This window comes from Micromesistius poutassou (genome assembly GCF_964030765.1).
Source record: "Micromesistius poutassou genome assembly, chromosome: 22".
Lineage (NCBI taxonomy): Eukaryota > Metazoa > Chordata > Actinopteri > Gadiformes > Gadidae > Micromesistius > Micromesistius poutassou.
Window position 1 is genome coordinate 7,955,162 of NC_140292.1, and position 114,327 is coordinate 8,069,488.

The following is a 114,327-nucleotide window of genomic DNA, read 5'->3' on the forward strand; positions in this document are numbered from 1 at the left end:
ATCTATTGAATCGTTTCCCAGAGCACGATTGTCCAACTTTTTTCGTGCTACATGCTGTATGATATGCTGTACGTATAGCCTAGTTTTTATGTTATAAATATTTGAATATTGTCTGGTAGTACACTCCCCATAAAAAAAGTACACGTGTTAGTTGGTGTTACAACCCTCTTCGTTGAATGCCTCAACAGCAGCACCATCAGTAATATATAAAGTAATATATATATATAATAAATATAATAAATATTTAATAAATAAATAATATAATAAATAATATATAAATAATATATAAAACTTTCTAAACAGCAGCATTAGAATTCAATAAAAACTGCAGGCTCCAAAAGATGAACGAGTATAATCATGCACATGAATAAGGTATTAAAGGAAGTCATCAAAACAAACAAACACACACACACAACTATTTTTCACACACCCAAAAACTACCTCAAAGTGCAGCATTATCCTAATCAAAATATGTTCCCTACACTATGCAGAACTGTAACTGTTGGATAGTGTGCAATACTAAATTGCGTGTGCATTCTCAGCAGCTGCAAGAGGCTTTAAAAAGGTGCAAGATGACTTTTCCTGGCAGCAAAATCGCTAATCAAGTCATCATAAGACACCCTATGTGCCACTTAAACGTTCTTGTCCCATTGTTGACCATAGATATGTTTTAATGAGTTTCAGTTTAGAAAAAGGAGAAAGGATGCTCCGCCTCCGATGCGAAAAGACGAGAGCTTTGAAGGCTGTACCATTCCGGGGGGGGGGACTCTTTTTATATATAAGGGTAAAAACATGTAATTTGCACGATTTGAGTGATAGGGTACACAATTAAGAAAAAACAACGGTGGGCCTGTTCATAACTAATTTATATATTTTTTGTAATTTAATAATGTAATAATTATGACATTTTTTTTAGCAACCTTCATTTTGGGGGCCCCCCGCCAAGTACTTGGGGCCCTGCGTACTCTGCGTATGGTATTGACTATTTCCGGTGATTGAAATGCTCATTGCAAGCTTCCTATTTATGTCTAGTGTACCCCTACTGTCCACAAGCACCCCCCATCCCCTCCCCATATGGATATGGAGAATTGTTGCCACGTCCCAGTGGTGGTGGTGTCATGCCTAGGGCATTAAAATATACTACAATGATCAATTAGGAGGCCGAAGCCATAAAGGCAGTGATACAATAGGTAACTTCTGAGTCAAGGACAGTAACAAGTAAGCTATAGACCTGGGGTCTCTTTTATATCAACGGGGGTCTCAAAGGAGCTCCATCTCCATGCTCCATCTTGTTGCACCTCACCCAGCGGCTCGCTTGCAAGATTTTGGCCTGAAGTTCTTCCCAGAACTACACCCTAGTCATCCAACATGCATATCTGAGAATCAGGCCTCTCTTTAATAATGACAAAAAGTTATGAGAGAAATGCACATTAACTTTTTGTCACCTCGTAAGGGGCGTGGTGCCGGCTCCTTTTGGCCTTTTGACCCCAGACTTCAAAAACTTGTCCACATGCCATCTGTGTCTACACACCTTAAGGCACAAATGTACACCTCCATCCCACCAAAAATGGAGAATGTCTTATGCACATTTAGGCTCTGACCTGTCGCCAGCTGCAGACTCCTGTTTCCCAAACAGTCTGAGCTGTTGAGGGGTTTGTTCAGAATGTTGTGAATATAACATGTAAATGCAGGATGCAGGATATATGCGTGGATGTTACAGAAAATGAAATAATGGCCATAGGTCGTAAACAAGTGCATATAGATATACGATAACTGTGGGAAGGGGGGATGGGGCGGTCGATGGCAACCACCATAGCAACCATGACAGTCACGTGACGTGGACGCAGGCCCATTGAAAAGAATAGGTCAAAAAAACATAGGAGTGTCACATGTTTAGAGCCGTTTTTGTAATGCGTTGTTTTGACAAATCCTGCGCAGCCCGCCCCCCCTTTTGAAGTCGACAATAATCTCCCGATTGAAATGCATTGGTTTAATATTGAATTAATTAAATATTAAAACATATATTATATATATATAAATATACAATTTTTTTGTTATAATATTATAAGTAGACCATGTAGCTATTATCATTATAACAAGATCTATATCTGACCATTGACAATCCACCTCTCACCAATCCAATCAACGAAGAGGGTTGTAACACCAACTAACATGTGTACTTTTTATATGGGGAGTGTGGTTCAGGTATAACCAGACAATATTCAAATTTTTATAACATAAAAGGCTAGGCTATAAGTACAGCATATCATACATTTGACAGGTATAAAGAGTTAGACTATAGATATATGCAGGGCCACCACTCCCCATACGCAGAGTACGCAGAGCGCGTAGGGCCCCAAGTACCTGGCGGGGGCCCCCAAAATTAAGGTTGCTAAAGAAATGTCATGATAATTATTACATTATTACATTACAAAATATATAAATTAGTTATGAACAGGTCCACCATTGTTATTTCTTATCCCTCAATTCGGGCAAATTACATGTTTTTACCTAATATATAAAAAGAGTCTCCCCCCCCCCTCCCCCCGCTTCCCTGAAATGGTACAGCCTTCAAAGCTCGCATCGGAGGCGGAGCATCCTTTCTCAGCGCAATTTTTGCTAAACTGAAACTCATTAAAACATACGGTCAACAATGGGACAAGAACGCTTAAGTGGCACATAGGGTGTCTTATGATGACTTGATTTGCGATTTTGCTGCCAGGAAAAGTCGTTGTGCACCTTTGTAAAGCCTCCTGCAGCTGCAGAGAATGCCAAAAAAAACCTGCAGAGGTAGTTTTTGGGTGTGTGAAAAATAGTTGTGTGTGTTGTGGCAACCCCCCGCCGTCGGCCAGGGACAAGCCGCCGCAGCACCACAGACAGCGAACTCCCAACGGACAGGTGGTGAACAGGAGATACGTCCCACTCCGTGCAGCTGTGCGAGATGGCTCATCAAGCAGGTCCGGGCAATTACGGGGATTGGGAACACCTGGGGGAAGGGGTCTTAAGGGCGGGAGGGAATGCAGACGGGGAAGTTGACTAGGAGCAGAAAGTCACGATTGCAGAGAGACACAACCCGTTTTACTAACGAGCAAACATTTCTCCCCAGCAGTAAGCTGGTGGCGACGGGAGGAGCATTCCCGCCGACCCCGACGATGGGACTAACCAGGAGGTCCCCTGCACCCTTATACCCCAGTGAGGAAGAACCGGTGTTATATTGCTTTTTCATTTTTTGCCTGGTTTGCACAAAATAAATCGTCGCAACTCAAAAGACCGTCTGTTCATTTCGTTACGAAACCCACCGCCGACGAGAGGGTTGTCACAGTGTGTGTATGTGTGTTTATTTGTTTTGATGACTTCCTTTTATACCTTATTCATGTGCATAATTATTGTCGTTAATCTTTGGAGCCTGCAGTTGTTATTATATTTTAATGCTGTTAAAAAGGTTTTATATATTACTTATGTTATTTATATATTACTTTATATATTAGTGATGATGCTGCAGTTGAGGCTGTTATTTTGATACTGACGATGTGGGGGGGGGGGGCTCCCTGACCAATTTATGCTTAGGGCCTTCAAAAGCTTAGCAGCAGGCCTGGATATATGTATAAGGTTATAGGCCGAATTAAAATTCAGCCTCTGCTGGCCCACAACTAGATTGTCTTGTTATACGCTTTATAAGTTAATTGTATTTAAATGATTATAACCATGTAGCCTTTATTTTCTTGGCGTTATCGTTACATCCTTTCTCATTACAGCTATATAAATTCTTGTTATAACGAGATCTGTATCTGACCATTGACCATCCTCTGGGAAATTCTATTCTATGAATGAAATTCATATTGACGTATGGCGCTATATCCCTATTCTCGGCCACCCATCTTGAATTTAATAGACCATTTTCGTTGCTTCGAGGAGGTCTGGTGGTCTCTGTATATAATAAATAAATATATATATATATATAAATATGTTTGTATATATATATTATATTCAGAGAAACGCTCCCATCCAGAATGCATGCGCACACCCCCCTCAAAGAAAATATCCTAATTGAAAGGCAATGGGTTGAATTTTGTTCTGTGTAGCACGAAATAAGTCAGACAATCGTGCTCTGGGACACAATTCAATAGATTACTTTTTGTGAGCATGAGCACGATACTGTACCGGCGGCCAAGAAGTACACAGTCAGGTTTAGTTAATCATAGTTCTGCGCCCCATACACCGCTTAACAGCAGACTACCTTTATTAAAGACCAACCTTATACATAGAACACAGTGCACCCAACAAAAGAACATGACACTCTCAACAACGGTGGCGACAACAATGAACACAACATGACAACAGAACAACACACAACTACACACCAACAACGAACAACCCCAACCCATTAACCCCACTCAACCTAACACACTTAAACCACTTAAACAAATACAAAGGAAACATCCAAACAACAGGCAACAGCGAATTCCCAGGACCCCCTGCGCAGAACCCGGAACGGGCGTCCACACTAGGCATGGGCGATTTGCGAACGATTCGGTCAGAATGAACGAATCCTAAAGGTGAACAACGAGAACTGATTCCCAAAACAAGAGAACTGATTTTTTTTTTTTTACATAAAACACAAATATGGTCACGTAAATAAAAGATACAAGCAAACAGAACTTTGTTTCTCCTCGACTTTATATTGATTGAGTCTAAAACGTTCTCATCATGGTTGAGACTGCTTGGGCTATTCTTAAAACCACACACGTGTAGTGCTCGAGCGGCGTTGTAGGCTAATGCTACAGAAATTGGCTTTTTGCTGTTTTAAAAGGATACATTTGCGGACGTACCTCATATTTAAAAGCAAAGTGGTGAGGCCAGACACCTGAGATTCCCTGCCAAATGACGTAACAGACCATATGACTTAATGAACTGAACAAACTGAACAAACAAATCAAACAAACGATTTGTGATAGTGAAGGGAACTGAAAGAACTGATTCCCGGAAAATAATCGTTTTGCCCATGCCTAGTCCACGCCAGTCGCCAATTGGAGTATCCATAATATAAAGCATTGACCCTTTGTTGCATTTGTGGTTTTGACTAGACATAAATAGGGTGCACTGTACTATCAGCGCACAGCCCTTCTGTAGCTTTCTCACTCTCTCTCTCTCTCTCTCGATTCGTTCTGACAAGCACGAAAAAGTCAGAGAAACGCGCCCATTCAAAATGCATGGGTTTACATTTCGTTCTGTGGAGCACGAAATATTCACTTCAGTTTTTGAGGTCTGCTGCAAAAATTTGAAATATTGACATATACAGTATACAACTAGAGGGTGCACTGTACTGTCTTCGCACACCCCTTCCTCTCTCTCTCTCTCTCTCCATCTCACGATTCAATAGATTAACATTTGTGCGTATGAGCACAAAATCGCATGATACAGGGTTGTATATGCATATGCATATCAATGTAGTGAAGGAAAAAAAGCAATACTTTGGAATGTGTGTGACATTTTAAAGTGTAAACATTGGACTACTTGAGAAATGCACAACTAATGCAAAAGTTTGGAGTACAGAATTTTAGTTTAGTTTAGTAATTTTAGTACTTTCCATCCCTGGTGGTAACCCATGTTTTCCCTGCTTATGATTTGGGTGTGAATACTAAAAAGCTAACACTACATGATTTAAGCCAGGTTTTCAAGTGAAAGACGTATCGTAGCAGGTGCCCAAGAGTGGTGATTGTGTGTGTTAACTGCAAAGACGCAATCCAATACATTGCAGATTTAATATCTGGACCTCTGGACACACAACCCTATTTATATATATATATATATATACTGATATATGAAATACTAAGTAATGGAAATGCAATCTAACATTTCCTTGGCATCATGTCATTAAAGTATATATAATCCAATGACACGATCTGAACCATGCCACTAAAGGATCTGTATTCAGTTTCGATGTCAACCTAATTATTTATAGATAGATGCCAAACTATCATTCAATCTGTGATAGAAGATAAATGTCACAGCAGCTGGTTTTCGGCAGACATAAATATGATATTAAAATTGTAAAATGGGAAATGGTAAGTTTTATATTCTACAACATTTTTTACATTGTGATGAATGAGTGATGAACTTTGATACCCCTCCCCCCCACACACACACACACACACAGCAGGCTGGTTGAAAAGATAAATGCATCCTTCAGACTATATTGACCTTCATACCTATACTTTTTATTTATGTATAAATAAAATAGGTCTTCTGATCCCTAGATGACTAGTGAGAGAGATGGGTTGATAAATGCTGTTTAGAGCCAATGTCTTTGCACATTTAATAATTTAATAAACTTATGATAAACAATGAAGTGGTACGTTTATTTTAAGGAAAATATTTGTTACATATCACACTATGTTGATGAAATACTTAAAGAAACCTTAGTGGCAATGGAAGAAGTGAAGGGAGTACACTCCAAAAGGTATTAATAAATGCAACACTATACCCTCCATGGTCAGGCCTTGATTAATTTACGTTCCCTGGCATTAAGTCGTAAAGATTGAAAATCATGCCAACAAAACGGAATGTTGGCTAACATTTGCAATGTGGCAAGCACTGGTAATAAACGTAACTATTATATTTATAGATTCAACTGATTCTTAACTTGTTAAACAGAGTAAATGTTCTTTATTTCCAGGAAACCAAATGCTAATATGAAATGTCCCCAGATATTATGAATTGGATTCCTGCATGAAAACTGTTGAAATGTTGCTGTTGCACTTAAACTATTGAGATAAAAATACATGAACTATATACATTTTTATCATGTATGGCACTGAAAGAATGAGCCAATGAACAAATGATTTGCAAAGTAAAAAGAAAAAAGTAAAATCACTGCACACTGGTAAGCTGATTTATTTTTGTAAATTATGCTTTGTGTTTAAAGAAAGTTTATTGAAGATCTGTCCTTATTTAGTTTCTGCCTTGACTGCAGAACCACCTCTATATAAGAGAACAGAAGAGGAGATGGATGGACTGCAGGGGATTTCAGGTTGCTACAACTGGTGGTAAGTCAGACTGATGCTTCAGCTGCTGTCTAGAGACCACTGCATTAGAGTAGAGATTTTACCCTCTTCTTTTCATAGAGGTCCTTTTGATTTATTAAAATGTTATTCAGGCTACCTACGTCCAATTGTTAGTTTTTTATGCAGATAATTTTTGACTATATCGCTGTTAAGAAACCATTGCTTTTGAGTATGATTTTTAATGTATTTTGAGGATTTCTTTGTATTGATACTTTTTGGGGAATTCATGTTATGAATGACCGTTGACTGTTTTCAGATAAAGTTAGACTGCAGTCTGAAAAGAGAGCTATTGTCTAGGAGAGACCATTGCATTAGAATTATTGTTCTCATTAAGATTATTTTCATGTATTTTAATTACTCTACCCCACAACTGATTCTTATTCAGTTTATTCAAATATTATATATATTTAATATAAATATATATAATAATAAATATATACAAATATATATATATTTAATCGTGATTAATCGCATTAATGTCACAGTTAACTCGTGATTAATCACAATTAATCGCACATTTTTATCTATTCTAAAAGTCCCTTGATTTCTTTTTATCCCATTATTTTTTCTCATTTTAATGCTCTTATCAACATGGAAAAGTGGATCGGCTTCCTTTGTGCAAATGTTTTTTTTTATTGAAAACAAGATTGCCATATACGGTAGTGTTCAATTCCACACTAACATTCTCACTTGGAGCAGTCCTTCTCTCTTGGAGCAAATAATCTCTGAATCTCTCACAATGTAACACTGTCCATCAATAAAAGGGTAAAAAATATATACATAATAATAGTAGTAAACAGAAAGTAGTAATAGTTAAAATGGGTTTGCGTTAACGCCGTTATTAACACGTTTAACAGACAGCACTAGTTTTTATGGATTATTTATTTACTCTTATTCACTTTTATATAATTTGATAAAGATCATATATTTAGTAAATATTTGATAATTTACTCAAATCAGTAAAATGTTAACATTAGACTTTGACTTTTCTTGTTAAGGTATCATTTCTTCTGCGGCTGAAGGGAAGAAGACGGTAAGAAAAATGTAGCATCATCTCATCACCGAATGTGATATCTATGTGTACTTTTAAATAAAGATGAATCAGTTTTATTTTATTTATAATTAGTATGTTTTCTTTCATGAAATAAGCCTCCATCATGAGTACGGACGCAGAGATGGCCGTTTACGGCGCAGCGGCCATATACCTCCGGAAGCCAGAGAAGGAAAGGATTGCGGCCCAGAGCGCGCCATTCGATGCAAAGGCTGCTGGATATGTGGTTGATGCTAAGGAACTGTACGTCAAGTGTACTATCACTAAGAGGGAAGGTGGCAAAGTCACCGTCACAGTTTTGGCTACAAAGGAGGTAGGCAGAGGTTGATCATGGTAGAAACAAATTAGCTGGTATCAACAGAAATTTAAAGTCTCAATAGTTGCACTGGTAAGAAAACTAACTAGGTTTCCATATTTTAGGAGAAGACAGTCAAGGAGGACGATGTCACACCCATGAACCCTCCCAAGTATGACAAAATTGAGGACATGGCCATGATGACCCATCTCAATGAAGCCTCTGTGTTGTATAACCTTGCAGAGCGTTATTCAGCATGGATGATCTACGTAAGATATTTTGTCTCAATGAAAATATGGGAAACATAAGTAATATGCATCATTAATAGGTCAAATTAATGTGAATCTCTGTGACCTCCTTCAGACCTACTCTGGGCTGTTCTGTGCCACTGTAAACCCCTACAAGTGGCTCCCAGTGTATGACCAGTCAGTTGTCAATGCCTACAGAGGCAAGAAGCGTATGGAGGCTCCACCCCACATCTTCTCTGTCTCTGACAACGCCTTCCAGAACATGCTCACTGGTTTGTCAATTCAAAGTTTCAAATCCCTACTCTTATCTTGTTTTTCTTAAAAAAAAGCCATACTTATGTAATTTTGAATACAATTGTTTTGCAGATAGAGAGAACCAGTCAGTCCTGATCACGTAAGGATTCTGTTAACATGATATCATACTATGAATCATACATTGGAAAACATGTCAAAATGTACTTACTTTATTCATCTTTTCATACCCAGTGGAGAATCCGGTGCTGGAAAGACTGTGAACACCAAGCGTGTCATCCAGTACTTTGCTACCATCTCAGTGGGTGGAGAGAAGAAGGATGGCCCTGCAGGCGCTGGAAAGATAAAAGTATGTTAAAACAATGAAAAATAAACATTAAATCAATAAATCAATACATACAGAAACCACCTGAACATGAAGAATATAAATATGATTCAATAAAAAGGTATTACAATTTGATGTTTGATTATAGGGGTCACTGGAGGACCAGATTATTGCAGCCAATCCCCTGCTGGAGGCCTATGGTAATGCCAAGACTGTGAGAAATGACAACTCCTCTCGTTTTGTAAGTATGAGATGAATTCCTCCCTGAAGATGCTCCTTAGTTTTTGAGTATTTTTTTGAGGATGTTAAAACAAATTATTTTGCAAACAGGGTAAATTCATCAGAATTCATTTCCACGCAAGCGGTAAACTGTCCAGTGCTGACATTGAGACGTGTAAGTATCAAGTTCTACATGTGGAATAATTAACCAAGATTAATAGTAGAGTAGGTTTTTATTAATGAATGGGCCTTATAGATCTGCTGGAGAAGTCAAGAGTGACCTTCCAGCTTCCTGATGAGAGAGGCTATCACATCTTCTACCAGATGATGACCAACCACAAACCTGAGATAGTTGGTGAGATTTTATTATAGTAAGAGTGTGAAGAATGTACTTAATATTAAGATGAAAAGTTTTCCAGAATTGCCATTATCTGATCCAATATGACTTCTGAAGTTCAACTATTTGAATGGCTAGTTTTCTCTCTAGAATAAATTGTTTTTGGTAAAGATTATATCTTCCATTTCACAGTCTGGAAATGCATTTGGAAATGCAAATACATAGATAGCAAGATAATAGTTTTTTATTCATAAAGAAAAATGAAAAATTACATTTGTTTAAACCCTCAGAAATGACCCTCATCACCACCAACCCCTACGACTTCCCCATGTGCAGTCAGGGTCAGATCACTGTCGCCAGCATTGATGACAAAGTGGAGCTGGATGCTACTGATGTCAGTGGTTGATTGGAAAACACTTCATATATTTTCCACATGGTATATATGTTACAAAATGTTTTCTAAATGTTCTTTGTTTTCAACACAGGAAGCTATTGATATTTTGGGTTTCACTAATGAGGACAAGATGGGCATCTACAAGTTTACTGGTGCTGTGCTTCACCACGGTAACATGAAGTTCAAGCAGAAGCAGCGTGAGGAGCAGGCTGAGCCAGATGGCAATGAAGGTAACTATTAACATGCATTCATCAGTGCACTAGAAGGTATATTGGTGCATATTTGCTTATATTACATTATGTGTCATTATTATACAGAATCATAATACATTCATTTTTCATGTTAACATTGTAGAGGCCGACAAGATTTCCTATCTACTGGGTCTGAATTCTGCTGATATGCTCAAGGCTCTTTGCTATCCGAGAGTGAAGGTCGGAAATGAGTATGTCACCAAGGGACAGACTGTACCTCAGGTAAGTGAAACACAATATGGTAGAATTTCTGTTAACATGGTTTGTCTATTATGAGATTATAATTTGTGATGATTTTATATGAACAAAATATTTTCAGGTCAACAACTCAGTGAGTGCCCTGGCCAAGTCTATCTATGAGAGGATGTTCTTGTGGATGGTCATCCGTATCAATTCGATGCTGGACACCAAGCAAGCAAGACAATTCTACATTGGTGTGCTGGACATTGCTGGTTTTGAGATTTTTGATGTAAGTTGTTCAATAAGTGGCAGCATTTCTGATTCAGCATTTCCTTCATTTGAACACAATAGTAATTACCAATCAATTGTTGAAAACTTGTAATAGACTGTTTGTTGAATGTTCCTTACTAGTTCAACAGCATGGAGCAGCTGTGCATCAACTTCACCAATGAGAAACTGCAACAGTTCTTCAACCACCACATGTTCGTCCTGGAGCAAGAGGAATACAAAAAGGAGGGTATCATCTGGGAGTTCATTGACTTCGGCATGGACTTGGCTGCCTGCATTGAGCTTATTGAAAAGGTACACCTGAATAATATAACTATATATCATTATTCTTTGTGTGACTTGTTTCACATGTTTCACCAATCCTTTTCTCTCTTAAGCCAATGGGCATCTTCTCCATCCTTGAAGAGGAGTGCATGTTCCCCAAGGCCTCAGACGTTACCTTCAAGAACAAGCTGTATGACCAGCATCTTGGCAAGAACAGAGCATTTGAGAAGCCCAAGCCTGCAAAGGGCAAGGCTGAGGCCCACTTCTCCCTGGTGCATTATGCTGGTACTGTGGACTACAACGTCGCTGGCTGGCTGGACAAGAACAAGGATCCCCTGAATGACTCTGTTGTGCAGCTGTACCAGAAGTCCTCAAACAAACTGCTGCCTGTCCTGTACCCACCTGTAGTTGAAGGTACGGCTCACATTTTGTACCAGTAGTTTTTAAGTCAGTCAAATTATAATAACCATTTATTTCCAGCCACTTAATGTGTTTCTTAAAAAAAAATATATGAAATTAACTTGACTAATAACTAATAACTAACTTGACTAATAACCAATCATTTAAAACAGAGACTGGGGGTGCAAAGAAAGGAGGCAAGAAGAAGGGTGGCTCCATGCAGACGGTGTCTTCACAGTTCAGGGTAAGGGTAAACACAGAAATTAATGTAAAAACATACTTAACATAACTACTTATATGTATATATAATTCTAAATCATTCTTTCTGAAAAAAGTTCTACATAATTAATATTTTGTTTTATGTCTATAGGAGAACTTGGGCAAACTGATGACCAACTTGAGGAGCACCCATCCTCACTTTGTGCGTTGTCTGATTCCCAATGAGTCAAAGACTCCAGGTACAGTGACTACTTGTAAATGTTCATAGTGTCTGCATCACGATAATACATTTTAGTGAGGGTTCATGGGCATTGCTATACCAAACTAATATAATTGAAAAAATGAATTTCACCAAAATAACAGGACTCATGGAGAACTTCCTGGTTATCCACCAGCTGAGGTGTAACGGTGTACTGGAGGGCATCAGAATCTGCAGAAAGGGCTTCCCCAGCAGAATTCTCTACGCTGACTTCAAGCAGAGGTATTAACTCAATGATTTTTCAAGGACAACTTTATAAATGTCTTTGAATATTTGAGTTATTGATAATAACATTACAATTGTCTTCTTCAGGTACAAAGTACTGAATGCCAGTGTCATTCCTGACGGTCAGTTTATTGACAACAAGAAGGCTTCTGAGAAACTGCTTGGGTCCATTGATGTGCCTCACGATGAGTACAAATTTGGACACACCAAGGTCTGTTTATTGCTGTCAAAAACTAGGTTTGTACTTGATTTAAAGTTACTTGCTGACAAATGTCTCTTCTTACATTAAGGTGTTCTTCAAAGCTGGTCTTCTGGGTACTCTTGAGGAGCTGCGAGATGAGAAGCTGGCTGCTCTGGTCGGAATGATTCAGGCTGCATGCAGAGGTTATGTCATGAGAAAGGAGTATGTGAAGATGACAGAGAGGAGGTATGTTTTAAAACATAGTGCTCAAAACTCAAACTGGTTTTTAGATACTGAGTGAGATATGACTATATGGTTCATTTTATTTGATAGGGAAGCCATCTACACTATTCAGTACAACGTTCGCTCATTCATGAATGTCAAACACTGGCCATGGATGAAGGTGTACTACAAGATCAAGCCTCTTCTGAAGAGTGCTGAAACTGAGAAGGAGCTCTCTGAGATGAAGGATAACTATGAAAAAATGAAGACCGACCTGGCAGCTGCCCTGGCCAAGAAGAAGGAACTGGAGCAGAAGATGGTTTCTCTAATGCAGGAGAAGAATGATCTTGCATTGCAAGTGGCCTCTGTAAGTAAACATTATATAAAAAATGTTATGTGTGCAAATATTGAACATGTGATGTGACATGTTTTACCAATGTCAATATCACACAGGAAGGAGAGAATCTGAATGATGCTGAAGAGAGGTGTGAAGGACTTATCAAAGGTAAGATCCAGCTGGAGGCCAAACTCAAGGAGACGACTGAGAGACTGGAGGATGAGGAGGAAATCAATGCTGAGCTGACTGCCAAGAAGAGGAAACTGGAGGATGAATGCTCTGAGCTCAAGAAAGACATTGATGACCTGGAGCTTACCTTGGCCAAAGTGGAGAAGGAGAAACATGCCACTGAGAACAAGGTTTGTAAAATACCAACACCATCAACATTGTCCAAACCGTGATCATACAAGGGATGGATACACTTTACTCATGAGCATGTATGACAGGTACAGAGTTTGTTTTGTTCAGGTGAAGAACCTTACAGAGGAGATGGCCTCTCAGGATGAGAGCGTTGCTAAGCTGACAAAGGAGAAGAAAGCCCTCCAAGAGTCACACCAGCAGACCCTTGATGACCTGCAGGCAGAGGAAGACAAAGTCAACACTCTGACCAAGGCCAAGACCAAGCTTGAACAGCAAGTGGATGATGTGAGAACAGCTCATGGAAACATTCAATGAATATCAGTAATGGAGTTGAGTGAATATTCAATGTTACATTTGATTGTTCTTAATTATTTTTAAATTATTGACATCCAGCTTGAAGGTTCTCTGGAGCAAGAGAAGAAGCTCCGTATGGACCTTGAGAGATCCAAGAGAAAGCTTGAGGGTGATCTGAAACTGGCTCAGGAAACCGTCATGGATCTTGAGAACGACAAACAGCAGTCTGACGAGAAAATCAAGAAGTAATATATTTGTATTTTAAGAATAACGATAGGTTTAGTGCATATGACGTTATGTATTGATGTTACGTACTGTATTGAGATAGTTGAACATTTTTTTCATTCATTATTCACAGGAAGGACTTTGAGACCAGCCAGCTTCTGAGCAAGATTGAAGATGAGCAGTCACTGGGTGCTCAGCTTCAGAAGAAGATCAAAGAGCTTCAGGTGGGACAATTAATCAAGTTAATTCATTTCATATAAATGTTCTGAAATAATAAACTTGAATATTGAGCTCAATATTTGTCTATTATTTAGGCCCGTATTGAGGAGCTGGAGGAAGAGATTGAGGCTGAGCGTGCTGCTCGTGCCAAGGTTGAGAAGCAGAGAGCTGATCTCTCCCGGGAACTTGAAGAGATCAGTGAGAGGCTTGAGGAGGCTGGTGGAGCCACTTCTGCTCAGATTGAGATGAACAAGAAGCGTGAGGCTGAGTTCCAGAAGCTGCGTCGTGACCTTGAGGAGTCCACCCTGCAGCATGAAGCCACTGCTGCTGCTCTGCGTAAGAAGCAGGCTGACAGTGTAGCAGAGCTGGGAGAGCAGATTGACAACCTCCAGCGTGTCAAGCAGAAGCTTGAGAAGGAGAAGAGCGAGTTCAAGATGGAGATTGATGACCTCTCCAGCAACATGGAAGCTGTTTCTAAGGCCAAGGTAAGTTATTCTTCAATGCCTTCGTGTTAAGAAATAATATAGAAAATAAGTAGTTAAATAATAATAAATTAACATGATTTCAAATTGATAAATTCAGGGAAATCTGGAGAAGATTTGCCGTACCCTTGAGGACCAACTCAGTGAAATCAAGGCTAAGAGTGATGAGAATGCTCGCCAGATCAATGACATCAGTGCCCAGAGAGCAAGACTGCTGACAGAAAACGGTTGATAATTCTTTTATTCAGTCATTTGATTCATTTGAAAGACCGAGGGGACCATTTTTGGAACACAATTAAACATACATTTTATGTATCACAAATTCTATATGTATTACTTATTTGATATACCTCCTCCAACTAGGTGAGTTTGGTCGTCAGCTTGAGGAGAAGGAAGCTCTTGTCTCCCAGCTGACCAGAGGCAAGCAGGCTTATACTCAACAGATTGAGGAGCTGAAGAGGCAAAATGAGGAGGAAGTTAAGGTAAGGTAGTATTATTCATAAAAAATTGCAGGGTACAAAGATAAAAAAATATCTTGGATTGACATGCTCTGTTTCTCCTTTTGTAGGCCAAGAATGCTCTTGCTCATGGTGTGCAATCAGCCCGCCATGACTGTGACCTTCTGAGGGAGCAGTTTGAGGAGGAGCAGGAGGCCAAGGCTGAGCTGCAGCGTGGAATGTCCAAGGCCAACGGTGAGGTGGCTCAGTGGAGGAGCAAGTATGAAACTGATGCTATCCAGCGCACTGAGGAGCTTGAGGAGTCCAAGTGAGTCAAATATTGTATTCTTTAGCAAAAAAAATTATATTTGATGAATTCACGTAAATTAAACCATGTTATTCTTTAACAGGAAAAAGCTTGCCCAGCGCCTTCAAGAGGCTGAGGAACAGATTGAGGCTGTGAACTCAAAGTGTGCCTCTCTGGAGAAGACCAAACAGAGACTCCAGGGTGAGGTGGAGGATCTCATGGTTGATGTGGAGAGGGCCAATGGACTGGCTGCCAACCTTGACAAGAAGCAGAGGAACTTTGACAAGGTGAGTTGTAATTCATTTCAATAAATTGTAATATTATCATCCTATGATTCTCCCTCCGGTCCTAAACCACCACTCTATTAACAATCTATTAACAATAATGTTCAGGTTTTGGCTGACTGGAAGCAGAAATATGAGGAGGGCCAGGCAGAGCTTGAAGGAACTCAGAAAGAGGCTCGTTCTCTCAGCACTGAGCTGTTCAAGATGAAGAACTCCTATGAAGAAACTCTGGATCATCTGGAGACCATGAAGCGTGAAAACAAAAACCTCCAGCGTGAGTTTTTGCTTAGTAATATGGACAGTACTATGTTGTGGTTAAACATGCATCAGACTTATTACAAATACAAAATTGTTCTGCAGAGGAGATTTCTGATCTGACTGAACAAATTGGTGAGACCGGAAAGAGCATCCATGAGTTGGAGAAATCCAAGAAGCAGGTGGAGACAGAGAAGACTGAGATCCAGTCAGCCCTTGAGGAAGCTGAGGTGAGGATGATTAAATAAGCAAACAACACTTGAAAAAAGACATTCAATTTCCATAAATGTGTCTAATTCAATTTCATACATTAGGGAACTCTGGAGCATGAAGAGTCCAAGATTCTGCGTGTCCAGCTGGAGCTCAACCAGATTAAGGGTGAGGTTGACAGGAAGCTGGCTGAGAAGGATGAGGAGATGGAGCAGATCAAGAGGAACAGCCAGAGGGTCATTGACTCCATGCAGACCACTCTTGACTCTGAGGTCAGGAGCAGGAATGATGCCCTGAGAATCAAGAAGAAGATGGAGGGAGACCTGAATGAGATGGAGATCCAGCTGAGTCATGCCAACCGCCAGGCTGCTGAGGCCCAGAAGCAGCTGAGGAATGTTCAGGGACAACTGAAGGTATGACACAAAACATAATTTGAGATCCCTGTATATTTACCACCATTTATAGTTTAAGTTTTTCACATTATTTCACGTATAACAATAAATGTTCACCCTTATTTAGGATGCCCAATTGCACCTTGATGATGCCACCAGAGCTGCGGAAGACCTGAAGGAGCAGGCTGCCATGGTGGACCGTAGGAACGGTCTCATGGTGGCTGAAATTGAGGAGCTGAGGGCGGCTCTGGAACAGACAGAGAGAGGCCGCAAAGTGGCTGAGCAAGAGCTGGTGGACGCCAGTGAGCGCGTTGGACTGCTGCACTCTCAGGTAAACAACATTCTAATTCTGTAATACAAGTACAAGAGTACATGTACATGTTTTGAAAGAAATTGCATATCATATCATCATTTGCTTCAGAACACAAGCCTGTTGAACTCAAAGAAGAAGCTTGAGTCTGACCTGGTCCAAGTCCAGGGTGAGGTGGACGACAGCGTCCAGGAAGCCAGGAATGCTGAAGAGAAGGCCAAGAAGGCCATCACTGATGTATGTCTACTTTTATTTCTTAATTCATGGAATGACAATTGATGTAACTTTTAAAAATGTAAACATTGTTTGACCTTGTAGGCTGCCATGATGGCTGAGGAGCTGAAGAAAGAGCAGGACACTAGCTCTCACCTGGAGAGGATGAAGAAGAACCTGGAGGTCACAGTGAAAGACCTGCAGCACCGCCTGGATGAGGCTGAGAACCTGGCCATGAAGGGTGGCAAGAAGCAGCTGCAGAAACTGGAGTCCAGGGTAAGGCAATAATAAGCCTGCATTTAATAATAACTATAAATTCACTGTTTGGAAAATATTTAGTAATTCACTTTTACTTTAAAGGTTCGTGATCTGGAGGCAGAGGTTGATAGTGAACAGAGACGTGGAGCAGATGCAGTAAAAGGTGTCCGCAAATATGAGAGGAGAGTCAAGGAACTCACCTACCAGGTATGTCAAACTTACATCTCCAAATATGTTTCTACTGCATTAGCATTTTGATCATATCTAAAGGCCACATGATGTTGATTTTTCACTTTTGCATCAGACTGAGGAAGATAAGAAGAATGGTTGCAGACTCCAGGATCTTGTGGACAAGCTGCAGATGAAGGTGAAGGCTTACAAGAGGCAGTCTGAGGAAGCGGTAAGTTCAATATTACTAGGGATACTCAGGTCAACTTTGCTATATCATATTCAAACTGACAAAATACAAATGTTCCTACAGGAGGAGCAGGCCAACTCTTACCTGTCCAAGTGCAGGAAGGTTCAACATGAGCTGGAGGAGGCTGAGGAACGTGCTGACATTGCTGAGACTCAGGTCAACAAGCTGAGGTCTAAGAGCCGTGACTCTGGAAAGGTATTTGGACAGTAAATGTACACTGTTGAATGTTCCACAAATATGAATCCTAATAATTTCCATATATTATTTTATACAAATGCCTTTTAAACGTCCAAATTCTACTTTTGCTTTGCTTTTCTCTTTAGGTAAAGGACAGTGCTGAATAATTCCGTTCCATGTGAAACATTGCACATACAAGTCATACAATATGACGCGTTTGGTAATAGAATTCAATAAACTATACAGCAATTTTTCATCTTGTCTTTTGTATTCATTTACTTGTATTTTTTCACTGCTGTAATCAGAGTATCTCTTAATTAGTGCTGGATCCTTCTAATTAGGTCATTGGATGTGGTACACAATAAAGTTAAACTGTCAAAGTTGCAGTCCTTCTGCTGTACTTTTTTTTTTTTCCAATGTTAGTTGTGGTACGGCCCAAGGCTTAGTTATAGTACTGCCCCTGGCTTAGTCATGGTATGGCCCAAGGCTTAGTCATGGTATAGCCCAAGGCTTAGTTATGGTATGGCCCAAGGCTTAGTTGTGGTATGGTCCCAAGCTTGGTCCCAACCCACTGCTGCCAAATGGACAGGCTGAACTAAAGAGGCCGCAAAACTACAACAAATACCCAATTAATATACTCGTTATTAAAGCAGCTAAACAGTATTCTCTTTCCTATAACACTTCTCACTCTCCTCTCAAAGTCATGAATCAGACCACATGTATTTAAAACTGGTGCGTAGCATTGCAGGGGGCGAGTTCCTGGCATTCATTGGCTGATCACCACGGATTCTGGCCTGGTCTAATGGTCATTGGCACTTACAGATGAACCTAGCTTGGCCCATGTTCAGGCATGTGGGGCTGCGCTCTGGGCCAGAGCTGTGGCTCTGTTATGGGTAGCTGTGGTAGACCAGATTGGTTTTCAATTTTTTTTATTTTCTTTTTATGAACAGAATACAGAATAGACCATAGTTTGTTCAAATAAGGGGCAAGGCCTTGACAGTCAAGTATTTTCATTAAAATCCTGTAATTTTCATGCTCTGAAGTCCTAAACAATGTTGTCCAGAACAATACCAAAGGGGATGAGGAGCTCCTCTTCAATACCACAAAAAACAGCTTGGGACTCTTCACACTTAAAATCTGTAACTGTTCAATTGTTTACATGATATTTTCTCTTAGCTTACTTATTATTATTTTATATTTGTTTATTAGGGGTCCGAGCAGCAAAGCTGCTTGGTCTCTCCAGCCAAATAGGAAGCAATGTGCCATTGGTGCATGGTGCATGTTCATTGGGGTCAAGCACTGAGAAATCAAGCGAACAGATTCAGTGCTACAAAAATACCCTCAGACATAGAAAGTCAGACAAAAAAATGTAATGCAAAAATTATATTATATGTGTATTTCTATCAAGCTTTATGCCTTTAAACATCACAGGTAATCGTGATATTCTCTTAAATGTAATATGTAATTGGTTTCAAAGCCCAAACGTACAATATACCTGGAGAACAATTTACGTGGAGAACATTGTCTCCATTTAGTGAACATTGTCTCCATTTAGTGTCATTTGACACTCACTTAACAAGTCACAGTTAAGTATCTGTTGAGTATTAGTTGAGGATCAACATTGTCTCAGTTAAGTTTTTGTTGACTTTCACTTGACATGTCAACATTGTGTAAGTTAACATTCAATAAGGTTATCAAGAACATATTGACATATATTAAATGTATGTGTTCTCTGAATATTAAAAGTTTCACCATATATTCAACAACATGTCAAATGAATAGCAACTATCCTTCTTCAGACATGTTTCAGTTGAACATCATGTTACATGTCTCATTTGTGTCAGGTGAGATTGCATTTTGTGTGCTGTCAACTCATGTAGTAATTGAGTGTCTAGTGCACATACAGCAATTTCTAATAAAAAAACAAGGTCCATGATAACAATAATAGTTTAAACTTTAATAACTAAAAGTTGATTAAAAAGCTAAATGCATCCTTCAGGATAGATAGCCTTTCGTACATACAATTAATAGGTAATCCGTTCACGAGAGCTAGGGCCGGGGAGTAGGAGTGCGTAGGCGGTGCAGCTTCCCAGCGAGGGGTGCTCCGGTTCCGACACTAATCGGAGACCTCAAGAGTGCTGGACTGGCGTCTCCCTTCTTCCGTTGGCCTACCAGCACCCAAGCCTAGACCCTGGGGGAGGGTCCCGTATCCCGGGAGAGTTAAGTTGGAAACCGTGTGTGTGTGTGTGTGTGTGTGTGTGTGTGTGTGTGTGTGTGTGTGTGTGTGTGTGATTCCTTGACGTGGCTGTGGTGGGTTAGGGGGTCGCTTAGGCAGGTGGGGTGGGGTAACTCAGGCGCCTGACCCAGGCTGAGCTGTCGGGTAGTGGAAGTACTTATTATATCAAATAAATATCATTTTTGTATCTTGATGGCGCTGCCTTGGTTGTTTGTCGTATTCCTCGTATTCCAATCTGACCTCGCATTCTAGGTTTATTACAATACCAACCAGCAAAATTCTGCACCCTTAGTTATGGAACGACCCTCGGCATAGTTATGGTACGGCACCAGGTTTAGTTATGGTGCAGTCCCAGGTTTAGTTATGGTAACGCCCTAGGCAATGTTATGGTACGACCCCAGGCTAAAATATGGTATGGCACGATGCTTAAATATGGAACGGCACCAAGTTTAGTTATGGTGCAGTCCCAGGTTTAGTTATGGTAACGCCCCAGGCAATGTTATGGTACGACCCCAGGCTAAAATATGGTATGGCACGATGCTTAAATATGGAACGGCACCAAGTTTAGTTATGGTACAGTCCCAGGTTTAGTTATGGTATGGCCCGGCTCCATGCTTGTTTGGCTGCAAAGCCTATTTGCAACCCCGCCATCCCCACCTTACATTCATTTATTTTACTTTATTTGACCCCAAGGAGATTGAGGATTCTGCATTCAACCTATCACTAGCAGCATTAGGACCCCTAGGGGCAATGGGCAGCCACCAGAGGGGAACCAATCAGGGCCCTCTTGGCCCTGATTGAAGATTTTCTAGTTATTCTAATTTTATTTTATTGATTCATCCTTTGACAATCAAAATCTAAACAACCGTCTTAAAAAATTGTTTTGGAATGTAAAGGGTTAAATTAAATAATACCCTTTGTCAGCCTATCACAATGATCCTGACTCTACAGTTGTTGTGCAGTGTCGAGTAATAGTAATTCAATGAGACTAATTTCAAATGACAAAAAATCATATCTTCCATTAAATCAACTCTGATTTATTATCTAGAGTTATAACAGGATGATCCACAACAGAGCTAAAATTGGTTTAGTACTATTACTACCCGTGGATGACGTGATCGGCATGGAGCAAAAGCTCTACTGTCCTGTTGGAGTTTGATTTGTCCACATATATTTACAACTGCTGTATATCAGGGAAGGGGGCGAGTGCTTGGTGTTCATTGGCAGCTCACTATGGGTTCTGGGCTGGTTTAGGGTTCATGGGCACTTACATATGACCCCAGCTGGCCCATGATCAGACATGACTACACTCTGGGACAGAGCTGTGGCTCTGTTATGGGTAGCTGTGGTAGACCAAATTGGTTTTGTATTTTGAATATTTTATATTTAGGAAAATAAAAATGATATGATCCTAGATGTAATATTTATTATGTTTAATTATTATTATTATTATTATTCCAACTATTATTATTCCTACCTAAATATTACATCCTAGATGTAATATTTATTATGTTTAATTATTATTATTATTATTATTATTATTATTATTATTATTATTATTATATATACTCCATTACTCCATATTATCATTATTATATATATATATATATATATATATATATATATATATATATATATATATATATATATAAATTATTATTATATATAAGTGATTCATTATACATAACACACACACACACAGAAAGTTGGTTGAAAAGCTAAATGATCCTAGATGGCTAGTAGGACACAGGTTAATAAATGCTGTTTAGAGCCACAATGTCTTTGTACATCATTAATAAACTGATTTGTTTATTTATTTTAGGGAGAAGATTAGTGACATATCACACATGTATCACATATATCACATGTTGGTTAAATAATTATAGAAACCTTAGTGGCCATTGAAGGAGTGAAGGGAGTGCACTCCAAAAGGTATTAATAAATGGAACACTCTTCCTTCCAAGATCAGGCCTCTATTAATTTACACTGCCTGGCATTAAGTCATAAAAGATTAAAAATCATGCCAACAAAATGGAATGTTGGCTAACGCTTGCAATGTGGCAAGCACTGGTAATCAGCTTGACTGTATTATATTTATAGATTCAACTGATTCTTTACTCGTTAAACAGAGTAAATGTTCTAAAATTGCACAAAAACAAATAAATCTATAATATAATATAATATAAATATATTACTTATAAATACAAATACATAAACTATATAAATTCTTAACATGTATGGCACTCAAGGTATTAACAAATTATTTGCCAAGTTAAAATAAAAGCGTTCTGAGGATCTGCCCTTATTTAGTTTCTGCCTGGGCTGCAGAACCACCTCTATATAAGAGGCCACAAGATGAGATGGATAAGACTGCAGGGGATTTCAGGTTGTTACAACTGGTGGTAAGTCAGACTGATGCTTCAGCTTGCTGATCTTTTCATGGAGGTTTTTTTCTCTTTTTTATGCAGATAATTTTTGATGCTATTGTTTTTAAGGAACCGCTGCATTTGAATTTTATTTTTTTTGCATTGTAATGTAATGTATTTTGAGGATTTCTTTGGATTGATACTTTTTGGGCAATTCATCTTTTGAATGACTGTAGACTGTTTTCAGACAAAGTCAGACTGCAGGCTTACAGCACTACTGTCTAAGAGAGACCATTGCATTAGAATTGGAAATCGGACATCCTTGTTTTCATTAAGGTTATTTTCATGTATTTGAATTACTCTTTCCCGCTACTTTGAATGATACTTATTAAATTTTTTGGTATAGAAAGCATTAGATTAGAGATTTGTATGGGGGTTTTATGTTAAGTTAGGCATGCATTATTTACCAACCTCTTATTTACTTTTATATAATTTGATAGAGATCATATATTTTTAAAATATTTGATAATTTAATTATTTTCTTTGGTGGTATCAGATAGTATGTATGGAAGCCCATTCCCGCCAGTAAAAAAAAAGAAAAGATAAACTCTTCCTTGATAAAAAAATAAAATCCCCATTGTAAGTCATAATTATGAGATAAAAAGTCGAAATTATGAGATAAAAAGTCGAAATTCTGAGATAAAAAAAAGTCATAATAATGAGATAAAAAAAGGTCATAATAATGAGATAAAAAGTCGAAATTATGAGATAAAAAGTCGAAATTATGAGATAAAAAGTCATAATAATGAGATAAAAAGACGAAATTATGAGATAAAAAGTCGAAATTATGAGATAAAAAGTCAAAATTATGAGATAAAAAAAGTCATAATAATGAGATAAAAAGTCGAAATTATGAGATAAAATGTCATAATAATGCGATAAAAAGAAAAGTGTGCATGTGCTCCAGTAGCACTGTTTTCAAAGGTCCTTTCATTGTCACCATCATCGCTGGCATCCCCAACCATGCTTAAATTAACTAAACAAATTAGATCTCTGTTCGTGTAGCTTTGACTACACGAACAGAGATCTAATTTGTTTAGTTGTAACGGTGTACTTATTGAAAGACTTTAACAAAAGTAACCATAGCTGTAATTCTTAAAGGTCCCATGACATGCTATTTTATGGATGCTTTAATATAGGTGTTAGTGGGCCCCTAATACAGTACTTGAAGACGTTCAAGAAATTCTGCCTTGGTTCAGAATTACAGCCACTACAAGCCAGTCCCACAATGAGCTCTCCACAAACGCGCCATTTTTAGAGGCGGGTCAAGGTAGGGGGGGGGGTGTGAGCAGCTTGTGGCCACGGTACCATGCGCTAGTGTTTACAGTGGAACACTGAACACTCCGGGTGCTCCAGCGGGAGTCCTGGAGCTCTATATCTAAATAATATCATATTATATTTAGATATCTATATAATATAATATAATATATATTATCATGGTCAAAAGCTGTTTGAGCCTCCGGATGATATTATGAATCTCAAACGACTGCGTCGGGTTCTCAAACGCCTCTGGTTCTTACACTTCCACGTCAATATTAAGTACAACTGCGAAATGGAGGAGAAAGGGATTGTTGCCCGCGATTGTTGCCCGGGGTTGTCTGCGTCGGGTTGGTTGAGAAGGAATTGGGAACCGCGACATGGAGGAGAAAAGGATTGTTGCCCAGGATTGTCTGTCAGAGCCCCACTAAACGCTGCCCGTTGCCCGGGGTTGTCTCCTGCTGGAGCCCCAAATGGGAGCTTTATGCAAGCTTGCGTTATTGTGTTGCGTGTTATGCGCCATAACACCAACAGCAGAATGGTTATCCAAATAACAAAGAACACTTGGTAACCTGGTCCCGTATGACGTCATACGGGACCGGAAGCCAAATCAAAGCGTTTCAGCTATCCTTTTTTCAAAGATGGAGCAAGATACCTACTTCTCGGTTTACACCTAACGCAATTGGGGACCATAGGGAGGCTAGGGGAACTCAACTTAATGTTAGAAAACCTCATAAAGTAAAATTTTCATGCCATGGGACCTTTAACTTATTCAGGATTGCTTGTCTTTTGCATGGTTCGGGATGCCAGCGATGATGGTGATGCACTTTTTATCTCATAACCATGACTTTTTATCTCATTATTATGACTTTTTTATCTCACAATTTCGACCTTTTTTTTTTATCTCATTATGACTTTTTATCTCATAATTTCGACTTTTTATCTCACAATTTCGACTTTTTATCTCATAATTTCGACTTTTTATCTCATAATTTCGACTTTATATCTCATAATTATGACTTTTTATCTCATAATTTCGACTTTTTATCTCATAATTATGACTTACAATGGGGATTTTATTTTTTTATCAAGGAAGAGTTTTCATCTTTTTTTTTTTTTTACTGGCGGGAATGGGCTTCCATAAGATAGGAAATGTTGATAGAAGAGAGAAATGTATGACATAATAAAGAACAAACAACCTGCCTCTGCACTGACACACATGCCTTGGATTTTATTTTAGATTTTCCATTTTACTCAAGAACAAGTCAGTGAAATGTTAACATTAGAATGACTTTTTCTTGTTAAGGTATAATTTCTTCTGCGGCTAAAGGGAAGAAAACGGTAAGAAAAATGTAGCATCATCTCATCACCGAAAAAAGTTCCAAACCTTCTTGAAGCTATGTGTATTTTTAAATAAAGATAAATCACTTTTATTTTATTGATAATTAGTATTAATTAGTTTTCTTTCATGAAATAAGCCTCCATCATGAGTACGGACGCAGAGATGGCCATTTATGGCGCGGCGGCCATATACCTCCGGAAGCCAGAGAAGGAGAGGATTGCGGCCCAGAGCGCGCCATTCGATGCAAAGGCTGCTGGATATGTGGTTGATGCTAAGGAACTGTACGTCAAGTGTACCATCACTAAGAGGGACGGTGGCAAAGTCACCGTCACAGTTTTGGCTACAAAGGAGGTAGGCAGAGGTTGATCATGGTAGAAACAAATTAGCTGGTATCAACAGAAAGTTAAAGTCTCAATAGTTGCACTGGTAAGAAAACTAATAATGGGATTCCATATTTTAGGAGAGGACAGTCAAGGAGGACGATGTCACACCCATGAACCCTCCCAAGTATGACAAAATTGAGGACATGGCCATGATGACCCATCTCAATGAAGCCTCTGTGTTGTATAACCTCGCAGAGCGTTATTCAGCATGGATGATCTATGTAAGATATTTTGTCTCAATGAAAATATGGGAAACATAAGTAATATGCATCATTAATAGGTCAAATTAATGTGAATCTCTGTGACCTCCTTCAGACATACTCTGGGCTGTTCTGTGCCACTGTAAACCCCTACAAGTGGCTCCCAGTGTACGACCAGTCGGTTGTCAATGCCTACAGAGGCAAGAAGCGTATGGAGGCTCCACCCCACATCTTCTCAGTCTCTGACAACGCCTTCCAGAACATGCTCACTGGTTTGTCAATTCAAAGTTTCAAATCCCTACTCTTATCTTGTTTTTCTTAAAAAAAAGCCATACTTATGTAATTTTGAATACAATTGTTTTGCAGATAGAGAGAACCAGTCAGTCCTGATCACGTAAGGATTCTGTTAACATGATATCATACTATGAATCATACATTGGAAAACATGTCAAAATGTACCTACTTTATTCATCTTTTCATACCCAGTGGAGAATCCGGTGCTGGAAAGACTGTGAACACCAAGCGTGTCATCCAGTACTTTGCTACCATCTCAGTGGGTGGAGAGAAGAAGGATGGCCCTGCAGGCGCTGGAAAGATAAAAGTATGTTAAAACAATGAAAAATAAACATTAAATCAATAAATCAATACATACAGAAACCACCTGAACATGAAGAATATAAATATGATTCAATAAAAAGGTATTACAATTTGATGTTTGATTATAGGGGTCACTGGAGGACCAGATTATTGCAGCCAATCCCCTGCTGGAGGCCTATGGTAATGCCAAGACTGTGAGAAATGACAACTCCTCTCGTTTTGTAAGTATGAGATGAATTCCTCCCTGAAGATGCTCCTTAGTTTTTGAGTATTTTTTTGAGGATGTTAAAACAAATTATTTTGCAAACAGGGTAAATTCATCAGAATTCATTTCCACGCAAGCGGTAAACTGTCCAGTGCTGACATTGAGACGTGTAAGTATCAAGTTCTACATGTAGAATAATTAACCAAGATTAATAGTAGAGTAGGTTTTTATTAATGAATGGGCCTTATAGATCTGCTGGAGAAGTCAAGAGTGACCTTCCAGCTTCCTGATGAGAGAGGCTATCACATCTTCTACCAGATGATGACCAACCACAAACCTGAGATAGTTGGTGAGATTTTATTATAGTAAGAGTGTGAAGAATGTACTTAATATTAAGATGAAAAGTTTTCCAGAATTGCCATTATCTGATCCAATATGACTTCTGAAGTTCAACTATTTGAATGGCTAGTTTTCTCTCTAGAATAAATTGTTTTTGGTAAAGATTATATCTTCCATTTCACAGTCTGGAAATGCATTTGGAAATGCAAATACATAGATAGCAAGATAATAGTTTTTTATTCATAAAGAAAAATGAAAAATTACATTTGTTTAAACCCTCAGAAATGACCCTCATCACCACCAACCCCTACGACTTCCCCATGTGCAGTCAGGGTCAGATCACTGTCGCCAGCATTGATGACAAAGTGGAGCTGGATGCTACTGATGTCAGTGGTTGATTGGAAAACACTTCATATATTTTCCACATGGTATATATGTTACAAAATGTTTTCTAAATGTTCTTTGTTTTCAACACAGGAAGCTATTGATATTTTGGGTTTCACTAATGAGGACAAGATGGGCATCTACAAGTTTACTGGTGCTGTGCTTCACCATGGTAACATGAAGTTCAAGCAGAAGCAGCGTGAGGAGCAGGCTGAGCCAGATGGCAATGAAGGTAACTATTAACATGCATTCATCAGTGCACTAGAAGGTATATTGGTGCATATTTGCTTATATTACATTATGTGTCATTATTATACAGAATCATAATACATTCATTTTTCATGTTAACATTGTAGAGGCCGACAAGATTTCCTATCTACTGGGTCTGAATTCTGCTGATATGCTCAAGGCTCTTTGCTATCCGAGAGTGAAGGTCGGAAATGAGTATGTCACCAAGGGACAGACTGTACCTCAGGTAAGTGAAACACAATATGGTAGAATTTCTGTTAACATGGTTTGTCTATTATGAGATTATAATTTGTGATGATTTTATATGAACAAAATATTTTCAGGTCAACAACTCAGTGAGTGCCCTGGCCAAGTCTATCTATGAGAGGATGTTCTTGTGGATGGTCATCCGTATCAATTCGATGCTGGACACCAAGCAAGCAAGACAATTCTACATTGGTGTGCTGGACATTGCTGGTTTTGAGATTTTTGATGTAAGTTGTTCAATAAGTGGCAGCATTTCTGATTCAGCATTTCCTTCATTTGAACACAATAGTAATTACCAATCAATTGTTGAAAACTTGTAATAGACTGTTTGTTGAATGTTCCTTACTAGTTCAACAGCATGGAGCAGCTGTGCATCAACTTCACCAATGAGAAACTGCAACAGTTCTTCAACCACCACATGTTCGTCCTGGAGCAAGAGGAGTACAAGAAGGAGGGTATCATCTGGGAGTTCATTGACTTCGGCATGGACTTGGCTGCCTGCATTGAGCTTATTGAAAAGGTACACCTGAATAATATAACTATATATCATTATTCTTTGTGTGACTTGTTTCACATGTTTCACCAATCCTTTTCTCTCTTAAGCCAATGGGCATCTTCTCCATCCTTGAAGAGGAGTGCATGTTCCCCAAGGCCTCAGACGTTACCTTCAAGAACAAGCTGTATGACCAGCATCTTGGCAAGAACAGAGCATTTGAGAAGCCCAAGCCTGCAAAGGGCAAGGCTGAGGCCCACTTCTCCCTGGTGCATTATGCTGGTACTGTGGACTACAACGTCGCTGGCTGGCTGGACAAGAACAAGGATCCCCTGAATGACTCTGTTGTGCAGCTGTACCAGAAGTCCTCAAACAAACTGCTGCCTGTCCTGTACCCACCTGTAGTTGAAGGTACGGCTCACATTTTGTACCAGTAGTTTTTAAGTCAGTCAAATTATAATAACCATTTATTTCCAGCCACTTAATGTGTTTCTTAAAAAAAAATATATGAAATTAACTTGACTAATAACTAATAACTAACTTGACTAATAACCAATCATTTAAAACAGAGACTGGGGGTGCAAAGAAAGGAGGCAAGAAGAAGGGTGGCTCCATGCAGACGGTGTCTTCACAGTTCAGGGTAAGGGTAAACACAGAAATTAATGTAAAAACATACTTAACATAACTACTTATATGTATATATAATTCTAAATCATTCTTTCTGAAAAAAGTTCTACATAATTAATATTTTGTTTTATGTCTATAGGAGAACTTGGGCAAACTGATGACCAACTTGAGGAGCACCCATCCTCACTTTGTGCGTTGTCTGATTCCCAATGAGTCAAAGACTCCAGGTACAGTGACTACTTGTAAATGTTCATAGTGTCTGCATCACGATAATACATTTTAGTGAGGGTTCATGGGCATTGCTATACCAAACTAATATAATTGAAAAAATGAATTTCACCAAAATAACAGGACTCATGGAGAACTTCCTGGTTATCCACCAGCTGAGGTGTAACGGTGTACTGGAGGGCATCAGAATCTGCAGAAAGGGCTTCCCCAGCAGAATTCTCTACGCTGACTTCAAGCAGAGGTATTAACTCAATGATTTTTCAAGGACAACTTTATAAATGTCTTTGAATATTTGAGTTATTGATAATAACATTACAATTGTCTTCTTCAGGTACAAAGTACTGAATGCCAGTGTCATTCCTGACGGTCAGTTTATTGACAACAAGAAGGCTTCTGAGAAACTGCTTGGGTCCATTGATGTGCCTCACGATGAGTACAAATTTGGACACACCAAGGTCTGTTTATTGCTGTCAAAAACTAGGTTTGTACTTGATTTAAAGTTACTTGCTGACAAATGTCTCTTCTTACATTAAGGTGTTCTTCAAAGCTGGTCTTCTGGGTACTCTTGAGGAGCTGCGAGATGAGAAGCTGGCTGCTCTGGTCGGAATGATTCAGGCTGCATGCAGAGGTTATGTCATGAGAAAGGAGTATGTGAAGATGACAGAGAGGAGGTATGTTTTAAAACATAGTGCTCAAAACTCAAACTGGTTTTTAGATACTGAGTGAGATATGACTATATGGTTCATTTTATTTGATAGGGAAGCCATCTACACTATTCAGTACAACGTTCGCTCATTCATGAATGTCAAACACTGGCCATGGATGAAGGTGTACTACAAGATCAAGCCTCTTCTGAAGAGTGCTGAAACTGAGAAGGAGCTCTCTGAGATGAAGGATAACTATGAAAAAATGAAGACCGACCTGGCAGCTGCCCTGGCCAAGAAGAAGGAACTGGAGCAGAAGATGGTTTCTCTAATGCAGGAGAAGAATGATCTTGCATTGCAAGTGGCCTCTGTAAGTAAACATTATATAAAAAATGTTATGTGTGCAAATATTGAACATGTGATGTGACATGTTTTACCAATGTCAATATCACACAGGAAGGAGAGAATCTGAATGATGCTGAAGAGAGGTGTGAAGGACTTATCAAAGGTAAGATCCAGCTGGAGGCCAAACTCAAGGAGACGACTGAGAGACTGGAGGATGAGGAGGAAATCAATGCTGAGCTGACTGCCAAGAAGAGGAAACTGGAGGATGAATGCTCTGAGCTCAAGAAAGACATTGATGACCTGGAGCTTACCTTGGCCAAAGTGGAGAAGGAGAAACATGCCACTGAGAACAAGGTTTGTAAAATACCAACACCATCAACATTGTCCAAACCGTGATCATACAAGGGATGGATACACTTTACTCATGAGCATGTATGACAGGTACAGAGTTTGTTTTGTTCAGGTGAAGAACCTTACAGAGGAGATGGCCTCTCAGGATGAGAGCGTTGCTAAGCTGACAAAGGAGAAGAAAGCCCTCCAAGAGTCACACCAGCAGACCCTTGATGACCTGCAGGCAGAGGAAGACAAAGTCAACACTCTGACCAAGGCCAAGACCAAGCTTGAACAGCAAGTGGATGATGTGAGAACAGCTCATGGAAACATTCAATGAATATCAGTAATGGAGTTGAGTGAATATTCAATGTTACATTTGATTGTTCTTAATTATTTTTAAATTATTGACATCCAGCTTGAAGGTTCTCTGGAGCAAGAGAAGAAGCTCCGTATGGACCTTGAGAGATCCAAGAGAAAGCTTGAGGGTGATCTGAAACTGGCTCAGGAAACCGTCATGGATCTTGAGAACGACAAACAGCAGTCTGACGAGAAAATCAAGAAGTAATATATTTGTATTTTAAGAATAACGATAGGTTTAGTGCATATGACGTTATGTATTGATGTTACGTACTGTATTGAGATAGTTGAACATTTTTTTCATTCATTATTCACAGGAAGGACTTTGAGACCAGCCAGCTTCTGAGCAAGATTGAAGATGAGCAGTCACTGGGTGCTCAGCTTCAGAAGAAGATCAAAGAGCTTCAGGTGGGACAATTAATCAAGTTAATTCATTTCATATAAATGTTCTGAAATAATAAACTTGAATATTGAGCTCAATATTTGTCTATTATTTAGGCCCGTATTGAGGAGCTGGAGGAAGAGATTGAGGCTGAGCGTGCTGCTCGTGCCAAGGTTGAGAAGCAGAGAGCTGATCTCTCCCGGGAACTTGAAGAGATCAGTGAGAGGCTTGAGGAGGCTGGTGGAGCCACTTCTGCTCAGATTGAGATGAACAAGAAGCGTGAGGCTGAGTTCCAGAAGCTGCGTCGTGACCTTGAGGAGTCCACCCTGCAGCATGAAGCCACTGCTGCTGCTCTGCGTAAGAAGCAGGCTGACAGTGTAGCAGAGCTGGGAGAGCAGATTGACAACCTCCAGCGTGTCAAGCAGAAGCTTGAGAAGGAGAAGAGCGAGTTCAAGATGGAGATTGATGACCTCTCCAGCAACATGGAAGCTGTTTCTAAGGCCAAGGTAAGTTATTCTTCAATGCCTTCGTGTTAAGAAATAATATAGAAAATAAGTAGTTAAATAATAATAAATTAACATGATTTCAAATTGATAAATTCAGGGAAATCTGGAGAAGATTTGCCGTACCCTTGAGGACCAACTCAGTGAAATCAAGGCTAAGAGTGATGAGAATGCTCGCCAGATCAATGACATCAGTGCCCAGAGAGCAAGACTGCTGACAGAAAACGGTTGATAATTCTTTTATTCAGTCATTTGATTCATTTGAAAGACCGAGGGGACCATTTTTGGAACACAATTAAACATACATTTTATGTATCACAAATTCTATATGTATTACTTATTTGATATACCTCCTCCAACTAGGTGAGTTTGGTCGTCAGCTTGAGGAGAAGGAAGCTCTTGTCTCCCAGCTGACCAGAGGCAAGCAGGCTTATACTCAACAGATTGAGGAGCTGAAGAGGCAAAATGAGGAGGAAGTTAAGGTAAGGTAGTATTATTCATAAAAAATTGCAGGGTACAAAGATAAAAAAATATCTTGGATTGACATGCTCTGTTTCTCCTTTTGTAGGCCAAGAATGCTCTTGCTCATGGTGTGCAATCAGCCCGCCATGACTGTGACCTTCTGAGGGAGCAGTTTGAGGAGGAGCAGGAGGCCAAGGCTGAGCTGCAGCGTGGAATGTCCAAGGCCAACGGTGAGGTGGCTCAGTGGAGGAGCAAGTATGAAACTGATGCTATCCAGCGCACTGAGGAGCTTGAGGAGTCCAAGTGAGTCAAATATTGTATTCTTTAGCAAAAAAAATTATATTTGATGAATTCACGTAAATTAAACCATGTTATTCTTTAACAGGAAAAAGCTTGCCCAGCGCCTTCAAGAGGCTGAGGAACAGATTGAGGCTGTGAACTCAAAGTGTGCCTCTCTGGAGAAGACCAAACAGAGACTCCAGGGTGAGGTGGAGGATCTCATGGTTGATGTGGAGAGGGCCAATGGACTGGCTGCCAACCTTGACAAGAAGCAGAGGAACTTTGACAAGGTGAGTTGTAATTCATTTCAATAAATTGTAATATTATCATCCTATGATTCTCCCTCCGGTCCTAAACCACCACTCTATTAACAATAATGTTCAGGTTTTGGCTGACTGGAAGCAGAAATATGAGGAGGGCCAGGCAGAGCTTGAAGGAACTCAGAAAGAGGCTCGTTCTCTCAGCACTGAGCTGTTCAAGATGAAGAACTCCTATGAAGAAACTCTGGATCATCTGGAGACCATGAAGCGTGAAAACAAAAACCTCCAGCGTGAGTTTTTGCTTAGTAATATGAACAGTACTATGTTGTGGTTAAACATGCATCAGACTTATTACAAATACAAAATTATTCTGCAGAGGAGATTTCTGACCTGACTGAACAAATTGGTGAGACCGGAAAGAGCATCCATGAGTTGGAAAAATCCAAGAAGCAGGTGGAGACAGAGAAGACTGAGATCCAGTCAGCCCTTGAGGAAGCTGAGGTGAGGATGATTAAATAAGCAAACAACACTTGAAAAAAGACATTCAATTGCCATAAATGTGTCTAATTCAATTTCATACATTAGGGAACTCTGGAGCATGAAGAGTCCAAGATTCTACGTGTCCAGCTGGAGCTCAACCAGATTAAGGGTGAGGTTGACAGGAAGCTGGCTGAGAAGGATGAAGAGATGGAGCAGATCAAGAGGAACAGCCAGAGGGTCATTGACTCCATGCAGACCACTCTTGACTCTGAGGTCAGGAGCAGGAATGATGCCCTGAGAATCAAGAAGAAGATGGAAGGAGACCTGAATGAGATGGAGATCCAGCTGAGTCATGCCAACCGCCAGGCTGCTGAGGCCCAGAAGCAGCTGAGGAATGTTCAGGGACAACTGAAGGTATGGCACATGGCGCATGTAAAACATAGTTCCAGCTATCCTGTTGGGATGTTTTCTGATAAGTGTTTTCTGTTAATATTAGGATGCCCAACTGCACCTTGATGATGCCACCAGAGCTGCAGAAGACCTGAAGGAGCAGGCTGCCATGGTTGACCGTAGGAATGGTCTTATGGTGGCTGAAATTGAGGAGCTGAGAGCAGCTCTGGAACAGACAGAGAGAGGCCGCAAAGTGGCTGAGCAAGAGCTGGTGGACGCCAGCGAGCGTGTTGGACTGCTGCACTCTCAGGTAAACAAACATTTGAATCCTGTCACATGATTACAAGAACATGTTCATGTTTTAACAGTAATTGCGCAATAATGTTTCAGAACACAAGCCTGTTGAACTCAAAGAAGAAGCTGGAAAGTGACCTGGTCCAAGTCCAGGGTGAGGTGGACGACAGTGTCCAGGAAGCCAGGAATGCTGAAGAGAAGGCCAAGAAGGCCATCACTGATGTATGCCTATATTTGCTTGTTAATTTATGTTATGAGAACTTAATGGAACTCTTTATAACTCTATATTACTTGTTATTGTAGGCTGCCATGATGGCTGAGGAGCTGAAGAAAGAGCAGGACACTAGTTCTCACCTGGAGAGGATGAAGAAGAACCTGGAGGTCACAGTGAAAGACCTGCAGCACCGCCTGGATGAGGCTGAGAACCTGGCCATGAAGGGTGGCAAGAAGCAGCTGCAGAAACTGGAGTCCAGGGTAAGGCAATAATAAGCCTGCATTTAATAATAACTATAAATTCACTGTTTGGAAAATATTTAGTAATTCACTTTTACTTTAAAGGTTCGTGATCTGGAGGCAGAGGTTGATAGTGAACAGAGACGTGGAGCAGATGCAGTAAAAGGTGTCCGCAAATATGAGAGGAGAGTCAAGGAACTCACCTACCAGGTATGTCCAACTTACATCTCCAAATATGTTTCTACTGCATTAGCATTTTGATCATATCTAAAGGCCACATTATGTTGATTTTTCACTTCCAAATGTGCATCAGACTGAGGAGGATAAAAAGAATGGTGCCAGACTACAGGATCTTGTGGACAAGCTGCAGATGAAGGTGAAGGCTTACAAGAGGCAGTCTGAGGAAGCGGTAAGTTCAATATTACTAGGGATACTCGGGTCAACTTTGCTACATTATATTCAAACTGACAAAATACAAATGTTTCTACAGGAGGAGCAGGCCAACTCTTACCTGTCCAAGTGCAGGAAGGTTCAACATGAGCTGGAGGAGGCTGAGGAACGTGCTGACATTGCTGAGACTCAGGTCAACAAGCTGAGGTCTAAGAGCCGTGACTCTGGAAAGGTAATTGGACAATAAATGCACAGTGAGAGTTTTTCCACAAAAAATGTATCCTAATAATTTCCTTATATTATTTTATACAAATGCCTTTTAAACATCCAAATTCTAAAACTGTTTTTGTTTTGCTTCTCTCTTTAGGCAAAGGAAAGTGCTGAATAATTCTGTTCCATTTGAAACATCATACATACAAGTCATACAATATGACACGTTTGGGAATAGAATTCAATAAACGATACAGCAACTTTTCGTCTTGTCTTTTGTATTTATTTGTTTGCCATACCTTTCTTTGCTCACTCCAGTTCTCAGAGTATCTCTTCATTAGAGCTGGATCCTTCTAATTAGGTCATTGTATGTGCTACACAATAAAGTTAAACTGTGTCAGAGCAGTCCTTCAGTTGTGCTTTACTATTTTTTTTTCAAAGGATTTAGTAATTCTAGGGAGAAGGGGTTGTAAGCGAAAGGGAATGACTTTTTGCAGAAAAGCTTACAATAAGTCTATTTCAACTTTGATATTTTTTGTCAATGGAAATCAGGCACGGATGTATTCAGGCACACTTCGCAGCACAGTTTCCTGCAGCAGTCTACGTTTACTGCAGAAACCATGCTCTCAACTTGGAGATTGTGCACTCCACTAAGGTCAGGGATGTTCGAAAATGTCTAGACACGGTCCAATAAATAGTGAACTTCATCACAGCCTCACTGTAGCGCCTACAGTGCTTTATGGCAAACAATTGCAACAAAAAATGCCTGCAGAAATTCTCTGACACCCGCTGGTCTCAGCATGATTCATGTATGTCTTCTCTCATTGATCACTATGACTTTAACCACAATGGTTGAATTAAAATCAGAGGGAGACAGCAAGTGCAGCTCGAAAGTGACCTCCCACACAAGAGCAATGGAGTATTTTTTTCTATGCCTTGTGATAGGGTTGCCTTGTGACATGGCGTTTGATCGGTACATTTTGGCTGTGCATGTATTTTTGGAAATTTTAAATTGCTGCAATATATGTTGTTGTTGTTGACTTCTAACGTGTCTCAGTCTTTGCTGTTTAAATCGAACAGTAGTCTACGAGTAATATATCGGCAGTAACTGTTTTTGGGGTATTGCGAAATTCCCCAGCTGGACATTCACTGGTACCACTCAATGTCCAGCTGGTGACTCCACTGAGGCTAAAGTAACAATGCTCTTAGCATGCTACGAGGATTTCCGTAGGATGGTAGGGGAAAGTACCGCCTTTTTCGCCGCTGATTGGTTAGAAGGGCTCTCCTCCGATTGGTTATTAGATTTGGCGGCAGGCTCTCCTCCGATTGGTTATTTGATTTAGTGGCTGTCGGCTAGTCTACTACCAACAGTAGTAAACAAACTCGATCCAACAGTGATAAGTGCGTTCCGTCAGATTTGATTTTCACATTTTCATAGCCTGTTAAGTTAGTCATATCTGTTTGGGGGAGATTCTTTTTCACATTTTCATAGCCTGTTTAGATCGTGTTAAGATGAGTCCTAGCTGTTTGGTTGAATTTTGTGATGAGAGAGAAGCTAGTGCTAGTGATGGTGTTTTTTTTTTTTTATTAAGTAGATAAAACTAAAAAGCAATTGCAATTTGATGAGCAGGGATTAAACACCAGTGTTTAAAAACAGAAGCAGATATTAACTGTAGGTTAAACATTATTTTGTGTGTGTGTGTGTGTGTGTGTGTGTGTGTGTGTGTGTGTGTGCAGCCATGACAGTTAAGTGGTGTCATATTTGTGCAAAGGAGGAGTTGGAGACCATCATACCGGATCACCTTGAGGTTAGGATTAGGAATAAATCAACGATAGGGAGCAGCTCCAGTAATAAATGGTTTTGCCACAGGTATCACAGGTATTCAATGGTTAAGGTTAGGCTTACAGTTAGGGTGTGTTGTTCGTTGTGTTGTTCTAATCTCTACCTTTATTAATGACCTGTACTTTTTTCTATTACAATGCAAATAAAGAGTCAATTTTAAGCTTGCCTTTTGAAATAATATGGTTGATTTACTAACATTATATTTAATTTATTTAAACAGCAACTTCTGCCTGAGGGGCACTGCAATTTCCTTTGCAGATACACACCACTGGAGAGCGGTTTCACAGCCTCTTTAAAACTCCAACTCTCTACCAGAGAGGAGGCAGAGACATGGCTGGAGGACTTCGGTCATCAAGAGTGGTCATCAAGAGTGAAAAAAAAAAACACCACCATCACTAGCACTTGCTTCTCTCTCTCATCACAAAAGTCCCCCAAACAGATATGACTAGCTAAACAGGCTATGAAAATGTGAAAATCAATTCTGACGGAACGCACTTATCACTGTTGGATCGAGTTTGTTTACTACTGTTGGTGGTAGATTAGCCGACAGCCACTAAATCAAATAACCAATCGGAGGAGAGCCTGCCGCCAAATCTAATAACCAATCGGAGGAGAGCCCTTCTAACCAATCAGCGGCAAAAAAGGAGGTACCTTCCCCTACCATCCTACGGAAAAAAGATTTGCCCCCTGGAGCCCTTGTTAGCAAAGAGTGTTTTCACAATGTTCAATATGCAACAATGCTTTCATGAAATGGTGCACAAACTGTCTGATGCTCATACGACGAACTTCACAAACCACTTAGGCTAAGGATGCTTTCAGGAAACTGGGCCCAGAGCTGCGGCTCTGTTATGGGTAGTTGTGGCAGACATGCAAACTGTTGGCTTGGTTTTATTGGACATACATGTAAGATTTAACACCAAAGAGTAGTTGAACTTGAAAACTACAGGAGTAAATGGGAAGCAATAATTATTACTGTTAATTAGAATGTGTTTCATCCTAAGAAACTTCGAGAGTGTGCTTGCTAAAATGCTAAGGTCAGTGCTATCAACACTAACGTCACTGCTAACGTCAGGGCTAATGTCAATATTGGCATCACCGCTGCCTGAACATCGTAAAAAGTAGTCCAATTCGGTGGGAAAAACCGCCCAATCTGGCAACACTGCCTGCATGTCCTCCACACTCTAACCTCAGCATAAATCAATGAGACCAACTGAAAACTAAGCCGATATGGAACTTAAACTGTGATTCTGAAAAAAGTATAAAGGTAATCGAAATTCGGTTTTCAGATTATTGAAGATACAAGTGTGTTGATTTGTTAAATGCTTTGAATGAAGGTTAACGTTGAAAATTGACCAAGTTACGATGTCGAACGTCGGAAGGCGGATTGTAAAAAAAAAAAAAGCAGAAAAAAATTGTTGAAGAAGTTGAAAGAGTTGAAAACTAACCGGTAATTACAATCGTGACTGCCGGCGCGGCTCGTCACACGCAAACATCCCACTTTGAACGGTCAACCCTTTACGTCTAGCAGCTATAAAAAGCTATAAAAGCTACAAAATGACTCCATTAATGTAGACTATGTGGAAAATGCGCCGACGTTGGCTCAGCTTGGCTCCGCCTCTTCCGTAGCTAAGATGGCTGCCGTTGAGTACGAAAAGTGTACATCGATTCGCACTCAGTGGTTTGACCGTTTTGAGTACACCATCCGGGTCCTTTCAGTACACTTTTTTTTCGCCCCGATCGTAATTGGAACACCCTTGTACTCAAACTAAGTATAGTAAGTACGAGAACGGGAAGTATGGATATTGGAACACAGCACTGGTCTCCACCGCATTGTTGGGGAAAGAGCTGGTGCTGGCTGCTCATCTCCGCTGCTGGTGGCCAGTTGGACAGCCCTTCTGGGTCCCCAGGGGTCTGGAGAGGCCCCACATTGGCCGCCAGTGTGGCAATGGTCCATGCTAAATGCCATGAAGGTGGCTGCCACACTTCACCTAGGGGACTTTTCCAGCCGTCATCCAAACACCAGAAAAGTCACCTAGGCTCCTCCAGACATAAAGGACAAGGGTGGTGATGTGTGCAGCGTTTACTGCACATACACCAATCTATATTTCTGTATATATATATATATATATTAGTGCTAATCTTTTAATCTATTAATTTTTATCTATTCTAAATGTCCCTTGATTTCTTTTTGTCCCATTATTTTTTCTCATTTTAATGCTCTTATCAACATGGAAAAGTGGATTGGCTTGCTTTGTGCAAATGCTTTTTTTTTTATTGAAAACAACATTGCCATATACTGTAGTGTTCAATATCAGGGTTAACCAACATTCTCACTTGGAGCAGTCATTCACACTTGGAGCAAATCATCTCTCAGACAATATAACACTGTCCATCAATAAAAGGATAAAAAAAAATAATAAAAACGTTAATCTTGCACTAAAAAAATTAACGCTGTTAAAATGGGTTTGCGTTAACGCTGTTAATAACACGTTTAACTGACAGCACTAAAATATATATATATATATAAATTAAAGTATATATACATATATATATGTATATATACTTTAATTTACTATGTATATAAATACAAAGAGTGATACTTTATGGTAGCATGACTGTATTATACTACTATATGCACAGCAAGTAGTAACCATGAGGAGTATCCAGTGATATCATCATATGAGTGGGACAATTGCAAAACCAAAAAAGGTGATAAATATATCAGCGACTGTCTGAGCTTAAAGGAATGCAACACGCATACTAATGCAGGGAGCTAGGCAAACATGTTGAGCCATTTAATGCGTCACAATTCAAACATTACTCTAGCCTTCATGTACTTTACTATGCTATAGTATATCTTCCAATATGATATATCCATTCAAATTCTACTGTATTTGAAACACACTATATTTCAAACACAAGATTAAACTGATATGTAGCTAAAGCAAAAGTTGAATAAGGAAGACATTGCAGGCCCCTCCACTTCAACTATCAACCAATCAGGACCTCATGCATTAACAGTACAATAGCGCGGCAACACACAGAGCATATGAACATATCTCATTCATGGTTGTCACTTGTCTGTTGTTTTCATCACGACCCGTTGCAGCCCTCCTCGATCCTCTAGCCTTTAACCCTAACCTCTAGCGTCTAGACAGCGTCAGGGCCGGCTTAGCTCAGGAGGTAGAGTGGGTTGACTTGTAAACAGAAGGTGGCTATTTAGATCCCTGGCTCCTCCTAGCTGAGTGTTGAAAGTCCCTGAGCAAGACACATCACCCTAACTGCTCCCCACTATTTGGCTAAAACTAAAATTCTAAATCAATGAATACTTTACAATATGAATTACAAAAAACATTGACAGGTTTGATATCATTTTTCATATCTGTTACATTCATTTAAATTGAGTATGAATTCTTTGCATACAAGTGATGAAAAGATTTTCATTCCCATTTATACTCCTGCTCCTTGTTATTTGGCTGGTCAAACACTAACTCATTCCATATGCAGTGTGTTTGACAGCTGCCATAGTGATCTGGTACATCAAAGGTCAGGCTACTGATTTCAATGTACTTGACACACATACACACTGTACATGACAGACACACACACACACCAAATTTTGGTTGAAAAGCTATATGCATCCTTATATACAGTATCACCTTTCATAAATTTATGAGTTTTTTTTACAAATACATAAAATAGGTAATCTGATAACTAGATGGATAGCCAGACAGATAGGTAGATATATGTTGTGTGGAGCCACAATGCCTTTATACATAATTTGTAAACTGATGTTTATTAGTTTATTCTAAGTAAAATATTTGTTACATAGCAAACTACATTGATGAAATAATAATAATAACATAGTAGCAATGGAAACACTGGTGGGAGTGCCAACAAAAGGTATAAATACATGCAACACTATACCCTCCAGTATCAGGCCTCTATAAAATCTTAATCCCTGGCATTATGTCATCAACATCTTTGAATTCTAACCATGCCTAGAAAGGAATGCAGGCTCGCATTTGCAACTGCTATCAAACTTTAATGTGATTTATTTATAGAGTCAACCAATTTTTAGCTTGTCCAACATAAAAATGTTAACAAAATCAGTAGGGAAACAAATTAGAAAATGTGCACTAAATATCCCCACATATTATAGTATGTACAATTTAAATCAATTATATATTATAGAATAATTTAATCATGGAAAAACATAACATATACATTAACATTATAATGCATTTTATTTTGTATTCTTTAAAATAGATTATGAATTGATTCCAAATGGATTCCAGCAACTACACTATTGTAATAGAAATTCATATTATATACATATATATATATATATAGAGATATATACTGTTATGTATGATATTCAAGGTATGAGCCAATGACAAAATCTAGTACAAAGCTAAATAAAACAGCCATTTGAAGATCTGCCCTTATATAGTTCTGCCTTGACTGCAGGACCACCTATATATAAGGGAACAGAAGATGAGATGGATAGTCTGCAGGGGAGTTCAGGTTATTACAACTGGTGGTAAGTAAGACGGATGCATCAACTGCTGTGTAGGGGAGACCACTGCATTAGAGTGGAGAATCTTTCAAGCATGTTCTCATGAAGGTTATTTTCCTGAATTTCAATAGCTCTTACCTACCTAATTCTTCTTTACTTTATTTTTTAACTTGAAAGATACTTACTTATATTTTAGTTTAAAAAAACATTCAAGTGGACATTTGCATGTAGTTTTTTTCTGTAATGTCATGTTTTTTATGCATTATCCTTATTTAACTCTTATCTACTTTTATTTAACTGTATTGAGATTATTTAAAAATGGTATTTGATTTCTAGTAAAGCTGTTTTCAGTTGATAAAATGTCAATAGAATAGATAAATCTGAGGTTATTAAGTATACACGATAAAGTGCTGTTTGGTCTGCAAATTTCAACTCAAAATACAGATAAAACATTTTAAATTTAAGTCAGTAAAATGTGAATGAGACTCTGTGACTTGAACACCTGGTGACTCATTAACATCATGCATAACTTATTTTTTGAAGGAAAGAAGACGGTAAGATTAATTTAATATTATCTCAACACCAAACTTCTCCAAACATCTTAAAATATTTAATAAGTTATTTTTTTATGAAATAAGACTCAATCATGAGTACGGACGCAGAGATGGCCGCTTACGGCAAGGCTGCCATTTACCTCCGGAAGCCAGAGAAGGAGAGGATTGCAGCCCAGAGTGCGCCATTCGATGCGAAGGCTGCTGCATATGTGACTGATCCCAAGGAACTGTACGTCAAGTGTACCATCACTAAGAGGGAAGGTGGCAAAGTCACCGTCACAGTTTTGGCTACAAAGGAGGTAGGCAGAGGTTTATCATGGCAGAGGCTAATCTGTTGGTATCAACAGTATGGATGTGAAAGTTGCAATAGGTGCACTGGTAAGAAAACTAAAAATTGGTTTCCATATTTTAGGAGAGGACAGTCAAGGAGGACGATGTCACACCCATGAATCCTCCCAAGTATGACAAAATTGAGGACATGGCCATGATGACCCATCTCAATGAAGCCTCTGTGTTGTATAACCTCGCAGAGCGTTATGCAGCATGGATGATCTACGTAAGATATTTAACATTCTAAATGAAAATACATAATATATACATAATAATATAGTATATCAATTACTCTGAAACTCTCTCTGTGATCTTCTTCAGACCTACTCCGGGCTGTTCTGTGCCACTGTAAACCCCTACAAGTGGCTCCCAGTGTACGATCAGGAGGTTGTCAATGCCTACAGAGGCAAGAAGCGTATGGAGGCTCCACCCCACATCTTCTCAGTCTCTGACAACGCCTTCCAGAACATGCTCACTGGTTTGTAAATTAAAAGTTTAAAATCTTACCTTGTTTTTATTTTAAAAAAGCCGTACTCATACAATGTTTGATACATTTGTTTCACAGATAGAGAGAACCAGTCAGTCCTGATCACGTAAGTTTGATTCTGGCAACATGATATAAATATATTACAATGATTCCTACATTGGAAACATGTCAAAATGAACTTACTTTATTCTTCTTTTCATACCCAGTGGAGAATCCGGTGCTGGAAAGACTGTGAACACTAAGCGTGTCATCCAGTACTTTGCTACCATCTCAGTGGGTGGAGGAGAAAAGAAGAAGGAAGAAACCGCTGGAAAGATACAGGTATGTTGTAAGAAACATCAAATCAATTAATCAATACATAAAGAACATGACATGATAAGAATATGAATTTGATTCAATAAAAAGGTATTAACATTTTATGTTTGATTATAGGGGTCACTGGAGGACCAGATTATTGCAGCCAATCCCCTGCTGGAGGCCTATGGTAATGCCAAGACTGTGAGAAATGACAACTCCTCCCGTTTTGTAAGTATGAAATGAATTCCTCCCTGAAGATGCTCCTTAGTTTTTCTCTAGTCTTTTTTTGAGGATGATGAACGATTTATTTTGCAAACAGGGTAAATTCATCAGAATTCATTTCCACGCAACTGGTAAACTGTCCAGTGCTGATATTGAGACGTGTAAGTATCTAGTTCTACATGTGGATTAATCAACCAAGAGTATTAGTGGTATAGGTTTTGATTAATGAATGGGCCTTACAGATCTGCTGGAGAAGTCAAGAGTGACATTCCAGCTTCCCGATGAGAGAGGCTATCACATCTTCTACCAGATGATGACCAACCACAAACCTGAGATAGTTGGTGAGATTTTATAATAGTTTGTGTCAAGAATGTACTTAATATTAAGATGAAGAGATTTCCAAAATTTCCTTTATCTGTTCCAATATGACTTAATATGCAAATATGACTTCTGAAGTTCAACTATTTGAAGGGCTAATTAGCGCTAGGTCTCTAGAATAAATAGTTTTTTAGTAAAGATTATAGCTTCCATTACATAGTTTGGAAATGCATTTGGAAATGCAATTACATGCATTGCATGTGTGTGAAAAGCAAGATTAATATTTTTTTATTCATAAGTTATCTGTTAGGTAGCATCATATAGATGAGAAATTATATTGACAAAAATCAAGCTGAAAAATGACATTTGTTTAATCCCTCAGAAATGACCCTCATCACCACCAACCCCTACGACTTCCCCATGTGCAGTCAGGGTCAGATCACTGTCGCCAGCATTGATGACAAAGAGGAGCTGGTTGCTACTGATGTCAGTGGTTGATTGGAAAAAACTTCATATATTTTCCACATAGCATATATCTGACTAAATGTTTTTTCTTTTCGACACAGGAAGCTATTGATATTTTGGGTTTCACTAATGAAGACAAGATGGGCATCTTTAAGTTTACTGGCGCTGTGCTTCACCACGGTAACATGAAGTTCAAGCAGAAGCAGCGTGAGGAGCAGGCTGAGCCAGATGGCAATGAAGGTAACTATTAACATGTATTCATCAGTGCACTAGAAGTAATATTGGTGCATATTTTCTTATATTACATTATGTGTCATTATAATACAGAATAATAATACATTCTTTTTTCATGTTAACTTTGTAGAGGCCGACAAGATTTCCTATCTACTGGGTCTGAATTCTGCTGATATGCTCAAGGCTCTTTGCTACCCAAGAGTGAAAGTCGGAAATGAGTATGTCACAAAGGGACAGACTGTAGCTCAGGTAAAAAGTACAAAGTGTACGGTATAATATGTTTTCACATGATACATTGTCAAATTTTCAGGCATACATTTCATTCATCAAATATATTTGATGGAGCAATCTGACCTGTGCCTCTGTCAAAAATGACATTTCAGGTTAATAACTCAGTGAGTGCCCTGGCCAAGTCTATCTATGAGAGGATGTTCTTGTGGATGGTCATCCGTATCAACCAGATGCTGGACACCAAGCAAGCAAGACAATTCTACATTGGTGTGCTGGACATTGCTGGTTTTGAGATTTTTGATGTAAGTTGTTAAATAAGTGGCAGCATTTCTGATAGCATTTCCTAATTTGGACACAATAGTCATTAACAATCAATTGTTGAAAACTCGTAATAGTCGGTTTATTAAATGTCCCCTACTAGTACAACAGCATGGAGCAGCTGTGCATCAACTTCACCAATGAGAAACTGCAACAGTTCTTCAACCACCACATGTTCGTCCTGGAGCAAGAGGAGTACAAGAAGGAGGGTATCATCTGGGAGTTCATTGACTTTGGCATGGACTTGGCTGCCTGCATTGAGCTTATTGAGAAGGTACACCTGAATATTATATGAATATTAATATTGAATATAATACTTAATACTGAATATTCATTATATATAGTCTTTGTGTGGCTAAAAAGTTACTTCTCATAATAATCAATAATCATTATTTTTTTCTCTTAAGCCAATGGGCATCTTCTCCATCCTTGAAGAGGAGTGCATGTTCCCCAAGGCCTCAGACACTACCTTCAAGAACAAGCTGTATGACCAGCATCTTGGCAAGACCAAAGCATTTGAGAAGCCAAAGCCTGCAAAGGGCAAGGCTGAGGCCCACTTCGCCATGGTGCACTATGCTGGTACTGTGGACTACAACATCACGGGCTGGCTGGACAAGAACAAGGATCCCCTGAATGACTCTGTTGTGCAGCTGTACCAGAAGTCCTCAAACAAACTGCTGCCTGTCCTTTACCCACCTGTAGTTGAAGGTACATATTCATACCATGTAACCATAGCTTATAACTGTTGGTGCATTCTATTATAATACCCATTTATTTTTAAGCCATTTATTGCCTCTATTTTTCAAACATAAACGTGAAAAATTAACAGAGGTTGGTGGTGCAAAGAAGGGAGGCAAGAAGAAGGGTGGCTCCATGCAGACTGTGTCTTCACAGTTCAGGGTAAGGGAAAAGCTAATTAATGTAAAAATATATCGAATTTGATACCAAATTTCATATGTATTTTCTTCACTTCATCAGTTAATTTCTATATGTTTCATAATTTATTCTGTGATGTGTCTTTAGGAGAACTTGGGCAAACTGATGACCAACTTGAGGAGCACCCATCCTCACTTTGTGCGTTGCCTGATTCCCAATGAGTCAAAGACTCCAGGTACAGAGAGCACTAACAAATGTGTTTAGTGTCTGGGTTAGAATAAAACATGTTAGTCACTGCTACACCAAACTAATTACATTGACGATGTATTTATCACCCATGTCACAGGACTCATGGAGAACTTCCTGGTTATCCACCAGCTGAGGTGTAACGGTGTACTGGAGGGCATCAGAATCTGCAGAAAGGGCTTCCCCAGCAGAATCCTCTATGCTGACTTCAAGCAGAGGTATTAACTAAATGCTTTTTCAAGGACCACTTTACAAATGCCTTTCAACATTTAAATTAATGTTAAAAACATTACAATGGTCTACTTCAGGTACAAAGTACTGAATGCCAGTGTCATTCCTGAGGGTCAGTTTATTGACAACAAGAAGGCTTCTGAGAAACTACTTGGGTCCATTGATGTGCCTCACGATGAGTACAAATTCGGACACACCAAGGTCTGTTTATTGTTGTCAATAATTATGTTTATACTATATTAAAAGTTACTCACTGACAAGTGTCTTTTCTTACATTAAGGTGTTCTTCAAAGCTGGTCTTCTGGGTACTCTTGAGGAGATGCGAGATGAGAAGCTGGCAGCGCTGGTCGGAATGATTCAGTCTGCATGCAGAGGTTATGTCATGAGAAAGGAGTATGTGAAGATGACGGAGAGGAGGTATGTTTTTTTACATTTAACATAATGCTCAAAGCGCAAACAGGTTTCTGGCTCCTGAGTGCAACCCCAATAGGATGGTTTGTTTATTTTTATAGGGAAGCGATTTTCACTATTCAGTACAACATCCGCTCATTCATGAATGTCAAACACTGGCCATGGATGAAGGTGTACTACAAGATCAAGCCACTTCTGAAGAGTGCTGAAACTGAGAAGGAGCTATCCCAGATGAAAGAGAATTATGATAAGATGAAGACAGACCTGGCTGCTGCCCTGGCTAAGAAGAAGGAACTGGAGCAGAAGATGGTTTCTCTCCTGCAGGAGAAGAATGATCTTTCTCTGCAAGTGGCTTCTGTAAGTAAACATCATATTTAGTGTTCACGTGTGCAAACATTGAGATACATGTGATATGACATGTTCTACCTATCTAAATATCATACAGGAAGGAGAGAATCTGAATGATGCTGAAGAGAGGTGTGAAGGACTTATAAAAGGTAAGATCCAGCTAGAGGCCAAACTCAAGGAGACAACTGAGAGACTGGAAGATGAAGAGGAAATGAATGCTGAGCTGACTGCCAAGAAGAGAAAACTGGAGGATGAGTGTTCTGAGCTCAAGAAGGACATTGATGACCTGGAGCTTACCTTGGCCAAAGTGGAGAAGGAAAAACATGCCACTGAGAACAAGGTTTGTAAAGATGTTAGCACAATACCAACATCATCAACATTGTCCAATCCGTTATCAATACAGTGCACAAGGGAAGGTTTCACTTTACTTATGAGCAAGTATGACACATGATTCTGTTTTTTCAGGTGAAGAACCTTACAGAGGAGATGGCCTCTCAGGATGAGAGCGTTGCTAAGCTGACAAAGGAGAAGAAAGCCCTCCAAGAGGCACACCAGCAGACTCTTGATGACCTGCAGGCAGAGGAAGACAAAGTCAACACTCTGACCAAGGCCAAGACCAAGCTTGAACAGCAAGTGGATGATGTGAGTATATGAAAGCCCTTATAAATAAGGGTTAAGTTTTGAAATAACCCTTATTTTAAATTATTGGCATCCAGCTTGAAGGTTCTCTGGAGCAAGAGAAGAAGCTCCGTATGGACCTTGAGAGATCCAAGAGAAAGCTTGAGGGTGATCTGAAACTGGCTCAGGAATCTGTCATGGATCTTGAGAACGACAAACAACAGTCTGACGAGAAACTCAAGAAGTAACATTTAGATTTTCGTAACCACAATATTATCAATAATATATGCCTCCTATTTTACAACAGTTAACATTCTTTTTTCTTAATTATTTATAGGAAGGACTTTGAAACAAGCCAGCTTCTGAGCAAAATTGAAGATGAGCAGTCACTGGGTGCTCAGCTTCAGAAAAAGATTAAGGAGCTTCAGGTTGGAAAATACCGGAGAATACTCCTAATTAAGTTTTTTGCTGTAAATACACATTTTCTGAAATCATATATTTGGATATTGATCCCAATATGTGCCCATTATTTAGGCCCGTATTGAGGAGCTGGAAGAAGAGATTGAGGCTGAGCGTGCTGCTCGTGCCAAGGTTGAGAAGCAGAGAGCTGATCTCTCCAGGGAACTTGAAGAGATCAGTGAGAGGCTTGAGGAGGCTGGTGGAGCCACTTCTGCTCAGATTGAGATGAACAAGAAGCGTGAGGCTGAGTTCCAGAAGCTGCGTCGTGACCTTGAGGAGTCCACCCTGCAGCATGAAGCCACTGCTGCTGCTCTGCGTAAGAAGCAGGCTGACAGTGTAGCAGAGCTGGGAGAGCAGATTGACAACCTCCAGCGTGTCAAGCAGAAGCTTGAGAAGGAGAAGAGCGAGTTCAAGATGGAGATTGATGACCTCTCCAGCAACATGGATGCTGTTTCTAAAGCCAAGGTAAGTTATGCTTCAATGCCTTCATTGTGTTAAGAAATAATATAGAAAATAAGTACGTAAATAATAATAAATTAACATGATTTCAAATTGATGAAATTGAAATCATCAGGGAAATCTGGAGAAGATTTGCCGTACCCTTGAGGATCAACTCAGTGAAATCAAGGCTAAGAGTGATGAAAATGCTCGCCAGATCAATGACATCAGTGCCCAGAGAGCAAGACTGCTGACAGAAAACGGTTGATACTTCTTTCATTCAGTAATTTGATTAATTCGAAAGACTGGGGGGACCATTTTGGGAACATAATTGAACATACATTTTATGTCTCACAAATTCTATATGTATTAATTATTTGATATACCTCCTCCAACTAGGTGAGTTTGGTCGTCAGCTTGAGGAAAAGGAAGCTCTTGTCTCCCAATTGACCAGAGGCAAGCAGGCCTATACTCAACAGATTGAGGAGCTGAAGAGGCAAAATGAGGAGGAAGTAAAGGTAAGGTAGTATTATTCATAAAAATTGCATTGTACACAGATAAAAAAATATCTTGGATTGACATGCTCTGTTTCCCCTTTTGTAGGCCAAGAATGCTCTTGCTCATGGTGTGCAATCAGCCCGCCATGACTGTGACCTTCTGAGGGAGCAGTTTGAGGAGGAGCAGGAGGCCAAGGCTGAGCTGCAGCGTGGAATGTCCAAGGCCAACGGTGAGGTGGCTCAGTGGAGGACCAAGTATGAAACTGATGCTATCCAGCGCACTGAGGAGCTGGAGGAGTCCAAGTGAGTCATACATTTAATACTTTTGCTAAAGAGCACATCCTATTTGATGAATGTCCACAAATTAAACCATGTTATTCTTTTAACAGGAAAAAGCTTGCTCAGCGCCTTCAAGAGGCTGAGGAACAGATTGAGGCTGTGAACTCAAAGTGTGCCTCTCTGGAGAAGACCAAACAGAGACTCCAGGGTGAGGTGGAGGATCTCATGGTTGATGTGGAGAGGGCCAATGGACTGGCTGCCAACCTTGACAAGAAGCAGAGGAACTTTGACAAGGTTTGTACTTATTCATTTAGTTTAATTTTGACAATCCCGATTCCTCTTAAGTGCTAAACATGTACCTCGTAATTACCAATTTTGTACAGGTTTTGGCTGACTGGAAGCAGAAATATGAGGAGGGACAAGCAGAGCTTGAAGGAACTCAGAAAGAGGCTCGTTCTCTCAGCACTGAGCTGTTCAAGATGAAGAACTCCTATGAAGAAACTCTGGATCAGCTGGAGACCCTGAAGCGCGAAAACAAGAACCTCCAACGTGAGTTTACGCTCAGTGATATTTACAGTACTAGTATGTGGATAAGAAATACAAACCATACTTAAACACATAAAATTGCTCTGCAGAGGAGATTTCTGATCTGACTGAACAAATCGGTGAGACTGGAAAGAGCATCCATGAGCTGGAGAAATCCAAGAAGCAGGTGGAGACAGAGAAGACTGAGATCCAGACAGCTCTAGAGGAAGCTGAGGTGAAGATGAAATAAACTAAATAAGACACTATAATTACAAAACATTGTATTGAGATTTAATAATTGTGCCTAAAACATCTGTGTCATACATCAGGGAACTCTGGAGCATGAAGAGTCCAAGATTCTGCGTGTCCAGCTGGAGCTCAACCAGATTAAGGGTGAGGTTGACAGGAAGCTGGCTGAGAAGGATGAGGAGATGGAGCAGATCAAGAGGAACAGTCAGAGGGTCACTGACTCCATGCAGAGCACACTGGACTCTGAGGTCAGGAGCAGGAATGATGCCCTGAGAATCAAGAAGAAGATGGAGGGAGACCTGAATGAGATGGAGATCCAGCTGAGCCATGCCAACCGCCAGGCTGCTGAGGCCCAGAAGCAGCTGAGGAATGTTCAGGGACAACTGAAGGTATGGCACATGGCGCATGTAAAACATAGTTCCAGCTATCCTGTTGGGACGTTTTCTGATGTGTTTTCTGTTAATATTAGGATACACAATTGCATCTTGATGATGCCGTCAGAGCTGCGGAAAACCTGAAGGAGCAGGCTGCCATGGTTGACCGTAGGAACGGTCTCATGGTGGCTGAAATTGAGGAGCTGAGGGCAGCTCTGGAACAGACAGAGAGAGGCCGCAAAGTGGCTGAGCAAGAGCTGGTGGACGCCAGCGAGCGTGTTGGACTGCTGCACTCTCAGGTAAACAAACATTCTAATTCTATCATTCCAATACAAGAACCCGTACATGTTTTGATAGAAATTGCATAATGATGTTTCAGAACACAAGCCTGTTGAACACAAAGAAGAAGCTTGAGACTGACCTGGTCCAAGTCCAGGGTGAGGTGGACGACACCGTCCAGGAAGCTAGGAATGCGGAAGAGAAGGCGAAGAAGGCCATCACTGATGTAGGTCTACATTAGTTTGTTAATTGATGTTATGACAACTTAATGGAACTCTTAATGAATATATTACTTGACCTTGTAGGCTGCCATGATGGCTGAGGAGCTGAAGAAAGAACAGGACACTAGCTCTCACCTGGAGAGGATGAAGAAGAACCTGGAGGTCACAGTGAAAGACCTGCAGCATCGCCTGGATGAGGCTGAGAACCTGGCCATGAAGGGTGGCAAGAAACAGCTCCAGAAACTGGAGGCCAGAGTAAGATGATAATCAGGATGAATTTTAAAAAGTATAAGTCCAATATGAGGACAATATTTATTAAATACATTAAATACAACTCTGAAGGTTCGTGATCTGGAATCAGAGGTGGATAATGAACAGAGACGTGGAACAGATGCAGTAAAAGGTGTCCGCAAATATGAGAGGAGAGTCAAGGAACTCACCTACCAGGTATGTCCAACTTACATCTCCAAATATGTTTCTAATGCATTAGCATTTTGATCATCTAAAGACCTGATGAAGACATGATGGTGATTTTTACTTTCAAATGTGAAATCAGACTGAGGAGGATAAGAAGAATGGTGCCAGACTCCAGGATCTTGTTGATAAGCTGCAGCTGAAGGTGAAGGCTTACAAGAGGCAGTCTGAGGAAGCGGTAAGTAGAAATTACTTTTACTACAAAAATCAGGTTATTGCATCCATTGTAGAACTTATTTAAACAAAATATGAATGTTTCTACAGGAGGAGCAGGCCAACTCTTACCTGTCCAAGTGCAGGAAGGTTCAACATGAGCTGGAGGAGGCTGAGGAACGTGCTGACATCGCTGAGACTCAGGTCAACAAGCTGAGGGCCAAGAGCCGTGATGGTGGCAAGGTAATTGGACGGCAAAGTACATTTCATACTATTGCACAAATATAAATCTTAGAATCTACTCAAATCATTAACTGAAAAAATGACGATATATCTAATACCTACAATTGTTTTTTTCTCTTAGGGAAAGGAGAGTGCTGAATAATTCCTTCCCATTGGAAATATTGCACATTGTACAAGTCATAAAATATGACACAATTGTGAATAGCAAACAATAAACTATACATCAACTGTCCATCTTGTAATGTGTAGTTATTGTTTTGGCTTTTCTTCCTTTGCTACAGTCCTAATAACATGGTTTATCTTTACTACAAATGGATCTCATAGGTCATTGGATGTAGGCCGAAAGGTTTAACATAAAAATTATGGTAATCAAATTCTACATGCTTTCAGGCATATTGATGCTAATGGAGTGAAGGAAAAGGTAAAGCAATGCTTTGGAATGTGCATGATATTTAAGTTTTAAGATAGTGAGTGTAAACATTGGACTACTTGAGAAACACACAACTAATGCTAAAGTTTCCATCTCTCTTTTGTTTTTGTGTGAATACTAAAAACCTCACACTACACGATTTCAGACAGATTTTCCAGCGAAAAACAAGATTTTGAAATCACAGACAAAAGCCCCAGCTTGAAGGAATATCATAGCATATGCAAAAGCATTAGTGGAGGAGCTGAACCCCTTCTTTGCACGCTTCGAGACCCTTTCCCAACAGTCTGCAGCCACACCACCACAGACCCATCCAGCTTCCAACTCCCAACCACTGACTGTGCAGGTACAGGAGGTGGAACAGATGCTAACTAGGGTGAACCCCAGGAAAGCTTCAGGGCAGATGGAGATGGAGATTGTAGCACACAATTGTCTCCCGCCGGAGCCCCGCTGCCCGCTGCCGAGGCACCACCGCCTCGGCAGCGGGGCTCCTGCGGGAGACAATCGTGGGTAACAATCCCTTTCTCCTCCATGTCGCGGTTCATGTACTTCAGGGAGTCAAAGCCAAAGTTCCTTTCCCCCAATACTTTATCAATCATGGCTGAGATAACCCCCACTACGAGTCTCATTGTGGGAATACCAGAGACGTCAGAGAACGCAACGCAGTCTAGTCTTTTCACCAAATGCAAGCTTGCGTTATTGTGTTGCGTGTTATGCGCCATAACACCAACAGCCGAACGGTTATCCAAATAACAAAGAAGTGTACAACACTTGCGTTACAGTACACACACACGTGGCGCCCGCACGGTCGTAGCTCATTGTGTCTTTGGCGGGCCAAATCCTCCGACATACGGGGAAAATTCCAAATCGGCGCGTCTTAGCTTTGTATTTTCAAAGGCAGAGCAGGTTTTACACCTAAAGCCATTTCTAGCTACTGGGGGACCATAGGCAGGCTAGGGGAACTCATATTAATGTTAGAAAACCTCAAAGTGAAATTTTCATGCCATGGGACCTTTAAGTCAAAAGAGAGAAACAGGTTCACGGATTACACTCTTTTTCCACTGTTGTGGCTGATAGGGTTTTGAGTATTGAATGTTAAAAATGCATTTGAGCATGGAAAATATGAAATTTATGTATGTTGGTTCAGTAAACACACACACACACACACACACACACATATATATATATACATACATACATACATATATATACAAATATATACATACATACATACATACATACATACATACATACATACTAGGGCTGAACGATTTCAGGAAAAGATCTAATTGCGATTTTTCTGGTAGATATTGCGATTTCGATTTGATCCACGATTTTCTTCAAATCAAGCTTCAGTGCAATTCACAATGAACAGTAATATTTACAAACATGACATCATACCATTAAAACATTACATGCCAATACTCTAATGCAAGAATGAAAACTAAAGGTAAGAATTGATTTCAAATGTATGCAAAAAGTTAAAAGAGTTAAACAAAATACAAAATAAACTTCACAGTAAATGAAATTGAAAAGTAATGGTAATAAAATAAACTCTTACTAAAATAAAATGACCCTACCTAAATATGTCAGACATAATAGGTGGGCTATGGCTCAGCAGCACCCAAATATTGCACATCTATTCTGTAAACCAGGGGTGTCAAACTCAAACTGTACAGCGGGCCAAAATGGAAGTCTTGGACAAGTCGCGGGCCGGAGTTGTTGACAGGGGGGGGGGTGCCTACATACATGTAGGCACATGTATGCATACATGCATACATACATACAATGTATTTTCCTTTTTGTTATTCGTTACCAACGACCTGGATTGATAAATGTGGCGGCGATCCAATTTTGGAAGCGTCATATCTAGAGTGTTTTTGTGACATAGTTTGAAGAGAAGACGTGAAGCAAAACTACAACAAAAAACAAATACATTTACAACTCTATTAAATTAGCTAAACAGTATTTTCTTTCCTATAAAAAGTCATGAATCAGACCACATGTATTTACAACTGATGTGTACCAGGGGGAGTGGCTGGCGGTCATTGGCTGCTCACCATGTTCAAGCATGTGGGCACTGCGCTCTGGGCCAGAGCTGTGGCTCTGTTATGGGTAGCTGTGGTAGACATGATAACTGTTGGCCTTTGTCACCAGAAGAATGTCAAGGAGATTAAGAGCTTCATCAATACCAAAAAAACACATGCAGAGTCTTCATACTTGTGAACTTTTGAATTATTCCAACACATTTATATACAAAACACATTAATTAATATTTTTATTATTGCCATGATTATTATTATTGAGTTGAATCTACGAGACTAAATGGGACATTATTATTATACTTAACTTGCTACACAAGGTGATGAAGCCACTTCAATCTTTATCTGTCAGCCAAATTCCTATTTGGCCCACAGATAAAAGATTCAGAGGTCAAGCACTCAATCAAGCTGATTCATTGCTACAAACATTAGACAGAAGTTCTGACATAATATTAAATGCAATACAATTTGGTAAGGTGTTCTTATATTGCCAATAACAAAATATAACTATCTTAATCTTGTATCTATGTATATAGAAATATGTAAATATACACACAAACTTATATATTTTTATATGAAGCGATTTGCCTTATCATTTTCAAAAGAAATCTATTACTTTGAAAAATCCTAAACTTTGACTAATGGAAATGTAATCTTAAAGAGCAACATGCAGGTTAAACACCATTACATAGAATAGTGTATATTAAGGATAACACAACTAGATGTGCAGGACCGAATAATTTTTTAACAATTCTAAAACGATATTTTGAGCTAAAATTGTGATATTATGAAAATAACTTCCGTCTCTATGAAACCGCCGACCGGAAATGACGTAGCGCGAGGGAGTCCAGTCAAGTCCAAGCGCGGTTAACATGGATGTTGAGGAAGAAACGCACGCCAACGAGCATACATTGGTGTTATGCAATAAATCTGCTTTAACAAACATACTTACGACCTTGTTCTTGATTAAACATCCATGAAGATTGTCTTAATTTAAGCCAGCAACGTTTTGTCTTTACGTACAACCTGAGATTTTAACACAGACAAGGAAGCTCAAGCTGGTTAGCACTAGCTGCTAGCTATATTGACTACATGCAGATAATGTCAATACCAAAGTTACAATAACAGTCTAACAATCATATCTCACTGTCTGAAAATCCAGTATACAATTTTGCCTGCTAGAAGGAAGGAGAGGGGGCCAGATTAGAAAGAAGGGTTTCTCCAAACGGCTGATTAGTGTTTTATTGGCTAGGTGCCTTTGTGGACATTGTGAGGCTATGGCATTGGCAGTGGACACCATGTCCACTTCGAGAGGTGGCTGCTTACTGAGCCCTAGTGCAGGATTTAGTCCCAGCCACGGACATTACTTGCCTGACGCTCCATCCCGGGTTTGATGCTTGCTGCCTCAACCCATTTTCGCTGCAGGTTGCATACCTCAACTTCAGGCAGGAGCATGGCGCTCTCCACGCCAGCAGAGCAGAGTATGTTTACACAAGACTCATTTACAATACAATTATACTACCTTATTATTATCCACCTTACACCAATACTTGTCAGTTCTCTACACAATTAACTCTGTCAAAAGATTAGCATTTGATGCTCACAGTTAAGTGGATATTTAATTAAATGTACACATACACTTAATTATTGAATAGAATGGAAACTGTTACATCAAATACTTTTATCCCCTCATTCTAGGCAATTCCGATATACAGCCTACAGACAGGTGGTCCGATGGGCACATGGGTTTCTGGGCAGGGAGATCAGGAAGGCGATACCCGCTTGTATTGTGGCTGCAATCAGGAGACAGTTTCCAGAAGAAGGGGGAACATACAGAGGTTTCAAATGGCCCCATATGGGGGATGATCAATAAATAAACATACATCTTTAACAAAATGAACACACTAAATGCCTTGGTGTAAACAATGTATTTATTGTTTGAAACGTGAATGACGTTGAAGATAGTGGCCGACTGCCTCATCCTTGGCGATCTTGTGGTGTGTGGATAGGGGGGCAGGTGCAGCTGAGGACAGGATGTTGCTGTCTTCTTGGAGGGACTGTGGTGACCTCATGTATGCCTCTCTTAGTGAGACCATCAGGGCCGATGCATATTCTAGATGAGGGAAAGAAATATTGAGATCACATTTAATGGAATAGTTAATTCATTGACTGAGTCAGGTAAAATTTGACTAGACTTAAGAAAATATCTTTAGAAACTGAATGAAGTTCTCACCATATGATGGTTTCTCTTTCATGGGTCGGACAACCCAGCCACCCTTGCGAAACCTGGGATAACGGACTGCGTAGCGTGCCTCACCACTGTTTGTCAAGGATACGTCTCTGTCTCCATTCTCATTGAAATGGAGGACTGCTAAGAGAAGTCTATAGGAAAAAGGTACACTTCAGTATTAGGCACCACAACTAAAACAAAAAGAAAAGTGGTCTGACGCTGGCAATACAGTACATTCCAGCAAGAGGTTAAGGTTACTTTAATCACGTTTCATGAGGCGATCCTCCATGTGATGTAATTCTAATGAACAATTTGGACCTTTTTCAATGAGGTGTGTGCTACTATGTTAGACTGCATTTGATGTAGCCAGATTCATCCATTAACCCTAAGCAACATTGTCTGTCAACTTGAGATTGGACATATGGGATTTCAGAGAATTTATCAATAAATAAATTGTGAAATCACTTGAGAGTAACTCACAGGATACAAAACCGAATGGGGAAACGGGAGTGTTGGGCTAGAACTAGCAGCTAGCTGCCTGACAACAGCTCACAATTTGTGCAAACTGATAAATTGATGCCAGAAGGCGGAAAAACGAAAACCTGTTAAGCCCAGTCTCTCTCTCTCTCTCTCTCTCTGTATTATTACACCGAAGCCCTATGCTAACAACTTGCACAGTCAAGGCAGTTTAATCCAGATGAAAGCATGGTTCAAAATGCAATTTTAGCTAGCTTAGCTACCCATGTCACCATGTGCCGTGTTCCAATATCCATACTATCCGCACTCCCTATGCTTAGTTTGAGTAGGTAGGGCGTTCCAATTCAGATGGGGGCGAATGGAAGTGTACTGAAAGGACCGGGATGGTGTACCCAAAACGGTCAAACCACGAAGTGTGGACTCAACGAGCATTTTCCACATAGCCTGCATTAATTTAGTTATTTTGTAGCTTTTATAGCTACTACGCGTAAAGAGTTCACCGTTCACAGCGGGATGTTTTTTGCGGGAATTTCTGGGTAGTGCACCATGGAGTATTCGATTTTGGAAGACATTGACATCTGAAAATCAGCGCACTAATAATTAATTAGTGAGTGCGGATAGTATACTATGGAAGTATGGATATCGGAACACACGTCATCAGCTACAAAATGTTTGCTAATGCAATTGCCAAATGTGTTGTGGGCCTATGTTGCTAACTAGCTGGAGGATTGCCCAATGCTCAAATCACTTCTCTATTCCGCCATTAATACACTAACACATTAGGAAATCACCAAAACAGCAGTTAAAAGAGGTAAAAGTAAGACTTACTCGGCTAAGAGACAGCTTTCGGTGCAAAGCATTTCTGCTAGCACTAGCAGTGGTGGCACTTGGTCCTCCAGTCCCGCCCGCGCCAGTTTCAAGTGGATCCTTTGGCTTTGAACTTGAAACCATCAAGTGAACAGCGGGAACAGCATCAGCCTCACATGATCCTTACTCCGAAATCCCATCTGAGACTCAAATCTCCTTGTCGATAGCTCTCCGGAGTGAAATGAGCGCTACAAATCACCGAGTGTACGGTGACAGACGCTGCCGTGAAGTCTGCTCTCTTCACCTCCACAAAACGCACCCACAAACTTGCTTTTCCTTGACGGAAAATGATGGACACGATGTTCTGTCAGGCAGGAATTCGTGCATCCTGCACAAACACAATAATTCACCATGACTAAACTCAATCGCAAACTCAATCTGTCTCTTGCTACCGCTCTTGTACTACGTCGAAACCCACAGTGAGAGAGTGGCGCGCGAAGGGGAGTGCCTCTGCCTACGTCATAGGACTTGTTGCTAGGGGGTTCAACGATAGCTTAAAAATTGGCGCATTTTCATCAAATTATATATTTTACGTTTTGTGTAACATAGTAATTTCTACGTTTACGTTTTTAGAAGACCTTTTCAGACAATATCATGTATTGAGTAGGATATAAATTAAACCTGCAAGTTGCTCTTTAAAAATCTATGTAAGCATATGCAACACTATTCCTTGGCATGTGGTTCCAGTTAAAATAGTCTTATGCCAAAAAACCAGTCCAAAAAGATATCTCTTGTCTCAGCTGAAATGTGAACCTGAAGTATTAATAGATAGATGCCCAAACAACCATTCATCGGTCCAGGAAGGTAAATGATAGTAAAGATAGTTTTATAACAGACATGAATTAGATATCTAGCTATTACAATTGTACATTAGGAATGGTAAACAGACAGGAACAATGAGCTTGTGTATCTGTGTATGTGGGTGATGATTGCAGTAAAGATGGTTTGAATGCTAAAAGGCTAGAGTTCACACTACACAATTCTAGACAGATTTTCCAGTCACCTACATAATTTTGAAATTACAGAAAAAGCCCCAAGTTGGAGGCATTTGGCATAACGTGAGGGATAATTGTGTAGTGTGAACTGCAAAGATGCAATCTGAGAGGCTCAACGATGCGTTGCAGAGCCCTGAGGGATATCTAGCCGGTTTAATATCTGGACGTATTGGGAGTCCAAATCCTGCAATGTGAAGCGACTGTCAATGACAGTAGCAACCTTCATGCAACGAGAGAGCAAGACTAAAGGTAAAGGTAATCCGTTGGAGGAATCATAACACATAGGCCTACAAAAGATAATCAGAAAACATGGCTGAGAGAAAACTCAGCAGTGTGTGTATATATATATATATATATATATATATAAAATTTATACTTTTTAAATTATAATTGTTTTGTTCCTTGTTTCTATCACTGCAAATCAGAGACAACTTTGATTGCTTAGTCCTTGTGGACATCCTTTTTTTTAAGATTCACATCTCGTGTCTGCTTTTGTGACTAAAAGTTGTTTGTAGACCAGACATCCAGTCTGAGATTCCTCCTTCTAAAACATCTTGGATTATGACCCCCTGCAAAACTACAACAAATACCCAATTAAAATGCATCTCTATTAAAGAGGCTAAACAATATTCTCTTTCCCATTACACTTCTCACTCTCCCCCCAATGTTCATTAATCAGACCACATGCATTTACAACTGGCATCTGCAATGAAGTTAAATATACAAGACAATTTTAGATATGTGTTGAAATGCTCTATGTATATGGGTGCCAATATAAATATAATTGCTTTTGACTGGTTACACATGCCAATAAAGTCTCTTCAATCTTAATGTCCTTTCTGCCAGACAAATAGTAAGCAATGTGCCACTGGTGTATGTATGTGATGTCAAGCACTCAGACATCAAACTAAATGATACAGTGTAACATTAGTTTCAATTAGTAAGACATCAAACATAAAAGCACAATAAAAAGCATTTCCATACAATTGAATAGATGCCAAAAAAACAAGTAAACATCTTGTTCCCTTGGTGGTCCAATTTTGCACATTAGATTTAATGTGTTCAGTTTAAAAGCCCAATCATTTTAGATCAAATAAATAATTTAAGCAAAGCTGAATGGAAACACAATCTGAAAATTTCCATCACTATTCCTTGGCATCATGTCATTAAAGTTGATATGCTCTAACCCAGCGGTCTCCAACCTTTTTGAACGAGAGCTACTTCAAGGGTACTGAGTCGTACGAAGGGCTACTTGAGTAATGGGCCTTTTCTGCCCATAGGGCACTGACAGGTGGGTTGTTAGCCTGGAAGCTATTGTGACAGGTAATGAAATGTCATTCCACATTGGGCCGCTTGGCAGTCGCAACAGTCTCCGCGCAAATAAGACAAACTTGTCTTTCACAGTAGTAAGTAACTCTTCCTACCAATCACTGTGAAATTATAAGTTTTCTTTCTCTTTTTCAGCATGTTTTTCTTTATTTTGTGGGTAAACCCAGCAGCTAGCTCCAGATTTAAGTTGTGTTCACTAAATTGTCTCATTGACATAAAATAGACATCAATGCAAGTATTTTATTTTTTTGTTGGTGCTATTTTTAGAACATGTCCTGCGGGCGACTTACATGGTCCCTGCGGGTGACCAGGTGCCCGCTGGCACTGTGTTGGCTACCCCTGCTCTAACCATGCCAAAAGTGGATCTCTTGTGACAGTTGCAATGTTGCAATATGGACAAGAATTAGGATATTTATAGAACCTCAAACTTCTTCACCTTTTATTCTTTAAAATAAAGTAAATGATACTGAAGATAGTTTTGGAACAGATATGCACATGATATATCTATTAATAAAGGGATAGGGATGATGAGCATCTGTACACCTGTGGATACAAGTATATAAGCACAATAAGCATACATTGCTTATAAGCACTATAAGCATACAAAAATGTTGAGTCTTTAATTTTCACACATGCAACCCTATACCCCCCAGCATAAGGACCTCTTTTGAATCGTCTACCTTGGCATTATGTCATAAAATTTTAAATACTCTGACCAAGCCAAAAATGGAATCCTTGCTTACAGTTGCAATGTGGCATGGATAGGTATTCAACGTTTATGCGTGATATATTTATAGATTGTGTGAAACTGATTAATTGTTGATTGTTAATAAGTGATCACAATCTGCAAGGAAACAAAATATAATATCTTATATATTAAGACATTAAATTATGTAAATACAAATATGAATAACAACGTATACGTTTAAAATATACAATAAACTAATATTATGTTGTATTCTATATATCTTCAAAGTCAATTATTAATTAAGATTTCAGAATTATAACTGCTGGAAATGTATGGGCCAATGAACAAATCAAATGCAAAGCTAAACAAAACAAGATCTGCCCTTACTTAGTTTCAGCCTGGACTGCAGAACCACCTCTATATAAGAGCCCACAAGATGAGATGGATGGACTGCAGGGGATTTCAGGTTATTACAACTGGTGGTAAGTCAGATTGATGCTTCAGCTGCTGTGCAGGGGAGCCATTGCATTAGTTTGGAGAATCATACACGCTTTTTTTTAATCAAGGTTATTTTAGTTTATTGAAATTATTCCTATTTATCTACCTCTTCAAATAAAATCATGAAGATTTTTAATAATACATTTATTTTAGATACTGTATAGGATCTTTGTTTATTTAAATACCATACTATACAAATATATACAAATACCATACAATACTACTGTAACAGGTCAGGATTGTGCTTGGCAAAAAGGCGGTTTTAATCGCAGGAAATCATAACAGCGTGACAATAAATAATATCATAGTGGTAGCACGTAATGCGGCTTGGTTGCTGCTAGCGATTGTCCATGCAAAAGCTCTCGCTCACACTGGCCTTCCCCTACTGCAAGACAAAGGCTGGCTTTACACGCCAACGATTTGAACACAAACCGCAGAAGTGGCGTTGCGTTCCCATTTTTCATTCCGCGTTTAGACGAGCGTCTTTGGGTGGAAATCTGCATGCATACGGTGACACAAAAGTGTGTGAAATCCGACACTTGACATGGCCCCGACCACTGGACTGTATCTGGGCGTGAGGTCGGTCAAGGGGCTGGCTAGATCCGAGAAGCACGGCACAAACTGCCGGTAGTAGCCTGCCAGCCCCAGGAACCGCCTCACCTCCTTCTTGGTCCTGGGCCGAGGGGAGGCGGCAACCGCAGTGGTCTTACTGACCTGCGGCCGGACCTCCCCCCCCCCCAGGTGGTACCCCAGATACTGGATCTCCCTCCACCCGATCATGCACTTCTTCTGGTTGGCCGTGATCCCTGCCCACCTCAGCGACTGAAGCACGGCCGCCACCCGCTGCATATGCTGCGCCCAAGTGTCACTGTAAATGACAATGCCATCAATGTAGGCAGCAGCATACGCAGCATGTGGCCGCAGCACACGGTCCATCAGCCGCTGAATCGTGGCCGGGGCCCCAAACAGCCTGAAAGGAAGCGCCTTGAATTGGTACAGACCAAGCGGAGTGGAGAACGCCGTTTATTCCGGGCTGCTGGAGAGAGCGGAATCTGCCAGTAACCCTTCGTGCAGTCTAGGGTCGTATAATACGTGGCCATGCCCAGCCGGTCCACAAGCTTGTCGATCCGGGGCATTGGGTAGGCATCGAACTTTGAAATGGCGTTCACCCTGCGGTAATCCACACAGAACCGGACAGACCCATCTGGCTTTCCCACGAGCACAATGGGCTGCACCAGTCACTGTGGGACTCCTCAACCAAGCCCAACTCTAGCATTGCTGCCAATTCGCGCCGCACAACGTTCTGTTTATGGACGGGCAGCCTATAGGGGTGTGTCCGCACCTTTACCCTGGGTTGCGTCTCGATGTCATGAGTAATTAACGGGGTGGAACCAGGTAGGGATGAAAAAACGTTGGCGAACTGGAGTTGCAACCCTGCAACGTTTGCTGCCTGGCTCGCAGAGATCCTCGCTCAAACAGACTGGAGGGGTGGGACCTGGAACAGGGACCTCTGGCCCAAACTCATCTCTCTCGGGTAACATCGTCACCAGCACGACAGGGACCACATCATTCCACCTCTTAAGGAGTTGATGTGGTATATCTGTTTGCTTTCGCTCCTGTCCGACCGCACTACCTCGTTATCCACGTCCCCGACTCGCCATGTGACCACAAAGGGCCCTTAGTGAGTAATGTGGTGCTAGAGGTGGGCAACAGTACAAGCACCTTGTCCCCTGGTGAGAGATCACGTAATCTAGTCCCTTTGTCATACAGGCGTCTCTGACTCTCCTGGGCTCGGTGCAAGTGCTCACGTGACAGTACCACTAGTGAGTGAAGCTTTGCACGTGACATAGTCCATGACATACTGGATTTCATTCTTGCTTTCGCTGGACCCCTCCTCCCAGTTCTCTTTAATGAGGTCCAGGACGCCCCTGGGCTTGCTCCCATAGAGCAACTCAAATAGGGAAAACCCTGTGGAAGCCTGAGGCACTTCCCGCACTGCAAACAACAGTGGGTTTAGCCATTGATGCCAATTTCAAGCATCCTCGTGTACGAACTTACGGATCATTGACTTCATGGTCCGGTTGAACCGCTCACACAAGCCGTCCGTGGCTGGGTGATAGATGCTGGTGCGGATGGCCTTGACGTTCAACAACCCGTAAAGTTCCCTAAGTGTGCGTGACATGAAATTGGTGCCCTGGTCAATGAGAATCTCTTTTGGGATTCCCACCCGTGATATGACATGAAACAATGCCTGCACAACACTCCTCGCAGAGATGTTGCGCAAAGGAATTGCTTCCGGGTATCGGGTTGCGTAGTCGATCAGGACTAACACAAATCGATACCCCTGTGCGGAATGTTCTAATGGCACGATAATGACCATGCCAAGAATCAGGGAATGTGTTAGGCTCAGACTAACCGCCGCCTTGACTATGCGTTTTACCCCTGTTTTACCCCCTTACCCCCATAGGGACCAAGGGACACTCGTGAACATCCCCATGTATACACCTCACCGTAACGCTAGATGCCTCTACCAATGCCTCGGATCGCACCAGGCGCATGGTCTGCATCCATGGTCTGAATCCAGAAGCTGGTACGTACCCCGCTGTATGCTCACCGGGATACGGTACGCCTCGCCCGGACCGTGGGGAGGAGACGGGCCGCCGGCGACGCAGACAACCTGGTCCATCTCCATCATAGGGCACTCCCACGGGAAGTGGCCAGGGCGCCCGCATCGCCAACACCCCTCCCCTGCCGTCTGAGCGCCCGTCTGCGGGGTGGGGGCAAGGCGATTTGCGTGCCCTCTCTGGAATGGCAGCACCTCATCTCTCGCTCGGCGCTGGGGTCGGCCTCTTCCACTGTGGGACGGCTGGGCCTCCGGCGCGTGGGGCCGGTGTTGGCGGTCGCTGGCTCTCAGCAAGGTTGATGGCGGCCAGGAGGGTCTCGGGGCAGTGGTACTGCACCCAGCCGGTGGTTCTGGCCGGGAGGCCCTCGACGAACCTCTCGAGGACGACCTGCTCCATGAGCCCCGCCGTTGTGTTCTGGTCCGGGACCAGCCACCTCCTGGCTCGGTCCCGCAGCTGCTGGGCGAAGGCGAAGGGTCAGTCCCCCTCTGTGAGCACCAACTCTCTGAAGCGGCGCTGATGTTCTTCCAGGTTAAGGCCAACCCGGTCCCGGATGCCCCTGGCGATAGTGTCATAGTCTCATTGGCTCATGGCCGGCAGACTGATTGCGCGCAGGTGCCCGCAATCAGACCCAATCAACCCGGCAGACCCGGAGTGCTCCACACCTGACTCCCAAGCCCCACCCGCAGGCCAAACGCCATACATCCCCCCACAACTACCTACTGTTCTGCTCATTAGAGTAGCCATTTGTAGGTGTCTTTTATCTGCATCTTATCTGAATATTTATTTTTAATTGTTTTGTTTTTTGAACGTAATGAAATGTTGATTTAAGTATGTTTAAGTCGATGTTATAGTTAAAGACCGGGTAAACCAAATTCAGTATTTTTCTTCTTATCATATTAATTAGGCCTTAAATGTGTCCCTCAAAACATGTAAAAAATATTTTTCCCATTCATCATTTCCTTGAGGAGCTAGGCCTCAGAGAATGTTCTGTGTGCAGGTTTAAAATGGGCGGGTCTACATCGAAGACCGCTTTACGTAAAGCGGTCATACTCACATAAACCCGCCCCCTGCTGCCCTCTAGGTATAAATACATTAACCGCGCACTAGCATTCTGTGGTTTCACCCGTCTATGGTTTTACCGCTCACGAGTCTGGTTTGAATTGTCAGTTTGCAGCTAGCTTGCCCGTTGGACCTCTCCGGTGATGGGCGTGGTTTCCTGGCCTGCAGCGCACACGCCCCCACCGTCCTGAGCCAGGGATTACTGCTCATTTTTCATCAACTTTGAAGCATAATTTTATATACTTCGCGATTTTTTTAGTCCTTCAAATTTGGCAGGGTGGTTAATAATATATTTTCCTGTGGTATTATAAACTCAAAACCCATAATTATTCTTGGTTTACCCGGTCTTTAAATACACAGTCAGTAGCATCTTTTACTACAATTTAAGTTGTCAAATTAGACTGTTACTTGTACATGTGACTTAATAATACCAATAATAACTTTTATTTTAAAGGAACAATTTCTTCTGCAATTAGAGGGAAGAAAACAGTAAGAATAATTTATTATAAAATCAACGAACAACATCTCAAAACCTTGTTGAAGCCTGTATATCTATGTCAGTTAAAATTAATTAATTAGTTTTTTGTTTTCATGAAATAAGCCTCCATCATGAGTACGGACGCAGAGATGGCCATTTATGGCGAGGCTGCCATTTACCTCCGGAAGCCAGAGAAGGAGGATTGCGGCCCAGAACACGCCATTCGATGCGAAGGCTGCTGGATATGTGATTGATGCTAAGGAACTGTACATCAAGTGTACCATCACTAAGAGGGAAGGTGGCAAAGTCACTGTCACAGTTTTGGCAACAATGTAATCTCTTTCAGACCTACTCCAGGCTGTTCTGTGCCACTGTAAACCCCTACAAGTGGCTCCCAGTGTACAATCAGTCAGTTCTCAATGTCTACAGAGGCAAGAAGCATATGGAGGCTCCACCCCACATCTTCTCTGTCTCTGACAACGCCTTCCAGAACATGCTCACTGGTTTGTAAATTCAAAGTTTGAAAGTTTGTTTTTACTAATAAATGGCATAATCATTCAAATGTTTTTTATGTTGTTTTTTTACAGACAGAGAGAACCAGTCTGTCCTGATCACGTATGTTTGATTCTGTTAATACAATATATAAATATAATGCAATGAAACATACATTGGAAAACATATCAAAATTACTTTATTTGTCTATTCATACCCAGTGGAGAATCCGGTGCTGGAAAGACTGTGAACATCAAGCGTGTCATCCAGTACTTTGCTACCATCTCAGTGGGTGGAGATAAGAAGAAGGATGAAGGCGCTGGAAAGATAAAAGTATGTTAAAACAATAAGAATAAACATTAAATCAATGAATCAATGCATGAAGAAACCACCCAAGAACATGAATATAAATATGATTCAATAAAAAGGTATTAACATTTTATGTTTGATTATAGGGGTCACTGGAGGACCAGATTATTGCAGCCAAACCCCTGCTGGAGGCCTATGGTAATGCCAAGACTGTGAGAAATGACAACTCCTCCCATTTTGTAAGAATGAGATGAATTCCTGCCTGAAGATGCTCCTTAGTTTTTGCATTTTTTTGAGGATGTTAAAGCAAATTATTTAGCAAACCGGGTAAATTCATCAGAATTCATTTCCACGCAAACGGTAAACTGTCCAGTGCTGACATTGAGACGTGTAAGTACCTAGTTCTACATGTGGATTAATTAACCAGGATTAATAGTGGAATAGGTTTTGATTAATTAATGATAGGCCTTATTGATCTGCTGGAGAAGTCAAGAGTGACATTCCAGCTTCCCGATGAGAGAGGCTATCACATCTTCTACCAGATGATGACCAACCACAAACCTGAGATCATTGGTGAGATTTTATAATAGTAAGAGTTTGACGAATGTAATAAATATTAAGATGAAAAGTTTTCCAGAATTGCCTTTATCATGACTTAATGTATAAATATGCCTTCTGAAGTCTGGAAATGCATTTGGAAGTGCAAATACATGCATTGCATGTAAGTGCAAAGCAAGATTAATTATTTTTTATTCATAAGTTATCTGTAAGGACATAGATCAGAAATTATTTTGATGAAAAACAAGCAGAAACAAGTCAGGGTCAGATCACTGTCGTCAGCATTGATGACAAAGAGGAGCTGGTTGCTACTGATGACAGTGGTTGATTGGAAAACACTTCACATACTTTTCACATGGCATATATGTTATAAAATGTTTTCTAAATGTTATTTGTTTTCAACACCGGAAGCTATTGATATTTTGGGTTTCACTAATGAGGACAAGATGGGCATCTACAAGTTTACTGGTGCTGTGCTTCACCATGGTAACATGAAGTTCAAGCAGAAGCAGTGTGAGAAGCAGGCTGAGCCAGATGGCAATGAATAATAATACATACGTTTTATATAGCGCTTTTCTAGGTACCCAAAGACGCTTTACAAAAACACAAAACAAAAAGGATACAAATGGACAATACATACAGTACATACATGCATACAGACACATACAGAAACTCAAAAACAATACAGAGAGAGTAGATAGGAAAATAAGAAAGAGAGAGGGTGGAAAATGATTCATCAGGTGTTGCAAGTGATGTTGAAGAGATGGGTTTTGAGATTACTTTTGAGAGACGGCAGTGAATCAGAGTTACGGATGGCCAGGGGGATGGAGTTCCAGAGGGTGTTCCCCTCTGCGAATTCCAGAGTTCAGCGAATGAAGGTAACTATTAACATGTATTCATCAGTGCACTATAAGGTATATTGGTGCATATTTGCTTATATTACATCATGTGTCATTATTATACAGAATTATAATGCATTCATTTTTCATCTTAACTTTGTAGAGGCCGACAAGATTTACTGGGTCTGAATTCTGCTGATATGCTCAAGGCTCTTTGCTATCCAAGAGTGAAGGTCAAAAATGAGTATGTCACCAAGGGACAGACTGTACCTCAGGTAAGAAAAACGCAATGTGTTCACGAAATATGGTAGAATTTCTATTAACATGGTGTGAGAAAGTGAAACCCTTCTCACTTGCAGCCAGAGGACCGGTGTAATGGGTTATTTGTACTTCCGTGGCAGTAGGGGGCAGTAGGGGTGCTGCATGCAGCCTTGGCCAGGGAATGTTCCCCATGGTAAATGGTATGCCCTAACTGGCCTTGATTGGTCCACCTGAGACTAATTAGTGAGCCTACTTAAGGGAAGTGTCAATTTGTGTTGGGAAAAGATTAAAGGTAAGACTGGCTTGACGCGAGGCCAGTACTTGCATTCTGTTATGCTTAATTATGCCTAGGCTAGGAAATTGCTAACAGTTTTTCTTTTTGAAAAATTAATTCATAGTTTGTAACCAAGGGATTTTGTTTTGTTTATTTATGGTTCAGCCTTTATTTTGGGAAGTGAATAAAACTTCACTTTTCTTTGGAATTGCCCTCATGTTTTTGCCTCGTTCACTCTCCAATCCAGTTGCCCACATCCCGAAGTGGAATGAGTCGAAAGGCTCATGTCATTTGGTGGTAGTGGTGGGATTGTGGCGCCTTCCAAGAGGCCACCACTTAGATCTGTTAGGATTATTTAAGTTTAGTTCATGCTGGGCTATGCTAAGCTGCTAAATGAATGTTATTTTTTTTTTTTAACAATTTGTATTTTTGTAACCAGTGGATTTGTTTTATTTAATTTTGGACCCTGGGTTTGAAGTAAATAAAACGTCATTATTTTTTAATGGAATTCCCTCGTTTTTCTTAGCACATCCAGAATACATGAGGTGACCACTACGGTCTTTCACACATGGTTTGTCTATTATGAGATAATTTGTGATGATTTTGTATGAACAAAATATTTTCAGGTCAACAAAAGTGAGTGCCCTGGCCAAGTCTATCTATGAGAGGATGTTCTTGTGGATGGTCATCCGTATCAACCAGATGCTGGACACCAAGCAAGCAAGACAATTCTACATTGGTGTGCTGGACATTGCTGGTTTTGAGATTTTTGATGCAAGTTGTTAAACAAGTGGCAGCATTTCTGATTCAGCATTTCCTTCATTTGAACACAATAGTAATTACCAATCAATTGTTGAAAACTTGTAATAGACTGTTTATTGAATGTCCCCTACTAGTTCAACAGCATGGAGCAGCTGTGCATCAACTACACCAATGAGAAACTGCAACAGTTCTTCAACCACTACATGTTCATCCTTGAGCAAGAGGAGTAAAAGAAGGAGGGTATTATCTGGGAGTTCATTGACTTCGGCATGGACTTGGCTGCCAGCATTGAGCTTATTGAGAAGGTACACCTGAATATTATAACTAGGGTTATTCTTTGGGTGACTTACAAATTACTTTTAATAATGTTTCATCAATCCTTTAAACAAACTGCTGCCTGTCCTGTACCCACCTGTAGTTGAAGGTACAGCTCAGATTTTTTACCAGTAATTTTTACATCAGTGATATTATAATTAGGGGTGCACGATAATTATCGGGCCGATAACAGAAATTATTACGTCATTCTGATAAGTCTGATATCATGACGAATAGCCCCGATAACATAGCCTATATAATTTCAGTGTCCCGCTCCCACTAACGCTAAATGAAAGGTCTTATCGTAACCCTAAAAGTACACATCATACAATCAATTACAATACATGAGTTCACAGCTGCACGCGTATATAGAAAATGTTTTTTTTTATGATTATGTTACACCTTTCCTGCTGTCGGCTCCCAGACCGTAGTCGAGAGCACAGGGGAGACGTCAATGTTCTCTCGGGGGTAACACCTTTCCCTTTGACCAGCAGTGGGTCTGCTTATAGGTCGGAATATGGTCGGAATGAAGCGGCCGCCGATTATTGAAAGGCTGTGTACTTTATTCTTAGTTTCACTAACTTTACAGTACACGTTGGCACAGAGACAACCAGACTCGTTCATTACTTACACTAAACTGACACACGCTACCGCTCGCTCTCCTCTCTCGTCAACTCACTCACACACACACACAAGTGTTACGCCATTCTCGCGTAACACTTATTATTGACAAGTTACCTGAACATTATAGGGTCCTGGCCTTCCACTCCCTGTTTTCTCAGTTAAACACAGAAATCAACTACATTTGTTTGTTAGATGTGAAATGAAGCAAAAAAAAGACACTCTTTCTCCAGTAACGCACCCGTTTGCGACGCCTTTCTTATTCGTCGTTTCTTCTATTTGTCTGTGGCTCCAATCTTTCATCGATTGATCCGGATGTTGTGGATGTAACAGAATATATGATGCATCGCTGCAGCAACATTTAAGATGATCACGATGAGTTCTGCCTCAGTTGTTGTCTACGGTCAGGCCAAAACACACCTGAGTGACAGGGGCCGTCGTGGACCCTACGTCATATGCCGCCCTTTGCAAGCCCCCCCCCCCCTAAACCCCCCGTTGATTCTACTGATGTCTGAGCAACAATGTCATGATCATGTATATATGTGTGTGTGTTATCGGTTATCGGTATCGGCCTTTAGGAGCTGAAAGTTATCCGTTATCGGTATTGGTTAAAAAAAAAGTTATCGTGCATCCCTAATTATAATAACCATTTATTTCCAGCCACTTAATGTGTTTCTTAAAAAATGTAAAGTTATGAAATGAACTTTGACTAATAACCGATAATTAAAAACAGACTGGCGGTGCAAAGAAAGGAGGCAAGAAGAAGAGTGGCTCCATGCAGACTGTCTTCACAGTTCAGGGTAAGTATAAACAAGCAAAATGAATAAATGTAAAAACGTCCTTAACTACTTACTACATATGTATAGCGCCCCCTAGCTGCCCTTGGCTATGATTGTTGAGGTGCGCTCCCGAATTATTTTGTAGGTGAGAGATCTCTCTCTAATATTAATTAATGCTCTAATGTATGCAGCTAAATGCAATACTACTGTCTTTTCCTTGAATGAGTTTTAGCTTTTAGTTAAATTACTATTTTTACCCCCTTTAAATAGCTATCAGTAAAACTAGGGGTGTACGGTATAGAAAGTACACCGGTGTGAATTTGCGCTACGGTATGGATTTTGACCATAGCGTGAGACCGGTGTGACCGTAAGTAACGTAAATACAGTAACGTAACTTATTTTTCATGTGAAAAGTAAAGTTACGCGAAACTACTGAAAATATGGTAACGAAACGTAGTTCCTTTTTTCAATTCAGCGCAATGTTACTTTTCCCAGGGACCGATTTGACAGCGATACTGCCTTCTCAGGCAGTATGCTATTGCGCAAGCACGCAGGCTGCGCAATAGTCCCTTCACAAGCTTTCATTCACCGTACGAGACAGACGCTAGTAGCGTGAAGCTGTGAAGCAGACATCGCTAATGTTTATTCTGAGTCGCTACAATGGACCAACGACTATACAACGAGTTATTTAACTACAAAAGGCATGGTTCGTATCCCACTGGTATTTCTAAAGAACAAAAATACATAATTCGAAGACGATCCGCCCGTTTTCTACTAGATGGTAAGTAATGGTAACGCTATGCCTTCCTCAAAAATAATTCCCTGATCTCCAGCTCTAACTCGATTGCTTATCAGAATAAAGGACGTGTTTATTGTAGGCTACTGACAACAACCTTGTTTCAATAGGTGATACACTGTATTACGTTTCCTGTAACAACGACCTGGAGGTGCGCAAGAAAGTCGTGGTTGGCGAGGAGGAGGCCAATCAGATCTTTCTGGACTTCCACGATAGTGCGTATGGAGGCCACTGTGGGACACAGAAAACCAAATATGCAGTCACTGCCAGGTTCTATTGGCCTGGCATGGGGGTTGATTTGGATAAATGGGTAAATGGAATTATTTAATTGGAGTGTATAGTAGATTGAGCTTATCCATCGATTGTCTTGCTTCCTAAATTGCATTTCCCATATCTGCTTTTGATCCATCAGGTTGCACAATGTGCAAAATGCCAATATAGTAGGCTGTCCATTAAGAAGGAGCAGGAGTATATCCCTATCCATGTATGTACTAAGCCTTTCATTTCACTGAATACTTGCAAACAACAACCATGCTTTGTGAGAACAATGATATATATTTTGGGATTTTCAGGTTGACCACCCACTTGAGTTAGTTGAGATGGATTTGGTGGGAAAACTCAGCGAAACGGAAGATGGCAACGTCTACATGTGCGTGATGGTGGATTACTACACCAAATGGGCGGAGGTGTATGCCATCCCTAACAAAAGTGCAAAGGTGGTTTCAGAGTGCATTCTCAAGTTCTTTTACAGATTTGGTGCACCCAAAAGGATACTCACCGACCAGGGCAGTGAGTTTGTGAATGAGGTGAGTTAATTTTGGCTTGGTGAATAAACCAGCACTGCTCTTCATGGTCAGGATGCTGTATGTACCATTATACAATACAAAACACATCTGTTGCTAAATTGTACTCTTCATGTTTTTCAAACAGCTGAACTCAAATATTTGTACTTTTCTAAATGTGGAGAGGAGTCTCTGTGCGCCATATCATCCACAGACAAATGGTCTTGTGGAAAATTTGAATGGCACAATTCAGAGGTGAAGCTGTTATTAGAAAACGATTCAAAATGGATTGTAGAAGAGCTATTAGTAGCTTGTCTACAATATAGGTGTCATTTTAAAAAACATGATGACTGATGACAATTATTTCCTTGTGCCTATACAGAGCATTGTGTAAACTTGTCGATGACAAGCCCAACACATGGGACAAATATCTGGATGCCGTATTATTCGGCCTCAGAACAAAGACCCACCTCACCACCAGGTTCTCCCCCTTCTTCCTAATGTTTGGCATGGAAGCACGGTATCCATGTGAAGTAGCTGAGGATTTCACGGTATGGCATGATGTGTCTCACTTCTGTCAGGTAATTTCAGCATTCCAATTCCATTCTTAATCTTTGTTTATTTTTTTTATTGGAAAGGTGGACAGCTCAGTGGAGGAGGTGATTTCTAACCAGCTGGTATCCTCAGGGATTGCCTTAAAGGAGAGACTGGATGCCATGGTTCAGGAGAACGTTGTAAAGAAGCAGGATAAAAGGCAGAAGCTTTTTTCAAAGTCTGCCTTCGCTGTTGGCCAGAGGGTGCTACGGAAAAACATTCGCATGCAGCAGAGGAAAGGGGGAAAATTAGAGCGCACCTGGCTGGGACCGTACACAATTACACACATACAAAACAAAAGTGCAGACTTCCAGGATGATGATGGGAAACAACATCCCAAAATCAATACAGACCACCTCAAACCCTTCACCGATCCCACACCCTGCATACCACACAGGATACAAAACCCATCACACGAAGAACCCCCACTAAAAAAAGCGCACATTGTCACTATCCCCTCACCAGAAGTCACCCGTTCACCTTCACCGGCACCTCTTGACCTTTCACAAAAAACAGCCCACCAATCACCACCTGCTCCATCCTCTCTGCAACCCCCCATCAAGTCTCTTGCCACCTGCACACTGGACGATGCTGTGCGCAGCCGTAAGTGATACATACCAACAATGGCCTTTATTTAAAAACTATGTTTGTTAAGTGTGCTCTGTGTTACAGGTATCATGGATGCGTGGAGTGGAAACCGTAGCCAAGTCCTGCTGGCAAAAGTTGGGCCCTATAAGGTTTTCTACCCTGATATCTTCCAGCTGGGCCCTGGCCAGGAGTTGGAGAGTGAGGTGCATATTGATAAATTCCAAAGGCATTATGGCTTCACATGCAAAGTATTAATCTTTTTTAATGTTGATGTAGGTAATAAATTCATATCTTCATATTCTGGTGAGGCGGCATGGGGCAGAAAACAAAGCCCATCACCTGTGTGGTGATGTGTGGTGTGCTGAAACATGATGATGGTGTTGGTGGTGGTGGTCTCGGCTCTGAGATAGCAAGCAGAGGGTTTATTTGTTCACAGTGCTGCAAGTGCAAGCCACCAGCCATCATATTGTTGATGTTGAGGGTTGTTTGAGTGAAAAGGTGAGCTTAATGACAGGTATAGAGCCTACGAAAGTCATTATTTGTGACGCTTTTCTCAGCTGGATGCCTCGGCCTACGAAGTCATTCTAGGCATTGTGAATGACACCATTGGTTTCTTGTTGTAAGTATGTGACAAAGAAAAGAGTTCCCTGGACTTTCCCTAAATCAAAATGTTAATATGCCTACATACTTTTACAATTCCATTACCATATATATTATTTTTTTTCCCAGGCCATGTATCCATCCAAAAAAAAAACTTTCCTACTGGACTCTCTAGGAGAGTCAGCAGCAGCAAAAAAAAAAGTGTTTGGAGACAACAAGGTATACTAGCCTATATTTTCCTACACCAGTGACATTTGGTCCCATTCTTGTTCATCTGTAACTAAATTGTTTACTAGCAACAACTTGACAAACTTTTCTTTAGAGCCCTGATGAGGAAACTGGGTGCAAACGTGTCACGTTGGACATGCGACACTGTGCCCCACACACTCCAGCAGGACACAAAATCGTGTGGAGTGTTTGCTTTGAAAGTATGCTATGTTACATGGCAAATTATCACATCACATATTGGTATATGCTATATCACGCATTGGGGGACCTGTGAATTATGGGCTCACTCTCACACTTTCAGTTTGCAGAACACATCCTGGATTCCACAACGTCCATCAATTTCCCCACGGCCATCATAAATGACATGAGGATGGAAATAGCCACCACCATCATCACTCAATCTGGTAAGCACTTCAAATCTTTTAATCAACGCCCTTTCCTCGTAGGAGTAGGCCTACAGGTCAGGATTTGAACCTGTGTCATTATCGTGGGTCGCGACCTGACCCTATAGGCTACTAGACGTGTCTGTCAAATTCTTTAAAACAGTTATCTTAATTCGTAGATGACTTGAGTGACCTGTGTCATTTTTGTGGGGAGGCAGACACGTTTAATGATACGGAAAACGTTACTTGGGTAAGTATTATACTGTAGGATTGGCGTACAGCCCCTATGAACCAGCACATATTTATAAGCCAGCCTAACTTCACCATTATTTTTTTCCAGATTGCGTGTGATACATGCGAACGTTGGTTCCACACCGTGTGTATCGGGAATCCGTCCATGGAAGGCAAATTTGCATGTTATGCATGTGCTAGGCACATCATCGCGTAAATGACGCGCGCAATCTTGTTTTTATTTGTTTACAAATAGACATACTTACTGGCGTTCTCTTTTTTTTATTCTTTTTTTTTTTTCCTTCAATTTCATTTGTATAGCCCTTAATCACCGTTACAGTCTCAAAGGGCTTAACAGGCTTGTGAAGAGTGGGGATCCCTCCTTCCAGATGGTCAGGAGGGCAATGGGTGCCACAATTGACATACATACAGGCAAAACATTAAATTGATGATGGGCTGCTGGCCGGTTAACCATGAGGAAAGTCCAGGCATCCGCAGTCGCAGTCACCGCAACACGCTAGAACAGACAGAAGAGTGAATTTCCCTTTGATTTTGAAAGGTTTTGCCCACAGAATGTCAACATTCATATCAGAAATCATTTTTGTTTTTAGTTCCACTTACTTTACATTCAATTACACTTGCAGTAAGTGACAGCCTGTTCACAATTCCCAAATCTGTGGTGTTCCGTAAGTTTCATATTCAACCCACACTGAGTGAGTCAACAAAACTCCCTGAAGATCACTTGGCCTAGCTTTTGGTTATTAGGTAGGCCTTCATTTGGTATGAATGATAATGTGTCATTCCATTTGATAATCTCTTAACTTCAATTGGAGTGGATTTGTGTTAATAATTGCGAGTTAACCATACTATGCGATTAAAACTTGTAATCATTGCCCAGCCCTAATAAATACATCATTGATGGAGACTGTTTCCGCTATTTTTGTCCTTTAATGTTATTCCTTTGTAAAGTTTGACAATGAATGGTCTAACAAATACCTTCACATTTTTGTTGCTTTAATGTAATAAATAACATGACAGTAGCCTACACAATAATAGTTGTGTTTTGACAGTCACTAACATCAGCGTAGCACACTACTGCCGCACAGCCTGGTGTGAGGTTTGTCCCATTTCGCTTTCCGTACATCCAGCTGTTTTCGAGGTAAGTACGTACGGTAACATAGCAACTACGCACGGATCATCAGTAAATCGGCGTAAGGGGGAACAGGAACTGTGGGGGAACCAAATCGGGTGCTACACCGGCGCTCCGCACACGCAGAACACGCACTGCGCGTAGGGCACATCAACCAAGTAAGGTTGATAGCCTAACTATTACATTCCAATTTTCCAAATATATATATAATATAAGATATATAAAATATAATGTATGAGTTCATTACGAACAGGTTCACCGTCGTTACTTACACCCCCCCCCCCCCCCCCCCCGGCCAACAATCGAATATTCGATTATTCGTTCATACCACCCACTGATTATTCGACCATGAAAAACTTGACTTATTCACATACATCCCTTCAAAAGTTGGCAGATATATTTGAGTGAATATTTCACAGAGGGGCGGCGCCCTAGCGCCCTCTATTGACCAGCCGCCACAACGGAATAGATACCAAACCACGTCAGAGTCAAAGGCATCGTTGCAGGCCCGTAGCGTCGCTTAGGAGCGGTGAGACCTTGAACACAATGGCCGCGTCGCACCAATGCGCAACAAACAAAACTCACGGCTAGTGCTGGTCGTCGTCCTCGTCCACGCTGTGGCAGCGCAGTCCTGGCGAGGGGCTAGTGCTGATAATCGTCCTCATCCACGCTGTGGCAGCGCAGTCCTGGCGATGCTGGTGAACGAAACCGTCGTCGCAGCTTAGCAGAGAAGTACGGGAGAGAATGAGCTCGTAGAATAATGCACAAGGGGTAAGCGAGCAGGCTACTCGCTGGCAGAAGTCCTCGAAGCTCTGGGCAAGGTCGCACCGATTAGCCGTTCTCTCGTTGGTGAAAGAGTTATTCACAACCGAAGCACATAAACACTACAACTGTCTAATGAAAACTCGTCTAAACCGCACTGTCCGTGTGTTCAAAAGCATTCAACAGCAACACGCATTAAAACTTGGCGTTTACCAAACTTCTAGCGTGATATTATCCAGCGCTATCCTTTTTTCTCTCATGTCTTTCTCCTTCCCCGTCTCGACCTCTCACCCCGACTTCTGATTGGTTCTTACTCCAAGTACATGCATTTTAATTAACACATTTTTATATGCCTGTAAACATTATTTAAACATTTTAGCCTTTAGGCAAACACATATGAAAGTCAAATAAAGCTAATAAAATTACAATGTTTTTTTAGGAAATACCCAAAATTCCCATAGGGCTACATATTCTAAATCATTCTTTCAGAAACAAGTTCTACGTAATTAATATTTAGTTTTCTCTATAGGAGAACTTGGGCAAACTAATGACTAACTTGAGGAGCACCCGTGCTCACTTTGTGCGTTGTCTGATTCCCAACGAGTCAAAGACTCCAGGTACAGTGACAACTACTAAATGTTAATAGTGTCTGAGTCACGATAATACATTTTAGTGAGGGTTTATGGGCATTGCGATACCAAACTAATATAATTTAAAAAATGAATTTCACCAAAATAACAGGGCTCATGGAGAACTTCCTGGTTATCCACCATAATCTGCAGAAAGGGCTTCCCCAGCAGAATCCTCTATGCTGACTTCAAGCAGAGGTATTAATGCAATGATTTTTCAAGGACAACTTTACAAATGCCTTTGAATATTTGAGTTATTGTTAAAATCATTACAATGGTCTTCTTCAGGTACAAAGTACTGAATGCTTCTGAGAAACAGCTTGGGTCCATTGATGTGCCTCACGATGAGTACAAATTTGGACACACCAAGGTCTGTTTATTGCTGTCAAAAACTGGGTTTATACTTGATTTAAAGTTACTCGCTGACAAACGTCTCTTCTTACATTAAGGTGTTCTTCAAAGCTGGTCTTCTGGGTACTCTTGAGGAGATGCGAGATGAGAAGCTGGCTGCTCTGGTTGGAATGATTCAGGCTGTCTACAGAGGTTATGTCATGAGAAGGGAGTATGTGAAGATGATGGAGAGGAGGTATGTTTTAAAACATAGTGCTCAAAACTCAAACTGTTTTTTAGATACTGAGTGCAAAATATGACGTATGATGTTTATTTTATTTGATAGGGAAGCCATCTACACTATTCAGTACAATGTTCGCTCATTCATGAATGTCAAACACTGGCCATGGATGAAGGTGTACTACAAGATCAAGCCTCTTCTGAAACTGAGAAGGAGCTCTTTGAGATGAAGGATAACTATGAAAAGATGAAGACAGACCTGGCTGTCCTGGCCAAGAAGAAGGAACTGGAGCAGAAGATGATTTCTCTACTGCAGGAGAAGAATGATCTTGCATTGCAAGTGGCCTCTGTAAGTAAACATTATATTTTGTTTTCATGTGTGGAAACATTGAGATACATGTGATCTTACATGTTCTACCTATTTAAATATCATACAGGAAGGAGAGAATCTGAATGATGCTGAAGAGAGGTGTGAAGGACTTATCAAAGGTAAGATCCAGCTGGAGGCCAAACTCAAGGAGACGACTGAGAGACTGGAGGATGAGGAGGAAATCAATGCTGAGCTGACTGCCAAGAAGAGGAAACTGGAAGATGAATGCTCTGAGCTCAAGAAGGACATTGATGACCTGGAGCTTACCTTGGCCAAAGTGGAGAAGGAGAAACATGCCACTGAGAACAAGGTTTATAAAGATGTTACCACAAAAACAACATCAACATTGTCCAAACTGTTATCAATAGAGGGAAGGATACACTTTACCTATGAGAAAGTATGACATGTGATTGTGTTTTGTTCAGGTGAAGAACCTGACTGAGGAGATGGCCTCTCAGGATGAGAGCGTTGCTAAGCTGACAAAGGAGAAGAAAGCCCTCCAAGAGTCACATCAGCAGACTCTTGATGACCTGCAGGCAGAGGAAGACAAAGTCAACACTCTGACCAAGGCCAAGACCAAGCTTGAACAGCAAGTGGATGATGTGAGAAAAGCTCATGGAAACATTCAATCAATATCAGAAATGGAGTTGAGTGAATATTCATTATTACATTTGATTGTTCTAAATTATTTTTCAATTATTGACATCCAGCTTGAAGGTTCTCTGGAGCAAGAGAAGAAGCTCCGTATGGACCTTGAAAGATCCAAGAGAAAGCTTGAGGGTGATCTGAAACTGGCTCAGGAATCCATCATGGATCTTGAGAATGACAAACAGCAGTCTGACGAGAAAATCAAGAAGTGAGACATTTGTATTTTAAGAGTAACGATAGGGTTTAGTGCACATGACTGTTTTGAGACAGTTTAACATTTTTCGTATTAATTATTCTCAGGAAGGACTTTGAGACCAGCCAGCTTCTGAGCAAAATTGAGGATGAGCAGTCACTGGGTGCTCAGCTTCAGAAAAAGATCAAGGAGCTTCAGGTGGGACAAGTAATCAAGTTAATTGTTTTTATATAAAGGTTATGAAATTATATACTTGGATATTGAGCTCAATATTTGTCTATTATTTAGGCCCGTATTGAGGAGCTGGAGGAAGAGATTGAGGCTGAGCGTGCTGCTCGTGCCAAGGTTGAGAAGCAGAGAGCTGATCTCTCCCGGGAACTTGAAGAGATCAGTGAGAGGCTTGAGGAGGCTGGTGGAGCCACTTCTGCTCAGATTGAGATGAACAAGAAGCGTGAGGCTGAGTTCCAGAAGCTGCGTCGTGACCTTGAGGAGTCCACCCTGCAGCATGAAGCCACTGCTGCTGCTCTGCGTAAGAAGCAGGCTGACAGTGTAGCAGAGCTGGGAGAGCAGATTGACAACCTCCAGCGTGTCAAGCAGAAGCTTGAGAAGGAGAAGAGCGAGTTCAAGATGGAGATTGATGACCTCTCCAGCAACATGGAAGCTGTTTCTAAGGCCAAGGTAAGTTATTCTTTAATGCCTTCATTGTGTTAACAAATAATATGGAAAAATAAGTAGGTAAATAATAATAAATGAACATGATTTAATATTGATAAATTCAGGGAAATCTGGAGAAGATTTTCCGTACCCTGGAGGACCAACTCAGTGAAATCAAGGCTAAGAGTGATGAGAATGCTCGCCAGATCAATGACATCAGTGCCCAGAGAGCAAGACTGCTGACAGAAAACGGTTCATACTTCTTTCATTCAGTCATTTGAATCATTTGTTCGTCTGGCGGAACCATTTTGGGAACACAATTCAACATACATTTTCTGTCTCACAAATTCTATATGTATTACTTATTTGATATACCTCCTCCGACTAGGTGAGTTTGGTCGTCAGCTTGAGGAGAAGGAAGCTCTTCTCTCCCAGCTGACCAGAGGCAAGCAGGCTTATACTCAACAGATTGAGGAGCTGAAGAGGCAAAATGAGGAGGAAGTTAAGGTAAGGTAGTATTATTCATAAAAATTGCAGGGTAAAAAGATAAAAAATATATATATCTTGGATTGACTTGCTCTGTTTCCCCTTTTGTAGGCCAAGAATGCTCTTGCTCATGGTGTGCAATCAGCCCGCCATGACTGTGACCTTCTGAGGGAGCAGTTTGAGGAGGAGCAGGAGGCCAAGGCTGAGCTGCAGCGTGGAATGTCCAAGGCCAACGGTGAGGTGGCTCAGTGGAGGAGCAAGTATGAAACTGATGCTATCCAGCGCACTGAGGAGTTTGAGGAGTCCAAGTGAGTCAAATATTTAATACTTTCACTAAAGTGCACATTCTATTTGATGAATATAACCAAATAAAGCCATGCTATTCTTTAAGGAAAAAGCTTGCCCAGCGCCTTCAAGAGGCTGAGGAACAGATTGAGGCTGTGAACTCAAAGTGTGCCTCTCTGGAGAAGACCAAACAAAGACTCCAGGGTGAGGTGGAGGATCTCATGGTTGATGTGGAGAGGGCCAATGGACTGGCTGCCAACCTTGACAAGAAGCAGAGGAACTTCGACAAGGTTTGTACTAATTCATTTAAATACTAGTTCAAACATTCTTCTCAATGGCTAAACATGTACCACTTAATTAACAATTTTGTACAGGTTTTGGCCGACTGGAAGCAGAAATATGAGGAGGGCCAGGCAGAGCTTGAAGGAACTCAGAAAGAGTCACGTTCTCTCAGCACTGAGCTTTTCAAGATGAAGAACTCCTATGAAGAAACTTTGGATCAGCTGGAGACCATGAAGCGTGAAAACAAGAACCTCCAACGTGAGTTTACGCTCAGTGATATTTATAGCACCTGTTGATAATAAATACAAACCATACTCAAACACATAAAATTGCTCTGCAGAGGAGATTTCCGACCTGACTGAACAAATTGGTGGGACTGGAAAGAGCATCCATGAGCTGGAGAAGTCCAAGAAGCAGGTGGAGACAGAGAAGTCTGAGATCCAGACAGCCCTTGAGGAAGCTGAGGTGAAGATGAGATGAACTAAATAAGAGACTATAATTACAAAACATTGTATCAAGTTTCAATAATTGTGCATAATACATCTGTGTCATACATCAGGGAACTCTGGAGCACGAGGAATCCAAGATTCTGCGTGTCCAGCTGGAGCTCAACCGGATTAAGGGTGAGGTTGATAGGAAGCTGGCTGAGAAGGATGAAGAGATGGAGCAGATCAAGAGGAACAGCCAGAGGGTTATTGACTCCATGCAGACCACTCTTGACTCTGAGGTCAGGAGCAGGAATGATGCCCTGAGAATCAAGAAGAAGATGGAGGGAGACCTGAATGAGATGGAGATCCAGCTGAGTCATGCCAACCGCCAGGCTGCTGAGGCCCAGAAGCAGCTGAGGAATGTTCAGGGACAACTGAAGGTATGACACAAAACATAATTTGAGATCTCTGTATATTTACCACCATTTATAGTTTAAGTTTCTCACATTATTTAACGTATTAAAAAAAATGTTCACCCTTATTTAGGATGCCCAACTGCACCTTGATGATGCCACCAGAGCTGCAGAAGACCTGAAGGAGCAGGCTGCCATGGTTGACCGTAGGAACGGTCTCATGGTGGCTGAAATTGAGGAGCTGAGGGCAGCTCTGGAACAGACAGAGAGAGGCCGCAAAGTGGCTGAGCAAGAGCTGGTGGACGCCAGCGAGCGTGTTGGACTGCTGCACTCTCAGGTAAACAACATTCTAATTCTATCATTCGGGTACAAGAACACGTACATGTCTTGAAAGAAATGTTATAATAATTTGTTTCAGAACACAAGCCTGTTGAACTCAAAGAAGAAGCTTGAGACTGACTTGGTCCAAGTCCAGGGTGAGGTGGACGACAGCATCCAGGAAGCCAGGAATGCTGAAGAAAAGGCCAAGAAGGCCATCACTGATGTAGGTCTACACTTGTTTGTTAATTGATGTTATGACAAGTTAATGGAACTCTTAATGATATATTATTTGACCTTGTAGGCTGCCATGATGGCTGAGGAGCTAAAGAAAGAGCAGGACACTAGCTCTCATCTGGAGAGGATGAAGAAGAACCTGGAGGTCACAGTGAAAGACCTGCAGCACCGCCTGGATGAGGCTGAGAACCTGGCCATGAAGGGTGGCAAGAAGCAGCTGCAGAAACTGGAGTCCAGAGTAAGATGATAATTAGCCAACATTTACAAAATTATCCCAAAAAACTCCAATCGACGGACAAGATTTATTAAATCAATCTACTCTAAAGGTTCGTGATCTGGAGTCAGAGGTTGATAATGAACAGAGACGTGGAGCAGATGCTGTAAAAGGTGTTCGCAAATATGAGAGGAGAGTCAAGGAACTCACCTACCAGGTATGTCCAACTTACATCTCCAAATAAGTTTCTACTGCATTAGCATTTTGATATATAAAGACCACATGATGGTGATTTTTCACTTCCAAATGTACATCAGACTGAGGAGGATAAGAAGAATGGTGCCAGACTCCAGGATCTTGTTGATAAGCTTCAGCTGAAGGTGAAGGCTTACAAGAGGCAGTCTGAGGAAGCTGTAAGTAGAAACTACGTAACAAAATCTGGTTATTGCATCAATTGCAGTACTTATTAAAAACAAAATATGAATGTTTCTACAGGAGGAGCAGGCCAACTCTTACCTGTCCAAGTGCAGGAAGGTTCAACATGAGCTGGAGGAGGCTGAGGAACGTGCTGACATCGCTGAGACTCAGGTCAACAAGCTGAGGTCTAAGAGCCGTGACTCTGGAAAGGTAATTGGATGGCAAAGTACAGAGTTGATTATTCCACAAATATGTGTCATAATAATTTCCTCATATATTTTTTATACAAATACCTTTTAAACATCCAAATTCTACTTTCGTTTTGTATTTCTCTTTAGGCAAAGGACAGTGCAGAATAATTCCATTCCATGTGAGACATTGCACATACACTTCATAAAATATGACGCAATTGGGAATATAATTCAATAAACTATACATCAAAAGTCCATCTTGTAATGTGTAGTTATTTGTTTGGCTTTACTTCCTTTGCTCAGTCCTGTAAACAGAGTGTATCTTTACTAGAGCTGGATCTCATAGGTCATTGGATGTAGGCCGAAAGGTTCAACATAAAAATACTTATAGTCAAATAATACATACTTTCAGGCATATGGATTTCAATGTAGTGACAGAAAAAGCAAAAAACAATGCTTTTGAATGTGCATGACATTTTAAAGTGTAAACATTGGACTACTTGAGAAACGCACAACTAATGCATAAGTTCCCTGGTGTTAACCCACGTATTCACTGTTTATGATTTTGGTGTGAATACTAAAAAGCTCACACTACACAATTTCAGCCGGATTTTCCAGAGAAAGAAGGAGTGCAAGACATTGGCAAGAGTATATATGAATATATTATATGGTTTTTCCTCCCTGTTGTTCGTTACCAACAACCTGGATCGCTAACGGTTGCGGACATCCAATTATGGAAGCATGCTATCTACATTTGTATTTACATTTAGGGAATTTAGCAGACGCTTTTATCCAAAGTGACTTACAAGTACATTTGTCAGAAGAAGGTGAAACTATATATCCCTGTTGGTACAGAAAGGATGTTCATAGAACCAAGTGCAAAGCACTAACAATAGCTAGGTTTACCCATTCCATGTACAGAACAAAGATAGCTAGGATAAGATGCTACACAACTAAGTTCTATAACTAAATATGACACACAATAAGTGTGTACATTAAGTGCCAGGAAGTACAACATACAATAAGGAGTGGTGGGAGGGGATGGTTTAGTTTCAGTTTAGTTTATTGGTTTTTGTTAACAGGGACCATGTATAGAACAGGTTCTATACCAGGGTTAGCTAAACAGCTAATTTGCACCTGTGGTCCCTGGGCAGGAAGTTCAAAGCACAATAAAAACATACTAGACATTACAGACAATTGTCAAAAACAGACAACAACATCAACAACATTACAGTAAATAAAAACATACAAAATACATTTGGTGTTATAGATATATACAAAGATCAATGATCGCAAGATTGATTCTCTTTCAGCCATGTCTTCAGAGACTTTTTAAAGCTATTAAGACTTGTACAGTCTCTAATATGGAGTGGGATTGAGTTCCATTTTGCAGTTGCTTGGTATGAGAATGCTGATTGCCCAAAAGTGGTCTTCTTAAATTTGGTGAAACAATCACCTCTCATAGCAGCCCTAGATACCTGTACATTGTCCCTGCAGAATGACACACATTGCTTGAGTGGTGGTGGTGCAAGGTCATGGATCAATTTGTACATCAGGCACATGTCAGAGAACCAAAGAAAACTGTCAAATGTTAACAGGTTATGTTTATTTATAATGGTACAGTGGTGGTAATTTGGCTGGCTATGGCTATGCAGATTCTCGGTGAACTCTGAACAGATGAGTCTTGAGTCTATTGTGGAAGCTGGTGAGCAACTCTGCTCACCACTCTCCACCACTGCGGAGTTGTGATTTTGTGAATGGATACTTTTTTTTAACTTGTTTTTTTCGATCCAAATCAGAAACTTGGATTGCTTAATTCTTGTGGACATCCATTTTTGGAAGCTTCACATCTCATGTGTGTTTTTGTGACTAAACATATTTTGTAAACCAGAAAGACTAGTCAGAGATTTCTCCTTGTGAAACATCTTGAAATATGATCCCCTGTCTCCGATCAGTTGTGTATTGTAAACCCCTCAACCACTTTAAGATTTAAAGACAGACATGGCATGTAACGTGTGCAGTACATAGATCTGACGACTATGGAAGTCTTGTAGTGTAGGGGCAATAACAAATGAGGGCTTTCCTATTATTATCAATCTTAGCATAGTATTCCTGAGATTGCAAATATGTGGATTACTGCTCTAAAAACATACCAACCAGCAGAATGCCTGAGGCTTAGTTATGGTATGGTCTCAAGCTTGTCAGACTGGCAAGACTTTCATCATCCCTGCCACCCTCACCATACACACTTCCTCTTCTCAAGTAATTGGAATGTTAGCCTTAAACTTGGTCAGAATAAAAACCTTCACACAGGATAGCAAAAGGTGGCAGAAGCATCTTGAAAAATAGAGAAAGTTAGTCATGGGTGAGGGTAGCATACCTAATCTTAAAACAGCCTCCTGCCCTTTGGCAACACACTGCTGCAAAATGGGAAGCAGTGAAGAGCACAACTACACAAACAAATAAACTGTATTCTCTTTCCTATAACACTTCTCACTCTCCTCTCAAAGTCCGGAATCAGACCACATGTATTTATAACCGGTGTGTAGCAGGGCAGGGGGAGAGTGCCTGGCATTCATTGGCTGCTCAACGAGCATTCTGGCCTGGTTAAGTTGTAATGGCATTTACATGTGAGCCTCATACTCTAAGGGCTGAGGAGTGCAGGCACATTTTCAGGAATACGGGGGGAAGACTCAGGGTTAGCTGTAGTAGACATGAGAACATGTAATATTTATCTACTTGAGTGAGAGGAAAAGTTGATTTAAAAAAAATAATAATCAGAATAGTTTTAATAATAATCAGAAGAGTTTTTTTGATTTGATTTTTGACAAAAGTTGCAATGTTGCAATATGGACTTGAATTAGGATATTTATAGAATCTCAAACATATTTTATTCTGTAAAAGAAATGAAATTATACTAAAGCTTGTTTCGGAACAGATATGCACATGATATAAGGATAGGAATCATGAGTGTCTGTGCATCTGTGTGTTTGGGCGCAGCAATTAATTTGGCTATTGAAAAAGAGGTTATGTGAAAGTTTCCACTTACAGCCTACATTTCAGAACTAAAGCAACGGTTTACACAAATACATGTTTGCATATATAGAATTGACCTAGAGTCCAAAGGCCAGGGATTGCTCTCTGTCTATCCACCAATGCTCCAAATCAATCCTGCTTGCACCATTAAAACATTATTACTTAAAACATCTGTTTTAGGATTTTAGGCATAACAAAAATATATTATATATATTTCTGGTTTTGAGATCTTTGATGTAAGATTGCATTTCTTATAATAACAATTTCCCCGGCTAAAAGCAGTGTCTACGTGACTGAACATTTGCTAAACCAATGTTCTCTAACGGTACAACAGTATGGAGCAGCTGTGCATCAACTTCACCAATGAGAAACTGCAACAGTTCTTTAACCACCACATGTTCGTCCTGTAGCAAGGAGTACAAGAAGGAGGGTATTATATGGGAGTTCATTGACTTCGGCATGGACTTGGCCGCCTGCATTGAGCTTATTGAGAAGGTACACTTGAATATTATAATATTATATTATATTACAGAATACTATATTATATATATATATTTTTTCATTAATACACAGGATCAGATGCTATAATCCCTTGTGCCAAAATCCAAGGAAAACACATTCAGAGGCCCCTGTCCAAACCAACCTTACAAGCATGCTGGCTACCAAACTACCAACCAAAGGTGAAAAACACGATAAATAATTACCTATCCTATCCTATGGCTATCACAGCATAAAAACAGCAATGCCACCTTCAACAGACCCAGGCTCTGTTTAAGTGCGAGCTCCAGGTAGTGACAATGCCCCTAAGTTAAAAAAAATAAATAATAATAATTACAGTACAATGTACCTATCCTATCCTATGGCCATCACAGCTTAAAAACAGCAATGCCACCTTCAACAGACCCAGGCTCCGTTTAAGTGCGAGCTCCAGGTAGTGACAATGCCCCCCTGACCAAACCAACCTTATAAGCACGCTGGCTACTAAGCTACCAACCAAAGGTGAAAAACATGAGACAACTAGCCCAACTAACAGCAGTAAATACAGCAGTATGCAGTAAGCAGAATATCATTGGGGTTATCAAGTCATCTTTCACAGATGTTTCGTTAAGTTAGGCCCACGACACCTCGTGAAGGCTTATCAATGAAACCAGCGTCCTGGATTCACCCCCCTCAATGCTGCCACCACATTGCCACATTTAATGCATTAAACACTCTCTTTCCTGCATCGTACCCCTAGCCCTACCGCTAACCCTGACCAAACAAACACGTTAGCACAATAGCACACGTTAGCACATCTGGCTTACCTTAGCTTGGTAACCCCAGGAAGTATGTTTTCTCCTTATCCACAGCCATTCACTTGCTCGTTCTGCTGCCACGGACATGTTACTAACCGCCTGCCTCAGACTTCGTCCACAAATACCCAGTTCAGTCAGCAAGCTAATAGCAGATCTAGCCACGAACCCCCGCGCACCGATTTCAATAGGCCTTAGTCGCGTACTCCAGCCTCGCTGTGCTGCCTCTCCAGCCATCTCAGCATACTTCGCTTTCTTAAGCTCATTGGCTACTTCAACTCTGTCTTCCCAAGGAACTGTAAGCTCAATAAAATAAACAATCTTCTCTGAGTCTGACCACAATAACATATCTGGTCTTAGCCGAGTGCTAACGATGTGTGGAGGCACAACAACCTGCTGAATAAGGTCCGCCTTCAATTCCCAGGCTCCTCCATTACTTAGCTGCCCGACTCTATGCCTACCTCTAAATGGTCTAGCCTTTTCCCCCTGACGCACAAAGTTAATTTGCATACCCTCTTTACTAGCGGCTGCTGAATTAGCTTCTCTCCGTTTATCATCAACAGCCTCTGCCAAACATTTCAATACCTGATTATGACACCTTGCACCCTGATAGGATATGGCGGAGGCTGCACACACGGGAACATAGTGTACATGTCTCATCCTCACCAAACCACTGATTTAAGTTCTGGGGAGATGGGAGAACATCATAAGTGGCACCTATCATAAATCTGATCCTGCTAGCTTAATATTATATTCTTTGTGTGGCTAAAAGGGTACTTTTAATAATTTGTCATCTATCTTTTTTTTCTCTTAAGCCAATGGGTACTTCTCCATCCTGGAAGAGGAGTGCATGTTCCCCAAAGCCTCAGATACTACCTTCAAGAACAAGCTGTATGACCAGCATCTTGGCAAGAACAGAGCATTTGAGAAGCCCAAGCCTGCAAAGGGCAAGTCTGAGGCCCACTTCTCCCTTGTGCACTATGCTGGTACTTGTCAAGTTATTCTTAATAACAGGTTCGTACAACGACGTATTTGGAGTCTGTATTTATTCAGCAACTCGGTACAGCAGCAGTCGGCTAGTGTGCATGAACAGAACTCCCACATCTGCCGTACTGACGTTACCCCCATTACTTCAAAATAAAGGCACTGCTTACACTATTATACCATAATACCACAGTACTGTGGACTACAACATCACTGGCTGGCTAGACAAGAACAAGGATCCCCTGAATGACTCTGTTATTCAGCTGTACCAGAAGTCAAACAAACTGCTGCCTGTCCTGTACCCACCTGTAGTTGAAGGTACGGATCACATTTTGTAACAGTAGTTTTAACATCAGTGATATTATAATAACCATTTATTTCCAGCCACTTATTGTGCTTCTTTATACAATTGGAAAGTTAAAAAATAAATGTGACTTATGGCGCATTTCCACTGCAGGGTGCGGGTCGGTTCAGTCTGCAAAGGTGCGGCATGGATCACGTTTCCACCGCCAAAAGTGGGCATGACCCGGACTTAGCCGTATTGAGCCATACTCATCTTGCAGTACTCCTCCGTTGGGGTACTGAGACACCTGAAGGGGTGCTGGCGAGTACTTTAAAAATGAGTATATATATAATTCCTTAATTTGTTTTGTTTGTCTCTTAAGGAAAGGAGAGTGCTGAATAATTCCTTTCCATTTTAAATATTGCTCATTGTACAAGTCATACAATATGACAAGAATTGTGAATAGCATACAATAAACTGTCCATCTTGTAATATGTAGTTATTTCTTTGGCTTTACTTCCTTTGCTCAGTCCTAACAACAGGTTTTATCTTTACTAGAAATGGATCTCATAGGTCATTGGATGTAGGCCGAAAGGTTTAACATAAAAATTATTGTTAGCAAATTCTACATGCTTTCAGGCATATTGATGCCAATGGAGTGAAGGAAAAAGTAATGCAATGCTTTGGAATGTGCATGATATTTTAAAGTGTAAACATTGGACTACTTTAGAAATGCACAACTAATGCAAAAGTTTCCATCCCTGGTGTTAACCCACAAATTCATTGTTTATGATTTGGGTGTGAATGCTAAAAAGCTCACACTACACGATTTCAGCCAGATTTTCTGGAGATGAAGATTTTGAAATCACAGACAAAAGTCCCAGCTTGAACGAATATCGTGGCATGTGCAAAAGATTGCAAAAAATGCAAAAAACTGACGCAATTTGATAGGCGCAGCGATACATCACAGTGCTCCAAGAGATATCGAGCAGCTTTAATATCTGGACCTGTCTGGGAGTCAAAATCCTGTGGATTGAAAGGTGTTGTAACAGGCAATGACAGGAGCGAATACCTTCAGCCAATGAGAGTTCAAGACGTTGGCGAGAGGAAAACATGGAGGAGTAGTTGTAATACCTACAGTGGATAATCAGCAAACATGGCATGTATATATACATGTATATATATGAATATATAATATATGTATTTTCCTTTTTTGTTATTCATTACCAACGACCTGGTTGGCTAACTGTGGTGGAGATCCAATTTTGGAAGTGTCATATCTCGCATGTTTTTGTGACGTAGTTTGGAGACCAGTGAAGAGACTGCAAAACTACAACAAATACTGAATAAATATAGATCTCTATTAAAGCACCTAAACAGTATTTTCTTTCCTATAACACTTCTCACTCTCCTCTCAAAGTCATGAATCAGACCACATGTATTTACAACTGGTGTGTAGCAGGGCAAGTGCCTGGCGGTCATTGGCTGCTCACCATGGATTCTGGCCTGGTTTAGTGGTCATCGGCACTTACACATGGGCCCAGCTGGCCCATGTTCAGCCACAGCTCTGGGCCAGAGCTGTGGCTCTGTTATGGGTAGCTGTGGTAGACATGCAAACTGTTGGCTTTTGTCACCAGAAGAATGTCAAGAGGAGATTAAGAGCTCCGTCAATACCACAAAAACCCATGTGGACTCTTCATACTTTAAAGCGTGAACATTTGAATTATTACAACACATTAACTCTTAGTATAATAATGATATTATTCTCATTATTATTATTATTATTATTATTGCTATCATTATTATTGTGGGACTACGAGACTAAATGGGATGTAATAATTATACTTAACTTCCTATGGTGATGAAGCCACTTCAATCTTTATTTGTCAGCCAAATAGGAAGCAATGTGCCTTGGTGCATTTCATTGAGTTCTGACATAATATTAAGTGTAATACAATTTAGTAAGGTGTCTTTATATTATAAATAACAAAATATAACTACATCTATCTTTATCTATATCTTTATATATATATATATATATATATATATGTGTGTGTGTGTGTGTGTGTGTGTGTGTATATACGACCACACACAAACAAATATGTTTTTAATATGAAGCAATATGCCTTGTAATTATCACAAGTAAACATGATATTGTCCTAGATGTAATCTGTATTACTTTTAAAAAGCCTTAAAACATATAGGTAAGTATTTTCATATGAAATTAGGTTATCTAATGGAATGGAAAATACTTGGTAATCAGGGTATATAAGTTGAATTTAATACATTTGAATACATTTTTAAGTGATTTTAAATGACTGCCCAACATAGAGAGAGAGAGAGAGAGAGAGAGAGAGACAGACTGAGACAGAAAGGCTCTCTACAGTATGGTGTGAGTGAGTGAGTGCGTTTTTTTTTACATTTTTATTACTTTATTGAAGTACTGTTCTTGCTGGCTAATACAAAATGGAATGGAATGGAAATGGAAAAAAATAAAATAATAATAACTAAGGCTCCAGGGGGTATCCACACTGTGTGTGTGTGTGTGTGTGTGTGTGTGTGTGTGTGTGTGTGTGTGTGTGTGTGTGTGTGTGTGTGTGTGTGTGTGTGTGTGGCTATCTGTCTATAGTATGCCTTTATTTGGAAGCTCTAATTCTTCTAACTATATGCTCTGGATACAATTTATTCAATTTTTCTATTTGATTTCTAACTGTTAGAGTGAGTTTTTCCATTTCCAATGTTTGTTCTATTGTCTTATGCCATAGCTGAAGATCTGGGGATTTGGTTTGTTTCCATAGTCTAGTCACTTGTTTCAGTGCCATTAAGCTGAGCAATTTAAATATGCGTCTATCTATAGTATTGATTTTTAGATTTGTATTAATTCCCAAAATGTTTTCATATGTAATTGGAGCTGTAATCTCAAAAATGTATTTAATATCACTCATCACATTTTGCCAGTACACCTGAATTACTGAACAGGTAAAGAATATGTGTGTCTGATTTGTTTTTTTCTCACCACATCCTCTCCAGCAACTTGTTCCCTCTGTTGTTGTGTTTAATTTACATTTATCTGGAGTAATAAAATATCTCTGGCTTACTTTCCAGGCATATTCCTTCCAGTGTTTAGACTGTGATATTTTAAATTTTTCTTTTAAGGATTCTCTCCATTCTTCATCTGAAATATCTATAGATAACTCTTTCCCCCATTGTTCCTTTATCTTAGTTTCCATTTTTGTTACATTTTGAATGATTGAGTAGATATTTGCTAGTTTTGTGCTTTTACTCCTGTTTTCTGCTATAAATCTTAATATATAGTTATCTAGCTTCCCCTGATTATTCTGATTTACATAACTCCTTATACTTGTAAGTATTTAAAAAACAGTTTTTGTTCTAAACCATATCTAGACACCAATGTTTCCTATGGTTCTATAGGTGTTATTATTGAATAATTGTATGTATAATTTCAACCCCTTGTTTGCCCAGCATTCTAAAATCGTATCTGTTCTATATGGTTTGAGTCATGCACCATTTCTCTAAGGAGGATATTGTCTCGCTGCACTTTCAGTCTTTTACACATTTCCTTCCAGTTTTTAATTGTATTTCCAATGCAAAAGTACTGAAGATATTGTTTTTGTGTGTCTGTACTTAAGTATGGTAAAGATCCAATTAAACAATTTGGTAATTATTTTTCTATATTAATCCATTTTTCTTTAGGCTCAGGCCTCATCCATTTCATTATTGTCAATATTTGTGTTGCATAGTAGTAAGTTTGGGGCTCCCAATCCTCCTTTTTCTTTTGCTTGAGTTAGTACGGTAATTCATATTTAAGTCTGTTTTCTACCATTCCAAACAAAGTTAGCAATCATCTTGTTCCATGATGTAAAAAAAAGCCTCTGGCAGAGTAACTGTTAATGCCTGAAACAAAAAGAGGAGTTGTGGGAGAACCATCATTTTAATTGTTTCCACTCTACTATATATTCCATTTGGAATTAATGACCATCTCTTTAAGTCCTGTCTTATTTTCTTTTCCAATTTACAATAATTATTTTCATATAAATCCTCTATTTTTTTACTTATATATATGCCAAGATACTTTATCACCTCTGTATCCCACTTAAAATTATAACATTCTCTGAGACTTGAGTGTATTTGTGCACCAATAGTCAGTGATTCGCATTTACTTTCATTTATTTTATATCCTGATAAACTAAAATCAATAATAACATTCATCAAGTGTTTAATGGATTTTTCAGGCGAACTTAAATAAATAATTATATAATCTGCATATAATGCCAATTTATGTACTTCTTCCCCAATCTCTACCCCTCTAATGTCTGGATTGTGCCTTATCGCTATTGCTAGCACTTCAATATAAATGGAAAATAAAAGTGGAGAAAGAGGTGCCTCTTTGGATAGCAAATGACCTTGATAATGTACCATTTGCTTTAACTCTAGAAACAGGCTTACTACAAAGTGCTTGTATCCATTGACAGAATTTCTCATCTAATCCAAAAGTGTGTGCGTGTTTGAGCGAGCAAGCGTGTCAGCGAGGTCTGAATCAAATAGGCATTCACGTCACAATGCTTCATGGGGAACCCCTGCTGCGTAGAATGAACCAAATCCATGAGCACGGATTGGGAATCCGAGGGAACGGTTTACAACTCGCTTTTTTCAATTTTTCTTTTTCAACGATATGACCCCAGAGGGAGAGGAGAGGCACACGAAGAAAAAGAGCCATGCCTATATTAGAAATACCTGAGTGCTACCACTGATCAGTAAGATCTACAGCTGCATTAGTTTTAGTGTAGTGGATGTCACAATGGGCCTTGGTCCATAGTTTTTAATCAATATGTCAAAAAGTAAACCGATTAGAAGACACATGCTGGACATTTGAATGAAGAGCAAATTTTAACCAAGTGGATCAATTAGTTGATTGACGACGGTTTCAGCGCGCGCAAACGAACACCATGTCATATCAGATATAGGCCTGCACCTAACACAAATTGAAAAACTCAGAGGCCTACTTGGAGGGGGGGGTTCGAAAATGTAATACCTCGTCAGATGACGTTTATTACTTTTTAATACTTTTTAATGGCCTTCATTTTTTTTTTTAAATTTAATTTACTACCATTTACTACCTTTTACAACCCCACAACACCCTGACATATGGAAATAAAATCTTAAAATATATATATGGAAGCATATGCAACACTATTCCTTGGCATGTTATTCCAGTTAATATAGTCTTATGCCAAGAAACCAGTCCAAAAAGGTATCTATGGTCTCAGCTGCAATGTGAACCAGAATTATTTATAGATAGATGCCCAAATATCTTTTCATCTGTCCAAGAAGGTAAATGATAGTGAAGATAGTTTAAAAACAGATATGAATATGATATATAGCTATTCAAATTGTAAATTAAAAACAGTCAGGAAAATTAGCTTGTGTATCTGTGTATGTGGGTGATGACTGCAGTAAAGATGATAAGAAAGAGGCGTTGTGATAGGAAATTCAACGGAGTGAAGTAAAGCTTTGGAATGTGCTTGACTTTTTTAATTGGAACATTGGATACTTATACAGTATACAATGTCATACAATGTAATACAATGCAAAATGTACAACTAATGCAAAAGTTTGCTCTAAAGCACTTGAGATACCGGTTAAATGTTCAAATCTTGAGTTGGGTTTTACTAAAAGGCTAGAGTTCACACTACACAATTCTAGCCTGATTTTCCAGTAGGATACACCATATCGAAATCACAGAAAAAGCCCCAAGTTGGAGGCATATGGCATCACTTGAGGGATGTTCGTGTAGTGTGAACTGCAAAGATGCAATCTGAGAGGCTCAACGATACAATGCGTTGCAGAGCACTGAGGGATATCTAGAAGGTTTAATATCTGGAGTCCAAATCCTGTAATGTGAAGCAAATGTCAATGACAGTAGCAACCTTAATCCAACGAGAGAAAGACTTGGGCTAAAGGGAAACCTTGGGAGGAATCGTAACACCTACAAATGATAATCAGAAAACATGGCTGCGAGAAAGAATCAGCAGTCAACAATCAACTGCTGATTCTTTCTCGCAGCCATGTTTTCTGATTATCTTTTGTAGGTGTGTGTGTGTGTGTGTGTGTGTGTGTATATATATATATATATATATATATATATATACACACACTGCTGATTCTTTCTCGGGGCCTATATATATATATATATATATATATAGCCTATACCCATTTTAACGGCGTACATTTTTTTATCGCGAGATAAACACGATTACCCTTTTATTGATGGACAGTGTTACATTGTCTGAGAGATTATTTGTGCCAAGTGTGAATGACTGCTCAAAGTGAGAATTTTAGTGTGAAATTGAATGGCAATGTTGTTTTCAATAAAAAAACATTTGCACAAAGCAAGCTGATCCACTTTTCCATGTTGATAAGAGCATAGACATTATAAAGAGTAGACGCTGCATCGACCGCTACTGCCTACTGCTGCTGACGAGCCGTAGGGCCGCCATCTTGGACCGGTCGACCGCTCCACTCAGTGTAATCTGTTTGGCTGGTGCAATGATGAATTATACCTCACTGAATACCAAACAGATTTTTACGCGGGTTGTTTTGCTGAAAAGTTCATACATGTAGCTATGATACAGGACACATGGTTCGACGTGTTTTAATAGTGTTTTAATATATTTTTATTTAACAGTAATAGAATATTCTGATATGATATGTCATATGATATATAAAAGACATTTCCAGTCCAACTAGCAATCTGATTGAAAAACCTAATGTGTCTTCAAAAACAAAACAGGGACAGGTAGTTTTTTCTGTATTTAGCCAGGGAAAGGCAGCCAAATATATACATAGCCTACATAAACAATACATATATATATATGCACATAAAAGTGGTTGTATGAGCTAAAACCCCTGAAAGAGGACTGTTTTGCAGAGCTTCTTTCTCGTGCTCCCTTTCTGCAGTTCAAGAGAGGAGAGTTTGGCAATGTGGTGCAGCCTTAACTTGTGAAACACAGACACAACCAATGACAACAAGTCGGCGGACCTGTTTGCGATGGTCCGCCGATTTGAGCAGAAATTTGCTGCACAGTGCTCTGGCATCTTGTGTCTTCTGCTGCTACGCAACTCGGAGTATGAGCGGTCCAAGATGGCGGCTGCATTTCTTGCTTCCAAGCAGCCAATGCGGCGTCTACTCTTTATAATGTCTATGGATAAGAGCATTCAAATAAGAAAAAATAATGGGACAAATATAAATCAAGGGACATTTAGAACATAGAAAATGTGTGATTAATTGCGACTAATCGCGAGTTAACTATGACATTATTGTGATTAATCACTATTAAATATTTTAATCCTTCAACAGCACTAATATATATATCAAATGTTTACTTTTTTATTATAATTGTTTTGTTCCTCGTTTTTATCACTGCAAATCAGTGACAACTTGGATTGCATAATCCTTGCGGACATCCATTTTTGGAAGCTTCCCATCTAGTGTGTGTTTTTGAGGCTAAACATTGTTTGAAGACCAGACCAGTCTGAGATTTCTCCCTCTAAAACATCTTGAAATATGACCCCCAGCAAAACTAAAACAAACATCAATTTAAAATACATATCTATTAAAGAGGCTAAACAGTATTCTCTTTCCAATAACACTTCTCACTCTCCCTCCAATGTTCATTAATCAGACCACATGTATTTACAACTGACAACTGACAATTTTAGATATGATGTTGATATGCTGTATTTATATGGGTGCCAATATAAATATAATTGCTTTTGACTGGTTACACAAGCCAATAAAGTGTCTTCAATCTTAATGTCCTTTCTGCCAGCCAAATAAGAAGCAATGTGCCACTGGTGTATTTATGTGAGGTCAAGCACTCAGACATCAAGCTAACGATACAGTGTAACATAAATAACTTTCTATTAGTAAGAAATCAAACATAAACGTACAATAAAATATACAATAAAAGTATTTTCATACAATTGAATGAGGAGATGATTACAAACTAGAAATAATTTGTACATATGCCTATATATATATATATATATATATATATATATATATATATATACACACATATATATATATACACACACACATATATATATGCCAAAAAACAAGTAAACATCCTATTCCCTTGGTTTTCCACTTTTGCCAATTAGATGTAATATGTGTTCAGTTAAAATGCCCAATCATCGTAGATAAAATAAATAATTTAAGCAAAGCTGAATGGGAGTGGAAACAATTATAAATACATTCATCACTATTCCTTGGCATCATGTCATTAAAGTTGATATACTCTAACCACGCCAAATGTGGATATCTGGTGACATATCTGGTGAATGTTGCAATATGGACTTGAATTATGATATTTATAGAATCTCAAACTTCTTCATCTTTTATTCTGTAAAATAAAGTAAATTATACTAAAGATAGTTTTGGAACAGATATGCACATGATATATCTATTAATATAGGGATAGGGATGATGAGTGTCTGTACACCTGTGGCTACAAGTATACAAGCACTTAAAACATCTGTTAGGATTTTAAGCATAACAAAAATGTTACGTCTTTTCCATTTCCTCATTAAGTCACATCAATTGCATACAAATGATCAAAACAATTATACTTATATTATAATTATACTCTCTGGCATTTTGCTGGCAGAACCCTTCAACCCTTTTCTGTATGCAGTGTGTTTGGCAGCCTCCAGGGTGAGTTGATACACATTGCATCTGAGGTCAGGCTCCTTTATTCATTGCACATTAACACCCCCCCCCCCACACACACACACACACACACACACACACACACACACACACACACACACACACACACACACACACACACACACACACACACACACTATATTCGCCTTTGTACACTTGAATCACAATTATGGAACTACCGATTTTTTCACATTGCACCTCTATTCACCTCTCACCTGATATTATTGCTACTTATATGCAAATATGCTGTGCCAATGAACACATCCAATGCAAAGCTAAATAAAACCGCCATTAGAAGATCTGCCCTTATTTAGTTTCTGCCTGGACTGCAGAACCATCTCTATATAAGAGGCCACAAGATGAGATGGATGGACTGCAGGGGATTTCAGGTTATTACAACTGGTGGTAAGTCAGACTGATGCTTCAGCTGCTGTGTAGGGGAGACCGTTGTATTAGTTTGGAGAATCATACACAGTTTTTTTATGGAGGTTATTTTTGTTTACTGAAAATATTCCTATTTATCTACCTCTTAAAAAAAATAATGATGAATGTTTTTAATTTAGATGTCTTTTAGATACCGTTAAGATCTTTGTTTATTTAAATTACTACTGTTGTTTACATTCAAATAGCTTTTTCACATAATCTTCTTGTTAGTTTTATTTTAGAAGTCATTAGAGTGGACATTTGTAGGTGTCTTTTATCTACATCTTATCTGAATTTATTTTTTTTTTTTAAATAATGAAATGTTGACATAAGTATGTTAAATACATACATTTATCCAACAAACTCATTTCAAATCGAAAGCTATAATAATGTATGATTTAAGTCTGTCAAATTAGACTTAGTTGTACATTAGTTGTACAATTACTTGTACATATGACTTAATAATAATATTAATCTTTATTTTAAAGGAACAATTTCTTCTGCTATTAGAGGGAAGAAAAGGGTAAGAATAATTAAATATCTCGTCAACGAACAACATCTCAAAACCTTCTTGAAGCCATCTATATATGTCAGTTAAAATAAATTAATTAGTATGTTTTCTTTCATGAAATAAGAATCCATCATGAGTACGGACGCAGAGATGGCCATTTATGGCGAGGCTGCCATTTACCTCCGGAAGCCAGAAAAGGAGAGGATTGCGGCCCAGAGCGCGCCATTCGATGCGAAGGCTGCTGCATATGTGACTGATGCCAAGGAACTGTACGTCAAGTGTACCATCACTAAGAGGGACGCTGGCAAAGTCACCGTCACAGTTTTGGCAACAAAGGAGGTAGGTAGAGGTTGATCATGGCATGGGATAAGTTGTTGGTATCAAAAGTGCGAAAGTGAAAGTTGCATTGTTAAGAAAACTAAAAATGGTTTTCCATATGTCAGGAGAGGACAGTCAAGGAGGACGATGTCACACCCATGAACCCTCCCAAGTATGACAAAATTTAGGACATGGCCATGATGACCCATCTCAATGAAGCCTCTGTGTTGTATAACCTTGCAGAGCGTTATGCAGCATGGATGATCTATGTAAGATATTTAACATTCTAAATGAAAATACATGATATATATATATGTATATATATATATATATATATATATATATATATAATATAATATATTATTCACTTTGAATTTGTCTCTGTGATCTCCTTCAGACCTACTCCGGGCTGTTCTGTGCCACTGTAAACCCCTACAAGTGGCTCCCAGTGTACGACCAGTCGGTTGTCAATGCCTACAGAGGCAAGAAGCGTATGGAGGCTCCGCCCCACATCTTCTCTGTCTCAGACAACGCCTTCCAGAACATGCTCACTGGTATGCAAATTCAAAGTTTCAAATCCCTAATCTTATCTTGTTTTTATTAATAAAAGCCATACTCATGCAATGTTTGATACATTTGTTTTATAGATAGAGAGAACCAGTCTGTCCTGATCACGTGAGTTTGATTCTGTAAACATGATATAAATATATTACAATGAATCCTACATTGGAAAACATGTCAAAATGTACTTTATTCATCTTTTCATACCCAGTGGAGAATCCGGTGCTGGAAAGACTGTGAACACCAAGCGTGTCATCCAGTACTTTGCTACCATCTCAGTAGGTGGAGGAGAAAAGAAGAAGGATGCAGGCGCTGGAAAGATACAGGTATATAAAAAAAGATACATTAAATCAATGGATCAATACATAGAGAAATTGCATCATAACAACATAAATAATGTAAATATCATTCAATAAAAATAAATATTAAATCAATGAATCAATACATAAAGAAACCACCTAAGAACATGAAGAATATAAATATGATTCAATAAAAAGGTATTAACATTTTATGTTTGATTATAGGGGTCACTGGAGGACCAGATTATTGCAGCCAATCCCCTGCTGGAGGCCTATGGTAATGCCAAGACTGTGAGAAATGACAACTCCTCCCGTTTTGTAAGTATAAGATGAATTTCTCCCTGAAGAAGTTCCTTAGTTTTATACTATTTTGAGGAAGTAAAAACTATTTATTTCCAAACAGGGTAAATTCATCAGAATTCATTTCCACGCAACTGGTAAACTGTCCAGTGCTGACATTGAGACATGTAAGTAAAATTCATGGGCATTGTTTAACCAAGATTAATACATAGTGGAATAGGTTTTGATTTATGAATGGGCCTTATAGATCTGCTGGAGAAGTCCAGAGTGACCTTCCAGCTTCCCGATGAGAGAGGCTATCACATCTTCTACCAGATGATGACCAACCACAAACCTGAGCTCATTGGTGAGATTTTGAGAAGAGTGTGAAGAATGTACTTAATATTAAGATGAAAAGTTTTGATAGTTATATTATATTAATTATATTAAGATGAATTGTTACCAAGAATCCCCATGATCCATTTTAATCTCGAATGATCTCATGTGTAGATATGTCTTCTGAATTCAATAATGCGAAAGGATCGTTTTCTGTCTAGAAACTATCTTTTTTTTTTTTTTGAGATAGTATATCCAATGGTAACAAACATAGGATGTAAGTGCAAAGCAAGATTATATTTTTCTTTTTTTTAAAAGGTAGCAGAATATAGATGAAAAACAATACTGACAAAATGTGAGCAGAAAATGACATTTGTTCAATCCCTCAGAAATGACCCTTATCACCACCAACCCATACGACTTCCCCATGTGCAGTCAGGGTCAGATCACTGTGGCCAGCATTGATGACAAAGAGGAGCTGGATGCTACTGATGTCAGTGGTTGAATGGAAAACACGTCATATATTTTCCACATGGCATATATGTTACAAAATGTTTTCAAAATGTGCCTTGTTTTCAACACAGGCTGCTATTGATATTCTGGGCTTCAACAATGAGGAGAAGATGGGCATCTTTAAGTTTACTGGTGCTGTGCTTCACCATGGTAACATGAAGTTCAAGCAGAAGCAGCGTGAGGAGCAGGCTGAGCCAGATGGCAATGAAGGTAACCATTAACATGTATTCATCAGTGCACTAGAAGGTATTCTCGTGCATATTTGCTTGTTATTGTCTATACATTTTAAGACATTATTATACAGAATAATAATATATTAACTTTTCATGTTAATCTTGTAGAGGCCGACAAGATATCTTATCTACTGGGTTTGAACTCTGCTGATATGCTCAAGGCTCTTTGCTACCCAAGAGTGAAGGTCGGAAATGAGTATGTCACCAAGGGACAGACTGTACCTCAGGTAAGAAAAACACAATGTGTTCACGAAATATGGTACAATTAGTGGAAAACAGGATGCACTGTCGATTATGAGATTAATATTTTTGATAATTTTAGATGAAAATGTAATTTCAGGTCAACAACTCAGTGAGTGCCCTGGCCAAGTCTATCTATGAGAGGATGTTCTTGTGGATGGTCATCCGTATCAACCAGATGCTGGACACCAAGCAAGCAAGACAATTCTACATTGGTGTGCTGGACATTGCTGGTTTTGAGATTTTTGATGTAAGTTGTTAAATAAGTGGCAGCATTTCTGATTCAGCATTTCCTTCATTTGGACACAATAGTAATTACCAATCAATTGTTGTTGTTTTTTGATTATTGAATTGTTTATTGAATGTCCCCTACTAGTTCAACAGCATGGAGCAGCTGTGCATCAACTTCACCAATGAGAAACTGCAACAGTTCTTCAACCACCACATGTTCGTCCTGGAGCAAGAGGAGTACAAGAAGGAGGGTATCATCTGGGAGTTCATAGACTTCGGCATGGACTTGGCTGCCTGCATTGAGCTTATTGAGAAGGTACACCAGGATCATTTACAACTATATATCATTTTTCCTTGTGTGGCTAAAATTGTACTTTTCATAATGTTTCATCAATCCTTTTTTCTCATAAGCCAATGGGCATCTTCTCCATCCTGGAAGAGGAGTGTATGTTCCCCAAGGCCTCAGACACTACCTTCAAGAACAAGCTGTATGACCAGCATCTTGGCAAGACCAAAGCATTTGAGAAGCCCAAACCTGCAAAGGGCAAGGCTGAGGCCCACTTCTCCCTGGTGCACTATGCTGGTACCGTGGACTACAACATCGGTGGCTGGCTGGACAAGAACAAGGATCCCCTGAATGACTCTGTTATTCAGCTGTACCAGAAGTCCTCAAACAAACTGCTGCCTGTCCTGTACCCACCTGTAGTTGAAGGTACGGCTCACATTTTGTACCAGTAGTTTTTACATCAGGGATATTATATTTATTTCCAGCCTCTTATTGTGCTTCTTTATAAAATTGAAAAGTTACTGAAAAATAACTGACTATTAACCGATAATTAAAAACAGAGACTGGGGGTGCAAAGAAGGGAGGCAAGAAGAAGGGTGGCTCCATGCAGACAGTGTCTTCACAGTTCAGGGTAAGGTTAAACACACAAATTAATGTAAAAATGTTGATAACCTTAATTACCTATCTGTAAGTATTTTTTTTTTAATCGTTATTTCCGAAGACAAGTTTTACTTAATTCATATATTTTTTAATGTCTATAGGAGAACTTGGGCAAACTGATGACCAACTTAAGGAGCACCCATCCTCACTTTGTGCGTTGCCTGATTCCCAATGAGTCAAAGACTCCAGGTACAGTGAGCACTAACAATTGTGTGTAGTGTCTGGGATAGGATATGACATGTTAGTCATTGCTACACCAAACTAATTATATTGACAATGTATTTATCACCCATGTCACAGGACTCATGGAGAACTTCCTGGTTATCCACCAGCTGAGGTGTAACGGTGTACTGGAGGGCATCAGAATCTGCAGAAAGGGCTTCCCCAGCAGAATCCTCTATGCTGACTTCAAGCAGAGGTATTAACTCAATGATTTTTCAAGGACAACTTTACAAATGCCTTTGAACATTTGAGTTATTGTAAAAAAACATTACAATGGTCTTCTTCAGGTACAAAGTACTGAATGCCAGTGTCATTCCTGAGGGTCAGTTTATTGACAACAAGAAGGCTTCTGAGAAACTGCTTGGGTCCATTGATGTGCCTCACGATGAGTACAAATTTGGACACACCAAGGTCTGTTTATTAGTGTCGAAAACTAGGTTTATACTTGATTTAAATGTACTCACTGACAAATGTCTTTTCTTACATTAAGGTGTTCTTCAAAGCTGGTCTTCTGGGTACTCTTGAGGAGATGCGAGATGAGAAGCTGGCAGCTCTGGTTGGAATGATTCAGGCTGCATGCAGAGGTTATGTCATGAGAAAGGAGTATGTGAAGATGACGGAGAGGAGGTATGTTTTAAACATAGTGCTCAAAACGCAAAACTTTTTTTTTAGATACTGAGTGCCAAAATGACAAAATATGTTCATTTTATTTGATAGGGAAGCCATCTACACTATTCAGTACAATGTTCGCTCATTCATGAATGTCAAACACTGGCCATGGATGAAGGTGTACTACAAGATCAAGCCTCTTCTGAAGAGTGCTGAAACTGAGAAGGAGCTCTCTGAGATGAAGGATAACTATGAAAAGATGAAGACAGACCTGGCTGCCGCCCTGGCCAAGAAGAAGGAACTGGAGCAGAAGATGATTTCTCTACTGCAGGAGAAGAATGATCTTGCATTGCAAGTGGCCTCTGTAAGTAAACATTATATTTTGTTTTCATGTGTGGAAACATTGAGATACATGTGATCTTACATGTTCTACCTATTTAAATATCATACAGGAAGGAGAGAATCTGAATGATGCTGAAGAGAGGTGTGAAGGACTTATCAAAGGTAAGATCCAGCTGGAGGCCAAACTCAAGGAGACGACTGAGAGACTGGAGGATGAGGAGGAAATCAATGCTGAGCTGACTGCCAAGAAGAGGAAACTGGAAGATGAATGCTCTGAGCTCAAGAAGGACATTGATGACCTGGAGCTTACCTTGGCCAAAGTGGAGAAGGAGAAACATGCCACTGAGAACAAGGTTTATAAAGATGTTACCACAAAAACAACATCAACATTGTCCAAACTGTTATCAATAGAGGGAAGGATACACTTTACCTATGAGAAAGTATGACATGTGATTGTGTTTTGTTCAGGTGAAGAACCTGACTGAGGAGATGGCCTCTCAGGATGAGAGCGTTGCTAAGCTGACAAAGGAGAAGAAAGCCCTCCAAGAGTCACATCAGCAGACTCTTGATGACCTGCAGGCAGAGGAAGACAAAGTCAACACTCTGACCAAGGCCAAGACCAAGCTTGAACAGCAAGTGGATGATGTGAGAAAAGCTCATGGAAACATTCAATCAATATCAGAAATGGAGTTGAGTGAATATTCATTATTACATTTGATTGTTCTAAATTATTTTTCAATTATTGACATCCAGCTTGAAGGTTCTCTGGAGCAAGAGAAGAAGCTCCGTATGGACCTTGAAAGATCCAAGAGAAAGCTTGAGGGTGATCTGAAACTGGCTCAGGAATCCATCATGGATCTTGAGAATGACAAACAGCAGTCTGACGAGAAAATCAAGAAGTGAGACATTTGTATTTTAAGATTAACGATAGGGTTTAGTGCACATGACTGTTTTGAGATAGTTTAACATTTTTTGTATTAATTATTCTCAGGAAGGACTTTGAGACCAGCCAGCTTCTGAGCAAAATTGAGGATGAGCAGTCACTGGGTGCTCAGCTTCAGAAAAAGATCAAGGAGCTTCAGGTGGGACAAGTAATCAAGTTAATTGTTTTTATATAAAGGTTATGAAATTATATACTTGGATATTGAGCTCAATATTTGTCTATTATTTAGGCGCGTATTGAGGAGCTGGAGGAAGAGATTGAGGCTGAGCGTGCTGCTCGTGCCAAGGTTGAGAAGCAGAGAGCTGATCTCTCCCGGGAACTTGAAGAGATCAGTGAGAGGCTTGAGGAGGCTGGTGGAGCCACTTCTGCTCAGATTGAGATGAACAAGAAGCGTGAGGCTGAGTTCCAGAAGCTGCGTCGTGACCTTGAGGAGTCCACCCTGCAGCATGAAGCCACTGCTGCTGCTCTGCGTAAGAAGCAGGCTGACAGTGTAGCAGAGCTGGGAGAGCAGATTGACAACCTCCAGCGTGTCAAGCAGAAGCTTGAGAAGGAGAAGAGCGAGTTCAAGATGGAGATTGATGACCTCTCCAGCAACATGGAAGCAACACATTTCTAAGGCCAAGGTAAGTTATTCTTTAATGCCTTCATTGTGTTAACAAATAATATGGAAAAATAAGTAGGTAAATAATAATAAATGAACATGATTTAATATTGATAAATTCAGGGAAATCTGGAGAAGATTTGCCGTACCCTGGAGGACCAACTCAGTGAAATCAAGGCTAAGAGTGATGAGAATGCTCGCCAGATCAATGACATCAGTGCCCAGAGAGCAAGACTGCTGACAGAAAACGGTTCATACTTCTTTCATTCAGTCATTTGAATCATTTGTTCGTCTGGCGGAACCATTTTGGGAACACAATTCAACATACATTTTCTGTCTCACAAATTCTATATGTATTACTTATTTGATATACCTCCTCCGACTAGGTGAGTTTGGTCGTCAGCTTGAGGAGAAGGAAGCTCTTGTCTCCCAGCTGACCAGAGGCAAGCAGGCTTATACTCAACAGATTGAGGAGCTGAAGAGGCAAAATGAGGAGGAAGTTAAGGTAAGGTAGTATTATTCATAGAAATTGCAGGGTAAAAAGATAAAAATATATATATATCTTGGATTGACTTGCTCTGTTTCCCCTTTTGTAGGCCAAGAATGCTCTTGCTCATGGTGTGCAATCAGCCCGCCATGACTGTGACCTTCTGAGGGAGCAGTTTGAGGAGGAGCAGGAGGCCAAGGCTGAGCTGCAGCGTGGAATGTCCAAGGCCAACGGTGAGGTGGCTCAGTGGAGGAGCAAGTATGAAACTGATGCTATCCAGCGCACTGAGGAGCTTGAGGAGTCCAAGTGAGTCAAATATTTAATACTTTCGCTAAAGTGCACATTCTATTTGATGAATATAACCAAATAAAGCCATGCTATTCTTTAAGGAAAAAGCTTGCCCAGCGCCTTCAAGAGGCTGAGGAACAGATTGAGGCTGTGAACTCAAAGTGTGCCTCTCTGGAGAAGACCAAACAAAGACTCCAGGGTGAGGTGGAGGATCTCATGGTTGATGTGGAGAGGGCCAATGGACTGGCTGCTAACCTTGACAAGAAGCAGAGGAACTTCGACAAGGTTTGTACTAATTCATTTAAATACTAGTTCAAACATTCTTCTCAATGGCTAAACATGTACCACTTAATTAACAATTTTGTACAGGTTTTGGCCGACTGGAAGCAGAAATATGAGGAGGGCCAGGCAGAGCTTGAAGGAACTCAGAAAGAGGCTCGTTCTCTCAGCACAGAGCTTTTCAAGATGAAGAACTCCTATGAAGAAACTTTGGATCACCTGGAGACCATGAAGCGTGAAAACAAGAACCTCCAACGTGAGTTTATGCTCAGTGATATTTACAGCACCTGTGGATGAGAAATACAAATTATACTTAAACACATAAAATTGCTCTGCAGAGGAGATTTCTGATCTGACTGAACAAATTGGTGAGACTGGAAAGAGCATCCATGAACTGGAGAAATCCAAGAAGCAGGTGGAGACAGAGAAGACTGAGATCCAGTCCGCTCTTGAGGAAGCTGAGGTGAAGATGAAATAAACTAAATAAGACTATAATTACAAAATATTATGTAGAATTTCAATAATTGTGCCTAATACATCTGTGTCATTCATCAGGGAACTCTGGAGCACGAGGAATCCAAGATTCTGCGTGTCCAGCTGGAGCTCAACCAGATTAAGGGTGAGGTTGACAGGAAGCTGGCTGAGAAGGATGAAGAGATGGAGCAGATCAAGAGGAACAGCCAGAGGGTTATTGACTCCATGCAGACCACTCTTGACTCTGAGGTCAGGAGCAGGAATGATGCCCTGAGAATCAAGAAGAAGATGGAGGGAGACCTGAATGAGATGGAGATCCAGCTGAGTCATGCCAACCGCCAGGCTGCTGAGGCCCAGAAGCAGCTGAGGAACGTTCAGGGACAACTGAAGGTATGACACAAAACATAATTTGAGATCCCTGTATATTTACCACCATTTATAGTTTAAGTTTCTCACATTATTTCACGTATAAAAATAAATGTTCATCCTTATTTAGGATGCCCAATTGCACCTTGATGATGCCACCAGAGCTGCAGAAGACCTGAAGGAGCAGGCTGCCATGGTTGACCGTAGGAACGGTCTCATGGTGGCTGAAATTGAGGAGCTGAGGGCAGCTTTGGAACAGACAGAGAGAGGCCGCAAAGTGGCTGAGCAAGAGCTGGTGGACGCCAGCGAGCGTGTTGGACTGCTGCACTCTCAGGTAAACAACATTCTAATTCTGTCATTCAGGTACAAGAACACATTCATGTTTTGAAATAAATGTTATAATAATTTGTTTCAGAACACAAGCCTGTTGAACTCAAAGAAGAAGCTTGAGACTGACCTGGTCCAAGTCCAGGGTGAGGTGGACGACAGCGTCCAGGAAGCCAGGAATGCTGAAGAAAAGGCCAAGAAGGCCATCACTGATGTAGGTCTACCCATGTTTGTTAATTTATGTTATGACAAGTTAATGGAACTCTTAATGATATATTAATTGACCGTGTAGGCTGCCATGATGGCTGAGGAGCTAAAGAAAGAGCAGGACACTAGCTCTCACCTGGAGAGGATGAAGAAGAACCTGGAGGTCACAGTGAAAGACCTGCAGCACCGCCTGGATGAGGCTGAGAACCTGGCCATGAAGGGTGGCAAGAAGCAGCTCCAGAAACTGGAGTCCAGAGTAAGATAATAATCAGCATGCATTTAAAAAAAGTATAAGTCCAATGTTAGGACAAGACTTATTGAATACATTTTACTCTAAAGGTTCGCGATCTGGAATCAGAGGTGGATAATGAACAGAGACGTGGAGCAGATGCAGTAAAAGGTGTCCGCAAATATGAGAGGAGAGTCAAGGAACTCACCTACCAGGTATGTCAAACTTACATCTCCAAATATATTTCTAACGCATTAGCATTTTGATCATTACTTAAAGCCACATTTTTCACTTTCAAATTTGGATCAGACTGAGGAAGATAAGAAGAATGGTGCCAGACTCCAGGATCTTGTGGACAAGCTGCAGCTGAAGGTGAAGGCTTACAAGAGACAAGCTGAGGAAGCGGTAAGTTCAACATTACTAGGTACTATGTCAAGTAAACTTTGCAGCAGCATATTTAAACTGACTAAATATGAATGTTCCTACAGGAGGAGCAGGCCAACTCTTACCTGTCCAAGTGCAGGAAGGTTCAACATGAGCTGGAGGAGGCTGAGGAACGTGCTGACATCGCTGAGACTCAGGTCAACAAGCTGAGGGCGAAGAGCCGTGATGGTGGCAAGGTAATAGGGTAGTAAAAGTACAGTTTTAACAAGAGAGTCACTAGTTATCTAATAATAATCTACTATTATTTATTTATTTTAAATTGTGAAACATCTAAACCCTACTATTTTTTTCTTTAGGGAAAGGACAATGCTGAATAATTACCTCCAATCGAAACATCCCACAAAGTCATACAATATGACACAATTATTAATGAAATACAATAAATATATTTGAAATATATATATATTTTCCATCTTGTTTGTAGTTATTTGTTTGGCCTTTCTTCCTTCCTTTCTTGTAATCATAGTATCTAGATCCTAATCCATTTTATTAGGTTATTGGATCTTAGAATCAAGAATATAGTTGAAATGTGTCAGATAAAATGTAAAGTAAAGTAAAAAGTCACATTAGATATAGTGTCTTGTGGGAGTCTATTTGCATTGTGGTTGGACATTTTGAAAAAAAAATTAAAAATATATAGCGCAAAGAAATACCTAACAACAGTTGTTATAAGGGACAGAAGCACCCACATTCTTCTTTAATGATCTTGTCAAATGTTTAATAGTATTGCTTTGGCTCTGTTGGATAATAAATAAGTACTAGTTGGTCCTTGGCAACCCACTTTGTATCACCAATAACATATATTCATGAATATAATTGTTTTCTTCAGCCATTATAAATACGTTATTGGATAGCAGGCTAAAGGTGCAACATAGTTGATGTTCTTTAATAAAAGTCTAGGAACATCCTATAAATATCCACTGAAGTCTAAAGGGAATATGTGTTTGTCAAGAACACAGAATTGTGCACTACAACATGTCTAAGGTGAACAGACTTAGATTTATATATGACGGCATGGAACGAAAGCCAGGTGTGGTCTATCTGGTTTTACATGCCCGCCAGATGCATCCCGGACCACATTGGGGCTCCAGGATTGCAGCTCCCTGGACATGGCTTACTGGGGTTGTACAAGAGCTGAGCTCCTTTAGCATTTCATTGTGTACCTCACACACTGGAATTGGCTGCTGGCCATCCAGGTCAGCAGCTAATCACTTTCCCCATAGAGATGTAGGTGCGTTCTTAAGGACATGAAGTGGGAGCAAGATCTTCCACTTTGCATGGTTTATGCATTCACGTCCTATTTTTGGATGTGAAGCACACACGACACACACAACGAAGAGCATGGACTGGTGGAACTGGCACTTCACAGCCTTTATATACTATGGATTGTTAAAGAGTCATTTAAAAACTGCTTGTACATGTTGGCCATGACATATGGCCAAGTGGACCAATGTATACAAACACCTGGGCTTGAAAGCTTTTAATTTATCCTCCTCATGGTTACAGAGTAAAGTGAAGAACCCAGCCTTGATGTGATAGGAAGAGGGTCTGTCACATCTTCACAGCTTTGTGATTCTCTTTTGACTTCATCACTGTGATGGACAAGATAGTGAGGCAATTACATCAAATACCACAGCCACAGGTTGATGGTGCAATCCCAGGGACATTGAAGACCTCCTTCAAGTCCCTGTAGTCCGCTGGATTGCAGTCTGGAGATTTATAGATAATTCAACAAAATGGTAATCTCATTTTCAAAAGGTAAAGGTGCATCATCATTTCTGTGCGAGGGCTGGCTCTTGTTAGCCTACATTAGACTTGCATCAGCATGTGTTTGGAATATCTAAATATACCACATATATACTGTACTGTATTGTTGTGAGTACCAATTATGAAACAGTAAATCTTTAATCACCTGAATAAAAATGATCAACAAATAATAAATCTTGGAATTAAATTCGAACACAGTGAAGAGAGGCAACCTGAAGAAAATATTTTCAAAATGGTACACCATTAGAAATATATCTGGTTCCCACATGGAGATGCATAGCCTGACATGGTGTCATAAAAATGTAAGAGCCCTCGGCATCCCATGAGGGTTGCCAGCTATGGACGTTACGATGTAAGCCTGTTTTATTAATAGACTTTCACTTGCTTTTATGGACATTCTCAATTGATGTATCTTTAGATTAGTTCTTACATACTATACAGGTCTCACCATGTTACACCCATTGCAATATGCAGTGGATAAGTCAATACCAATGTAGACTTGATAAAGACCTAATTTGGCAAAACATTTGTTGCAAATCTTTTTAATATTCGTTCCCTGAGGGCAGTGTAGCACATATTGTCCAAGAGGCATGGGGCCTCTAACCACATGGGATCATTTAATGTCTGATTGACTGTGGACGAGTCCTACGATTGGTGAGACCAGTTTCCTGTTTTTGATATCACTTCAGCTGCTTAATTTGTTTGGATCAAATTGTGTTTTCAATTAGTCTCAATGTTCTGAGCCAACGCCAAAACTCAATCAAAACCCAATTTATTAAAAGCAAAGTGGGGCATGAGGGCTTGAGTTTACTTAATATTGATAATACATTCATATATTAATAATACCGATAACAATAATTAAACAACACTAGTGGATCCAAGGACTATCTAAGATGTTACCAAGTTCTGTATGTAGTCTTTTCCAGTCTTTATAGCTAAATTAAATGGGAAATTGATCTTGCTGAAAAGATTTATGATGAGGAGTGGTCACAGATGTGTTTAAATATACACTCCAGCTCATACAATTTAAGTGATTACAATTCAAACTAAATCACAGAACATACTAGACCCATGTGAAACTGGGATTGCACTGTTATAGTATATCCAATTTTGGTAGGAAATGCGTTCTATGATTTCACGTTAATTGGAACTCAATCTTATACATATGCCTTTGTGTACTGAGTATTTATATTGTTTATATTGTTCCCAAAACCATTACAATTCTAATAAAAAAAACAATAAACAAAAATTTGTTTATTTTTACTTTTATTTTTTTTTCATTCCCCAGGTTAAGGTCTCTGCTGAAGATTCACAAAGTTGTATATAGTTGTATCGAAGGGGGCACTGGAGGGGTGGGCATTGATGTTCCTGATGGCCTGTTGGAAGAAGCTCAGTTTAGCCACTCTATTCATGTTGCGTGGCAGCAAAGGCGTCTGCCTGGCTGTAGCAGATTGAACAGACGATTTATAGGGTGATGGGGATCCCTCATGATCATGCAGGCTCTGGTCCTACACCTCCTGGTGTACAGGAGGTATAGCACAATATCCATTTGAATAAGATAGATATTGTGCTATTGAACATATTAAAATACATCAATGTTGTAAACAATATATAAAAATGTTTTTTTTCAGTTTTTCATTTATTTCAAATTACATCCACAGCAACATACAGAAGTAGTTTTAGGCACAAGTGTATGTATATATATACATAGTTGATCACTGGGCCACTTCTCTTTGTTTAAATTTGTATTTATACACTTTAATATACCGTAACTATACACTATACACAAATCATATATACCATCTGTTTTGTTGGCCTTATTTGTTCTGTGTGTCTTTACTTTAGCATTTACATTTTTGTTTTCATTTGTACTTTGTATTTTGATTGTATTTCATCTTATCCTGTGTTTTCCACTTATGCTGGGCTGTTGTAACAAAGGAATTTCCCTTCCTGGGGATCAATAAAGTTGTTATTTACTCTCTCCCTGTCTGAGCCTTTCTATTATGTCAGGGGCAGTGCACTCTGCTTTCTATCACATGGAGAAATTAAGGAAATATATTGACTATCAATTTAGGCTCAACGTGCAATATTGTCATTAGGGTTCTCCCCAAACAATTTAGGCTAAAGAGGCTCTGTGCGACCATCCAACAGCACCATGCTACACTTTAATAGGGCTGTCGCGATGTTGATATTTAGTTGGTTTTTTAAAAACTTTTTTTCCATTTAATTTCTGAGACGGTTAAATTGGTTGAAAAAAAAAGCTTAAAAAACTAAAGTGCTGTGTGTAGGAATTTAGTCTCTTTTCTCTTGGTCCGAGTCTGACTGTACTGGAATTTATAACATGGCCGTATGGTAGCGCCGGTGTGAGTGCTCAATGGTATAAGCAGTTACTCCACAAGCCACACAGAACTCTTTGTGACATGCAGAATCTTGTTTCTGACATTCTGCCACTAGGTCAATAACTTAGGACACATAACTTCCAGTTACATCATTTTATGAAACCTTCATAAGTAAACATAACCACAGTTAGTTAATTGCCATACAGATCTCCCTTCAGGGCTTTTACAAATGTCTATTGACAAGACTGTAACACAAAGTGATGAGTGTTCGAAAATGATATATAATATTATATATTATATTAATATATTAATATAATATTATATAATATTATATAATATTATATAATATATGAATATATATCCCATTAATATGGAATACACTATTCCCATATTAATATTGTGTTTCATATGAAATCTGGTGTGTAATAAGCACTAAGCATTGCCCTAAGACTTTATTTTATGTGATATTCCTGATTTGTTAAATAGGCAGCTCAAAGTGTAATGTGAATTAAAATGTTAAATATGAATTTGTGGAAAACAAACTATTAGTGACATTCTGGATTTTCTGGATTTAAAAGGTAACACATCTGTACACAGAAAACTGTGCGATGTGCTATAATTTAAGACAGAATAAGCAATGCCTTAGAATTTGTACTCATGTACGCATGTAAATAGCAAGTAAGTAGGTAATAAACCCCATATGAAATATAAACCAAAGCTATAAGAGGGTTTACCCCTCATGCCCATATTGAGTGTGGGCTTACCCTGTGGCCAAGTATATAAGAGGACCCAGAGGGATGAACAGCTCTCAGGGCAGTTGAGGAAGTAACAACTAGTGGTAAGTCAGAATGTAGATACAACTCTCATGCATTAAAAACTTGAATGCTCTGTTTGACATTCAATTAATATTCTTGTTTAATTTAGAGATTATTATACTTATGCAACAAAAAAAAGTAATATCTACGACAGCATTGAGTAGCCAAGAGTCAATTGATGAGGTTCTTTGATAGATTAATTAATTGTATTCAGTTATTTAGTCTGTAAATGTAAAACTATTTGTCATGACGTACAAGTAAAGGTCCTTTTATATTGAATGTGATTGTTCGTTACGTTCGTTACCAGGATCACATTTTCATTCTATGAATCAGCTTAACCAATCACTCTCGGGTATCTTTGTCATAGTCACCATGGACACTGTACATGTTGTAGGATATGGCGGAGGTAGCAGGTTTTTAAAATTTTTACACAAAGTCCTCTTACATCCATAGTGGTGGTGAACTACATTCATAGACCTACAATTATAGCTATCTGTTTTATGTATTGATCGTTTATCTCGATAGCAGCTACAAGCAAATGTTTCCTTGCACTCTGGCACGTGAATATATGGGATTATACAGTAATTAAATCATACTCATGAATGTTATAGTCCATTTCTGCCAAGTCTGTTCCACTAGTTGCCACTAAATCCTACACAATAGACTTTTAAACAAATATAATCTATTGACCACATGCATTGAATGACCAATGCATGTCATGCATTGTGATTGAATTTTAAAGATCCCAAGGCATGCTACTTTATGAATGCTTTTATATAGCTGTTATTTGGCCCCTAATACAGTACTTGAAGACGTTCAAGAAATTCAGCCTTGGTGCAGAATTACAGCCACTACGAGCCAGTCCCACAATGAGCTTTCCACAAATGTGCCGTTTTTTAGAGGCGGGTCAAGGTGGAGGGTGGGGATGTGGCCCTGAGCAGCTTACGGCCACGGTACCATGCGCTAGTGTTTACAGTGTATCACAATGACGAGGCGCACACAGCTTTTGGCCGTGTTCTGTCAATATTCTAGAACACTCCGGGTGCTCCGGCGGAGTCCTGGAGCTCTATAACTAAATAATATCATATTATACATAGATATCTATATCATATAATATATTATCACGGCCAAAAGCTGTGTGCACCTCCAGACGATATTATGAATCTTAAACGACTGCGTTGGGTTCTCCGACGTCTCTGGTTCTTCCACTTCCACATCAATCTGAAGAAGACTGAACCGCGACATGGAGGAGAAAGGGATTATTGACCGCGATTGTCTCCCGCCGGAGCCCTGCTGCCCGCTGCCAGCTGCCCGCTGCCGGCTGCCCCCTGCCCGCTGCCCCCTGCCTGCTGCCGAGGCACCACCGCCTCGGCAGCGGGCAGCGGTGCTGAGGC

At 40.0% G+C, this 114,327-nt stretch overlaps 6 protein-coding genes and 3 long non-coding RNA genes across 10 annotated transcripts; 8 read left to right on the forward strand and 1 right to left on the reverse strand.

Annotated features, from left to right (window-relative positions):
- The first annotated feature begins 7,027 nt into the window (after nucleotides 1-7,027).
- Nucleotides 7,028-18,105, forward strand: LOC311368007 (myosin heavy chain, fast skeletal muscle-like). Its single transcript, XM_084486882.1, has 41 exons — nucleotides 7,028-7,046; nucleotides 8,063-8,097; nucleotides 8,214-8,428; nucleotides 8,536-8,679; nucleotides 8,774-8,930; nucleotides 9,025-9,052; nucleotides 9,145-9,259; nucleotides 9,384-9,476; nucleotides 9,566-9,629; nucleotides 9,711-9,809; nucleotides 10,082-10,185; nucleotides 10,277-10,415; nucleotides 10,540-10,658; nucleotides 10,756-10,905; nucleotides 11,028-11,198; nucleotides 11,282-11,582; nucleotides 11,741-11,811; nucleotides 11,938-12,025; nucleotides 12,150-12,267; nucleotides 12,358-12,481; nucleotides 12,561-12,697; nucleotides 12,785-13,040; nucleotides 13,127-13,369; nucleotides 13,479-13,655; nucleotides 13,764-13,909; nucleotides 14,023-14,113; nucleotides 14,204-14,593; nucleotides 14,691-14,817; nucleotides 14,954-15,072; nucleotides 15,159-15,355; nucleotides 15,438-15,621; nucleotides 15,727-15,892; nucleotides 15,979-16,103; nucleotides 16,188-16,496; nucleotides 16,603-16,806; nucleotides 16,897-17,022; nucleotides 17,104-17,274; nucleotides 17,359-17,463; nucleotides 17,561-17,656; nucleotides 17,738-17,869; nucleotides 17,998-18,105. Exons 3-41 carry the CDS (start codon nucleotides 8,222-8,224, stop codon nucleotides 18,016-18,018), a joined length of 5,814 nt encoding a protein of 1,937 aa, XP_084343008.1. The 5' UTR covers nucleotides 7,028-7,046; nucleotides 8,063-8,097; nucleotides 8,214-8,221; the 3' UTR covers nucleotides 18,019-18,105.
- Nucleotides 18,106-22,408: 4,303 nt separating this feature from the next.
- LOC311367990 (myosin heavy chain, fast skeletal muscle-like) lies at nucleotides 22,409-35,110 on the forward strand. The gene is made up of 41 exons (XM_084486862.1): nucleotides 22,409-22,489; nucleotides 25,077-25,111; nucleotides 25,249-25,463; nucleotides 25,573-25,716; nucleotides 25,811-25,967; nucleotides 26,062-26,089; nucleotides 26,182-26,296; nucleotides 26,421-26,513; nucleotides 26,603-26,666; nucleotides 26,748-26,846; nucleotides 27,119-27,222; nucleotides 27,314-27,452; nucleotides 27,577-27,695; nucleotides 27,793-27,942; nucleotides 28,065-28,235; nucleotides 28,319-28,619; nucleotides 28,778-28,848; nucleotides 28,975-29,062; nucleotides 29,187-29,304; nucleotides 29,395-29,518; nucleotides 29,598-29,734; nucleotides 29,822-30,077; nucleotides 30,164-30,406; nucleotides 30,516-30,692; nucleotides 30,801-30,946; nucleotides 31,060-31,150; nucleotides 31,241-31,630; nucleotides 31,728-31,854; nucleotides 31,991-32,109; nucleotides 32,196-32,392; nucleotides 32,475-32,658; nucleotides 32,753-32,918; nucleotides 33,005-33,129; nucleotides 33,214-33,522; nucleotides 33,605-33,808; nucleotides 33,889-34,014; nucleotides 34,096-34,266; nucleotides 34,351-34,455; nucleotides 34,559-34,654; nucleotides 34,736-34,867; nucleotides 35,003-35,110. The coding sequence occupies exons 3-41, from the start codon at nucleotides 25,257-25,259 to the stop codon at nucleotides 35,021-35,023; spliced, it is 5,814 nt and encodes a 1,937-aa protein (XP_084342988.1). The 5' UTR covers nucleotides 22,409-22,489; nucleotides 25,077-25,111; nucleotides 25,249-25,256; the 3' UTR covers nucleotides 35,024-35,110.
- A 6,743-nt stretch (nucleotides 35,111-41,853) lies between these two features.
- LOC311367992 (myosin-4-like) lies at nucleotides 41,854-42,688 on the forward strand (the record flags this gene model as incomplete). 2 transcript variants are annotated; one of them, XM_084486864.1, is made up of 4 exons in its annotated part: nucleotides 41,854-42,060; nucleotides 42,177-42,317; nucleotides 42,413-42,573; nucleotides 42,661-42,688. In XM_084486864.1, the coding sequence occupies 4 exons, from the start codon at nucleotides 41,854-41,856 to the stop codon at nucleotides 42,686-42,688; spliced, it is 537 nt and encodes a 178-aa protein (XP_084342990.1). The 2 variants fall into 2 exon arrangements, 1 of the variants encoding a protein (XP_084342990.1); XR_014639848.1 differs by lacking the exons at nucleotides 42,413-42,573; nucleotides 42,661-42,688 and having other exon boundaries at nucleotides 41,976-42,060; nucleotides 42,174-42,304.
- Nucleotides 42,689-43,199: 511 nt separating this feature from the next.
- On the forward strand, nucleotides 43,200-43,897 carry LOC311367995. Its single transcript, XR_014639851.1, has 3 exons — nucleotides 43,200-43,258; nucleotides 43,340-43,438; nucleotides 43,798-43,897. It is a non-coding gene; the product is annotated as an uncharacterized lncRNA (long non-coding RNA).
- Nucleotides 43,898-43,994: 97 nt separating this feature from the next.
- On the forward strand, nucleotides 43,995-82,382 carry LOC311367581 (myosin heavy chain, fast skeletal muscle-like; the record flags this gene model as incomplete). The annotated part of the gene is made up of 24 exons (XM_084486406.1): nucleotides 43,995-44,120; nucleotides 44,245-44,363; nucleotides 44,498-44,647; nucleotides 44,767-44,937; nucleotides 45,071-45,371; nucleotides 45,493-45,563; nucleotides 46,297-46,433; nucleotides 46,529-46,784; nucleotides 46,873-47,115; nucleotides 47,241-47,417; nucleotides 47,492-47,637; nucleotides 47,731-47,821; nucleotides 47,928-48,051; nucleotides 48,151-48,317; nucleotides 48,427-48,553; nucleotides 48,690-48,808; nucleotides 48,894-49,090; nucleotides 49,177-49,360; nucleotides 80,832-80,997; nucleotides 81,080-81,204; nucleotides 81,299-81,607; nucleotides 81,714-81,917; nucleotides 81,999-82,124; nucleotides 82,203-82,382. The coding sequence occupies exons 1-24, from the start codon at nucleotides 44,021-44,023 to the stop codon at nucleotides 82,380-82,382; spliced, it is 3,990 nt and encodes a 1,329-aa protein (XP_084342532.1). The 5' UTR covers nucleotides 43,995-44,020.
- Nucleotides 55,919-58,000, reverse strand: LOC311367994. The gene is made up of 3 exons (XR_014639850.1): nucleotides 57,589-58,000; nucleotides 56,287-56,435; nucleotides 55,919-56,166 (listed from the first exon to the last, which is right to left on the reverse strand). It is a non-coding gene; the product is annotated as an uncharacterized lncRNA (long non-coding RNA).
- LOC311367466 (uncharacterized protein) lies at nucleotides 77,951-78,948 on the forward strand (the record flags this gene model as incomplete). The annotated part of the gene is made up of 4 exons (XM_084486312.1): nucleotides 77,951-78,170; nucleotides 78,259-78,501; nucleotides 78,617-78,780; nucleotides 78,909-78,948. The coding sequence occupies exons 1-4, from the start codon at nucleotides 77,988-77,990 to the stop codon at nucleotides 78,946-78,948; spliced, it is 630 nt and encodes a 209-aa protein (XP_084342438.1). The 5' UTR covers nucleotides 77,951-77,987.
- Nucleotides 82,383-82,735: 353 nt separating the features above from the next.
- Nucleotides 82,736-83,119, forward strand: LOC311367996. Its single transcript, XR_014639852.1, has 3 exons — nucleotides 82,736-82,762; nucleotides 82,845-82,976; nucleotides 83,105-83,119. It is a non-coding gene; the product is annotated as an uncharacterized lncRNA (long non-coding RNA).
- Nucleotides 83,120-98,370: 15,251 nt separating this feature from the next.
- Nucleotides 98,371-109,150, forward strand: LOC311367582 (myosin heavy chain, fast skeletal muscle-like; the record flags this gene model as incomplete). The annotated part of the gene is made up of 36 exons (XM_084486407.1): nucleotides 98,371-98,577; nucleotides 98,954-99,110; nucleotides 99,204-99,231; nucleotides 99,329-99,443; nucleotides 99,642-99,734; nucleotides 99,820-99,883; nucleotides 99,964-100,062; nucleotides 100,421-100,524; nucleotides 100,616-100,754; nucleotides 100,886-101,004; nucleotides 101,118-101,267; nucleotides 101,394-101,564; nucleotides 101,660-101,960; nucleotides 102,095-102,165; nucleotides 102,296-102,383; nucleotides 102,495-102,612; nucleotides 102,704-102,827; nucleotides 102,907-103,043; nucleotides 103,134-103,389; nucleotides 103,478-103,720; nucleotides 103,836-104,012; nucleotides 104,540-104,911; nucleotides 105,035-105,161; nucleotides 105,298-105,416; nucleotides 105,508-105,704; nucleotides 105,788-105,971; nucleotides 106,050-106,221; nucleotides 106,304-106,428; nucleotides 106,521-106,829; nucleotides 106,936-107,139; nucleotides 107,221-107,346; nucleotides 107,425-107,595; nucleotides 107,679-107,783; nucleotides 107,878-107,973; nucleotides 108,057-108,196; nucleotides 109,075-109,150. 36 exons carry the CDS (start codon nucleotides 98,371-98,373, stop codon nucleotides 109,148-109,150), a joined length of 5,484 nt encoding a protein of 1,827 aa, XP_084342533.1.
- Between the last annotated feature and the right edge of the window lie 5,177 nt (nucleotides 109,151-114,327).

Bases quoted from the DNA above. Each gene is read 5' to 3' on its own strand.
- LOC311368007 (XM_084486882.1), top strand. From the start codon at position 8,222: ATGAGTACGGACGCAGAGATGGCCGTTTACGGCGCAGCGGCCATATAC. The intron at 8,931-9,024 runs GTTTGTCAATTC...ATTGTTTTGCAG, and splicing joins CTTCCAGAACATGCTCACTG to ATAGAGAGAACCAGTCAGTC. The intron at 15,622-15,726 runs GTGAGTTGTAAT...AATAATGTTCAG, and splicing joins AGCAGAGGAACTTTGACAAG to GTTTTGGCTGACTGGAAGCA.
- LOC311367990 (XM_084486862.1), top strand. From the start codon at position 25,257: ATGAGTACGGACGCAGAGATGGCCATTTATGGCGCGGCGGCCATATAC. The intron at 25,717-25,810 runs GTAAGATATTTT...GACCTCCTTCAG, and splicing joins ATTCAGCATGGATGATCTAT to ACATACTCTGGGCTGTTCTG. The intron at 28,620-28,777 runs GTACGGCTCACA...CATTTAAAACAG, and splicing joins GTACCCACCTGTAGTTGAAG to AGACTGGGGGTGCAAAGAAA.